General features: G+C 41.9%; 6 protein-coding genes, 1 long non-coding RNA gene and 2 pseudogenes across 7 annotated transcripts; 6 read left to right on the top strand and 3 right to left on the bottom strand.

Annotated features, from left to right (window-relative positions):
• Nucleotides 1-6733: 6733 nt before the first annotated feature.
• LOC109562847 (interferon alpha-G) lies at nt 6734-7303 on the bottom strand. The gene has a single exon (XM_019965879.2). The coding sequence runs from the start codon at nt 7301-7303 to the stop codon at nt 6734-6736; it is 570 nt and encodes a 189-aa protein (XP_019821438.2).
• A 29518-nt stretch (nt 7304-36821) lies between these two features.
• On the bottom strand, nt 36822-41533 carry KLHL9 (kelch like family member 9). Its single transcript, XM_019965876.2, has one exon. It carries the CDS (start codon nt 40599-40601, stop codon nt 38748-38750), a length of 1854 nt encoding a protein of 617 aa, XP_019821435.2. The 5' UTR covers nt 40602-41533; the 3' UTR covers nt 36822-38747.
• Nucleotides 41534-43441: 1908 nt separating this feature from the next.
• Nucleotides 43442-73449, bottom strand: LOC109562842 (uncharacterized). The gene is made up of 5 exons (XR_002181235.2): nt 73316-73449; nt 71518-71603; nt 67502-67625; nt 56791-56908; nt 43442-56610 (listed from the first exon to the last, which is right to left on the bottom strand). It is a non-coding gene; the product is annotated as an uncharacterized lncRNA (long non-coding RNA).
• A 4266-nt stretch (nt 73450-77715) lies between these two features.
• Nucleotides 77716-78189, top strand: LOC139184446 (interferon tau-11-like; annotated as a pseudogene).
• Nucleotides 78190-83720: 5531 nt separating this feature from the next.
• On the top strand, nt 83721-84329 carry LOC109562638 (interferon alpha-G-like). Its single transcript, XM_019965667.2, has one exon. The coding sequence runs from the start codon at nt 83721-83723 to the stop codon at nt 84288-84290; it is 570 nt and encodes a 189-aa protein (XP_019821226.2). The 3' UTR covers nt 84291-84329.
• Nucleotides 84330-90597: 6268 nt separating this feature from the next.
• On the top strand, nt 90598-91284 carry LOC109562637 (interferon omega-1-like). The gene has a single exon (XM_019965666.2). The coding sequence runs from the start codon at nt 90604-90606 to the stop codon at nt 91282-91284; it is 681 nt and encodes a 226-aa protein (XP_019821225.2). The 5' UTR covers nt 90598-90603.
• A 10020-nt stretch (nt 91285-101304) lies between these two features.
• On the top strand, nt 101305-101886 carry LOC109562636 (interferon omega-1-like). The gene has a single exon (XM_019965662.2). It carries the CDS (start codon nt 101305-101307, stop codon nt 101884-101886), a length of 582 nt encoding a protein of 193 aa, XP_019821221.2.
• A 30194-nt stretch (nt 101887-132080) lies between these two features.
• Nucleotides 132081-132853, top strand: LOC139184509 (interferon alpha-1-like). Its single transcript, XM_070794449.1, has one exon. It carries the CDS (start codon nt 132140-132142, stop codon nt 132851-132853), a length of 714 nt encoding a protein of 237 aa, XP_070650550.1. The 5' UTR covers nt 132081-132139.
• An 8911-nt stretch (nt 132854-141764) lies between these two features.
• LOC109562451 (interferon omega-1-like) lies at nt 141765-142405 on the top strand (annotated as a pseudogene).
• Nucleotides 142406-144179: the final 1774 nt, after the last annotated feature.

Raw genomic sequence — 144179 nt, 5'->3', positions numbered from 1 at the left:
TGTCTCTTCTATCAAACTTGTTTTTATTGTTTTTTGTCTTTCAAAGAGGCAAAGACATCATGATGGAATTTTAAGAACTTCCTTGGATTGCATTATCCCCAGGAACACCTAGTCCTGCTCTGTGATAACTTGCCGGGTCCTGAGAGAGTCAATTCCTAGGCAGGTTGATAAGAAGTCTAGGGTCCCCAAGGAGGAGAAAGGTGTCTGGGGCTCTCAAGGAGGAGGTAGGGGTCTGGAATTCTCAAGGAGGAAAGGACAAACTTTTTTCTATGTTCCTTAGTAAGGATTATATAACAATAATGGATCCTACTTGAGGACATATTTCTCCTTCCTGAAAACCTTCTGACTAATCCTGTTATCTTAAAATGTATATTGTGGGAGTGGGTCTAGTAGGATCTTTACAACCTTGGGACATTCTTTTGATTTACTGTAATAACCAATTTAAAAAGTATATAACTCCCTTGCTAACACTAGCAAGGGGGGCACTCTCCGTACCCCTTTTGATATCTATGTCAGAAGCTTTCCCTGTCTCTTTTTCATACTGTAGTAAAACTTTGCTATACAAAAGTTCTTGAGTGATCAAGCCTGGTCCCTGGTCCTGAAGCTAAATCTTCTTCCTCGGAGATGATGAATCTGACATCATTCACTGTAAGCTCATTCCTAAGGAAGAAACAAGTCTGAAGCTGTGACGGGAGTGACTGTCGCCCCTTCCAGGACTCTGCAGGCTGCTGTGGTATGAATGTCACCCGTGCTGGGTGACACAGCTGGTGGCCAGGCCCTTGTGCTCTGTCTCTGGGCTCTCAGCATCCACTTCAGTCTTCTCAGTCCCTGAAAAGGAATGTTCTGGAGAAACGCTTGCCTCAGTGCAGCTCATCTATGTGGTTCCATGTCCTGAGGACCTGCTGCTGCTCCACGAACACTTTAAACATCTCTGTTCTCCTTCCAAGTTCTCAAGCTTCCAAGTTCCAAGCTTCCAAGTTTTGGCTCCATGTTTCCTGCGCTTTGGGCTTTTTGAGCAAATGAGATTCCTGAACCAGGTGAGCTCCTCCTAGTGCAGTCAGCACAGGAAGAGCCCAGGTAGAGCCTCAGAGGAGCCCCTGGTGTCTCCACCATTGTTCACTGTGGGGCAGGGTTCCTTCTATTTTCTGTGTTTCTCTGAGAGGCTGGACAGTCTGGACCTGCAGCGATTGGCCGGCTGAGTGGGTGAAGTCATAGGAGAGTGTCTGACAAACCTAGAACTTTTACTCAGCTTCTGCTTTTAGTTGGTGGTTTGCAACCATAAGGGGAAATTGACAACTAGAAACCGTAACGGAGAAGGACACAGCTATATGAATGGAAAGGACGCCTTCATGCAGAGTGAATGAGGAGAGCATGCTGGGGATTTCTACACTGAGAGGAGTGAATGATTGTGATATTTGATTGAAACAATGAGATCAAGGATAGTGCAGAGAGGAAGGCAGAATTATACCATGTATCAGAATCAGCAGGTGTATGGTATATTATGTACGTAGTATACTTTAATCAATAACCTCAGATACGCAGATGACACTAGCCTTATGGCAGAAAGCTAAGAAGAACTAAAGATCCTCTTGATGAAAGTGAAAAAGGAGAGTGAAAAAGTTGGCTTAAAACTCAGCATTCAGAAAACTAAGATTATGACATATGGTCCCATTGCTTCCTGGCAAATAGATGGGGAAACAATGGAAACAGTGAGAGACTTTATTTCTGGGGGCTCCAAAATCACTGCAGATGTTGAGTGCAGCCATGAAATTAAAAGACACTTGCTCCTTGGAAGAAAAGCTATGACCAACCTAGACAGCATATTAAAAAGCAGAGACATTACTTTGCCAACAAAGGTCTGTCTAGTCAAAGCTATGCTTTTCCCAATAGTCATGTATGGATGTGAGAGTTGGACTATAAAAGCTGAGCACTGAAGAACTGATGCTTTTGAACTGGTGTTGGAGAAGACTCTTGAGAGTCCCTTGGACTGCAAGGAGATCCAACCAGTCCATCCTAAAGGAGATCAGTCCTGAATATTCATTGGAAGGACATGCTGAAGCTGAAACTCCAAAACGTTGGCCACCTGATGTGAAGAACTGACTTATTGGAAAAGACCCTGCTGCTGGGAAAGATTGAAAGCAGGAGGAGAAGGGAATGACAGAGGATGAGATGGTTAGATGGCATCACCGACTCGATGGACATGAGTGTGAGCAACCTCCGGGAGTTGGTGATGGACAGGGAAGCCTGGCGTGCTGCAATCCATGGGGCCGCAAAGAGTTGGACACAACTGAGAGACTGAACTGAACTGAGTATACTGTATAATATGTTTTCATATGATGTATGTGTATATTATTATGTATATAATTACATAATAATTGATGGAACACTTTCCCCCAATTCTTTTCTTAGATTTGTTTGCAGTTACAGAGAGATGGTAGGAGAGTTCATTATCGCCATTTATATTTATATGTAAAAAAACAATAAAATAGGCACTACCTGTTTAGCCCTCACTCAGTGAGTGATACTCTGCTAAGTGTTCATGAATGTTCTGGTTTATCTGGTACTCAAAACAACTCTAGAAACATTTTCACTTACTCTATATTTGAGGAGGCTGACGCTCAGGGAAGTTCAATGATTTCCTGTGATTACCTGTATGTCCTGACAGAGTCTAGACTCGATGCAGGATCTCATATAACATAGAAATCATTCTTTAACTTTCAGCCTGTGTGATTCTCAATCCTTTGCTTTCTTCTTTGATGCTTTGGGAAGATCATTTCTCCTGGGTGGCTCCCAAGTGCCCTGGTTGTCCCAACTCTGGGCCCTTTGTAGACTCTCCTTAACTTTCTCAGCCTTCAAAATGAAAGGTCCTTGTAAGCGTTAGGTCATCTTCTCCTTCTACACTCGTCTCCTAAGGCACAATATCCACATAAGCTTCTACCAATGGGAAATCTGTCTTTAGGTGTTTCTTGGGCACTTATAGACTACATCTGCTTTCTCTCCTTCTTGAGAGTTCTCAGCTAGATTCCCATGAGAGAATCTCCTTTTGTCTAGCTATCATTGTAACAGGACGTTTAAATGAAATAATTAAGCATGATTACAGTTTTTAAATCTTTTTTTTCCAAACAGAAGTCTTCAGAAGAAGAGATTCTACGTTTGCTTTTTTCACCTCTGTATTATCAGAGCTATCATATATCTGATATAGAAATGTTGTATAGTCATTGAGTCGTGTCTGACTCTGTGACCCCATGGACTGTAGCCCACCAGGCTCCTCTGTCCATGGGGCTTTCCAGGCAAGAATGCTGGAGTGGGTCACCATTTCATTCTCCAGGAGATCTTCCCAACCTAGGGATCCAACTCACATCTTCTGCATCTCTTGCATTAGCAGGAGGATTCTCTACCACTGAGCCCCCAGAGAAGTAATATAGAAATATAAGGTTTTAAAATATAACCTACTAAAGAAGTGAATAATGAGTAGAAACTATCATCCATTTTTTAGTTTGTTTTGCAAATTTAGGCTATTTCTTTTTGTAAGAATAACAGCTCCAAGATGTCTCCTGAGGAAGAGCTTCATAAATTAAAAAAGAAAATAATTCGAGAGATGATAAAGGTAAGCATCCTTTATTATATTTGAATATATTATAAAGTTGAACATGATATTATATGAACAAAAATTTTAAATACCATACATAATATGACAGATTAAGTGCAGGGATAAGTAGGTGAATACATTAGAGCCTTAGCACTTTAGTCACTGTTAATTGACTGCTGGTCTGATAATTTCTAAATATCTACTGTATCTGAGTCTAGTTCTGATATTTTCTCTGTCTCTTCAAACTGTGTTTCTCCCCTTTTAGTATAGTGAGTTTCTGTCATACATTGAATATGATGGACGGGATAAAGGAAAAGAAGTAAATGTAGGATAAGGAGTTACATTTATCTTGCAAGGAGTTTGGCTGCGTTTACTTCTAGTCTTGTTTCTGTTTCTGCCTTGTTTTTTTTTTTTTTTTTTTTTATACCAGTCCCTCTGACTTATCCTTCTGCATTGGTCTTCTTGAAAATAGATTTATTAGACACATTTAACAAGTAACCACCAAAGGAGAAAGGTATATCTCTTGTTCACCATTCTTTTTTTTTTTTTCTTGTTCACCATTCTATTGTTAGCACAGAGTTCATAATTAATCCAAAAAATTATTCACAATGAGTATTCTTAGATTTTTCCATCATAGCTCCCATCATAAGCTTCTATTCACCTTACATCAGAGCTGTAATAGAAGTTGTTAATAAGCATCATTAGCTGGTTGAGTACATTTCTGTTGAGCCTCTTGGATCATCATTGTCATCTCACAGTGGAGCTGTAGTGTCTGTGATGCTAGGTAAAATCAGCCTCATGCTCTCCTGATTTCAGAGTCTATGTGATTTTACGTTCTTTTTCATTTCATATTTTTCTGGGCAGGGGTTTTCTTGCTACTTCTGAATTACTTTCTGTATCACCTTGAGGTTAGTAGCCTAGTACGAAAGTAAAAATGGGAACATAAAGGGTCTGTACCATAATTTTCTGTAATGTTCAACACATCGATTTTCTTCTCCATTCAGCTTTCTTGGAAAGCCATCATTGTATCGGATACACTGAGGCAAAAAAAAAAACTAATGCAAATCTGACTTTGACGAGAGTAACAGACGTGAAGTGAATCCCCAGGTGAGTAAATGTCCATGGGACTTCGTTTGTTATAATCTTCTACCTACTCCAGTATGGTTCCTGCTGATTGATTCCACCACAACAGCTCTCAGTAAGGTCAGTTCCATCTATTTCCCATGTAGTGAATGGTTTCAACCATGGAGCAGCTTCTTGACATTCAGTTCAGTTCAGTTCAGTTGCTCAGTCATGTCCAACTCTTTGTGACCCCATGGTCTACAGGACGCCAGGCCTCCCTGTCCATCACCAACTCCCGGAGCCTACTCAAACTCATATCCATTGAGTCAGTGATGCCATCCAACCATCTCATCCTCTGTCATCCCCTTCTCCTCCTGCCTTCAATCTTTCCCAGCATAAGGGACTTTCAACATCCAATTAATCAAAATAATGATACATTACCATTGTATGTGACTGAATCTCATGATTTAAAATAAATCCAATCTTGAACACTGATATGAGTTGTCTATATATCAAATCCATGAAATCCCTTCATAAGCAAAGTATTTCAAAAAGGGAAAACACTGCAGAGCAAAAAAAAAAAGAAAAGAAAAAAATCCACCTTCTACTTTAGGTCCCACCCTATCGTCTCCTCCAATTCAGACAGCAAATATCTGAAAGCCATGTTCTAGATATTATCATTACCTTCTCTTCTTCATCCTTTCGTCTTGTCCACTATGGTTTCTGCTGATTAATTCTACCAAGAAAGCTCTCACTAAAAGGTCAATGTCATCTCTTTTCCCAAGTAGGAGGCACTTTCCATCTACATGTTCATGAATGCATTGCCTCTTAAGTGGTTGCAGCCTTTGCATCTGTCTTCTCACCATTCTCTCTTGTCCTGTTAACTTACGGCTACTCTCTCTCTGCTTCCTTTGTGACATTCCCTCCTTTTTAAGGTTAAGGTCATGGAACTCAATTTAAGTCCTTTTCTCATTCTGTATTCTCCTCCCATTTGATCACTTCTTCTGTTCCATGCTTTACACTTCATCAATTGCCATCTCCAAATCCAATGGACATTTGCACTGAAATGTCTCTTTGTCTAGTGCTGTGCTGTGCTAACTCGCTTCAGTTGTGTCTGACTCTTTGAGACCCTATGGACTGTCATCCACCAGGCTCCTCTATCCATGGAATTCCCCAGGCAAGAATACTGGTGTGGGTTGCCATTTCCTTCTCCAGGGATCTTCTGGACCAAGGGATTGAACCCATGCCTCCTGTGGCTCCTGCATTGCAGGCAGAGTATTTACTGCTGAGCGGTGGGGGAAGCCCACTAGTCTAGTAGTTAACTTTTATTTTTATGTCCTCACATAGCTTGATCCACCTTCTACTGAGGGAATTCCATTTTTCTCCTTTTTGTTTTTGCATTCAACCTAACTGATATTTTTTACAACTAATTAATACTATTTTTAAAATAATTAACACATTATTATGAATTAACTGATTATTGTTTCTAGGTTATTTTCCTTAAAAAAAAAATCAGAATTACAAAAAAGACTGGACTAGTTATGTTCACCTCTATGTTCTGAAGGCAACAAATACCCTGGCTAAAGGAAGTGTATTTTTACTTCTAACATGCAAGTTGTAAAAAAGGGTCAAGGAATTGTAAAATGTATTCTTGAATCAAGTTGCACATTCAGGTTTGGTGTTTCTTTTTTAAATAAACTGCAAATGAAGTTTTTATAGGAAGAATTTAATGAGTGAAGAAAAATAATAAACTGCATACAGAGTATATATATATTTTCTCTTAATGACAACATATATATACACAAATATATATGGACAAGAATAATTTAAATCTTTATAAATAAGTAAATAAATAAATGTCCAAGTAGATAAATAAATGGATACATCAGCTAGGGCATCTGTGAGGAACCAGTGCCTATAGAGTAGAACATGATATCCTTTAATATTCCTGAAATCATGTGACATATTGATTCAGTTCAGTGCAGGATGACAGCAGAAATGAGAGTCCTTGACATGGCAGCGCAGGAGGACGTGTGGTCTGTTGGTCCATGAGAATCATTTCCGTGTTGACCCAGGTGTGTGTCAGTCCTTTCTCCTGAATCTCTCCTGCAAGTTTGTTGAAGAAGAGAAGGCTCTCATGACTTCTGCTCTGACAACCTCCCAGGCACAAGGGCTGTGTCTCTTCTCTTGCAGATAGAGAGTGAGTCTGTGGAAGTATTTCCTCACAGCCAGGCTGGAGTCCTCCTTGAGCAGGGGAGCCCCTCGAAGCCCCTCCTCCTGCCTCAGACAGAATTGCAGGTCAGTGAGCTGCTGATCCAGTGCAGCGCGGAGCTTGTCCAGGAGGCTCTCATCCCACACGGCGGCTGAGCCCTCTGCGCTGAAGAGCTGGAAGGTGTGCTGGGTCACCTCGTGGAGCACAGAGATGGCTTGAGCCTTCTGCAACTGGCTGCCGCCCAGCGCCTCCTGGGGGAATGCAAAGTCATTTCTGTCCTGCAGGCAGGAGGAAGGGGAGACCCTCCTCAGTTGTCGCAGGAGCATCAGGACCCTCCTGTTGGCCAGGCTGTGGGTGTGAGGCAGGTGGCAACCCAGAGAGCAGATGGCGTTGCAGCTGAGCAGCAGCAGGGCCAGGAGTAAGGACCAGGCTGGGGCCATCGGAGACCTTGCAGATGCTTGTGGCCTGGTGAGGTGGGTGACTCTGTGAACCTGCTCTCTTTGTTTTCTGAAGACCTTCCTTCAGGCCTGTGTCTTAAATAGGAGCCCATGGTTTCCATTTTCTGAAAGTTCCTTCTCACTTTCTACTTTTGTTTTTGCTTTTCATTTTGCACGCTCCAAATGGGTTCTGACAGCATTTCTCAACTGTTAATTTTTTTTTCATTATTGCCTCCCTTTCCCCCCATCCACAGTCTTTTGAGATATTTTTTCTGATTTGCCCACACTGTGAAGTTTTGATATCACAGATGTACTGTGGATCTATTTTATACTCCATGTATATCCTTATACATAGAGAATGGAAGTACTCCACTTTCTCTTTGTATTGAATACATGGTTAAGTATGACATAGGGGACTTCCCTGGTGATCTAGTAAGACTCCAGGATCCCAGTGCAGGGGGCCCAGATTTGATCCCTAGTCAGGAAACTAGATCCCACATGCTGCAGCTAACACCTGGCACAGCCTAATAAATTAATATTTTTCTTTTAAAAAAAGAATGACATCGGCACTTCCCTGTTGGTCTAGTGGCTAAGAATCCACCTGCCAGTGCAAGGGACACAGGTTCGATCCATCATCCAGGAAGATTCCACATGCTGCAGGGCAACTAACCCCTAGAGCCACAACTCCTGAGTCCATAACTCCTGAGCTCTAGGGCCCATACTCTGCAAGAGGAGAAGCCACTGCAATGAGAAGCCCATCACCACGCCTAGAGAGTAGCCCTGCCTTCTGTAACTATAGAAAGCCTGAGTGTGGCAAAGAAGATCCAGCACAGCCAAAAATAAATAAACAATAATAATAAAAATAAAAAGATAGGAGTCCTGCAGCTTTATTTTGAGGCCACAGCCTCTCCCATTTCCCCTTCTGACTGCGGGGAGAGGAAAGGAAGCAATTTGCCCTGGTACTCCAAGTGAAATTGCTGAAGGAATTATTCTAATTTGTTTGTGCTCCCTGTATTAGTCAACTCTGAGCATAGAGCATGTTATGGTAAATATTGCTGCATTGCAAGTTATCATAAAATTTAGTAGCTTAAAACATTTTCTGCACACAATACAATGTCCCTGTCACTATAGCTTTGAAATAACTTACTCCAAGATCAATCACCCTAAATAATAATTGTCTCAGCTCACAGATTCTGTAAGTCAGGGATTTATTTCCACAGGGCACAGAAGGAATGGCTTGTCCCTGTTTCACGATTTTTTAGGGCCTCAGATGCACAGATCACTGGGTAACTGGGGGTGACCTGGCAGTTGGTGGGCGCTTTCACTTATAGATCTGATGCTAATAAGCCTCAGCTGGGACCTCAACTGGCCCTGGGCAGCGACGCACCTCTCCATGACCTCTCCTATGGCCTGGTTTTCCTGTGAGCATGGTGTACTCAGTGTAGTTGTACTTTTTACATGGGGAACTTGAGCTCAAAAGTGAGTGGTCCAGTGAGCAAGCTATTATGACATAATCCATTGATTCTCAGGGAGGGGAATTTTGTCCCCGAGGGGATGTTGGCGATGTCTGGAGACATTTCCAGTCACTAAAACTGGTGATGAGGGCTGACACTGGCATCTAATGGATAGAGGTGAGGGATGCTGTTCAATGCCCTACAGTCCACACAGGATAGACAGCACAGCAAACAGTGATCTGCCCTCAATGTCTGCAGTGCCGAGGTTGATAAACCCTAACCTACCATTGGAAGTCATAGAATATGTTTCCAACAAATTACTCTGTAAACAGTGCACACGCTGTATGCTTAGGCAATTCAACCTGGATGTTCTCTTCTTTCTACATGCCCTGCTAGACCGGTCCCTGCAGACCTAGACCCCACTCACAGGAACATGAGTGCCCCACCCAGTTTGGGGGGGCGTTCTACTGTTTGGGCTAAAGCAGCTACACCTACTACTTTACTAAAGAGTAATATCAGCCCTGGTGTTGGTCATTAACCTGAGGGGTTGTGAGGGATGGCTTGGCTCCTGGTTTCCTTGGTAACTGATGAGCCAACCTGAAGTCAGTTCCCGCTGGAAAGGATCATCTCAGTCCTCCCCAGGCACTGAGTAGCAAGGATGACTGGCCCATCCTGCCTGCCATTTGCTGTTCACAGTGGGGTGTTCTTTGAGGACCTTCTGCTAAGACCAGTAAGATCCCCCAGAGTGGGCAGCCCTAAGGCTTGAAGACGTGGGGGATGCCACTCAACCACTGGTGAGCCAGCCAAGACGCCAAGGAAACTCTGGTGAGTGCTGAGATGTAGGGAAATAAAAATGGGAAACAGACTGGAAGGGTGCTGGTGAGGGGTGCTAATCCCAAGGTGGCCCTCCACTAGCAAGGGGGACCCTGAGGCCACTGTCCACTGTGTTTGTCTTTCTAGATCCTTCTACTGCTGCTATCCTCTTAACCTCAGGGTCTGTTTCCAGGTAAAAAGCAGCAGCCCTGAGCTCATGGTCTATCTGACTGGACAGGGAAGGCTGGTGAATGCAGGCAAAATGCAAGGACCTGGGTTTCCTATCAGATACTTTGGGAGTTAACCTGGTTGGGTAATCAAGCAGACCCCCAACCCCAACACCGCTAAAGTTAACAGCCACAAGCTGTAGGGATATTTAACTGAGGAGAGGGTATAAATTGGGCATGGCCAGTTCCCCAGAAAGGTTTTGTCCAGGCCTCTGGTGAAGGTAGTATACTAAGGATACCTTGGAGCTTTGGGGCATTGGAAGGGGGCAGAGCAATGATTCCGTGTGATGGAACAACAGCTCTCTGCCATCTGCAATGTCTTAGAAGCAGTGGAAGCCATAACTACAGGCTTCAATGAGGCATAGAGCAATGTGAAAAACCACTGATGGGGAATCCAGAACAGCTGTGTGGGATAAATGGGATTCCCAAAGTTCCCGGGCACTTTCCAGATCCTTGGGCTGCAACAGCACAGGAATGATATCATTTCCACAAGACTCTTGGGGAAGCAGTTTTTTATTCAAGGAGCATGTGCACAAAGGAGAAGGGGCAAGAAAAAGCCAGCTCCCTGAGTAGAGGGGGGCGAGTTGCATTTCTAATAAATGGGAGGGTTTGTCTCTGGTGACTGATAATGTCCAGAAATCATCACACTTCTTGGTTCAGCAGCAGGAGGCCCATGGTGGCTATCAGGAATGGCGAGTTTTGGTGTGGGGAAAGGAGTGTGTGAGAATTCTGAAAGAAAGCACAAAAACAGGCACGGTTAAAGGTTACAGTGGATGGACCTTCTTGCCTTGCAAACTATGTATACACTTTCGTGTAGCAGAGAGAAAGTTCTTTTTTTTCTGGGAGACCACTGCCACCCAGGTACCCAGACTCAGGACCCCAGGACCCTAAAACATTGTCTTGTCTTTTTTCAAAATGGATAATCTCTTGTCTTCCTATCTCACCATGGACATTGATAGCGACAAGGAATCCCAATTTACTCACCATGGAGCAACGAGGAATCCCACTTTACTGACCATGGATTTCAGGAATGGCTGATGAGGCTGGTAAGCACTGGTGTTTCTACTTTTCCTTACAACCATGCTGCTACAGGGCTCATTGGAAGGCTTATCACATGGCACCTGCTGTGGGGACTGGGGGTGGACAGACTGTGTGGTTCTGCAGCCAGGACAGAAAACACAGGCCTGGGTGGCATTATCTGAGAATGCTCTTAAGGCTTGTCTTTTGCTTACTGATCAGGATCTCCCTGTACTGTCCTGCTGGATTTCCTCCCTGGCCTGAGGGCAGGGGATCAGCTGGAGCACCGGCGACAGGGGTGGCCTCTCTGCAAAGGGAGTCTGCTGGCTGGTGTGCAGCAGGATGCTGTGGGAAATCAGCCTGGCTAATGCAGCCACGTGGGGCCAATGAAGAGTCTTACCTTCTTCCTGTCCTGGGTGCGCAGAGCCTCGCTTACAATGACACTTCTTAGCTGCTTTCCCTTGTATTACATCTGTGGTATTTGGTTGCTGGGCTGACCCAGCAGCGTACTGACTGACCCTAAGGATGTCTAGGATGGGGCACCATTGTAAGGGTTGTGCAAGGTTATGTAGGGGCTCGGGATGCATGGTCATGCCCTCAAGATGGCTGTTCTCCTGCTCTTTCTCTGTCCCCTGCTAGAGCATTTCTGCTGCACTTACACCCCACTCACAGGAACCTGCTTGCCCCTGCCCCACCTAGTGGTTGTTCCAATGCTTAGGGAGAAGTAGCTCCACCTTCTAGTTTCTGAAAGGGAAATACCAATCCTCGTGATGGTCATGAACCTGAGGTGTTTGAGGGAGTGGAACCTGCTGTTGGTTTTCTTGGTAAATGATGAGCCAACATGAAGTCTGTTTCCCATAGAAATGCTAATCTCCACCTACCCCTGGGCACCAAGTAACAAGGATGCCTGGCCTTTCTTACCTGCTGTTTGCTGTTGACAGTTGGGTGTTCTTTGAGGACCTTTGGCTGTGCAGCATCCTCAGTCCAATAAACCACTGATGTCTCTGCCACCAACCTTGGGCTCTTTCCTCAGTTTACAGATTAGGCTACACTAAGGCTTGCAGGTATGCCAGTACAGCTCAACCACAAGTGAACCAGCCAAGAAGCCCAAGAAGTTTTGAGTGCTGAGATGTAGGGAAATACAAATGGGAAACAGACTGGGGTCGGGGGTAGGGAAAGTGGCGGGGAATGGGCAGAGGCACTAATCTCAAGGTGGCCTTCCGCTAGCATGAGGGACCCTGCGGCTGCTGTCCACCATGAGGCATGTCTTTCTCAATCCTTTTACTGGTGATACCCTGCTAACCTCAGTTTCTTTCTAGTTTAAAAGTAGCAGCCCTGTGCTCGAGGCCAATTTGTGTTGGGATGGCTGGTGAATGCAGGCAAAATGCAAGGGCTAGGGTGTCCTGTCAGATACTTTGGGAGTAATCGATTGTACCAGCAACCTACCACCCCTAAACAGAGCCACAGGCTTTGGGGATAACTGAAGACAGGCTTGTGAATTGGGTGTGACCAGTTCCCTTCAAGGGTTTCACTGGAACCTGTTGTGAACCCAACATATTAAGAATACCATGGAGCTTCTGGGCCCAGCTCTGGAAGAGGATGGAGCAAGGACGCAGTGTGATGAAACCACAGCTCTCTGCTGTCTAGTGTCTTAGAAGCAGTGGAAACCATAACCACAGGCTTCCATCAGTCATCAAGCAATGGCAAAAATCACTTCTGGGGAATCTAGAACAGCTGTGAGCAATAAACAGGACTGCTGTTGTTCCCAAGCCCTTTCTAGATGCTTGGGCAGCAAAATCATAGAAATGATACCACTTCCAGAAGACTCTTAGGCAAGCAAAGCTTTTTATTACAACAGAGGATTTGTGCCCAAGAGAGAAGGGGCAAAAAAAAAAAAAAAAGAAAAAAGAAAACCAAAGCAGGCTCCACGAGTAGAACAGTGAGTTGCCTGTTTAAGAAAAGAGACTGTCTCATGAGCTGATAAGGATGGTAAGCACTGGTTATTTCTACCTGACTTACAACCTTGCTGCTGGCAGGCTAATTGGAAGTCTTATGTGGCATCTGTTGTGGGGCCTGGGGGTGAACAGACTGTGTGGTACTGCAGGCCAAGGCAGGAAACATGGGCAGAGGCGACATTATCTGAGATGGTGTCAAGGTTGTCTTTTTCTTACTGGTCAGAACCTCCCTGTATTGTCCTTCTGGATTTTCTCCCTGACTGAGGGTGGGGAATCAGCTGGAGGACTGGGTGACCATGGTGGCCTCACTGCAAAATGACTGTTCTGGCTGGGTGTGCAGCAGGACTGGATGGGAAATCAGTCTGGCTAATGCAGCCACGTGGGGCCAGTGAAGACCCTTGCCTTCTTCCTGTCCTGGGCCTAGTTTACTGTGACACTTCTTAGCTGCTCTCCTTTGTATTATTTGTTGTATTTAGTTGCAGGGCACCTCTACACACTAGACTGACCCCATGGACGTCTCTGAAGAGGGACACCAGGATAATGAGTTGTGCAGGTTATGTACAGAGTAGAATGTATGGTCAGGTCGCTGAAGATGGCTCTTCTCCATCCCCTGCTAGGCCTGTCCCTGCTACAGGTATACCCCACTCAAGGACCATGCTTGCCCCTGCCCTACCTAATGGTTGTTCTCGTGCTTAGGCCAAAAGGGCTCCACTGCTAGTTCATTAAGGAGAAATATCAGCCCTGGTGATGGACATTAACCTAAGGGGTTGTGAGGGACTGGCCCCAGCTGCTGGTTTCTTTAGTAACCAATGAACCAACCTCAGGTCAGTTTTGCCTAGTGAAATACTAGTCTGTATCTGCCCCCCCAACCCTGCACCCCCAACTAGAGTAGCAAAGATGACAGATCTGTCTTGTTTGCTGTTCCCAGCTGGATGTTCTTGGAAGACCTTTGGCTTCAGACATGTAAGATCTCTAGTTCAATAAACTGCTAATGTCTCTGCCACTTACTCTGGGCCCTTTCCTCAACCTCTAGGCTGGGCAACTCTAAAACTTGCAGGCCTGCCGGGTGCAGCTCAATCACTGGTGAGCCAGCAAAGAAGCTCTGGTGAGTGCTGAGATATAGGGAAATAAAAATGGGAAACAGACTAGGGTGGGGTTTGGGGAGAAAGGGTGGGGTTGCTAATTCCAAAGTGGCCCTCCACTAGAGATCCTATGGCCGCTGTCTACTGTGAGGCATGTCTTTCTAGATCCTTACATTGATGATATCCTGTTAACCTCAGAGTCTCTTTCCAGTTATAAAGTAGACATCCTGTGCTCCTGGTTGATCTGACTGCACGGGGATGGCTGGTGCATGCAGGCAAAACGCAATGACCTGGTTTCTTCCTTTATCAAATGCTTTAGGAGTTACTTGGTTGGGTAATTGATCATACCCACCACCCCTAAACTATTAAAAGCTACCGGTTTTAGGGATATTAGCTGAGGACAGGCTTGTGGATTGGACCTCAGACTACTGTCTGATCTTTTTTCACAACGGTTGTACTCTCGTCATCCTATCTTACCATAGACATTGATAGTGACCAGGAAATCCCAGTGTACTGGCCAAGTTCTGGTGTTCCCACTTACCTTATAGCCCTGCTGCTGCAGGCTAGTTGTGGCACCAGCTGTGGGGACTGGGGGTGCACAGACCGTGTGGTACTGTAGCCAGGACAGAAAACACAGGCCTGGGTGGCATTATCTGAGAATGCTCTTAAGGCTTATCTTTTTCTTACTGGTCAGGACCTCTCTGTATTGTCCTGCTAGATTTCCTCCTTAGCTTGAGGGCAGGGAATCAGCTGGAGGACTGGGTGACAGTGGTGGTCTCTCTGCAAAGTGAATCTGCTGGCTGGTGTGCAGCAGGACGCAGAGGGAAATCAACCTGGCTAACGCAGCCATGTGGGGCCAATGAAGACTCTTGCCTTCTTCCTGTCCTGATTGCCAAGGGCCTTGCTTACTCTTGACACTTCTCAGCTGCTGTCCTTTGTATTTAATGCATTTATGATATTTGGTTGTAGACGCTGCTACATACTCTTGAGACTGAAAAAAGCTGGCTTAAAACTCAACATTCAGAAAACTTGGATCATGGTATCTGCTCCTATCACTTCATGGCAAATAGATGGGGAAACAGTGACAAACTTTTATTTTTGGGAGCTCCAAAAATCACTGCAGATGGTGACTGCAGCCATCAAGTTAAAAGATGCTTGATCCTTGGAAGAAAAGTTATGACCAACCTAGACAGCATATTAAAAAGCAGAGACATTACTTTGTCAACAAAGATCCATCTAGTCAAGGCTATGGTTTTTCCAATAGTCATGTATGGATGTGAAAGTTGGACTATAAAGAAAGCTGAGCACCAAACAATTGATGCTTTTGAACTGTGGTGTTGGAGAAGACTCTTGAGAGTCCCTTGGACTTCAAGGAGATCCAACCAGTCCATCCTGAAGGAAATCAGTCCTGAATAGTCATTGAAAGGACTGATGCTGAAGCTGAAACTCCAATACTTTGGCCACCTGATAAGAAGAGCTGACTCACTGGAAAAGACCCTGATGCTGGGAAAGATTGAAGGTGGGAGGAAAAGGGGATGACAGAGGATGAAATGGTTGGATGGCATCACTGACTCAGTGGACATGAGTTTGAGGAAGCTCCGAGAGTTAGTGATGGACAGGGAAGCCTGGCGTGCTGCAGTCCATGGGGTCACAAAGAGTCGGACACGACTGAGCAACTGAACTGAACTGCTACATACTGAACTGACCCAGAGGATGTCTCGGAATATGGGCAGACCAGGATTGTAAGGGCTCTGCAGGTATGTAGGGAGGTGAGGTGTATGGTTAGGCCCTTCAAGATGACTTCTCTTGCTCTTCCTACATCTCCGACTAAACAGGTCCCTGCGGACTTACACTCCACTCACAGGAATGTGCTTGCCCTTACCTCACCTAGTGGCTGTTCTGATACTTAGGCCAAAAGGGCTCCCCATCTGCTAGTTCCTAAAAGGTAAATATTAGCCCTGGCGATGGCGGTAACTTGAGTTGTTTAAAGGAAGGGCCCCATGCTGCTGGTTTCCTTAGTAACTGATGAGCCAATCTGATGGAAATTCTCAGAGTAATAGTATCTTCCTCCCTCAAATAGGTGAGATTGCCTGCATTCCACTGGGTATTGCTGCAGTATTTTGCTTAAGATTCGCTTTCCATTTAGCCATTGATCATTCTGTGTTTGTGCACATACAAGAATTGGTGGTCAGTAAGAGTTGAACACGATAGAAGCAACTGAGCAAGCAGGAGGTACAATGCAACAGAAGCATTCTCACATTTAAAGAGTGAAGTGGATTCAATTTGGTGAGAAATGGCAAAGTTTCCAAGGAGCCTGTGGGATGGCAATTAGCATTGTTGGTATCCTTGGAAGATTAAATCTGTCAGTCTTTTGCTCTGTGGTTTTACAACTTATGCTCTTTGAAGTGGAGACTATGAAATCTTTTATCTTCTCAAAGTTTCAAAACCAGTGCTTTTGATGATATTCTTTCAAGGGACTTGGGTAAAGATGTGTTCACAATGCTGAACGTTTAATGTACAATCTATCTATACTGTGGCTATGAGAATGTTAAGGACACATCTAAACCTCCAGTCCTTTTTTCTTAACCTATTAGTTGAAGGAAATAGAGCTTTTCTCAAATTCTTCAGATTTTTTTTGCATAGTTAAAAATGTTACTAACACACATAAAACGTTGCTTATATGCATAAAATAGAAGAGGCCATGTTCCACCCTCACACCACCCCCCTCCCCAGAAAAAATTAGCACCAAATTTTCTTCTCTCTGACCACTCAGGGAACAGATGGGGCTGGAAGACTGCTAGTTCTGCACGCTCTCCTTTCCTGGTGGTGGTATGAAGCCCAGCAGCTACAGACCCCTAGAAACAGCTCTATAGTTAAACCAAGTCAGGGTTTCTTTTCTTTTTTTTTTTTTTGCAGTGAGAGTCCTCTCTGTGAAGAAGTGTGAGGAGGCTCAGGAGGAAGAAGTGGGAAGGGGATCTGTCCAGGGTTTGAGTTTGGATGACATGATTCTAAGGAAGTCAGGGAGGAGGGTGTCAGTTCAGGGTCAAAATGTTTGAGCTCACATGAGCTATTTTTCTGGAAGTCCTAGGAACACAGTGGAGCTTAGGTAGTCCTTGCTGCTTTCTTACGATCACTCTAAAGCTGAGAGGGTTGTGTTGTTTGCCACATTTCTTTAGAAATGTTAGGAAGATCACCTTTTGTCCCCCAATGCAAAGGGATTAAAGAGAAACCTGTTTCTGTTTTTCCCTGGAAAATGTAATAGATAGATAAGGAAGGCAGTGTATGAAAACCCACTCACTATATGAAGCTTTGCATCTGGTTTGGGAATCAGGATGTTTCTCTGTTGTACCAAAGTGGCTCAGATCCTTCAAGATGATTAGAAATGTATGGGACAAACATAATAAATCTATGATGTGAGAGAACAGTGTTTCTCAGCATTATATTCTTGGTATTAATAAAAGCAGTTTTTATAAGTCAGCTTGAGTAGAAGAGAACTGTGGACAGTGTAGTAGAGATAAGGTCTGGGGTGTAGTCATTCCTCAGGGATGGATGAAGGCTACTCCTAAGAGTTAAACGGGAGTAGTGTGGAGATTTTTCTTTTGACCCTGCTCTTCTGAAAGACAGAAGTCGGATGGTGAAACAGTAAGATTGCTGCTGTCGTTTAGTCACTAAGTCATGTCCAACTCTTTTGTGACCCTGGGGACTACAGCTTGCCAGGCTCCTCTGTCTATGGGGTTTCCTAGGCAAAGAATACTGGAGTGGGTTACCATTTCTTTCTCCAGGGGTCTTTCCAACCCAGGAATCGAACCTGCATCTCTTATTTCACAGGCAGATTCTTTCTCGCTGAGCCACCAGGGAAGCCCTAGTAAAGGATACTAGAGGAAAACTAATCACTTTTGGCAGGGATGGTGCATAGGAGCAGCAGGGTGTGCGTTTTTCTTGTGCCTGATACCACCACCTTCTGCAGTCATCTGCACATCTCTCCAAACAGAATGGTTTTGGTCTAGCAACATCTGTGAAGTATTAACTACCCCAGGGAAGTGAGATTATGGACAGAAGAATGGTCAGTTTTACTGACTTTTAAAAAGAAAACATCCAGCTGGTGACTTGTTTGTAGTTCAAGACTGGTTAGTGCAGTAATGCCCTGGAGAAGGAAATAGCAAGCCACTCCAGTATTCTTGCCTGGGAAATCCCATGGACAGAGAAGCATGCTGGGCTACAGTCCATGGGGGTCACAAAAGAGTCAGACATGACTTAGCGACTAAACAACAGTAAGATGATTCTAGCTCTGTCACTGTCCTGAACAAGTCCCCTTGCTGCTAACACCTCTGCACAGGACCAAGGCATCAGCAGACTTATGTCATTCTCAAAAGTTACAATCCTGATTGCTGCTTAGGTCTTGATAGGGATTCTCTATGGTGTCCCAGTAGATACTCCAAACAGGCAGGTTGTCTACTGGGAGCTTTGACCAGATGCAAGTGCCCAGGAGGATATGTAAAAACACATTTCTGGAACTCAGTTTGGGGGCCAAGAGGAGACACTTCTCAGCTCAGTTTACACATAAAGAAGCTGTTGCACATGGCTGGTAAGAGATTGTACTACGAGGTAAGTGGTGAGGGTGAATGAGAAGTGCAGATACTAATACCGGAGAAGTAAACTAAGTGGACAATTTAAGTGGAATCCATAACCCTTTCCCCTTACAGGTAAAGTAGGAAAAGTTGAGGGCACAGGTTATTTCACTAATGGAAAGTCAGCTTGGAAGGTCAGAAAACCCTTTTTTCCCATTCTCCGAGTGTAAGTGATACCTTTGAGCATACATGGAAGGTTTGTGAACAGTGTTATCAGGAGAAGGATGGAGAGCTCAATAACCAAACACTCTGCTTAGTATGAAGAAATGTGTTTTATTGATCACTAATCCCTGACTGGAATGTGTTGGCTTCTAAGTGATAAACAGTCCTTCTCAATAAAAGTTCAGTCAGTAGAAATTAGACCTGTCCCTCACTCACACACATAGAGTCTGCTGATAGGCTGTTGGGTGAAATGAGGCAAAGAATGAGAAACTACCACTATAGTCAGAGCCTTCTGGAAGACGGACTAGTAAAGAGCTAGAAATACTACGTGAACTTAAAACTGAGAAGGGCCTGTATATACAGTGAAACAACTGAGCTCAGGTAACAGACTTTAACTGCCACCAGCAGCTTTATATTCATCTTGTTCTAATACTGTATTAAATAGAACAGGAGGACAAGCTTATATCTCGCAAAGATCTATGAGCTAAGTGCATTCTTGACAGCCTTCAGGAGGCATAATTAAGAGGTCACTTGAGGGAGAGAATGCTCAGTACTAGAACATTTTGCTCTGAGACAATGTTTTGGAGACAAATGAAATGGATAGTTCCCTGCGTGTATGCTAAGTCACTTCAGTCATTCAGTCATGTCCGACTCTGTGACCCCATGGACTGCAGCATGCCAGGCTTCCCTGTCCATCACCAATTCCTGGAGCCTACTCAAACTCATGTCCATTGAGTCAGTGATGCCATGCCAACCATCCTCTGTCGTCCCCCTTTTCCTCCCACCTTCAATCTTTCCCTGCACCAGGGTCTTTTCCAATGAGTCAGTTCTTTGCATCAGGTGGCCAAAGTATTGGAGTTTCAGCTTCAGAATCAGTCCCTCCAATGAATATTCAGAACTGACTTCCTTTAGGATGGACTGGTTGGATCTCCTTGCAGTCCAAGGGACTCTCAAGAGTCTTGTCCAACACCGCAGTTCAAAAGCATCAATTCTTTGGTGCTCAGCTTTCTTTATAGTCCAATTCTCACATTCATAAATAACTACTGGAAAAACCACAGCTTTGACCATACGGACCTTTGTTGGCAAAGTAATGCCTCTGCTTTTTAATATGCTGTCTAGGTTGGTCATAGCTTTTCTTCCAAGGAGCAAGTGTCTTTTAATTTCATGGCTGCAGTCACCATCTGCAGTGATTTTGGAGCCCCCCAAAATAAAGTCTGTCACTGTTTCCGCATCTCTTTGCCATGAAGTGATGGAACCAGATGCCATGATCTTAGTTTCTGAATGTTGACTTTTAAGCCAACTTTTTCACTCCCCTCTTTCATCAAGAGGCTCTTTGGTTCCTTTTCACTTTCTGCCATAAGGGTGGTGTCATCTGCATATCTGAGGTTATTGATATTTCTCCTGGCAATCTTGATTCCAGCTTGTGCTTCATCCAGCCCAGCATTTCACATGATGTACTCTGCATAGTTTAAATAAGCAGAGTGACAATACACAGGCTTGACGTACTGCTTTCCCAATTTGGAACCAGTCTGTTGTTCCATGTCCAACTCTTTGGGACCCTATGGACTGTAGCCCGCCAGACTCCTCTGTCCATGGGATTCCCTAGGCAAGAGTTTTGGAGTGGACTGGCACACCCTCCTCCAGGGAATCTTCCTGACCCAGGAAGATCAAACACTCCTCTCCTGCATTGACAGGTGAGTTCTTTACCACTAGTGCCACCTGGGAAGTGGGTAGTTCCCTAGCCAAAAAATAGGCTTTCTTGGAGCCCAGCTGCTGCTGCTAAGTCGCTTCAGTCGTGTCCAACTCCGTGCGACCCCGTGGACAGCAGCCCACCAGGCTCCGCAGTCCCTGGGATTCTCCAGGCAAGAATACTGGAGTGGGTTGCCATTTCCTTCTCCAATGCATGAAAGTGAAAAGTGAAAGTGAAGTCGCTCAGTCGTGTCCGACTCTTAGCGACCCCGTGGACTCCAGCCTACCAGGCTCCTCCATCCATGGGATTCTCCAGGCAAGAGTACTGGAGTGGGGTGCCACTGCCTTCTCCCTTGGAGCCCAGGGATGGTACTAAAAAGAATTTGGATCAGTTGGTCCAGAAGCCACTCTCTATCACACATGAGTTCTTATGTACATGTTGCTGTCTGGGCTGGATGAAAGCTTTGTGGCTAGAGCAGTGACCTGATCCTAGCATCTGCATGGGCAAAGCAATATAAAAAGCCCTTATGATAGTATAAGTTTACCAAGTTTACTTATACCTGGATATTTGCACATTAAATCCTTTCTGCAATTAAAAGATTTACTCTTAATGTGATACTTTATAAGCTGAAGCTTCATTTTTTTAAAAAAAAAAAGCCACATAGTAATGGGTGTGAATACTCAAAATCCAGATGATATGTTTCAGAATTGTATCAAACTCAAGTTATATGAATTTATCAATAAGATAAAAGCCAAGGCAATTTAAATCTGTATTTTTGTGCTACAGCCAAGAAGGTGGAGTAGACAGACCTTGTCTTACGAGCATGCCAAAATCAGCTACCTGCAGAACAACCTGGTCAATGAAAAAGACCAGAACCAACCAGAAGAGATCTTCTACAACTAAAGACATAAAAAAGAAACTACAGTGTGACTGGGAAGGAGGGGCAGACTCGGATATAGTCATGTTCCATACCGCCCCTCCTGGGATGGGAGACCCACAAACTGGTACAGTTCTATTGCACAGGTTCTCTCATAGGAGTAAGTTTTGAGCCCTACGTTGGGCTCCTCAGCCTGAGGGTCCTGCACCAAGAAGTTGAGTCCCCAGAGCATTTGGCTTTGAAGGTCAGTGGGGCTTATTTCTCCCAGTCCTTTGGGACTCACAAAATTGACTCCCCTTTTAAAGGGCACACAATCTCTCTGCAATGAGACCCAGGGTAAACGCAGAAAATTGACAGGACCTTGGGCCAGACCTACCTGTTGGTCTTAGGGAGTCTCTCAGAGAGGTAGCGGAGTGGGTGGCTGCAGCTGACCCTGGGGACACAGGCATCAGCAGCAGCCATACTTGGGAGTTCCTTCTACCACATGGACACTGGATGGGCAGGCACTGTTGTGGGATCCTCTCTCTAGCTCATCAGTGCCAAGACCTGGCCCCACCCAACAGCTGTTAGGGGCCAGTGCTGGGATACCTCAGGCCATACAACTTACTAGGTAGGATTACAGTGGACAGGTTGTATAAGGGGAGGTGGGGGAGAGGGGTACCAGACCTCAGACTCAAAACCACAATCTTGCAGCCAGTGGACCCAGCCTACCCACAGCTAGCCACACCATGCCCTGGGACAAGCTGGGCCCTGGCCCTGCCCACCAGCATGTCAAAACAAGCTTAGGGACACCGCATACCCAACTGTGTCAGGAACCACACCCCCATCCCCCATGACACCAGCTCTGGGATCTCTGGGCCCTGCAGCCTGACTCCAGGATCTGGCTTTGCCTGCCAGTAGTCTGGAACTAATTTGAGGACCTACCCTGAGACCTGGCATGAAGCCCATCACCAGTGGGCAGGCAACAGCCCCAGTCTTCTGGACCTTGGCTCCGCTTACCAGTGAGCCAGCACTAGCCCTGCAGCCCCTGGGGTCCTGAAAAGAGACAAGGCCCCATCAACTAGCAGCTGGCAGCCTGTGAACCAGGCAAGGCATGGCAACCAACCATAATAGGAGCTAACTAAGCTTACCAGACTCCCCACATAGCCCGCCTGCCAGAATCAAGGACCCACACCACCCTTGTGGGGGGTGGAGGGGAATGCCTAGAGCATATAGCATAGGAAATGAGAGGGGACTGCACTGCTAGAATGCATAAGATGTCTCCTAGAGAAGGCCACTTCTGCAAGGAACAGACAAAATGAGAAATATGTTCCAGACGAAGGAAGAATGAAGTAGATATACAGCTTAACCAAGGAGAGTTCAGGGTAATGATGGTAAAGATGATCAAAGAATTTGGGAGAAGAATGAATGCACAGAGAAGTTAGAAATTTTTTAACAGTAAGAATAAATATAAAGAACATAATAACTGAAATGGAAAATATACATGAAGGAATCAAAAACAGACCAAGTGACACAGAGAAATGAACCAGTGAGCTGGAGACCTCTAGGACTACAATAAGCACACTAATTATTTGCATCATAGGGGTCCCAGAATGAGGAGAGGGGAACAAGGAGCTGAGAACATATTTGAAGACATCCTAATTGAAAACTTCCCTAACCTGGGGATGGAAACAGTCATGTAAGTTCAGGAAGCAGAGTCCCAGAGAGGATTAACACCAAGACATTGTAATTTAAATGAGAAAAATTAAAGAGAATATTAACAGCAGTAAGAGAAAAACAATAAACATACAAGGGAATCCCCTAAGACTGTCAGGTAATTTTTCAGCAGAAATTCTGCAGGCCAGAAGGGAGTGGCACAATATATTTAAAGTGATGAAAGGGAACAAGCTCCAACCAAGAATACACAGCAAGGCTCTCCTTCAGATTTGGTGAAGCATCATGGATGAGCAAAAGCTGAAAGAATACAGCACCACCAAACCAGCTTTACGAACAATAAAGAAACTTTTCTATGCCAAAAAACACACAATAAATGCCACAACTAGAAACAAAATTATGCAATGAAAAAGCTCACTAGTAAAGGCAAGCATGCAGTAAATGTAGAAAATCATCCAAGCACAAAGCTAGTAGGAATGTTAAAAGACAAAGGTAGTCAAATCATCTGTATCTACAAATAAGCAGTTAAGGGATACACAAAATAACTATATAAAACATACCAAAAACAGTAACTGAGAGGAGGAAAGTACAATGCATTTGAAATAGAGACCAGCAACTCAAAATAATCATGTATGTATATAATATATAGATTGCTATATAAAAGAGTCATGTCTGACTCTTTGGGATCCCATGAACTGTAGCCCACCAGGCTCCTCTGTCCATGGGATTCTCCAGGCAAGAATACTGGAGGGGGTTGCCATTTCCTCCTCCAGGGGGTCTTTCTGACCCAGGGATCAAACCTGGGTCTCTTGTGTCTCTGGCCTTGGCAGGCAGGCTTTTTACTGCTGAGTCACCTGGGGGCTGCTATAATATATAAATTGCTATATACAAACCTCATGGGAACCACAAAATTAAACATCCATAATGCACACACAAAACGGAAAACCAAACAACATTTAAGATCATCAAATCATGAAAACAAAAGGGAAAAAAAGACATACAAAACTCCCCAACAATTAACAAAATGGCAATAAGGATATCATGTTGATAATAATCTTAAATGCAAATGGACTAAATGCTCCAATCAAAAGACATACAGTGGCTGAATGGACACAATAAGACCTGTACATATATGCTGCCTATAAGAGACTTCATTCAGATCTACAGACACACAGTCAAAGTGGGGGGATGGATAAAGTTATTCCATGCAAGTGGAAGTCAGAAGAAAGCTAGAGTAGCAATACTTATTAGACAAAATGAGACTAGAGGTCAACTGCAAAAAAGCACAAACACACAAACAAAGCTTGTGGAAGCTAAACAAGACACTCTAAACAACCAGTGGATCATTGAAGAAATCAAAGAGGAAATTAAAAAAATATATATTTAAAGGTAAATGAAAATGAAAACATGATACTCCAAAACCTATGAGATGAAGTAAAAGCAGTTTTAACAGGGAAATTTACAGCAATACAAACTTACCTCAGGAAACAGAAAAATCTTAACAACCTAACTTTACACCTAACGGAATTAGAGGAAGAACAAAAACCCAATGTTAGTAGAAGCAAAAGATCAGAGTAGAAATAAAGACTAAAAAACAAAGGAAAGACCAATGAAACTGAGTTGGTTCTTTGAATAAACAAGACTGAAAAACTTTAGCCAGCCTCATTAAGAAAAAGGGGGGGGTGGCGCGGCGGTTAAATCAATAAACTGAGAAATGAAAAACGAGATGTTACAACCCAGACCACAGAAATACAAAGGATCTTAAGAGACAGCTACAAACTATATGCCAGTAAAATGGACAACCTAGAAGAAATGCTAGAAGAAATGGACAAATTCTTATAAGAGTACCATATCCCAAGACCAAATCAGGGAGAAAGAGAAAATATGAACGGACCAATTACCAGTAGTGAAATTAAGCTAATAATTTTAAAAATTCACAACAAACAAAAAAGTCCAGGACCAGGTGGCTTCACAGGTGAACTCTACCAAACATCTGAAGAGTTAACACCTATCCTCAAACTATTCTCAAAAATTTCAGAGGAACATTTCCATATTCATTCTATGGAGCCAGCATTACCCTGATACCAAAACCAAAGAAAGACACCACAGAAAAATAAAATTACAGGCCAGTATTACTGATGAACATAGTTGCAAAAATATTCAAAAAATACTAGCAAACTGAATCCAATACAGTAAAAGGATCATTCACCATGATCAAGTAGGATTTTATCTCAGAGATGCAAGGACTTTCCGATACCCACAAATCAATGTGATATACCACATTAAAAAAACTGAAGAATTAAAACCATATGATCATCTTAGTAGAGATAGTAAAATCTTTTGACAAAATTCACATCCATTTATGAAAAAAACAAAACAAAACAAAAAAACTCTCCAGAAAATGCACAGAGGGAACATAAGATAATACAAGCCATATATGCCAAACTGACGTCTAACATCATACTCAATGGTGAGAAGCTAAAAGAATTTCCTCTAAGATCAGAAGAAACAAAACAAGGATGCCCACTCTTACTGTTTTTATTTAACAGTCTTGGAAGTCCTAGCCACAGCAAAAGAAAAAGAAATAAAAGGAACCTGAATTGGAAAAGAATTGAAATTGTCACTGTTGGCAGATGACACAATACTATTCATAGATCCTAAAGATGCCACCGAAAACTATTAGAGCTAATCAATGAATTTGGTAAAGCTGCAGGATACAAAATTAATACACAGAAACCTCTTGCATTTCTGTATACTAACAATGAACTATAAGAACAACAAACTTAGGGAACAATCCCATTTACCATATCAAAACAAATAAAATACCTAGGAATAAACTTATCTATGCAGAGTACATCATGAGAAATGCTGGGCTGGAAGAAGCACAAACTGAAATCAAGATTGCCGGGAGAAATATCAATAACCTCAGATATGCAGATGACACCACTCTTATGGCAGAAAGTGAAGAGGAACTAAAAAGCCTCTTGATGAAGGTGAAAGAGGAGAGTGAAAAAGTTGGCTTAAAACTCAACATTCAGAAAACGAAGATCATGGCATCTGGTCCCATCACTTCATGGGAAATAGATGGGGAAACAGTGGAAACAGTGTCAGACTTTTTTTGGGGGGGCTCCAAAATCAGTGCAGATGGTGACAGCAGCCATGAAATTAAAAGACACTTGTTCCTTGGAAGAAAAGTTATGACAAACCTAGACAGCATATTGAAAAGCAGAGACATTGCTTTGCCAACAAAGGTCCATCTAGTCAAGGCTATGGTTTTTCCTGTGGTCATGTATGAATGTGAGAGTTGGACTGTGAAGAAAGCTGAGTGCCAAAGAATTGATGCTTTTGAGCTGTGGTGTTGGAGAAGACTCTTGAGAGTCCCTTGAACTGCAAGGAGATCCAACCAGTCCATTCTGAAGGAGATGAGCCCTGGGATTTCTTTGGAGGGAATGATGCTAAAGCTGAAACTCCAGTAGTTTGGCCACCTCATGCGAAGAGTTGACTCACTGGAAAAGACTCTGATACTGGGAGGGATTGGGGGCAGGAGGAGAAGGGGAGGACAGAGGATGAGATGGCTGGATGGAATCACTGACTTGATGGACCTGAGATTGAGTGAACTCCGGGAGTTGGTGATAGACAGGGAGGCCTGGCGTGCTGCGATTCATGGAGTCGCAAAGAGTCGGACACAACTGAGCAACTGGACTGAACTGAAACCTATCTAAGGAGGTAAAAGATCTGTACTCAGAAACTTATTAATAAGACACTGGTGAAAGAAACTGAAGACCCACAGATGGAAAGATGGTACCGTGTTCTTAGACTGGATGATTTAATACTGTTGGAATGACCAAACTATCCAAGGGAATCTACAATTCAGTGTGATCGCTATCAAAATACCAAGGGCATTTTTCAGACCTACAACAAATAATTTTAAAACCTGTATGAAAACAAAAGACCCCAAACAGCCAAAACAATCTTGAGAAAGAAGAATGGAGTTAGAGGAATTATGTTCCCTGACTTCACAGTGTATTACAAACCTCCAGTAATCAAAATAGAATAGTACTGGCACAAAAACAAGACACATGGATCAATGGAAAAGTATTGAGAGCCCAGAAATAAACTGAAGTACTTACAGTCAATTAATCTGATAAAAGAGGCAAGAATATACATTAGCAAAAAGACAGTCTTTTCAGTAAGCGGAGTGGGAAAAACTGGACAGCTATGCATAAAAAAACAAAATTAGAACATTCTCTAACATCATATACAAAAATAAACTCAAAGTGGATTAAAGACCTAAATGTATAAAGTTCCTAGAGGAAAACACTGGCAGAATACCCTTTGACATAAATTGTAGCAGTATTTTATCTGTCTCCTAAAACAAAATAAATAAAAGGAAAAACAAACAAATGTGACCTAATAAAACTTAAAAGATTTAGCACAGCAAAGGAAACCATCAACAAAATGAAAAGACAACCTACTGATTGGTAGAAGATATTTACAAATGATTTGGGGTTAATTCCTTAACCCCTTAAGGCCTATAAGGGGTTAATATTCAACATACATAAACAGTTCATAAAACTTGGCATCAAAAAACAGCCTGATTAAAAAATGGGCAGAACTGAACAGATATTTTTCCTAAATAGGAAATGCAGATGGCTAACAGGCACAAGAAAAGATATTCAACATTGCTAATTATCAGGGAAAAGGAAATCAAAGCCAAAATGAAATGTCACCTCAACCCTGTCAGAATGGCTATCATTAAAAAGAATACAAATAACAAATGTTGGTGAGGATGTGGAAAAAAATGGAATCCTTGTACACTGTTGGTGGGAATGTAAATGGGTGCAGCCACAGGAAAAAACAGTATGGAGGTTTCTCAAAATACTACAAAATGCAAGAAACTACGAATAGAATTATCATATGACCCAGCATTACATATCCAGAAAAAACAAAAACATCAATTCAAAAAGATAATATATGCATCCCAATGTAGATAGCAGTTTTATGACTGACAAGATATGGAAACAACCTAAGTCCATCAAGGGTTGAATGGATAAAGATGTGATATCTATATATAATGGAATACTGCTCAGCCAATAAAAACAATGAAAATGTTGCCATTTACAGCAACATGGATGGACTTGGATGGCATTATGCTAAGTGAAGTCAGACAGAGTGTATATCACTTACACGTGGAATCTAACAAACACAACAAACTAGAGAATATAACACAAAAAAAGCAGACTCACAGATACTGAAGACAAACTAGTGGTTACCAGTGGGGAGAGGGAAGGGGGAAGGGGTAATACAAGGGATAGGGGATTAAAGGCTAGGTACAAACTATTATGTATAAAGAAGCCACAAGGACATACAATGCAGGGAATATGGGCAATATTTTATATAACTAAATGGAGTACACCAGATGGTGATTGCAGCCATGAAATTAAGACACTAACTCCTTGGAAGGAAAGTTATGACCAACCTAGATAGCATATTCAAGGGCAGAGACATTACTTTGCCAACAAAGGTCCATCTAGTCAAGGCTATGGTTTTTCCAGTAGTCATGTATGGATGTGAGAGTTGGACTGTGAAGAAAGCTGAGTGCCGAAGAATTGATGCTTTTGAACTGTGGTGTTGGAGAAGACTCTTGAGAGTCCCTTGGACTGCAATGAGATCCAACCAGTCCATTCTGAAGGAGATGAGTCCTGGGATTTCTTTGGAGGGAATGATGCTAAAGCTGAAACTCCAATACTCCAATACTTCACCACCTCACGTGAAGACTTGACTCTTTGGAAAAGACTCTGATGCTGAGAGGGATTGGGGGCAGGAGGAGAAGGGGACGACAGAGGATGAGATGGCTGGATGGCATCACCGACTCCATAGACGTGAGTTTGAGTGAACTCAGGGAGCTGGTGATGGACAGGGAGGCCTGGCGTGCTGCGATTCATGGGGTCGCAAATAGTCAGACACAACTGAGCGACTGAACTGAACCTTTAAAATTGTGTACACCTTATATAATAGCATCAACTATATTTCAATCGAAAAAAATTTTAATGAGACCATGGAGGGGGTGGGGAAATATGTATTCTCTGATTATCTGACCCTCTCTGTACACCAAGGTTACCATAGGGATTTCGTATTCATTTATTTAAGTATGACCTGAAGACTCTGAACTTTCATATACACTCATTACTGTTTTTTAAAAAAGCCTACATATTCTGTCATCTATCTACATAAGGATTTAAAATTTCAACCAGTAGATGGCAGAATAACATCAAAACCCCCGGAAAATGGTTGTTCAAAACTGTTACCAAGAAAATAGAGGAACTATCTTTTATTCTTTGCATTGATTGCTGAGGAAGGCTTTCTTATCTCTTCTTGCTATTCCTTGGAACTCTGCATTCAGATGCTTATATCTTTCCTTTTCTCCTTTGCTTTTCACTTCTCTTCTTTTCACAGCTATTTGTAAGGCCTCCTCAGACAGCCATTTTGCTTTTTTGCATTCCTTTTCCATGGGGATGGTCTTAATCCCTGTCTCCTATACAATGTCACAAACCTCCGTCCATAGTTCATCAGGCACTCTGTCTATCAGATCTAGTCCCTTAAATCTATTTCTTACTTCCACTGTATAATCATAAGGGATATGATTTAGGTCATACCTGAATGGTCTAGTGGTTTTCCTTATTTTCTTCAATTTAAGTCTGAATTTGGCAATAAGGAGTTCATGATCTGAACCACAGTCAGCTCCTGGTCTTGTTTTTGTTGACTGTATAGAGATTCTCCCACCCCACTCGAGTACTCTTGCCTGGAAAATCCCATGGACGAGGAGCCTGGTAGGCTGCAGTTCATGAGGTCGCTAAGAGTCGGACATGACTGAGCGACTTCACTTTCAGTTTTTACTTTCATGCATTGGAGAAGGAAATGGCAACCCACTCCAGTGTTCTTGCCTGGAGAATCCCAGGGATGGGGGAGCCTGGTGGGCTGCCGTCTATGGAGTCGCACAGAGTTGGACACGACTGAAGTGACACAGCAGCAGTAGCAGCATAGAGCTTCTCCATCTTTGGCTGAAAAGAATATAATCAATCTGATTTCGGTGTTGACCATCTGGTGATGTCCATGTGTAGAGTCTTATCTTGTGTTGTTGGAAGAGGGTGTTTGCCATGACCAGTGCATTTTCTTGGCAAAACTCTACTAGTCTTTGCCCTGCTTCATTCCATATTCCAAGGCCAAATTTGCTTGTTACTCCAGGTGTTTGACTTCCTACTTCTGCATTCCAGTCCCCTATAATGAAAAGGACATCTTTTTTGGGTGTTAGTTCTAAAAGGTCTTGTAGGTCTTCATAGAACTGTTCAACTTCAGCTTCTTCAGTGTTACTGGTTGGGGCATAGACTTGGATTACTGTGAAATTGAATGATTTGCCTTGGAAATGAACAGAGATCATACTGTTGTTTTTGAGATTGCATCCAAGTACTGCATTTCAGACTCTTGTTGAAAAGGAAAGACAGAAGCATCTGAATGCAGAGTTCCAAATAGCAAGAAGAGGTAAGAAAGCCTTCTTCAGTGATCAATGCAAAGAAATAGAGGAAAATAACAGAATGGGAAAGAGTAGAGATCTCTTCAAGAAAATTAGAGATACCAAGGGAACATTTCATGCAAAGATGGGCTTGATAAAGGACAGAAATGGTATGGAACTAACAGAAGCAGAAGATATTAAGAAGAGGTGGCAAGAATACACAGAAGAACTGGACAAAAAAGATCATGACACAGATAATCACGAGAGTGTGATCACTCACCTAGAGCCAGACATCCTGGAATGTGAAGTCAAGTGGGCCTTAGAAAGCATCACTATGAACAAAGCTAGTGGAGGTGATGGAATTCCAGTTGAGCTATTTCAAATCCTGAAAGATGATGCTGTGAAAGTGCTGCACTCATTATGTCAGCAAATTTGGAAAACTCAGCAGTGGCCACAGAACTGGAAAAGGTCAGTTTTCATTCCAATCCCAAAGAAAGGCAATGCCAAAGAATGCTCAAACTACCACTCAAATGCACTCATCTCACATGCTAGTAAAGTAATGCTCAAAATTCTCTAAGCCAGGCTTCAGCAATACATGAACTGTGAACTTCCAGATGTTCAAGCTGGTTTTAGAAAAGGCAGAGGAACCAGAGATCAAATTGCCAACATCCAGTGGATCATGGAAAAAGCAAAAGAGTTCCAGAAAAGCATCTATTTCAGCCTTATTGACTATGTCAAAGCCTTCGACTGTGTGGATCACAATCAACTGTGGAAAATTTTGAAAGAGATGGGAATACCAGGCCACCTGACCTGCCTCTTGAGAAACCTATATGCAGGTCAGGAAGCAACAGTTAGAACTGGACATGGAACAACAGACTGGTTCCAAATAGGAAAAGGAGGATGTCAAGGCTGTCTATTGTCACCGTGCTTATTTAACTTCTATGCAGAGTACATCATGAGAAACGCTGGGCTGGAAGAAGCACAAGCTGGAATCAAGATTGCCGGGAGACATATCAATAACCTCAGATATGCAGATGACACCACCCTTATGGCAGAAAGTGAAAAGGAACTCAAAAGCCTCTTGATGAAAGTGAAAGAGGAGAGTGAAAAAGTTGGCTTAAAGCTCAACATTCAGAAAACGAAGATCATGGCATCTGGTCCCATCACTTCATGGGAAATAGATGGGGACACAGTGGAAACAGTTGTCAGACTTTATTTTTTTGGGCTCCAAAATCACTGCAGATGGTGACTGCAGCCATGAAATTAAAAGACGCTTACTCCTTGGAAGAAAAGTTATGACCAATCTAGACAGCATATTGAAAAGCAGAGACATTACTTTGCCAACAAAGGTCCATCTAGTCAAGGCTATGGTTTTTCCTGTGGTCACGTATGGATGTGAGAGTTGGATTGTGAAGAAAGCTGAGCACCGAAGAATTGATGCTTTTGAGCTGTGGTGTTGGAGAAGACTCTTGAGAGTCCCTTGGACTGCAAGGAGATCCAACCAGTCCATTCTAAAGGAGATCAGCCCTTGGTATTCTTTGGAAGGAATGATGCTAAAGCTGAAACTCCAGTACTCTGGCCACCTCATGTGAAGAGCTGACTCATCGGAAAAGACCTGATACTGGGAGGGATTGGGGGCAGGAGGAGAAGGGGACAACAGAGGATTAGATGGCTGGATGGCATTACTGACTTGATGGATGTTGAGTCTGAGTGAACTCTGGGAATTGGTGATGGACAGGGAGGCCTGGTGTGTTGCAATTCACAGGGTCGCAAACAATCAGACACGACTGAGCGACTGAACTGACTGATCTATTATTAGTACATTTAAGGACCACAACATCAACAATTCTGCAGTGTATGCAATCATCTTTAGTGAATATCTAAGTCTTTTTTAACCATCACTCCACCATTTAAATATATGCTTTAACGGCGAATACCAGCAACAGATATAATGTATCAAAATCAGGGAGGATAAACTCCAAAAAATTCATTTTTAAAAGTATTTATGGAAGGTCTGAGGGGGGTCACATTAGAAAGGAAATATCAATAATAATAGTATCATGCTGAGATTATCATTTGGGGGCTTATTTATTATTACTAATTTGGAAATACATTTAATGTTCAAAAGATATGAGAAAGTTGGAAGACAATCTTTTACTACTCGTGCCAAACTGCTTTCTAAACTATGCCAATTGATAGTCAGTGATCGAGGAGAGTATTTTCTAATCCAACAGTGGAAAACAAAAAACACTCTTTTTCAGTATCTGGTATGAAAACAAGTTGCCCCCCTCAATAAATTTTGGTATTTGTGATGCAAATATTATTCCCTCATTTTAAAGACTACCAGTTAATGCAGGATAGATATTTCAAAAACAAGACCAAGAATATCTGTCTTTAACAAAGGAATTCTAAATTCTAATTCTAGAGTTATCCCTGTTAAAATTACCTACAAGGCACAATGCCTTGTATTACACCTAAAATCTGCTGAAAGTATTAACCAGTGCTTTAAGTTATGAAACAAACACAATAAAAACAAAATTCCATTCAAAAGAGCAATCTACATGCCAAAGACAACGTGAATAAAAGATCACTATAACTGAAGAAAAAGACCCCAGTGTGCCCATATTATAAATAAGATTCTACTACATGATTTTAAAAAGCATAAAAATTCAGTGAGAAAGTAAAGATTATTCAAAAAGTTGTTGTGAAACAACTGGATAACAACTTGGAAACAGAAAACTAGTGAAAAGCTAAAAAGCCATATCCATAACAATGACATCAAATACCAGGGTAATTACATCATCACATGATGAGGAAAATTATGCAAAGAAAGCATTAAAAAAATGAGGGAGAGGGTGGGAAGATTTGGGAGAATGGCATTGAAACATGTATAATATCATATATGAAACGAGTTACCAGTCCAGGTTCCATGCATGATACTGGATGCTTGGGGCTGGTGCACTGGGACGACCCAGAGGGATGGTATGGGGAGGGAGGAGGGAGAAGGGTTCAGGATGGGGAACACATGTATACCTGTGGTGGATTCATTTCGATATTTGGCAAAACTAATACCATTTTGTAAAGTTTAAAAATAAAATTTAAAAAATAAAATAAAAGTACTAGGAGATACTCCAAAAAAAAAAAAAAAAAATGACAAAGGAAAAACTAATTTCACTACAATATAAGAAATACCTTGTGTAAGACATATACTCAGAGAAAAAAGATGGGAATAAGATAATATTCTTAATATAAAAGAATTTTCAAAATTCATCTTCATTTCAACCAGAAAAGAGAAAAGCTATTTGAACAAGAAACAAGCAGTAAATGCTACCTGAGCACATTAAAAATAAGCACTGACAAAGCAATAAAATAAAGGACAAGGAATGTGACATGAGAACTATGGACAAAAACTACAATATTATCACTAAAAGGTCAAAATACAAAAAAGACAGACATACTTGACTATTAAATTGAAGATGGCGATCAAAGGTACAAATAAGTCCCAAGAGTATAATGTTCAGCATGGTGGCTATTAGTAATACTGTACTAAATATTTGAAAGTTGCTAAGAGCACAGATGATAAAAGTTCTCATTACAAGAAAAAAGTGTATAACTATGTGTGGTAATGGAAGTTAATTAGGCTTGTGATCATTTCATAATATATACTATAACCATCCTCTGCTAGCTGTGATGTTTTGGGCTTCCCTCATGGCTCAGATGATAGAGAATCTGCCTGTAATGCAGGAGACCTGGGTTCAATCCCTGGGTCCAGAAGATCCCCTAGAGAAGGAAATGGCTCCAGTGTTCTTGCCTGGAGAATTCCATGGATAGAGGAGCCTGGTGGGCCAAAGTCCAAGGGGTTGTAAAGAGTAGGAAATGGCTAAGAGACTAACACTTTCACTTTCATCGAATCATTATGTTGTATGCCTGAAACTAATATAATAAAATGCCAGTTATAACTGAATTTTAAAAATTGAACAGCCCTGTTCCCATAAAAATGACACTGAGGAGAAAAGTCGTTGTAGCTAATAGAACATTTAAAACAATAGAAAGGAATAAATAATTCACATATGAAAAAAAATGCACAGGCTCAATAAACAAAAATTCACAGTTTTCAATAATTAAATATAAGTACAAACTGTAAATAATCAGAACTGCAAAGATTTCCTTTGAAATAGTCACTAAACACATTCTGGTGAAAACACATATTCACACACTCCTGGAAATATTTTTCAAAAGCGTAAAAGAGCCTACACTATTTCACTCAGATTTCACTTAGAATTTATCACAGGGCAATAGAGATGGAAAAAGTTTTATGAAAGAGTATTAAATCTTGCTTAATTTATGATAAAAAATTAGGGTTAGATATTTAAATATAACCCATAAGGAAATATATGAAAGCATATTCATGGATAAAATATGGTATAGATATTTAACACTTTCAAAGAAAAGAATCTGTGAAAATCATTAAGACAAAATTAAAGTAAAACATGATGTAGTACAAGGTCAATTAGTAATAACTATCCTAATGCTTCTCTGTATATGTTTTATGCTAATCACTTTGAATTATTATCTCCTTATAATTCTAATATAGATACATTTATTAACATGTACCATCCATCCCATGGACAAACTGGAAGATGAACCTTGAGAGGTTAACTTACCCTAAGGTCTTTCAGTTGAGCTGTGGACAGAATGTTGCTTTGAATTCTCAATAGTATGTTTTGGTAGTTTTGAGTGAAATTTTCTGAAGGTGTATATTTTATCTTTATAATCAGAACAAGATTTTAATTAGAAACCAGAAAAATTGGAACATGATTAAATATGTTTACTTTGCAGGTAAAGTACAGAAATACTACTCTAGGCAAATGGGAAAAAAATTAGGTATGGACATTAATCTGGTTTATAAATGCAATGTTTTTCTTAATGCACATGCATTTGATAATTAAGGAAAAAACATCTTATATACTACTTTCTAATACATATAGATTTTTTAAATATATTTAATTACATATAGATTTCAGAAAACTTGGAGAAAGCCATAATAATAGCAGTGTGTGTCTCTGGAAGTTGAACTTACTTCATCATCCAGATTTTAGCTTAAGGTTTGGCATATTTGCAATATATTTGACAAATGTCTGTAGAGTCCCTGCAATGCAGGCAGGAGACCCTGATTTGATTCCTGGATCGGGGAGATCTGCTGGAGAAGGGATAGGCTACCTACTCCAGTATTCCTGGGCTTACCTGGTGGCTCAGCTGGTAAGGAATCTACCCGCTATGCAGGAGACCTGGGTTTGACCCCTGGGTTGGGAAGATCGCCTGGAAAAGGGAACGGCTGGCTACCCACTCCAGTATTCTGGCCTGGACAAGTCCATGACCTGTAAGTCCATGAGGTTGCAAAGAGTCAGACACAACTGAGCAACTTTCACTTTGTACATAGGTAAATTCACAATATATCTTGTATTAACATGTTACCTTTGAATGTGGAATCATTGATAATTTATACCTTCTGGTCATTTTTATTTTCCTGTACTTACACTTACATAGGGCTTCCCTGGTGGCTCAGTGGTAAAGAATCCACCTACCAGTGCAGTAGACGTGGGTTTGATCCCTGGACTGGGAAGATCCTCTGGAGAAGGAAACGGCCACCCATTGCAGTATTCTTGCCTGGGAAATCCCACGGGTAGAGGAGCCTGGTGGGCTACAGTCCATAGGGTCGCAAAGAATCAAACACAACTTAGCGACTAAACAACTTACTGTAACAGACAAATTATTTTTATAATCAGGAGACTTAACAAAAGTCAACTTTTGACCCTATCAGAAAAACTAAAACAAGAAATTAAAATTTAACAAAATGTTTTATATGCTTACAGTTTTTATCCTCTTTGAAATATTTTTCTACAGTCTAAATTTTCTGTTTAAAAAACCAAAACTATCAGCTTGTTAAAACAGGTATCACCCCAATCATTTCAGTCACCTAAAATTTCCATATCTGTAAGGAAGGAATGCCAGATTTAATATATTTAATTAGCAAAGCACCAGTGAGTTGTTTTATGATTATCAAGAGACCTGTAAACTGCAGAAAATTATAAAGTAAAAGGATGAGAGGTGGGATGTGTGAGGCTGGAGGTAGGGGGTATAGGTGGAACAGTTAACTTACCTGGATAAATAATATTTAATTACAAAACAACAGGGTCAAATGTAATAGAAGGCAGAAACCTTTTCTCAACAAAGAAAAGAGAAAAGCTTATGCAGAACAGTACCATTTCAGCATGTCAGAATTAGCACCAAAAAAGTAATATATCAAAATGACATAAAAAATAAAGGAAACTTGGCAAAATTATACCCAAAAGGTCAAAATACAAAAGATGGACAAATTTGATCTCAAAAATTAACTGAATGCCCTGTCTTGTAAACTTCTAACAGACAGAGAAAAAAGTCAATGCAAGCAAATGCCAGTTAAATTATATTTATTATATAAAGAGATGCTATAACTTGATATGAAAAAGAAAGCAACTCCAATAGGTATTACAAGAGCAAAGGACATTAACATTTGATTATAAGAGGAACACAGCTACTGAAAAATGCAAATATTTAACCTAATTAGTAATTAAGGAAATAACTGAGATGCTCTTTCTTGCTTATTTGATGCACAAAGTTATTATAATTTCTACTTTTTCTATTTTCTAAATGTACTCAAATGTGCTATATTTAGTAATAAAAAATTGAGTCATTAAAAAAAATAGGAAGTATGAAATTTTCTGCCAATGCAGAAATCATTAAAGCATTAAAATGAAAAGGGCAGTGAGGCTCAGATCCCTTGAAGCCAATTCCTTTCGTTCTGGTTCCTGAGATGGTCAATAACAAGGTTGTTTCTGATTTACACTATGACAATCTCTTTACACTATGACAGGGATATAAATATATATGTAAATTTTTTCTTCAGGCAGGCAATTATTCCAGGGAAGTACCTCTTCAGATTCTTCAGAATCACTCACTTCAGAGGACTCATATGATTCCACTTCTGGTAAGGTCCCATTAAGGTCTCCCCTTGTCGTTCTCAACCAGTAGGGATGCCTCTGGTATTGAAGAGGCTGAAGATATACTTTAGTACTGCCTGCAAGACAACAGTGTCCTAGGCTTTCTATGGCTGGCTTCTTAGGGAATCTGAAGTTGGTCCTGTCCTTCAGACATAGCCAAAAGGACATTTTCTGATGTGATGCCAAAAGTACATCTTCCACTTGCTCAGATCACAGCCTCAAGACTGATCACACAAAGCTCAGGATGCACATGGGCTGGAGCAGCACCACAGCAACCACCTCAAATCAATCAAATAGTTATGTCAGAATGACTAAGTTGAGAGACTGAACTTAAAAACCTACAGCTTTGTTGAGCATGCTTTTGTCTTTTTCATAAGTTTTACTGATCACAAAGGTGAAAAGTAGCAGAGTCTAAATTTACTGAGCAAAAGCAATTCTCTGAGACTTGAACTCTGCTAAATAATCTGTATAAAGGCAACTCTACAGAAAACAACATACAAGCAGGAAAAGTTAAGTTTCATCTATAGTAACAATTCAGTCAAATGACGTATTTGGTTGTTATTAATAATTTAATGTTTAAGTCCTTATCTACATCACTGCAGTAAGACTACATAGACATTTATTCTCTAGTAGTGAATTCCCATTTGAACAGAAATAGCTGCTACGTAGAAGAGTTTAAATTTACAATTTTACTATAGCTGAAGTGCCAATCAATTTAAAAATTATATATGTATATGCATGTATATACATATGTATGTGTGTGGTAATGTATTTTCTCTCTTCCTCTCCCCAGAAAGAGATATGAAACCCTGACTTGGGGTTATACTATTTTTTGAGTTAATATTCCTCCAGTCTGCCAAAGAATTGTCACATATTCTGAATGTACCCACACAATTTGGTGAGTCAGCAGCTATGTCACAAACCATGAAAAGAGGGAAGCAGCTAATAAGGCTTGGTGACCTTTTTTGTTTATTATTTTAGGTTATAGCAGGCATCCTCCCTTTGATGTTTTGTAGTCAAAGATGAAAACTTTCAACTTTGATGCATAATGAACATAATTATACATTTACTTCAATCACCTACACTTTACCTTACACAACACCACAAAAAGATATCTATCATTTTTCTGCTTTTTACATTTGTTAAAGTAGCTATGTTGAATACATACATTTGCAGAATACATTTGTTAACCATTTGATAAACATACTAAGCCAAACAATACAAATAACATCAATTACCTTTTTAATCTAATAACTGTACCAATCATTGTAAGAAGATACAACTGAAGGGGAATTATGGGATCATCCTTGATGCACTGCAAAGGTTTTACACCTTGGTCCTAAGAATGATCTGAAGGTGCTGAAAGAGGTGATTCTCTGGAAGGTGACCCAGGATTTTCTTCAGGTGGAAAAACTGTGAGAGTACAAGCTCGAATGCCACCAAGTGACTCTGGAAGGTCAAAAACTTTGTGCCACTCATCCTTTTCTGGGTCATATTTCTGGACAATTTCTACCATACAACGATTATTCCAAGAATATCCACCTACAACATAGATTTTATTTTCAAAGACAGCAACTCCAACATCACTTTGACCTCTTAACATGGCAGCAATTGGTGTCCACTGGTCAAGGGTTGGCGAATAGTATTCACAGCTTAGAACATCATCATAATCACTTGTTCCTCTGAAGTGATTGCCACCAATGACATAGAGCTTGTCTCCAACTGTACACATGCAATGCAGACCTCTGACTGTAGTCATTGGAGCCTTCTGTGTCCATTTGTCTGTATCAGGGTCAAAACACATGAGCTCATTTTGGAAAGTGTCATGAGTAATTCCTCCTGAAATATACATTAAGCCTCCATACACTGTTCCAGCATGGCCATAGTGGGGTTCACTCATTTTCGCAACATAGCTCCACTCATTCATTCTTGGATTGTAACATTCTACAGTGGCCAGCTCACCAGCTGCACTTCGCCCACCAACAGCATACAAATGTCCTTTGAGGGCGCTCAAGTGAAAAAATGTGCGCTTTTCATTTAATGATGCAACCTGCATCCATTTATTATATCGAGGATCAAATCTGAAAACTGTATCAACAGCAGTTTTTCCTTTTGTATCATAATTACTTTGACCACCAACTACATAAAGAAAGTTTCCAATGACAGCAATGCCGTGCTGATAACGAGGAGCATCCATGGGGGCTAAAGATCTCCACTCTTGAGCCCTCTCATCATACATCCGTAGTTCTTTACTGACAACCAGCTGCTGCCTCAAAACGCCTCCTAAGGTAACCAAGTGTGTCGAATCAGATCGAATGGCGGTTCTATCTGACTGCATCACTGGCTGCATATACGGCATCATTTGGTAATTGCTAGCTTCCAAAAGCAAATTCACACACGTATTGTCTGTTCTCATAAAATCTACTGTCTGCACATAATTGATGAGATCCTGTGGTGTCATCAGTGGAAATCGAATATTCTTCATTAATTTTGCAGCATAATCCATCCGAGGATCTTCCAACCTTAGCCAGCGACAGGCAGCCTTAAAGAGCTCAAGTTCAGTACAGTGCTTAAGGCTATTGCTAGAAAGCACAAAGGCAAGCCGTTCAAAAGGGAGTTTTAGAAACTCTCCAGTGCTCAGTAAGGCAGGAAAATTCTTCAGAATGAAATTATTGACATATTTATCTACTTCTATAAGATTGTAGGTGTTAGCAATCCGTCCAACTTCAACACAGTTATCTAAAGAGACTCCTGAAATAAGAAACACTTTACAGAAGTCTAAAACAGGCAAGATTTGCAAAAAGCTGGCAGCTTCAAGAGTGTCCTGAAGATTGTCCATATTAAGAGAAAGCTTTGCAGTATAAATAAAATCAATAATTTTCTTCAGACCAACTTTGTTCACCCCGTGAAGCTTAATGCACATTAAATCCTGTTCTTTCATTCCACCTGTGAACATAGCCTTGAAGTAATCACTAGCGGACGCCATCATAGCTCTATGAACAGGGAAGATTTCATCTCCATCACCTGGTACCAGAGTCACATCACAAAGCAATCCTTCTATTCTAAGTTGATCAAAACCTTGCAATACCACCGAACTGTGAGTATTGCTGGTAAAAAAACGTGTGGTTCCTGCCTTGCAAGGCTGTAAATGGGCGGAGACGCCCATTTCACCGTTACCAAGAGACACTTTCATGTGAACGCCTTCCTCTTGCACAAAGATGTATGCCGGACAAAGACGTTACGACTGGAAAGCTTTAAAGGGAACGAGGATGTCCCAAGAGCAAGAGAGTTCGCTTTCCTTATCAAGGGCAAACTGTCACTGCAGCACGCCTCAGAACACAACAGTCCCACATTGAAAATTGTTCTGCAGCTGGCCCCAGAGGGCTGTGGACCTCAAATCTGACTACTGTGTAGATGATTCATCACCTGAGGCAGTTAAGTGACCCGGTTCACTTGGTCCGGCCTGCGCTGCTCTTCTTCCCGCAGTTCTGCTCCGGGCCAAGGGGGAGGTGCCGCCACGTCCTGCGGCCCGGCGTCTCGCTCGACGGCGAGGGCCGGCACCTCAGAGAGCGGCCCGCCGCGCCCTCCGCCGCCCTTTGAGCGTCGCCGCGGCTACCGGCCCGTCCTGGAGCAAGGACCTGGAACACGAGCCTGGGCCTGGAACACGGGCCGAGGCCCCAACGCCGAGCCGGTCCTTCCGGAAAGGCCTCGTCCCAGGATCCCCCGGGCTAGGAGCGGCCGTGGCAGCTACTGCGGCTGCGCAGCCGCCAGACCTCGCCAGTAGGCGGGCATGTGGGGGATGGGAGGATGTGGGCGGTGCCTCGAGCAGGCGGGGTTTGGGTCCGGCAGGGTTGTGCTGGGTGGGCCAGCGGGGTGTCTTCGGGGTACTTTGTATGTGGTATTATTAAATAGGAATGGGTGCGCAGATGTTATTTTTAATATAAATCTTTCACTGCAGCTGAGCTGTTCCTCTAAATGAATACTTCGAGATTTACATTTCTTGGCTTCTCCCTTTTGGATAACTGAAATGCAGCTTTTCTGGAAGCTGAAACCTGGCAGAAGGCTTCCTTAGGGGGAAGATGCTTTTAGTTTTCCTCTATAAAAAAAACTTTGTTAATTCTTATCCCACACTGGGAATGTTCTGGCAGGTCAGCGGTTAGGACTCGGCGTTTTCACTGCTGTGGCCAGGGTTCAAACCCTGGCTGCAGAACCAAGATCCCTCAAACTCCTCAACCAAAAAAAACAAAAAAACAAAAAAATCCTATCCCACACAATTTAATAGACAGTTCATTTATAACTCTGGGTACATATTTTCAAATTTTAATCATTTAAAACAGGTCATTTGCTTCTCTTAAAATACCAAATTATGACCATGCTATGTCAATAGTATAGGCTGAATTTTTCCCATGCAGCAGAATTCTATCAGTAAATTTTTCGTGCTTTTGTTTTCCACTCACAAGTTTTTAAATGGATAGACAATTGTCATTTGTTCCTGAATATATACTTCCTTGTTCTCCAGTGTTACAGACTCTGAGCACAAAACTTCCCGTTTTGGGATAAATCCTAACGTTAGAATGCTGCTTGAAGACATACAAAGTTTTTTTTCCAAAATATTGTCACCAGAGATGTTTTGAAAAACGACAGATTGGCACTTTCCATTGGCACTTGCCATCTACCTACAAGGATTAAATAAATCATTCCTGCTGTTGTAGCTGCTGGCCTTCAACACCACCTGATGGGTATTCAGAGTGGAGATCCAAAGGAGGCACTCGTGCTCTGGCAAAACTGGCAGAACAGGTCTTCAGATAGATATTTTCAGGAGCAGATTTTAGGAGCACAATTCTTGCATCTCCTCATATCTAGAAAAGCACTAAATTCCTTCATGGTGATACCTGTTCCCTCGTGACTAGCAAAATCTTCTGCAAAAACACGTGCTTGATTGCATATACCCATCTCTTCACCGAAATCACATATATACCGACCTTCCCTCTACCTCTTTGGAGCAGCTTCCCAGAGTATTTGAAATGCTATCTCCAGGGCTATAGTCCTCATTTTGCCCCCAATAAAACTTAACTCGCAACTCTTTTTAAGTACTTTTTTTAAGTCGACACTTTGAGTGTATATGTATCCCGCTACTGATATTTCCCTTAATGGTTATTTTAAAAATTTACATTTTAAAAAATTCAAATATAGTTGATTAACTTATATTTTAAAAATTACTGCTGCTAAGTTGCTTCAGTTGTGTCCGACTCTGTGCGACCCCATAGACGGCACCCCACCAGGCTCCTGAGTCCCTGGGATTCTCCAGGCAAGAACACTGAAGTGGGTTGCCATTTCCTTCTCCAATGCATGAAAGTGAAAAGTGAAAGTGAAGTCGCTCAGTTGTGTCTGACCCTTAGCCCACCAGGCTCCTCCGTCCATGGGATTTTCCAGGCAAGAGTACTGGAGTGGGGTGCCATTGCCTTCTCCATAAAAATTACTAGTCAATTTAACTTTGGGTATATGAATAAATGTGTACTTTGACAACTGCTTCCAACATTTTCCACGGTTTGAAGTTATTACTGTTTTTTACATCCTTCTAGTTTCTTTATGTATAAGCTAACTGATGAAAATATAGATATATTCTTTTATTACACTCTCCCTTGTTTTTATATAGAAGATAACATACTATACTCACTGTTCTGCACCTATCTTTTTTAACCTGGAGATCTTAGTCATTTATAGAGAACTTCTTTATCTTTTTAAATAGCTGTATTGTTTCCTACTGAATGGATGAGTCCTACATTATTTGATTAGTCCCCTAAAGATGGACATTCAGCTGGTTCCAATGGTCTTCTGTTGTTATTGGCAGATGGCAGCAAGGTCCAAAAGGCTCAGGTCACTGCTATGTTCCATCAGAGGCTTCAGCAAATCTTCAAACTGTTCAGCAGAAGAGGTTGGTTGGAATGAGACCAGCATGGAGGAATTCTTCACTGGGAAAATTCCAGAATGGTTGTGAAAAAGCACTTCCAAGGAAACAGTTTCTCTCTGGAAAAGAAAGAACAGAGCTGCAATACCTGGGAAGTTGTCAGAGCAAGAAATCATGAAATCCTTCTCTTTATTATCAAGCTTGCAAGAGAGTCTAAGAGCTGAGGAATTAGAGGTATGCTCTTAAACAATTACTATGGATGGATACAACTCATCATACCCCCACATGTTAGTAATTTCAAAAGCCTCTTTCTGCCTTCATCATAAAATTAATGGGTTAAATTTGTCAAAACATTTATTGGTAGTATTAAACAACTATAAGTAAAAGCATTTAGTTCATAGCAGGCACCAGACAATTGCAGATAATCTTTCTAATGTACTTATATACTTAAATATCTATTTTACTATATCTCTTATATTTCATTATTTTTGTTTTGTGCTAATTACACAAGTGTTCATCTTTTTATTTTAAAATTATTTATTATTTAAAGTTTTACTTTCAAATCTTTTTGCATTTGTTTCCCTTAAATTAATGTTAAGACTGATTTCACAAACTAAAGGGTGGAATTGCAGTTTCATTCATTCATTTCATTAAAGTTATGTATCTAAATCACAGGTTTTATGCCTTTGAAGGATTAAAAGGTGAGGATGAAGGAAAAAAATGAAGTGCCAGCCCTCTTGGAACTTCCTTTTTTGCTAGAAGGAAACATAAAAGTATTAATCAATTTGTTAATTCATTTCAACTACATTACATACAACACCATAGGCAAAAGAAAAAGCTCCTGTCACCAGAAACTGGAGGATGCAGTTTCAAGAATCTACGACTTGACGCTGGATGTACAGTTGTAGAACTTAGCAGAGTGCTATGGCCGGAGAAGGCAATGGCAACCCACTCCAGTGTTCTTGCCTGGAGAATCCCAGGGACGGCGGAGCCTGGTGGGCTGCCATCTGTGGGGTCGCACAGAGTCGGACACAGCTGAAGCGACTTAGCAGCAGCAGCATGGCTAGAAGTGGTAACCTGGGAATTGGCTTATCCTGGTTCCAGAAAGCCCAGAAAGGAATGAGGACTTTTAGGAATAGAGTAGCGAAGAGGAGGACCAAAAACTGAAGCTTAGAAACCTTCATGTTTTAATGTAGTGAAGAGAAAGAAAAAGGAGCCTGAAAAGAACCCCGGAATGGAATGCAACACAACAGGATGACAACCTGGAGACAAATGGTGATGAGAGAATGTTTCAGGAAGAAATACATTTAAAACATGGTATCTTATATTAAGGGAAAATGAGGGCTGGTTTGGCAGAGTTAATTCTGCAGAATCCAGACTGGAGTATACCAACTAAGTTTAAATAGGAGAAAAAGGTTTTGGAGACAGAATAAATAGAAACCTCTTCTGAGATTTATCTGTGAACAGAGGAAGAGAACTAGGGTAGCACCGGGAGAATAAAAATGTATGTTTCTATTATTTGATATAATTAAAAAAAAGTTTTACAAACATTTTTAGGGATAGAGTTCAAGAAATATATGTGGTAGCACAAACCACATAATATTTTTTAAAAAACTGCTTATATAAACAGGCTAAAATATTAAGCATCATTGTTAAACCATTTGTAAAGACTAGTGGGCCAGAATGCCTTTTCATATGCTCTGTTGGCTATTTTTAGTTCTTTTATTTGTATTTCATTTTAAAACATTAACTAGTTGTATATTGTCCTTGTGAATTATGTTTTTGTGTTGTTTGTTAGATGCTCAGTCATGTCTGACTCTCTTTGTAACTACATGGACTACAGCCCACCAGGCTCCTCTGTCCATGGAATTTTCCAGGAAAGAATACTGGAGTGGGTTGCCTTTTCCTTCTCTAGTGGATCTTCCCAACCCAGAGATTGAACCCAGGTCTCTGGAATTAAGGGAGGATTCTTTACCATCTAAGCCACTAGGGAATTATGTTTTTACATATCCTTAATTCTTAAAAGTACATATAAAACTTTTATGCAGATGGTAACTATATTCCTATGGTGCAAACATTTGTCAACTTTATCTTTACAAACACCAGCTCATTTTCTTTATATTTTCTTCTAATGCCAGAATACTGAATGTGTAGAACCAATCCTCGCCCATTTTCATTCTTCTATGGATCTTATGAATTATCAATTCTCTTTATGTTTTAAATCTTTCACATTTATTTTTATAGTACATTAGGATTTTTTTTTCATCTATGAGATGAGAATATAAACTGATTTGTGTCTAGATTACCAGGCATTTATATTGTAACCATTTATTGAAACTTTTTTCTTCCATATTAACATCTAAGATGTTACTTTCAAACTTAATTACTACAGATTATATAACAATTTCTGAGATTTTGGTTTTTTTTTTTTTTTTTTCCTATACCATGCAGCACGTGGAATCTTAGTTCCTGGACCAGGGATTGAACCCCAGGCCACAGCAGTGAAAGCACAGAGTTGTAACCACTGGAGTGCCAGGGAACTCCCCAGAGATTTATTTTCTCTATTACTCTGATCACTTAACTTTCCTGTTACTGTGTTTATACCATTGCTGCTTTATAATACAGTTCATTTTCTGGTAAAGCTATATATATATAAGAATTTTTTCTCTTATCCGTACTTTGATATTTTTGCTGATCTTTCTTAATTAACTTTGGAATTGTTCTACAGAGGTCAGCATTGGCTTTATAAAATCAGGAAATTTTGTGGACTCAAAAATAATCATACTGCAGTAGATATAAAATTCTGAGGATATTCTTTCATTAGATGGAAAAATGAAACTGGATCAGAGAATTTCTCTTCCCCAAAAATCTAAGGTAAAGAAAAAATAGATTAAAATCATATCACAAAAAATAGACTAAAATCATCAGAAAGTAAAAATGTAGCCACCAAAAAGAGAAGCCCAGGGAAAAAGAAAAAGAATATTTCTGCAAGTAAAAAAAAAAAAAAAAATTTAAAAACCCACAGAAATCCAACATATTGTTTAAAGAATCTAACTCACTATCTGAGTTTCTGCATGAAACCTTATTCTGCTTGGAGGCAACTCAATTTCTTTGAGTCTCAGTTTTCTCAACTGGAATGAAAAATATTTGTAAAGCTGATGTAAGTACATTTTAAAGCTCTTAGAAAGCCCCTTTCTTGGAGTTAACAAGTGGTAACTCTTTTCTTCATTTTCTCCATATAAACCTATATGAGAATATTTTATGTCTTTTTTGATAAACTGGTTTGAAACTGTTCCATTTCATTTTTGACAGCTGACTGACAAAGTCAGCTGAATTGGTAAGAACCTTGAAGAGAGAAAAATAGATATGGTCATGTACACACTGCTATATTTAAAATGGATAACCAAGAAGGACCTACTGTATAGCACATGGAACTCTGTTCAATGTTATGTGACAGCCTAGATGGGAGGGCAGTTTTGGGGGCGAATGGATACACGTTTATGTATGGCTGAGTCCTTTCGTTGCTCTTCTGAAACTCACAACACTGTTAATCGGCTATACTCCAATATAATATAAAAAGCTTTTAGAAAAAATAGATATGATCATATCAAAGACATATTTGATTTGTATTCAGTCAGCACAATGGCTTAAACCAATATCCAAAATTGAGAAGGGAATCTCCTAGGCTGGAATGGGAAAAAATCCTGTGTTCTTTTGCTGATTCTGGAGCCTGGTCCACTTCTCTTGGCACGCCTGCCTGCTTTTCTGGATCAATTCCTTTGCTTCCATATCGCAGGACTTTCCTTCTCCTTCAGGGCTGAAATCCCCAGGGGGCCCTCAGCTTTCACTCCCTTTACTTTCACTGCCCTTACCTATTTGCACAGTCACTTCCTGTTCTGTTGTGATTTCCAGCTTTAAGTTTTCTCAGGTGGACACAAATAGAAAGTTAAAGTTGCATGATATTTTCAGATTTTGTGAACACACGTAAGAGAAATCTTCCTTCTTTATGTTGAATACTTTCGAAAACATGAGGGCCCACAGAGTTCAAAGGAAGCAGAAAGCAGAGTGCAATAACTGAGGGGTCTACAAAGGCCTCCCAGGAAAAGAAGCCCCACCCCAGCCATGGGTGACAGGGCCAGAGAACAAGTCTGTGGAGGGCAGGCTTCTGGTCTGTGTCAATGTGCTCCTTTTAGGTAATTTTTGTCCAGAGCTCATCAGAGGTTCCTTCGTGGCAGGAACTGACCCTATTATAGGAAGCATCTTGCCATAGTCTTTGTTACAAAGAGAACGAGTCTTTAGCTTCAGGCATGGCTCCTTTGACCTAGGAGCAGGTAAGAGAAAAAGGAGCCAAAATACGGTTCTTTCCTCCAACCTGCTGGGCAGACCCAGGGCTTCTGATTAATGATCTGAACCACATACTGTCTGGTCTTCCCTGGAGGCTCAGATGCTACAGAATCCGCCTGCAATGCGGGAGACCTGAATTTGATCCCTGGGTTGGGAAGATTCCCTAGAGAAGAGAATGGCTAACCACTCCAGTATTCTGGTCTGGAGAATTCCATGGACAGAGGAGCCTGGCAGGCTACAGTCCATGGGGTCTAAAAGAGTCAGACACAACTGAGTGACTTTCACTTTCCACATACCGTCTGACAGTGGGAGGTGGATAGGCCCTGAAAATCTCAGGGTAAAAACCATAACGGGCTTCCCTGGTGGTCCAGTAGTAAAGACTCTGCCTGCCAGTGCTGGGGACATGGGTTTGACCCTGGTCCGGGAAGATTTCACCTGCCATCAGGCAACTAAGCCTGTGTGCCCCAACTACTGAGCCTTCACTCCACGACCACAGAAAGCCCGCATGCAGCAACAAAGACCCAGCACAGCCAAACATTATAAATGATAAATAAACAAACAAATATTTTAAAACTACAACAGTATTTTGAGTATAACTTCATGTTTGAGGGTGCATTCAATTTCTTTATTAATGGTAATTCCCAGTTTCACACTCATTTTTTATAATAGATCTTTTATCTTTATAATTAGAAAAATATGCCCATCATAACTTTGCATAAGGATTGCAGTAGCCCTTTGTATCCCTGACACAATAGTAAAAGGTTGCAGTCTGCTCCATGCCAGCCTCAAAATCCCTTTTATCACTGGATGCCACAATACTCAAGGATCATTTTTACCTCACCGCTTGCCTTTTACTTTCAACCCACAGAGTATGAAAAGACACTGGAACCTATGCCTCACTTTGTCTTTCAACACCACCTCCTCACTTGACCTACACTCCCCAAGTCCCTCTTTTCTTACTCCATTACCCATGTTTCAAAGACTAACTCCATGGACAAGGTTGCAAAGCTCCTTGGAAGAAATCATCAAGCAGATGGCTGCTGCTGTTTAGTCACTCAGTCATGTCCGACTCTTGTGATGCCATGGACAGTGGCCCACCAGGCTCCTCTGTCCATGGGATTTTCCAGGCAAGAATACTGGAGTGTGTTGCCATTTGCTTCTGGGGAAGAAATTCAGTCCCCAGTGTGGATAGCTTTTTCCCTGGGCCCTCCACTGGGACAAAGGGAAACCAGAGGACCATGAGAGGGGCCCACTCTAATTCTTCTCCTGGGCTTTCATAATTAGTCCTTTGGACTGGGAAGAACAGCAAACAGGACAAGAATCTATGATCAACTCAGAAGTGAGAAGACCCAGGAGACTCTTAGAAGGAGAGTATTAAAGAGGGGGTGTGGGAAAATGGGTCCTTCTACATTACAGATTAGATCATTTTGCCCAGGACAGGGAATTAGCAGAGATCCCTGAAAGCAAGTTGCCCCAGTTCCTGTAACAGACTCCATGAAAGAGTAACTTTAAAAGCCAGATGAAGTGTGTGTGTCAGATGCTTTATCCACAAGAAACTGGGAAGGTACAGCGAAGATCCACAGCACAAATCTGTAGGGACATCAGCCTCTGTTGGGAGCCTAAACCTAGTAGAAATCAGAGCAGTTTTTATGGATAAAGGGGGTTGTGACACTCAGAAGGACAAGTCAGATATTGGCCAGATCCTAGAGAGGAAACTGAGGCTTAAGCATGAATTAAGGAAAGAAAAGACAACCCATCCATGGAAGAACTCAAGGACCAACAGAGTCCAAAGATAGAAATTCCTGGACTTCCCTGATGGTCCAGTGGTTACAAGTCTGCTTGTTAATGCAGGGGACACAGGTTCAATATCAGGTCCAGGAAGACCCCACATGCCTTAGAGCAACTAAGCCCATTAGCCACAACTACTGAAGCCTGTGTACCCTAGACCCCATGCTCCCCAACAGGAGAAGCCACTGCAGCGAGAAGCCCGTGTACTGCAATTAGAGAACAGCCCCCACTTGCCACAACTAGAGAAAGCAGCCAAAAATAAAATAATTAACTAATTAAAAAAAAGAAATTTGAATAATGGCAGGACCCCTCCTCCCCCAAGGAAAGGTAAGGGCCGAGTGTCACATCCTGCAGCCTCCCTGTGAGGGCCCGAGTGCACCGGGCATCCACATCCTTTGTTCTATCCAAACTTCACTACATATTTTCCAAGAGGTACATACCTCTACCTCTGCTGCCTAAAACTTCATATCTCTAAGAAGCTGGATTTCTCTTATATTGAAGGTAAACTTATGAACGGTTTTTGCCTTTTGGCCAATTCCCTGAATACTGGTTATATTTAACCTTAAATACACTTGCTACATGCTGGCTGTCTTCTGCCAACCTGGAATGTTTCAAGCACAATCCAAGAAAAAGGAGGAAAACTGCCACAAAAATTTAATAGTGTTCTCATAGAAAGACTATGCTAGCCAGCAAGCTTCCATGCTAGGCAAGGAAAAGACAAGTGATCTTAGATTAGACTGCTGGAGAGACAGTTAAACATTGTAAGACCATAAATTGAATCATTTACACCTTTTACATGTATTTCTGTTATATACTTTTCAAAAAATTCTATTTAATAAGTTACAATGTGTCCCATTGTAGCCACTTAAGGTAGTACCAGTAGTTTCTATACTATCTGTCAGGTGAAGAGGTGAGCAGCTTCCACCAACCTGACTGGCTTTAATTAATTCCATAGTGAAGAGATAGTCACTCAGTTGTGTTTGACTCTTTATGACCCCATGGACTGTAGCCCTCCAGGCTCCTCTTTCCATGGGATTCTCTAGGCAAGAATACTGGAGTGGGTAGCCATTCCCTGCTCCGGGGATCTTCCTGAACCAGAGGTCAAACCCTGGTCCCCTGCACCACAGAATTCTTTACTCCTGAGTCAGAGGTTGGGGCTTCCCTGGTGGTTCAGAGGGTTAAGCATCTGCCTGCAATGCAGGAGACCCGGGTTCGATCCCTGAGTCAGGAAGATCCCCTGGAGAAGGAAATGGAAACCCACTCCAGTATTCTTGCCTGTAGAATCCCATGGACAGAGGAGCCTGGTAGGCTACAGTCCACGGGGTTGCAAAGAGTTGGACACAACTGAGCGACTTTACTTTCTTTTTTTCTTCAGAGCTTAACTTGAATGGGACACAAGGCAAAAAAAAAAAAAAAAAAAATTGTATATTCAGAAATGATTGTCCCAGTAGACCAGAACAATCAGAAGAGATACTCCACCTGGTCTTCTGCCCTATACCTCTGGTCATTATGTTATTGTGCCCTTACTATCTAATGATAAACTAACTTTTCATCAGAATGTTAACTACAATGGATGCTTGCCAAGGGCATTTGCCATTTGCCTCTGTAGGGAGTGGGCTTCCCAGGTAGCTCAGCTGGTAAAGAATCCACCTGCCTGCAATGCAGAAGACCCCAGTTTGATCCCTGGGTCGGGAAGATCCCCTGGAGAAGGGACAGGCTACACACTTCAGTATTCTGGCCTGGAGAATTCCATGGACTGTATAGTCCATGGGGTCACAAAGAGTTGGATACAATTGAGTGACTTTCACTTTTTTCCGTGGGGGCTGAATCCTTTGCTGCTGCAGCTGCTGACACGCCTGACGGGAGTTCAGGGTGGCGAACAGGAATGGGGCACTCTGTGATCCAGGAAAACTGGTGGAACAGGTCTTTAGCTAGCTATTTTCAGGAACTGATTTCATGATCCCAACCCTTGCATCTCCTCACATCTAAGAGAAAGTGAAAGTGTAGATTCTTTACCATCTGAGCCACCAGGGAAACCCTCACATCTAGAAAAGCACTAAATCTTTTCCTGGTGACATCAGCTCCTTGTGACTAGCAGAAAACCTTTCCTAAGATAAGTGCTAGGTGGCATGAACTCTCCCTTCACAAAAACCACATGTATTTGCCTCCCCCTACCTACCTTTCTGGAGCAGCTTCTTGGAGTTATTTGAGGTGCCACCTCCCAGGCTGCAGTCATCGTTTTGCTCCCAATAAAACTTAACTCACAACTCTCTCGTTGTGCATCTTTTTAAGTCGACAAGAGAAAGAGAAGTACCTTATTTTTAACTCCAAGAAATAGCTGATCCAAATGGTCCATCTGGGAAGAGTGATTTTTTAAAAAGTAACAATCTCTCGGAGAAGGCACTGGTACCCCACTCCAGTACTCTTGCCTAGAAAATCCCATGGATGGAGGAGCCTGGTGGGCTGCAGTCCATGGGGTCGCTAAGAGTGGGACACGACTGAAGAGACTTAGCAGCAGCAGCAGCAGCAACTCAATCTCTTAACAGAGCCATATGAGCAGGGCTCATTCATTATTTTTTATGTCTGGACCAGGTTAAAAATAGATCTCATATGTTATGCTGCTGCTGCTACTGCTGCTAAGTCACTTCAGTCGTGTCCGACTCTGTGCGACCCCATAGATGGCAGCCCACCAGGCTCTTGAGTCCCTGGGATTCTCCAGGCAAGAACACTGGAGTGGGTTGCCATTTCCTTCTCCAATGCATGAAAGTGAAGTTGTTCAGTCATGTCAGACTCTTCGCAACCCCATGGACTGCAGCCCACCAAGCTCCTCCGTCCATGGGATTTTCCAGGCAAGAGTACTGGAGTGGGGTGCCATCGCCTTCTCCGTATGTTATGCTATTATGTTATGCTATTATGTTATGCTACTATAGGTCAAATACCTGGGAAAGCAGACTGAGAATTGGATGAAGGCTGCCCCAGGAGGGGGAAATACCTTTGGGCTAAATGACTCACCTTAGCCAAGAGCAGTTTCCAGAGAAGATCTGCATGCATGAAGCATGACACTCTATCAGTAGCTATAAAGAATTAGTTCTTAGGTCTTTAAGAGAGATTTGAATGGTGCATCAAATATCTATTATAAATGCCAAAGTGCTAGATTGTATTCATAGGATTATAGGAAACAACTGCACTGTAGAAATAATATTACTAGACTTGATTTGTAAACTAAATATTGTTGGCTCCATTTTGGACCATGCACTGCTTTGAACAAGAGCAGTGTTCTTGTTCAAGAACAAGACCACTTGTTCTTATTCAAGAAGAATTAAACAAGAATTGAATAAGAATTGAATCCTTGTTCAATTCTTCCCGTTAGTTTCCTTAAGAATGTACCATAGAGGTTGGATAGGATGGTTCAACAAAATAATTCATAGTATTTCCTGTAGTCTTCTTCCTGTCTCTAAATTTCTTAGTCATCTGCAAAAACAGTGCCATCTTTCCAAGTCTTGTTACCCAAGTAAGAGATTTCAGGTCCCTTTGGAAAGCATAGAAAGATCTTCAAGAGACATGACTGCAAAAAACTAGTTAACTGAGGAGGCGAATAACCCTGGAAGGGAATGTAATGGGAGGAAAAGAATATCATACTATTCAGTTATTGCCTCATTATCAGTGGCAGAAATCAGTTCGGCAGTCTCTATAGGTATTGTTCTTTGTTTTCCAAAAGTACAAAAATTGAGTAACTGTACCTTTACTTTGGGTTTCTCAGATGGTGCTAGCGGTAAAGAACCTGCCTGCCAAAGAAGGAGACAAAAGAGACACAGGTTCGATCCCTGAGTCAAAAGACCCCCTGGAGGAGGGCATGGTAACACATTGCAGTATTCTTGCCTGGAGAATCTCATGGACAGAGGAGCCTGATGGGTGACAGTCCATAGGGTTGCAAAGAGTCAGACACAAATGAAGCAATTTAGCATGCACCATTTTATTATTCTTTTTTAAAAAGTTATTTTTGTTTTTTGTTTGTTTTTCTCTTTTTCTTCTCTTGTATGGATCTGATCAGATCAGATCAGTCGCTCAGTTGTGTCCGACTCTGTGACCCCATGAATCGCAGACATGAGGCCTCCCTGTCCATCACCAACTCCCGGAGTTCACTGAAACTCACGTCCATCGAGTCAGTGATGCCATCCAGCCATCTCATCCTCTGTCGTCCCCTTCTCCTCCTGCCCCCAATCCCTCCCAGCATCAGAGTCTTTTCCAATGAGTCGACTCTTCGCATGAGGTGGCCAAAGTACTGGAGTTTCAGCTTTAGCATCATTCCTTCCAAAGAAATCCCAGGGCTGATCTCCTTTAGAATGGACTGGTTGGATCTTCTTGCAGTCCAAGGGACTCTCAAGAGTCTTCTCCAACACCACAGCTCAAAAGCATCAATTCTTCGGTGCTCAGCCTTCTTCACAGTCCAACTCTCACATCCATACATGACCACTGGAAAAACCATAGCCTTGACTAGACGAACCTTTGTTGGCAAAGTAATGTCTCTGCTTTCCAATATGCTATCTAGGTTGGTCATAACTTTCCTTCCAAGGAGTAAGCGTCTTTTAATTTCATGGCTGCAGTAACCATCTGCAGTGATTTTGGAGCCCAGAAAAATAAAGTCTGACACTGTTTCCACTGTTTCCCCATCTATTTCCCATGAAGTGATGGGACCGGATGCCATGATCTTAGTTTTCTGAATGTTGAGCTTTAAGCCAACTTTTTCACTCTCCACTTTCACTTTCATCAAGAGGCTTTTGAGTTCCTCTTCACTTTCTGCCATAAGGGTGGTGTCATCTGCATATCTGAGGTTATTGATATTTCTCCCGGCAATCTTGATTCCAGCTTGTGTTTCTTCCAGCCCAGCGTTTCTCATGACCTATTCTGCATATAAGTTAAATAAACAGGGTGACAATATACAGCCTTGACGAACTCCTTTTCCTATTTGGAACTAGTCTGTTTTTCCATGTCCAGTTCTAACTGTTGCTTCCTGACCTGCACATAGGTTTCTCAAGAGGCAGATCAGGTGGTCTGGTATTCCCATCTCTTTCAGAATTTTCCACAGTTTATTGTGATCCACACAATCAAAGGCTTTGGCATAGTCAATAAATCAGAAATAGATGTTTTTCTGGAACTCTCTTGCTTTTTCCATGATCCAGCGGATGTTGGCAATTTGATCTCTGGTTCCTCTGCCTTTTCTAAAACCAGCTTGAACATCAGGAAGTTCACGGTTTACATATTGCTGAAGCCTGGCTTGGAGAATTTTGAGCATTACTTTACTAGCGTGTGAGATGAGTGCAATTGTGTGGTAGTTTGAGCACTCTTTGGCATTGCCTTTCTTTGGGATTGGAATGAAAACTGACCTTTTCCAGTCCTGTGGCCACTGCTGAGTTGTCCAAATTTGCTGGCATATTTTTGCTGACTGTATAGAGCTTCTCCATCTTTGGCTGCAAAGAATACAATCAATCTGATTTTGGTGTTGACCATCTGGTGATGTCCACGTATAGAGTCTTCTCTTGTGTTGTTGGAAGAGGGTGTTTGTTGTGACCAGTGCATTTTCTTGGCAAAACTCTATCAGTCTTTGCCCTGCTTCATTCTGTATTCCAAGGCCAAATTTGCCTGTTACTCCAGGTGTTTCTTGACTTCCTACTTTTGCATTCCAGTCCCCTATAATGAAAAGGACATCTTTTTTGGGTGTTAGTTCTAAAAGGTCTTATAGGTCTTCATAGAGCTGTTCAACTTCAGCTTCTTCAGCGTTACTGGTTGGGACACAGACTTGGATTACTATGATATTGAATGGTTTGCCTTGGAAACGAACAGAGATCATTCTGTCATTTTTGAGATTGCATCCAAGTACTGCATTTTGGATTCTTTTGTTGACCATGATGGCCACTCCATTTCTTCTGAGGGATTCTTGCCTGCAGTAGTAGATATAATGGTCATCTGAGTTAAATTCACCCATTCCAGTCCATTGCAGTTCGCTGATTCCTAGAATGTCGACATTCACTCTTGCCATCTCTTGTTTGACCACTTCCAATTTGCCTTGATTCATGGACCTGACATTCCAGGTTCCTATGCAATATTGCTCTTTACAGCATCGGACCTTGCTTCTATCACCAGTCACATCCACAGCTGGGTATTCTTTTTGCTTTGGCTCCATCCCTTCATTCTTTCTGGAGTTATTTCTCCACTAATCTCCAATAGCATATTGGGCACCTACTGACCTGGGGAGTTTCTCTTTCAGTATCCTATCATTTTGCCTTTTCATACTGTTCATGGGGTTCTCAAGGCAAGAATACTGAAGTGGTTTGCCATTCCCTTCTCCAGTGGACCACATTCTGTCAAATCTTTCCACCATGACCTGTCCATCTTGGGTTGCCCCATGGGCATGGCTTAGTTTCATTGAGTTAGACAAGGCTGTGGTCCTAGTGTGATTAGAATGACTAGTTTTCTGTGAATATGGTTTCAGTGTTTGCCCTCTGATGCTCTCTTGCAACACCTACCATCTTACTTAGGTTTCTCTTACCTTGGGCTGGGGTATCTCTTCACGGCTGCTCCAGCAAAGCGCAGCCATTGCTCACATTTTTAACTGGGTTCATAATCTGGAGAAAAGTCTAATAAGATTGTGATGGACAGGACTTTCCTAGTGGTCCAGTGGTTTAACAATTTGCCTGCCGAAGCAGGGGACATAGGTTTGATCTCTGGTCCAGGAAGATACCACATGTCACAGAACAACAACTGAAGTCTCTGTGCCTAGAGCCTGTGTTTCACAACAAGACAAGCTATCATAATGAGAAGCCCATGCACCCCAGTGAAGAGTAGACCCCGCTCTCCACAGTGAGAGAAAGCCTACATGCAGCAATGAAGATCCAGCACAGCCAAAAAAAAAAAGACTGTGATGGACAAAGGACACTCTGAGAACAGTGGCCTTCTGATGTTAATTATAAGCAGTTTATGGATGTGATACTTGTTGGCTCCACGAGAGGGCGTTACAGTGACAACTGGATTGGGCACCTCCAAAACCGTGTTGATAAGGATGCTGAGATTCAGAAACAAAGGATGGAATCCAGGTGGAGGAGGACACCTTATCTGTCTTCACAGAACTTCCTTAAGAACTGCCTTCCAGCCATGTTTTCAGGACCTGGAAGCCATGAATGATAAAACCAGTGTGAAAAAAATCAGGAAGCTAATCTTAAAAATTTGACTCAAGGAAGCCAGAAGCTAAGACTTAGGAGCTGAGTCACATGAGTGAGAATGGTCTAAGGTTGCTGGAGTTTACAAAGTTCTTACCTCTTCTCAGGCTTTATTGTTTAACTCTTACCTGGATTCTTTGAGATACCACAGTATTCCTAGAATAATGACCTGGCAGCTCATATCAATGCAGACTGTCATATCTTCTTAGAAGTGCATGTATTTTTTGAGGACAAGTCATGATGTCCCTTTAATGATAAAAAGATACAATTCTTAAATTTTTTATCATAGATTATCCACCTAAAAACTTTTATTACAAATATATACTTTATAATAGGCATAATACTTTATAACTGCAGTACACATGTATATTATCAATAAAAATAAATATATTGGAGGTGTGAGCTCAACATTTTTTCCAGTCATAGTGGAAGGAAAAATACAGAGCACTTGTATCTCCATACTCCTGGGGACCCCACTTAAAAACATGGGTGGACATTCTCTGCAATTCCACACATTTATTAAAATTTGAATTTTGTTTGGGTCACAAGGAACAGAACAAGATTTATATACATACAATTTTTTGGACACACTAAGTGTACCAAGGAGAGATAGATTGTGTGATTGCATGCCCATAGCACTGAGTAAATGTAACAATCCCTTCCTCTAATCTGAGTAACAGGCAAATTTGGCCTTGGAGTACAGAATGAAGAAGGGCAAAGGCTAATAGAGTTCTGCCAAGAGAACGCACTAGTCATAGCAAACACCCTCTTCCAACAACACAAGAGAAGACTCTACACATGGACATCACCAGATGGTCAACACCAAAATCAGACTGATTATATTCTTTGCAGCCAAAGATGGAGAAGCTCTATACAGTCAGCAAAAACAAGACCAGGAGCTGACTGTGGCTCAGATCATGAACTTCTTATTGTGAAATTCAGACTTAAATTGAAGAAAGTGGGGAAAACCACTAGACCATTCAGGTATGACCTAAATCAAATCCCTTATGATTATACAGTGGAAGTGAGAAATAGATTTAAGGGACTAGATCTGATAGACAGAGTCCCTGATGAACTCTGGACAGAGGTTCCTGACATTGTACAGGAGACAGGAATCAAGATTATCCCCATGGAAAAGAAATACAAAAAAGCAAAATGGTTGTCTGAGGAGGTCTTACAGATAGCTGTGAAGAGAAGTGAAAAGCAAAAGAGAAAAGGAAAGATATAAGCATCTGAATGCAGAGTTCCAAAGAATAGGAAGGAGAGATAAGAAAGCCTTCTTCAGCAATCAATGCAAAGAAATAGAGGAAAACAATAGAATAGGAAAGACTAGAGATCTCTTCAAGAAAATGAGAGATACCAAGGGAACATTTCATGCAAAGATGGGCTCGATAAATGACAGAAATGGTATGGACCTAACAGAAGAAGAAGATATTAAGAAGAGGTGGCAAGAATACACAGAAGAACTGGACAAAAAGGAGCTTCATGACCCAGATAATCACGATGGTGTGATCACTCACCTAGCGCAAGACATCCTGGAATTTGAAGTCAAGAGGGCCTTAGGAAGCATCACGATGAACAAAGCTAGTGGAGGTGATGGAATTCCAGTTGAGCTATTCCAAATCCTGAAAGATGATGCTGTGAAAGTGCTGCACTCAATATGTCAGCAAATTTGGAAAACTCAGCAGTGGCCACAGGACTGGAAAAGGTCAGTTTTCATCCCATACCCAAAGAAAAGCAATGCCAAAGAATGCTCAAACTACCACACAATTGCACTCATCTCACACGCTAGTAAAGTAATGCTTAAAATTCTCCAAGCCAGACTTCAGCAATACGTGAACCGTGAACTTCCATATGTTCAGGCTGGTTTTTGAAAAGGCAGAGGAACCAGAGATCAAATTGCCAACATCTGCTGGATCATTGAAAAAGCAAGAGTGTTCCGGAAAAACATCTATTTCTGCTTTATTGACTATGCCAAAGCCTTTGACTGTGTGGATCACAATAAACTGTGGAAAATTCTGAAAGAGATGGGAATACCAGACCACCTGACCTGCCACTTGAGCAACCTATATGCAGGTCAGGAAGCAACAGTTAGAACTGGACATGGAACAGAGTGGTTCCAAATAGGAAAAACAGTATGTCAAGGCTGTATATTGTCACCCTGCTTATTTAACTTATATGCAGAATAGGTCATGAGAAACGCTGGATTGGATGAAGCACAAGTTGGAGTCAAGATTGCCGGGAGAAATATCAATAACCTCAGATATGCAGATGGCAGAAGTGAAGAAGTAAAGAGCCTCTTGATGCAAGTGAAAGTGGAGAGTGGAAAAGTTGGCTTAAAGCTCAACATTCAGAAAACTAAGATCATGGCATCTGGTCCCATCACTTCATGGCAAATAGATGGGGAAACAGTGGAAAAGTGCCTGATTTTATTTTCGGGGGCTCCAAAATCACTGCAGATGGTGATTGCAGCCATGAAATTAAAAGACGCTTACTCCTTGGAAGGAAAGTTATGACCAACCTAGACAGCATATCCAAAAGCAGAGACATTGCTTTGTCAACAAAGGTCTGTCTAGTCAAAGCTATGGTTTTTCCAGTGGTCATGTATAGATGTGAGAGCTGGACAATAAAGAAAGTTGAGTGCCAAAGAATTGATGCTTTTGAACTGTGGTGTTGGAGAAGACTCTTGAGAGTCCCTTGGACTACAAGGAGATCCAACCAGTCCATCCTAAAGGAGATCAGTCCTGGGTGTTCATTGGAAGGACTGATGTTGAAGCTGAAACTCCAATACTTTGGCCACGTGATGCGAAGAGCTGACTCATTTGAAAGACCCTGATGCCGGGAAAGATTGAGGGCAGGAGGAGAAGGGAACGACAGAGGATGAGATGGTTGGATGGCATCACTGACTCAATGGACATGGGTTTGGGTGGACCCTGGGAGTTGGTGTTTGACAGGGACGCCTGGTGTGCTGTGGTTCATGGGGTTGCAAAGAGTCAGACACGACTGAGCGATTGAACTGTACCGAAGGTGGCAGTGGGCTGTTCGGAAAACTCAAGTGCCCCTGTTGGGGGAGTTTGTAATTTCCTTAGTTCTGTCTCGCTGCAGCAAAAATTTGCAGCGATGGATGGACCAGTGTTACAGCTCTATGTTTCAGCTCAGTTTTATTTAGAAAGCAAAGGAAAATACATCCTCGAGGCATGAGGGCGGGTCGACCCAAAGAACATGAAGAGAAGAGAAGCCCCCTCTCCCCAGCCCTAAATTTTGGCTCCTCTTTTTGTTTGCTTTTTCTCCTCCCCCTGAGCCTGCCCTATGTAAATTGGGCTAGCCAGGAGGGCTATTTGTTTTATCTGAGGTTCTCACTCTTCCTTTGTTCTATTTTCTTGGGCTTTTCCCTTCTTTGTCTTTTAGCCCCGCCAATTTGGATTCCTTTTTCCTATCCAACTACCTAACACCCCCAGTCACCCCTTCTAGAACTTGGGTTCACAGGGAGCCCCTCCCCTGCTCACCCTGTGCCTCACTCCTAATATTCCTCTCATCCTCCTACAGTATCTGCCTGGGTAACTAGCTAATCTATCACCAGTGAAAGTGCAGTAAGATCTCAGGTTCCCTTGAGTCTCAAGGTTCAAGTAGCATATAAATATTCAGTGCTGAGTCAAGGCCTTGATAGTGAAACAGGAGGGAACGGGGCAGGGCACAGCTCTTGAAAGAATGACATAGCCCAAAGATACAACATAAACTTATTAGAATCAAATGGGTCCAAGATGGCAGACAAGTCAACTTTGACTAGACCTTGACCCTCAGTCAGCAAGGAAAATGACACAACCAAAAGCCATGACAGCTCCAGTTCAATTCAGTCACTCAGTCGTGTCTGACTCTTTGCAACCCCATGAACCACAGCACGCCAGGCCTCCCAGTCCATCACCAACTCCTGGAGTCCACCCAAACCCATGTCCATTGAGTCAGTGATGCCATCCAACCATCTTATCCTCTGTCGTCTCCTTCTCCTCCTGCCCTCAATCTTTCCCAGCATCAGGGTCTTTTCAAATGAGTCAGCTCTTCACATCATGTGGCCAAAGTATTGGAGTTTCAGTTTCAACATCAGTCTTTCCAATGAACACCCAGGACTGATCTCATTTAGGATGGACTGGCTGGATTTCCTTGCAGTCCAAGGGAATCTCCAGAGTCTTCTCCAACACCACAGTTCAAAAGCATCAATTTTTCGGCACTCAGCTTTCTTTTTTTATAGTCCAACTCTCACATCCAACATGACCACTGGAAAAACCATTGCCTTGACTAGAAGGACCTCTGTTGACAAAGTAATGTCTCTGCTTTTGAATATGCTGTCTAGGTTGGTCATAACTTTCCTTCCAAGGAGTAAGCATCTTTTAATTTCATGGCTGCAATCACCATCTGCAGTGATTTTGGAGCCCCCAAAATAAAATTAGCCACTGTTTCCCCATCTATTTGCCATGAAGTGATGGGACCAGATGCCATGATCTTAGTTTTCTGAATGTTGAGCTTTAAGCCAACTTTTCCACTCTCCTCTTTCACTTTCATCAAGAGGCTCTTTACTTCTTCATTTTCTGCCATAAGGGTGGTGTCATCTGCATATCTGAGGTTATTGATATTTCTCCTGGCAATCTTGATTTTTGCTTGTTTTTGCTTGCTTTTTGCTTCATCCAGCCCAGCGTTTCTCATGACCTACACTGCATATAAGTTAAATAAGCAGGGTGACAATATACAGCCTTGACGTACTCTTTTTCTTATTTGGAACCAGTCTGTTGTTCCATGTTCAGTTCTAACTGTTGCTTCCTGACCGGCATACAGGTTGCTCAAGTGGCAGGTCAGGTGGTCTGGTATTCCCATCTCTTTCAGAATTTTCCACAGTTTATTGTGATCCACACAGTCAAAGGCTTTGGCATAGTCAATAAAGCAGAAATAGATGTTTTTCTGGAACACTCTTGCTTTTTCGATGATTCAGTGGATGTTGGCAATTTGATCTCTGGTTCCTCTGCCCTTTCAAAAACCAGCCTGAACATATGGAAGTTCACGGTTCACGTATTGCTGAAGCCTGGCTTGGAGAATTTTGAGCATTACTTTACTAGCGTGTGAGATGAGTGCAAATTGTGTGGTAGTTTGAGCATTCTTTGGCATTGCCTTTCTTTGGGTATGGGATGAAAACTGACCTTTTCCAGTCCTGTGGCCACTGCTGAGTTTTCCAAATTTGCTGACATATTGAGTGCAGCACTTTAACAGCATCATCTTGCAGGATTTGAAATAGCTCACCTGGAATTTTATCATTCCCACTAGCTTTGTTCATAGTGACGCTTCCTAAGGCCCTCTTGACCTCACATTCCAGGCTGTCTTGCTCTATGAGTGATCACACCATCATGATTATCTGGGTTGTGAAGCTCTTTTTTGGTCCAATTCTTCTGTGTATTATTGCCACCTCTTCTTGATATCTTCTGCTTCTGTTAGGTCCATACCATTTCTGTCCTTTATCGAGCCCATCTTTGCATGAAATGTTCCCTTGGTATCTCTCATTTTCTTGAAGAGATCTCTAGTCTTTCCCATTCTATTGTTTTCCTCTATTTCTTTGCATTGATTGCTGAAGAAGGCTTTCTTATCTCTCCTTGTTATTCTTTGGAATTCTGCATTCAAATGAGTATATCTTCCCTTTTCTCCTTTGCTTTTCACTTCCCTTCTTTTAACAGCTATTTATAAGGTCTCCTCAGGCAGCTGTTTTGCTTTTTTGCATATCTTTTTCTTGGGGATGTTCTTGATTCCTGTCTCCTGTACAATGTCATGAACCTCTGTCCATAGTTTATCAGGCACTCTATCAAATCTAGGCCCTTAAATCTATTTCTTACTTCCACTGTATAGTCATAAGGGATTTGATTTAGGTCATACCTCAATGGTCTAGTGGTTTTCCCCACCTTCTTCAATTTAAGTCTGAATGACAGCTCCAAGGCACCATCAAAAGACCAAAAGCTGGGCAGTGGCCCAACTACTAGAAATCTCCACCCCTTTCCCAAAATAGTTGGAATAACCTCCCAGTCATTAGCCTATGAAATTACCCAGCCTATAAAAGCTCACCACACCACATTTTGAGGCCTCTAAACTCTCCCTCTGTGATGCCCACACCCTGCCTGTGGGGTGCATTTCCTCTGTAAATAAATCCACTTCTTATCTATGACTTCCTCTCTCACTGGATTCTTTCTGTGAAGAGACATCAAGAACCTGACCTTCATTAGGTCCTGAAACCAGGTACCATGGGTTTTGGCTGGATTTAAATCCTGTTCATGTGGGTTAGTCCCAAACTGGGTTTTGGCTGGGTTTGAGTCCTAGCCATGTGGGTTCAAGTCCTAATCTAAGGTAGACACTTTCAGTAGGACTTCATACCAATCACTTGCAAAGTGGCGGTATCCACTGAAAAGAAGGGACTCTTACAAACCACCTGGCCTCAGTTACCACCTGTCATCTGTGAAATAGAGAAGAAAATAATGTTCCCCAAGCTGACTGCTCAAAGCTGACTCTGCCTCTTACCAGCTGTGGCCCCAGAGCAATCCCCTCTCTTCTTCTTTCTTAAAATGTATAGCTTGACATTTATTTGCAAACCACTGTTATATAAATATACACTAAGCTCTCCCCAAAATATGCTTTAGCTGCTGAAGAAGGACACATTTTTGAAAGGACCTTCAATTAATCAAGTGTGAACAGTGTGGCCCACCTGTGTATTTTCTCCACTTCTTTCTGTTTGCAATGGCATGCGTGATGTGTGTGGGTATGGAACATTCCAACGCACGTATGTCTGCCCTGAGGCCAAGTTCATTTATATAACACAGAATTTAAGCACAGGTGACTATTCAAGTGGAAGAGAGAACATCTAATTTCAGGCAGGCAAAGTCAATGGGGATTTTGCTGATGATAAGAATACCCCCTCTCCAACCTCTCAATATGTAGTTCTACATTCAAAAAATACCAGAAATGGCTATGTTGTTGTTGTTCTTGTTTAGACGCTAATTCGTGTCTGCTCTTTTGTGAACCCTGGTCTGTAGCCCACCAGGCTCCCTTGTCCATGGGATTTCCCAGGCAACGATACAGTAGTGGGTTGTCATTTCCTTCTCCATCCCCTCCCTTCTTGAGCCTCATGGCTCTCCACACCTTTATAAGCTACAAGAAAGAGAAAAAACAATACTGTGAAACCATCTGCAAAGTGCCACGCTTTACCCCCTCTAACTGATCTGCATTTGAAGACTCTCCATGGAGTCTATGTCCTGGCCAGATCCCATCTGCCTGGGCCAGGTCCCTGGATGTCCTTAACTCTGCCCTAGGCTTTGCATATCGGGGGAGGGGGTGACACTTCTAATCAGGCAGAAAGTGCTCTTCAATAACCTCCTGGGAGGAAACGTCCCCTGTTTTTATTATTTAGAGAATATCAGTTAGCTCTTATATCACATTCTTTGGAAAAGGATGGTCTCTCTTGAGACCTTTCCTCTGGAAAGGATATTTATTGTTCCCCATATATACTTGTTTTTTTCCTAAAGGAGAATGGTGTCACCTGTCTCTGCTATGTTCAGGGGGAAATAGAGTATCCTATGAGCTCAGATTTAGGGAAAGGAAGGGATCCCTCTAGCCTTTATTGGAGAGCTGGCTTTGGCTTATAAAATGAGACAACTGCTAGGGAAGTAGACAATGGAGTTGCTGACACACCACCATCCTGGTTTCCTTCATCTGTATTTGTGAAGATAGCCCACTTTAAAAGTTAATTTTTCCATAATACTGTTATTAGAAAAACAAGTAACCACTAAACAATCATTTGATGCTTGCAAAAGTGAGAAACTGTAACAAAGACCACAGCAAATTAGACGGACCAGTCAGCCCTTTCCTTTGCCCCCTCAGCACCCTGCACATTATGGAGTCATGGCAGGGAGTGGATCAGGTTGCACCTGCCTCATGGGGCAAAGATTCCCAACTGGGCATCTAGGAAATAGTTAGAGAAAATGAACTTTACACATCCCCAAAGTGGAACTCACGATTTGGAAGTAGCAAGGCCCTGAGTTCAGAAGTGTGAGGGGGAAAAAAAAACACCTGTGACCATGGTGGGGCAGAGCTTCCATCTGCACCAAAGACAATGCACCCTCCCTGATGAAAACTGCAGTGCCGGGCACTCTACTCTACTCTCAGCCTTAAGGAAAACATACAGCTGATCAGGTGATGCTAAAGAACCCACCTGCCAGTGCAGAAGACATAAGAGGTATGGGTTCGATCCCTCGGTCAGGAAGATCCCCAGAAGAAGGAAATGGCAACCCACTCTGGTATTGCCTGGAAAATCTCATGGACAGTGAAGCCTGGCAGGCTATGGTCCATAGGGTCAAAAAGAGTCGGACACGACTGAAGCAACTTAAAACACACAGCTGATCACGCCACATCTCATCTCCTCTCCCCACGTGACCTGCTCTGAGCCAGTAGAAAACACAGAACCCTGGCTCTGTGGTTTAGTAAGTGGTGGTGACAGTGAAGGCAGGGATTGGAGCTCTCAGCAAGGCTGCTGTGGGCAATAGTTCACCTCCTTGCTCCATGCAGAAAGCGTTCATAGCCTACCATTTTCCCAACTTTAGCTTTACCATAGTTACTTTTCTTTCCTACCTCTACTCCAGAGGGGTTGTAGAAAGCCCTGAGTGGGTGGTACAAGGGCACGAACGTGCGTAGACACCTCTCTCTGACTGCTGGGCACTGCAGACCCAGGGTCTAGTGGGGCTGCTAAAACAGGAGTCCTCTGCTCTTTCTCCTGCAGACAGGAGGTAGCTAAAGGGAAGGGAGAGGGACTTCTGAGGTGGCCCAGCGGTTAAGACTCCACCAGCCAATTCAGGGGACATGGGTTCGATCCCTGATCCAGAAACTAGGATCCCACCTGCCTTGGGGCAACTAAGGCTGTGCACCATAAGTACGGAAGCCCATGTGCCCCAGAGCCTGTGTTCTGCAACAAGAGAAGCCACCGCAATGAGAAACCCATGCAGCACAACTACATAAAGACCGCACACAGCAATGAAGAGCCAAAGACAAATACTTTAAAAAACAAGCAGTTAAAAAAATAGAAATAAAGGGAAAGGAGAGCCCTAAAAGACCTCAGCAAAACTGGAGGGAAAGGGGAATATAGCGTGTACACGCTCAGGAAAGAAATCTCCACGTATCTTCCAAGCAATACTCATGTCACTCTCCAGCCATGAGAAGGGGACTGGATTCAAAGCTAGGGACCTGAAGGTGGACCCATGAGTTGGGTCATTCCACCTCCCAATCTCCAGGCAGGCAAGCTCTGAAGGGGTTCAGAAGCAGGAGAACTTCTGTCTTAAAAGTGGCTTTTTAAGATGTCAGAATGTTATAAAAGTACCCACTGTGTAGTGGATGCAGAACTGAGTGAAAACTGGATGGAGGATGGGAACGTTGCCATGCTTGGAGACTGAGATGGGCGTGCTAAGGCCCAATAAAATGATACGAGCTTCTTAAAGGTCTACTATAACTGTGATATTCATCTGTTTTGACACAAACTTTGAACTCAGATAAACTCTCCCACTGGCTGGTGACCTTGCACAAGGATTTAACACCTCACTGAGACTGCACGTGATCTGACTTGGGGTCAAACAGCCATCAATGATGGAAATGTTCACAGAGCAGCCACAAAGGGTCTGCAGGAAAATGAAGAGAGAATGCGGAAAGGGTTAGGGATTGAGTGAGTGGGAAGAAGGGAAACTAACAAAGCAGGGAAAGAAGACCCCCTGGGTGGGAAGGAACAGGAGTATCCCTATAATTTATCACTAATCAACCCTGGCGTGCTGCAGTCCATGGGGTCGCAAAGAGTTGGACAGGACTGAGCCACCGAACTGAACTGAATCAAGCCTCTCCCACTCCCTGACTCCCTTCCCAACTATCTGATGCTGGCGCCACCTGCTGCTGCTACTGCTGCTAAGTCGCTTCAGTCGTGTCCGACTCTGTGCAACCCCATAGACAGCAGCCCATTAGGCTCCTCTGTCCCTGGGATTCTCCAGGCAAGAATACTGGAGTGGGTTGCCATTTCCTTCTCCAATGCATGAAAGTAAAAAGTGAAAGTGAAGTCCCTCAGTCATGTCCGACTCTTAGCAACCCCATGGACTGCAGCCTACCAGGCTCCTCCGTCCATGGGATTTTCCAGGCAAGAGTACTGCAGTGGGGTGCCATTGCCTTCTCCGGGCGCCACCTGCTGGTGACTGACTATAACACTGACAAAGTGCGATGGACTTGCGCCACCCTGACAAGTGTGTGAATATAGCCTGGGGACAGAGAGTGGAAGAGGGAAAGCCAGCCTTTGAGCACAATCAGGACTGTTCTAAGGCCTCCCAAACTCCTTTTTGGCCTTCCTTAAAGCCATTCTTTCTGATATCGTGCAGGATCTTGTACTCAATGCCAACACCTGGCCAATCAGGGTTGAAGTGTCCTCTGTGGGCTTCCCAGTTGGCATTAGCAGTAAAGGACCCACCTGCCAACGCAGGAGACATAAGAGACCGTGGGCTTCCCAGGTAGTGTTAGTGGTAAAGAACCCGCCTGCCAATGCAGGAGACATAAGAGACCTGGGTTCACTCCACTATTCTTGCCTTGAGAATCCCATGGACAGAGGAGCCTGACAGGCTACAGCCCATAGGGTTGCAGAGTCAGACATGACTGAAGTGACTTAGCATGCACCAGCTGGGATAGTTAGTTATATGCTTTATACAGTCATGGGATATCTTCTTCAGGACACAGAAAGCACATGCACCACAGGTGGTTCTGCAATTTATGACAAGAGTTCAATTTTTCTGGGCTTACCTTGGACACACACACTACTCAACCCACTGAAGCCAAGGTGACCAAAGATTCTAAAGACTTTCCACATCCCTCTCCATCCATATGATCTGGGTTAACACCACTGAAGGGCAGAGTGGCATGATGGCTGAAAAAGAAGAGCCACAAAGAAGTGGAGTCACCTAAAAGTAGTCCCCATGAGATAGAAAACAGAGCCACTGAGCTACCTGTGGTGCCATTTCCACCTGGAGGAGAGAGGAGGTCGGGGTCAGTGTAGCTACACCAATCTCTTCAGCTGCCTTGGCTCCCAGATCTCAGCTGTGAGAATCAGCCTTTATTGCCTACAGATAAGTTCACACAGAGCAATTAAAGCCTGGGGAGATTTACTACCTGCTTTTTTATTATACAATTAATAACACTTCTCATTCATTCAAAAACAATCTGATTCTTCTAACTTGAAGTTCGGACAAGATGAGTAACCACACATGCAGAAGACACAGGACTAGGGAACTTGGAGGAGAAGTGTCTCAGGACAGTGACCTTCGTTTTGCTCCTATTGACGAAGACTACTCACCAAGAGAGGCGGTGGCTTAGAGTGCCCATGGCTGGCCGTGGGTCACATGACAAGTTACACCTGACTCACAGATCTTTGCTTTTCCTTAGGAGCTGGTCTGCAATTTGAAGTCATACACTAATACAGCCTAGCATCCCACCCTCTGACCTCCACCTTCAGTTTCTCCAAATTGTCTAGATTGCCCTCCAGCAGCCAATTAGTCAAGGAATTACAGTCTGTGGGTCTTTAGTTTCTTCTTCTTCATCACCAGCCTCTGATCTGTTCTCTCTCTCCACGTAGATGTTATGGGCTGAAATGTGTACTCCATACACATTTGTTTATTAAAGTCTCAACATCCAGTACCTAAGAATGCAATGGGATTTGGAGGTAAGGCCTTTAAAGAGGTGATTAAGTTAAAATGAGACCCTTAGGGTGGGGTCCTAATCCAATATGACTAGTATCTCCCCACCTCTCTCACCCCTGCTGGATCTTAGTCCCCCTACCAGGGACTGAACCCATGCCCCTTGAAGTGGAAGTGCAGAGTCCTAACAACTGGACCACCTGGTGTCTCCCTGGTGTCCTCATAAAAGGAAGAGAGACCAGGGATGGGTACACACAGAGAAAAGGCCATGTGAGGACACAGCAAGAAGGCAGCCATCTGCAAGCCAGGAAGACAGGCCTCCGGAGAAACCAAATCTGCCTAGGCCTCAAGCTTGGATTTCTAGCCTCCAGAACCGTGAGAAAATAATTCTCTGTTGTCTAAGCCATCCAGACTGTGGCATTTTGTTATGGCAGCTCCTGGAAATTAACAGAGCGGACTTCCTGGTCCATCAGTTGAGCAACATTTTTCAGGCCCTCACGTCACCCTTGTGTCATCACTCCTGTCTGGCAGAAGTCAAACCCTCTGCCTCTTCCACACCTGATGTCAAGTACGCAGTGGAGACCTATTAGATAAAATCAGGCAAACGAGTATATCATGCTACCATAGCTCTATGGTCGACGACTAATGGGCCTCTCCAGTACTACATGGAATTCATAATTTCATTCACCCTATATCTTTGGTAAGTTCCTTCTGTGTGCACTGAAGGCTTCCCAGATGGTGTAGTGATGAAGAATCTGCCTGCCAATGCAGAAGATGCGGGTTCCATCCCTGGGTCAGGAAGACCCCCTGGAGAAGCAACCCACTCCAGTATTCTTGCCTGCAAAATCCCATGGACAGAGGAGCCTGGTGGGCTACAGTCCACGGGTCACAGAGAGTGAGGCATGATGCAGCGAGCACACACAGGTGCGCCTAGGCTACGTAAGTGAACACAGTGATAAGGCTCCCTGGTTTTTTGGAGCTTATATCATTGGTTCCACCATCAACTCTCTTATTCTTCACAAACAATTTCAAACATTCTCCTCTTTGACAAACTTCCATCCCCCCAATCTCAGATGTGCTGGATGCCATTTCATAAAGGAAGTAAAAGCCACTAGAAGAGAACTTTTTTGTCACCAAAATCAAAAACATTTACCACCTTTCTTCTCCGTCCTCCTTCCGTTAGAGTGATAGAAGTTTCCCAGACGGCAGTCCTTCTTTGAGTTTCCAGCTGGGAAGGTGCTTTTATTGCCGCAGGCACGTACATTTTATCTATGTTGTGACTTCTAGCTGAATTATCTATTTTCTTCCAGAACATGCATCACCGCTCTATTACCAGTGTCAGGCGCTTAGGATTTACTTGGTACTCAAGAGGCATTTGGGAAATTAATGAGGAATGAGGGGGCTTGCTGGAGGGAGGGCCCCCACAGCATGTCCTGGGACAGAGCCCCCAGAAAGGACCAGACTCTGAGGGATGCTCCCTCAGGCTGTCTACCAGAGGCCACCACAGCTTTCTCCTCAGGAACCATGCTCTGCCTCTGTGGCTTCTGGAAGACAAGTGCTGGAGACTCGGCCTTATAGATGAGGTTCAGGCACAGCTCTCTGGACACATGGGGAAGCCTGCCGTGCCCCCAGTCAGGGGGCTGCTGCTCTCAGTTCCTCTATCACGGCTCTGCAGCCAGGGCTCAGCTCCGCAGCCTCTGAAGCCACTCCACCCAGGGGAAGCCTTGGAATCTCAACACCCCTGTGCTTAGCCTCAGCCTCAGCCTCAGCACAGAAGCAGCCTTCTTCAAAGGGCTGCTTGTGGTCTGGGCCTGCTGGAGCAGGCACCTCCCTTCTCTGCTGCAGGTCCATGGAGATAACCATGGTAATGATATTTAACACAGAAAACTGCATACAATCCCCAAGTCTCATCTACTAACTGGGGAATATTCATATATCCTAATAATGTAGTTGTGAAGAACAGAATAAATAGGCAAGCACTTTACACAAATTTAAGGCCTGGCCTGGTTAGAGTTGCCACATAGACTTGGCAAATAACACTGTCCAGAATCACCCAACCCCATGCCCCCGAGTCCCAGTGCCATGGAAATATCAAGACTGGCCCAGGGAGACCTCAACAAGGCCCCTGTCCACTAAAGTTGAGGGGCTGGCATCTCAAACTGTCTCTATAGGATCAATATTCTTTTTGGATATGCTTTTATATAATTATACCAAAGGTAACACTGTACAGTTTATTTCTATATATTTATCATGGAAATCTTTTCAGGGAAGTTCACATAGATTGTCCTAATTTTGTATTTGGGGTGTGATATAGTTTAACTGGCTACTTGATGCTTTTTTCAGATGTTTTTAAACTTAAGGATCAGAGAAGTTAGCATCTCTGATGGGGGCTCCTGGACAAAGGGATGTCTGCAGGCATATGAAGGAGCAGTGCCCAGGCTCTGATGCTAAGGCTGTGTCTAGCACAGAGAAGAAATCGCACAGCATTCTTGAAGCTTTTTCTGGAGCCCCTAAATCTTAGCAAGTTGTTTGGCAGATCAAAACTACTCTATGAAATATATAAATAAATGATACAAATAATTCCAATGTTCATTTCACTTAACTTCAGACTACCTCTGGTGACAGTATAGGTAAAACAATATTATAAAGACAAAGATAACTTGTAAGGAAAAAATACAGTAAGGGATGGGAGAAGGGGATGTTTCCAGATTTTCAGACATAATTTTCACAACACTTCACATCAAAAATTCCTCCCAGTGTTGGGATTAGGTTTAGGCAAGTTAGAAAGTTGCCTCAAATACAGAGAGGAGGTGACAAGTGACTTAGTAATGTGGAAAAAATATACATTAGTGCAATATTTAAAAAAATTAAAATTAATAATAAAAGTCTTGATGAACAATATATAAAAATTATAAATAAAGACAAGATCTGGCCCCACAACTTAAAAAGTCTAAGAGGTGTACAAGTGGGGGGGAGGGGGTGCTGGGAGGGGCTTGTGGCACAAAGTTAAATTGTGACAAATTTCATGCATTCTATATATTACTCAGCAAAGAAATCTAAATGTCCTTGTTAAATAATTGGACACTTTTCACATAATATTGGTAAAAAGTGGTGTGATGTGTTTACCTGAGATACTGAAGCTTTTATAATGAAAAGTTTCGGTCACTTTTCAGTCTCAATACATACAGAAGAACTTGATGAAAACTTTGATCCTGTCAAAAGAAAAAAAGACAGCCCCATAAAAATGTGCCAACAAGATGGTTAACACTGTTGTCAAAAAAAGATATCAAAACACTGGACTGCCATAGAATTGTAATTGCAACTAGGGGACAAGAAAAATATGTCCTATAATTTGGAAATACATTATGCATGAGATGGAGAAAAGAACTAATATGAATCAGAAATTCATATGCTGTCTCTCCAAAACTTTCAGCAACCTAAATTAAATTAAGATAATTCTCTTGACTGAAAGTGAGATAAGCAAAGAAGTAATTCGAAAGTGAAGAAGAACTAAAAAGCCTCTTGATGAAAGTGAAAGAGGAGAGTGAAAAAGTTGGCTTAAAGCTCAACATTCAGAAAACGAAGATCATGGCATCTGGTCCCATTACTTCATGGGAAATAGATGGGGAAACAGTGGAAACAGTGTCAGACTTTATTTTTGAGGGCTCCACAATCACTGCAGATGGTGATTGCAGCCATGAAATTAAAAGACGCTTACTCCTTGGAAGGAAAGTTATGACCAACCTAGATAGTATATTCAAAAGCAGAGACATTACTTTGCCAACAAAGGTCTGTCTAGTCAAGGCTATGGTTTTTCCAGTGGTCATGTATGGATGTGAGAGTTGGACTGTGAAGAAAGCTGACTGCCAAAGAATTGATGCTTTTGAACTGTGGTGTTGGAGAAGACTCTTGAGAGTCCCTTGGACTGCAAGAAGATCCAACCAGTCCATTCTAAAGGAGATCAGCCCTGGGATTTCTTTGGAAGGAATGATGCTAAAGCTGAAACTCCAGTATTTTGGCCACCTCATGCGAAGAGTCGACTCATTGGAAAAGACTCTGATGCTGGGAGGGATTGGGGGCAGGAGGAGAAGGGGACGACAGAGGATGAGATGGCTGGATGGCATCACCGACTCGATGGACATAAGTTTGAGTAAACTCCGGGAGTTGGTGATGGACAGGGAGGCCTGGCGTGCTGTGATTCATGGGGTTGCAAAGAGTTGGACACAACTGAGCAACTGAACTGAACTTAATTCTGACAAAATTATTGTTCAATTTGTCTTCAAAAGGTCAGTAAATTATAACAAATTCTGGTTTGGGTATAAATAAAATGTTTAAAGTTAAAATAATCTGAATTTTAATACACACACGTTTTAACACTTTTTAACTACTATAAGGCCGTAGGATTCTTTATGAGTTACCAGGGAAGCCCCAAGTGAAAGTGTTCGTCTCTCAGTCCTGTCCAGCTGTTTGCGACCCCATGGACTGCAGCCCACCAGGCTCGTCTGTCCATGGGATTGTCCAGTGAAGAATACTGGAGAGGGTAGCCATTCCCTTCTCCAGGGGAACTTCCCAACCCAGAGATAGAACCCGGGTCTCCTGCATTGCAGGCCGACTCTTTACCGCTCAGCCACCAGGGAAGCCAAATTAATCATTAAAATTTAATAAAATCATTGTAATAATATTCATCTCCAGATTGGAGATGTCTTTCCCCTTTCTCCCAGAAATAATCCTTAATCTGAAAACACATCACAGCATGCTCTGATTTCCAGCCATCAATCGTAGCATAAACAGGCACCGGTGTAAACCGGTCTGGCCAAAATGTCCTCCCAGGAAGGGGAGGGTGGACGCAGAAAATGCAAGGCTCTGAGCGAAGCCGCGGCAAAGTTCCCCTGGGCAGTCGGGTGGGAAAACGAAGTTTACTCACGGTTCCCACGGCCCCACGCGCTCCCTAAGCCCCGGCGGCGCCTCGCCCGGGCTCCCGGGATCTCCGGGTTGATCAGGCGCTCCAGTTCGCGTCACTGGAGGCGGGTCGCGCGGGGTGGGCGCTGTCGTTAGTGCGTTATGGCGAGTTCGGGCGCCCCCTCCCGGCCGCTGGGGCGCAGCGAGGGCAGTTTTCAGAGCCTTGTTGAGTTGTATGCCTGCGACTCAATTTCACTAAAGCGCTGAGTTTGGGGATTCCTGGTCTCTCAGAGGATGGCAATGGTGATGATCACCATTCTCCAGGGCTGGAGAACATCTTGTCTTGTTGTTCTTGTTGTGAAGGGGTTGGCAGCCCCCCCCCCCCCCCGGGGGGGTGTTGATTATGCTGCATATTTATCCAGCTGCTCTGAGGAACTTCCTGCAAATGAGATGCTTAATTAGGCCAGAATTGTCATTTTCGGCACTTTTCTCATTTTTGTTTGCACCTAAAAACTTTCCCTGTCTATTTCTGGCATCAGAGAATGTCACAACTTCGATGCTTCTTTTGTGTTATTACACTGGAAATGAAATACACTCATGGAAAAGTCTCAGTCCAACATGATGTATGCATCTGAATGAGTCAACTCAGGTTGAAATAAAACCCAAAGCTCAATCTAACTCTCTTATTTAAGTCTAATAAAAAAACTTAAGAGGTGTGACCCCGTACTCTATTTTGACAGTTTTTCAGTTCAGTTCCGCTCAGTCGTGTCCGACTTTTCGCGACCCCATGAATCGCAGCACGCCAGGCCTCCCTGTCCATCACCAACTCCCAGAGTTCACTCAGACTCACTTCCATCGAGTTAGTGATTCCATCTAGCCATCTCATCCTCTGTTGTCCCCTTCTCCTCCTGCCCCTAATCCCTCCAAGCATCAGAGGCTTTTCCAATGAGTCAACTCTTGGCATGAGGTGGCCAAAGTACTGGAGTTTCCGCACCAAAATATATCTAGCCACAACTCTCTGTATTTCCTTTTTAAGATCTAATACATAAGGTTTGAATTCTTCCACAATTATTTACAGGACCATAGCTCTCATTTTCTGATGGTCTACAGATAATAATTGCATAATATTGAACGTGGGTTAATTCATACAATTCTCTTCATTCTGTCACCAAAGTGTGCTGACTGCATAAATATCTGACCATGTGGATTCCAGGACAGTCAGGCAGGGATGGTGGCTGCCCTTCTGGGAGCAGGGGTGAGGACATCGGAGGCAGGATGAGAGGAATGAGGCAGAAGGAGGTCAGAGCATCTGAGGGCCAGTACTCAAAGCTGATGAAGAGGAGGGACTGGGAGCAGCAGAAAGCTCTACTTTCAGACAATCTGGGACTCCTGAGTGTAACTGACATCAAACTTTCACTTCCTCTTCTAAAAAACCAAGACAACTTCAGTAGTGGTCACAGAGGATATCATGTTCATCAAATATAAAGTTTGCAAATTACAGGCCGAGAATCTGAACTTAATGAATGATAGTAGCCTTTCATATCAATATAACCAACAGTAAGGTCCTTAGTCCATTCTCAGTTCAAACAGGAGAAGCTCTGACTGTAAGGCCCTTAACACTGTCAGGGGTCTGCACGTTGAGTGCAGTGCAAACTCTAGGAGAGCGGGCTGCCCATAGGATTGTGAAGAACCAGAGCCCAAGATTCTAGTCTTAGAGAAGTGCCTGGAACATTCTGGAAAAAAATCTTACAGCACTTGAATCCTTTTGCAGAGAACCAGCACCTCAGAAAATTGTCAAAAAAAAAAAAAAAAAAACCCACAAAAAACAAAACAAACAAACAACAACAAAAAAAAACCATGGCTGCTCTGTGAAGAATACAAATGAGATAAACTGTCCCTTACCTCATCCTCAGTTAGTCTCAGACCACCTCTGGTAATATTATTTTCAGACAAAGTTTTTTTTAAGGGTTAAAGAGATCAGGAAATCAGTTATACAATGTAACGAGACAGGGGAGAGGATGACAAGAAAGGGGACATTCCTATACTTTCATCCAGGGAAGATGGCAACAGGACTTCTAAAGCTATTTCTTGGGTTAGTATTCCGGTAAACTAAGAAAGGACTTTTCTTAAGTATGAAATGTCAGTCAGTTCAGTTCAGTTCAGTCCCTCAGTCGTGATCGATTCTTTGTGACCCCATGAATCGCAGCACTCCAGGCCTCCCTGTCCATCACCAACTCCCAGAGTTCACTCAAACTCAAGTCCATCAAGTCGGTGATGCCATCCAGCCATCTCATCCTCTGTCGTCCCCTTTTCCTCCTGCCCCCAATCCCTCCCAGCATCAGAGTCTTTTCCAATGAGTCAACTCTTCACATGAGGTGGCCAAAGTACTGGAGTTTCAGCTTTAGCATCATTCCTTCCAAAGAACACCCAGGGCTGATCTCCTTTAGAATGGACTGGTTGGATCTCCTTGCAGTCCAAGGGACTCTCAAGAGTCTTCTCCAACACCACAGCTCAAAAGCATCAATTCTTTGGCACTCAGCTTTCTTCACAGTCCAACTCTCACATCCATACATGACCACTGGAAAAACCATAGCCTTGACTACATGGACCTTTGTTGGCAAAGTAATGTCTCGGCTTTCCAATATGCTATCTAGGTTTGTCATAACTTTCCTTCCAAGGAGTAAGCGTCTTTTAATTTCATGGCTGCAATCACCATCTGCAGTGATTTTGGAGCCCTCAAAGATAAAGTCTGACACTGTTTCCCCATCTATTTCCCATGAAGTAATGGGACCAGATGCCATGATCTTCGTTTTCTGAATGTTGAGTTTTAAGCCAACTTTTTCACTCTCCTCTTTCACTTTCATCAAGAGGCTTTTGAGTTCCTCTTCACTTTCTGCCATAAGGGTGGTGTCATCTGCATATCTGAGGTTATTGATATTTCTCCCGGCAATCTTGAGTTCAGCTTGTGCTTCTTCCAGTCCAGTGTTTCTCATGATGTACTCTGCATATAAGTGAAATAAGCAGGGTGACAATATACAGCCTTGATGGACTCCTTTTCCTATTTTGAGCCAGTCTGTTTTTCCATGTCCAGTTCTAACTGTTGCTTCCTGACCTGCATATAGGTTTCTCAAGAGGCAGGTCAGGTGGTCTGGTATTCCCATCTCTTTCAGAATTGTCCACAGTTTATTGTGATCCACACAGACAAAGGCTTTGACATAGTCAATAAAGCAGAAATAGATGTTTTTCTGGAACTCTCTTGCTTTTTCGATGATCCAGCGGATGTTGGCAATTTGAACTCTGGTTCCTCTGTCTTTTCTAAAACCAGCTTGAGCATCTGGAAGTTCACGGTTCACGATTGCTTAATACCATATAGCAAATATTTAAATATATTCATTAAAATAATTCAAAATATAAACATTTTAAACAAGTTAAATACGATTAGTATTAATTGTATCTAAATATTAATAAATTCTTATATATATATATAAATACAGTGCTATGAGTGTTTTAATAGTCCCACTTTTCAGTTAATTAATACTTACTCCCCCACCTCAAGGCCGATACCTTAAAAGACACCCTGAAAGTCCCAAAGCATCTCCAGGGGCGCATAGCTCCCCCGTCCTCGGCCCGGGTGGGGACCGCACTCCGACTCACCTCCAGGGCGTCCCCAACACGGTCCAGTCGTCCCATCGCCGCCGCCAAGTTCCCCATTCCCTGAGCTGCCCCTTCATCGCGCCAGAAACGAGGCGGAATCTGTAAAATCGGCCCTAACTCGCTCTGTTTCTCTGCCTCAAACCCCTTAGTAAAAGTATTTTCTTTGTAACGACGTGCCAAGTTGCTCAGTTCTATCCGACTCTGAAATCTCCATGGATTGTAGCCCACCAGACTTCTCTGTCCATGGGGATTCCCCAGGCAAGAACGCTGGAGTGGGTGCTATTTCTTGCTCCAGGGGACCTTCCCAAACCAGGGATCGAACCCAGGTCTCCCACATTGCAGGCCAATTCTTTACCGTCTGAGTCACCATGAAAGAAAGACCTCGCTCAAGTTTCTGGGCGAGAAGAAAGCACAAAAAAAAAAAACCTCAGGGGAAAGCAGAAGACGCAAGGTTCCGGGCACAAAAATGCCTCTGGCGAGGGTTCGGAAACCAAAGTTTCTTGCTGCTGAAAGTTCCTTAGTGCACTATTAAAGGCGCACCAGCTTGGTCTCTGAGCAGCGATGCTCTTCCTCTCTGGCTGCCAAACCCGCTGAAACGAAGTCTCAGAACTAGCAAAACTCTAAGAAAACCGGTAAGAAGTCATCCTCCCGCCTTCTTGCGGCTTCCTAGAGAACCGTTCTCCCAGAACCTGGCCAAGAAACCTTTCGCTCACTGATTAGTGGTGTCCGCGCGCCCCCTGTTGGCCTTCCAGTGAATCACGGAAACTCCCTATGGCCAAGATCTATTTGCTAGTGGCAGGAGTGATGTTCTGCTCCATCCCTGCTTGTCCTCTTGACAACAAAGAAATCTTCATACATTTGAGACAGATGAAAACGATCCCCTCCCAGTCATGCCTAGAGCACAGACATGACTTCAAGTTTCCTTGGAAAAGAGAGAATATCAGCCCAATCCAGATGACTCAAGGCACTTGTTATCACCAATTGATGTTCCAGCAGATCTTCAACCTCTTTACCATGGAGAGTAGCTATGCTACTTGGAACAACACCCTCCTCGACAAACTACTCTCCAGCCTGGGTCAGAGCCTGGAACAGCTGGAAGAAGTGACTCTGGATTTTCCCGATTTGGAAATTACTGTCTGGGAGTATTTCTGAGGAATCCATTTCTACCTGAAGGGAAAGGAATACAGCTCCTGTGCCTGGGAGATTGTCAGAGTGGAAATTGAAAAGTGCCTTTCCCTCATGTAAGAATCCTCAAGAAAAGTCAACAGATAAAATGAAAATTATACTTGTGACAACTCTCTACTCAATCAGGTTGTTGTTTTCTTAACTCTCCAAAGGGATCTGGACTTCTGTTTGCTTACAAGCTGAAAAATATCTGAAATAAAAATCATAGTTTTACAAAAACATTTAGACATAAAAACAAAGTCTCTTTTCTTAAATAAACGATTTTATAACATAATGTAAAAGATCTTTATGTATTTGGGGGTATTTACTATTTTCAACATCTGAAGTTTACTTTTTTATGGAAGTTTTTAGGAGAGTATGTTGTTAAAGGTATTTGTCAGTTAGCCTAATGTTTAGCCTCTGTAAGAGGTAAACAGAAAAGTGTCAGGAATTTGATTCTAATGGAAACCGTTCTTTCCTTCTTTGAAGAGCACAATGCAGGCCTTCTTGATCAGGTGAATCTTCTAGTTTGCTCTTCTCCAAAAAGTGAGTCAGGGAAATGGGTCCCCTTGTCTTGCAATTTTTCCATCATTAACACGTGACTTCTATTTTGTCTGTAGTACTTGAGTCTATTCTCCTTGAAGGCAAAGGGAAAAGATTAGTGGATCACATGGGGTGTTTCCAAGGGCCAGGACTACACGGGGGTAACAGCACTTCTGCTCACATTACCCGGCCCAGGCTTATCCTCATGGGAGTCTCATTGCAAGGAAATTTGGAAATAATTGGATGATTAAGACAGGAGACAAGTTCAGTGCACAAGACCATTTTTTCATTTTTGCACTATTTGTCCTAATGGAGCTCTGGGTGGGTGTGCAAGGAGAAAACCAATGTTCTTGCTTGTACACAGTCTAATTTAAACTCTTATTTCACAGTTTCAGCTTGGGGAAGATGACAGAGCTGTCACTCAGAGTTCACAGGATCATAGACAATTTGAAAGAAGCATTCAGGTTGAGTCCCAAAGGCATAGGCCAATGAGGAAAACATCTGCAAGTGTAGACAGAGTGTTTCCTTGCTGCCTGAGGGAGACAAGGAAAGAGTGATCAGGCAGCCCCTTGCAAGCACTTGAGAATCACTGAACGAAAAGTGGACACTGAGTCCCCCACTCACCATACCTTCCAAATATTGAAAATGCAAACTTGAAGAAAATATTTCTGCAAATGATCTTTAAAAAGTATCTCACACAATATTTCATCATATCTTCCCTTGTAGAAACATGAAGAATCTCTAAATCATTGTGTTCTCACATCATATATATCTAATAGATATTGGGTTTATTGTTTCTCCTATCATTACCATCCTTATGAACTGATGTTACTTGAATACTGATTGAGCTCAAGAAATGTTAGAGCCCAGACTAGACGTCTAGGAAATGGTGTTCAGTAAGATAATTTCTCTCCCTTCAGAAATTTTACAGACTCTGGAGGTATTCTGAGGATAAAACAGGGCATGTATACAAAATAGCATAGACTAGGTAGTTTGCAAAGACCAGAAATGTATTACTCAAAGTTAGTTCTCGAGTCTGGATATCCAAGAACTGTGTGTCAGCTTGGTCCAGTCGTGGTCAGAGCCTGCTTCAGGTCTCACACTGCAGAGTTCTCTCGTATCATCACAGGGCAGGAGAGGGACTAGTTTTTATCCACCTCTTTTATAAGGGCATTATTTCCTTTTGTGAGGCCTCCATCCTCACACCCTAATCGCTTCCCAGAAGGTCTGTCACCTGATATCATTACTTTGGGGTTTACGACCTCATGATATGACTTTGGTGGGGTCCTAACCATTCAGAACATAAAGGTCTTTAAAGTCTACATGCTTGGCATGTAGAAGGAAGAAAATAGTCACACTGAGCAAAAAAGAATGAGCAGGTTAGTAGGCAAAATAAGGAGACCAGGGATTCAGATCCAAACTCTAGATTTTCAACCTGTTGTAAGGCTTTAATTATTACATGTCAAAAACTGGAAACCAATCTAAAATGAAGCTCACCAGCCATGCAATGGAATAAAATAGAGCATGGACGTGATCATTCATCATTCCTTGTGAGGAGTCTCTGAAGTATCTCAGGTCAATGTAGTAGTAATTGCCATATCGGTAAAGATCCACCAGAGAGTACTGTGGTAAACTGCCTGCTCATTGCTGTGCACTATGAGCATCAAGGAGAGTTTGAGTTCAGATACATGGCTCTGCGTATGACACCCAGCAAGTTCTTTTCTGTCAGGACCTCAGTTCAGTTCAGTCATTCAGTCATTGGTGACTCTTTATGACCCCTGAACCGCAGCACACCAGGCTTCCCTGTTCATCACCAACTCCTGGAGCTTGCTTAAACTCATGTCCATTGAGTCAGTGATGCCATCCAACCATCTTATCCTCTGTTGTCCCCTTCTCCTCCTGCCTTCAATCATTTCCAGCATCAGGGTCTTTTCCAATGAGTCAGTTCTTCGCATCAGGTGGCCAAAGAATTGAAATTTCAGCATCAGTCCTTCCAGTGCATATTGAGGACTAATTTCCTTCAGGATGGACAGGTTTGTTTTCCTTGCAATCCAAGGGACTCTCAAGAGTCTTCTCCAATGCCACAGTTCAAAAGCATCAATTCTTTGGCACTCAGCTTTCTGGTCCAGCTCTCACATCCATACATGACTACTAGAAAAACCATAGCTTTGACCATACAGACCTTTAGGTCCAAGTAACAGCTCTGCTTTTTAATATGCTGTCTAGATTGGCCATAGCTTTTCCTCCAAAGAGCAAGTGTCTTTTAATTTCATGTCTGCAGTTACCATCTGCAGTGATTTTGGAGCCCAAGAAAATAAAGTCTGTCACTCTTTCCTTTGTTTCCCCATCTATTTGCCATGAAGCTATGGTACAGGAAGCCAAGTTCTTAATTTTTTGAATGTTTTAAGTTTTCAGCCAGCTTTTTCACTCTCCTCTTTCACTTTCATCAAGAGGCTCTTTAGCTCCTCTTCCCTTTCTGCCTTAAGGGTGATGTCATCTGCATATCTGAGGTTATTGGTATTTCTCCTGGCAATCTTGATTCCAGTTTCTGCTTCATCCAGCGTGGCATCTCACATGATGTACTCTGGATATAAGTTAAATAAGCAGGGTGACAGTATACAGTCTTGGTGTACTCTTTTCCCAGTTTGGAAGCAGTCTTTTGTTCCATGTCTGGTTCTAACTGTTGCTTCTTGCCCTGCATACAGGTTTCTCAGGAGGCAGGTAAGGTGGCCTGGTATTCCTCTCTCTTGAAGCATATTCCACAGTTTGTTGTGATTCACAAGGTCAAAAGCTTTAGCCCAGTCAATGCAGTAGAAGTAGATGTTTTCTGGAATCATGACCTAGTTGAGGACAATTATGGGTGAGGCATCCTCCTGAGTTTAACATAGTGCTGGGCAAAGGCTGAAAACTGTGTTGCACTTGCTACTTGAATCCCCAGACCACACGTACCTTCAAGGAAGGAGACTCCTAGTGGTTTTAGCAAAAAGCTCAGTATGACTGGTACCAGCAGGAATAGAGTGGAAATACCAGACGCTGTCTATTATAGTTACAGGAAATAGGGCCCAGATGAAGCAAAATAGCTGGGTCATTTGTAAATGCCTTCCAGTAGTAGGAGGAAATCTGAGAAACTGCTTTAGCTACAATTACTTGTTGAGGACTTCCCTGATGGTGCAGTGAAGAAGAATCTTTCCTCAGGAGAGACACATTCAATCCCTGGTCCAGGAAGTGTCCACCTGCCACGGAACAACTAAGACAGTGCTCCCCTGTTACTGAGACCCTGCTCTAGAGCCCACATGCTGCAACTCCTGAAGCCTGCACGCTAGAGCCTGAGGAGGACCGCGCAGCAAGTAAAGCGGGTACTGCGAGGAAGAGCGATCCCCACTTGCCACAGCTGATGAAAGTCCGGGCAAGCAGTGAAGACCCAGTGCATCCAGAAGTGAATAAGTAAATAAATAACCAGAAAACAACTTGTTGAGTGATTACACTGGGCCTGGTACAGAAGATACCACAGAGAAGAAGACAGAGTTCAGTCACTACAGAGCTGATTTGCCAAAGATGGTCACATATCTCTTATTTGAAGTTTGGAACATAAGGGGACAAGACAACATAAAATCCACTGTAAAATCAGAAGAATTCAGGAGCAGAGCCAAAAGTTAAATCTTCCCATGAAATAATCAATTTTTTCTGCATTCTGAATTAATTACAAAGATGGTTTCCTTTTATTTAAAAGAATAGACTTGGATTGTAACTTGAAAGTCATTTGGGAAATCTGAAATTTAATGCAAAGGAACAGAGAGAAAGATTCACATGGATGGTGATTCCTAAATCATGTTTTCTCACTGGGGATAATGCTACTTCCACGCATGCAGACATTAGTTTTCTGGAATATGAACAAATCTTGTCATTACAATGATTAGTTATTACACGTCAAACCTCAACCTGATACAACAAAATCTAACCCCTTAGTATTTATTTCTGTCTTTGGCCTTTCCTGTGTATCATACATAAGAGAAGCATTGAGATTGAGTTTATGGAATATAATCAAATTGTATACAAGATCAGTATTACAACCTAAGGTGACTAGATGGTTCATGGGAGGACTTTCCATCATTTGCTTGATCTCCAAGTCATATTGTGAGAGTTGCCCTTTCTGTACTTCTGAGAAACCGTTGTCCGTCTCATGCATGTTGCTTACGTTTGAAGGTCAGTGTGATCTGGGCTCCAGAAATTAAATAAAAATGGAAAATTTATTTGTAAATAAAATACAAAAAATATTATATTTTCTTACAAAATTCTACAAAGGTGGTTCAACATGTCAAAGTATTAAAGAGAAAAAATGTTGATAATATCCAGATGAATATCTAGCAGGCAGTAAAACTAAAAATTATTTTCTGACATGAAGAAAATTCAATGATAAATACTTAAATATTAAAGGACTATTTTAAAGTTATTCAATGATTTGAGCAGCTTTGATGACATTTAAGTATGTCTATATCTTGGTATTATTAAAGTATTTATGTAAATTTTATTTCAATGTGTAATTGGATACATACCTACTTATAAAAGTAAACATATGACATTAAAAGTCACTCTGAAAACTGAGTTTATAAAGAAAAAATAAAATTCAGTAGCTTTTACATTTAAATTATAGGTTAAAATTTTATGTAATTCTAAACTACACTGAATACAAAGAGTAAGATTTACACCTCCTTTTTCTATGTACAGAGAAAAGATATTCATAGAGTAAAAAAATACATACACAGTATATCTGTGTTATCAAAATTTCACAGTGCAGAGCAATTAAGAAAAAAATATCTAAAAAGGCTCTGTGGGCAGAAGAAAGAAGGGCAACTTGAAAAAAAAAATGATTGAGAAATGCTGCCCTAATCCGCTGGAGAGTGCAAATTGAAAAGCAAAAACAAAAGTAGAAAATAAGAGGGAACTTTCAGAAAATGGAAACCATTGGCTTCTATTTAAGACACAGGCCTGAAGGAAGGTCTTCAGAGAATCTAGAGAGCAGGTTCAGAGTCACCCACCTCCCCAGGCCACAAGCATCTGCAAGGTCCCCGATGGCCCCAGCCTGGTCCTTCCTCCTGGCCCTGCTGCTGCTCAGCTGCAACGCCATCTGCTCTCTGGGCTGCCACCTGCCTCACACCCACAGCCTGGCCAACAGGAGGGTCCTGATGCTCCTGCAACAACTGAGGAGGGTCTCCCCTTCCTCCTGCCTGCAGGACAGAAATGACTTCGCATTCCCCCAGGAGGCGCTGGGTGGCAGCCAGTTGCAGAAGGCTCAAGCCATCTCTGTGCTCCACGAGGTGACCCAGCACACCTTCCAGCTCTTCAGCACAGAGGGCTCGGCCATCACGTGGGACGAGAGCCTCCTGGACAAGCTCCGCACTGCACTGGATCAGCAGCTCACTGACCTGCAATTCTGTCTGAGGCAGGAGGAGGGGCTGCGAGGGGCTCCCCTGCTCAAGGAGGACTCCAGCCTGGCTGTGAGGAAATATTTCCACAGACTCACTCTCTATCTGCAAGAGAAGAGACACAGCCCTTGTGCCTGGGAGGTTGTCAGAGCAGAAGTCATGAGAGCCTTCTCTTCCTCAACAAACTTGCAGGAGAGATTCAGGAGAAAGGACTGACACACACCTGGTTCAACACGGAAATGATTCTCATGGACCAACAGACAACACTTCCTCCTGCACTGCCATGTGGAAGACTCTCATTTCTGCTGTCATCATACACTGAACTGAATCAATATGTCAAATGTTTTCAGGAATATTAAGCAACATCATGTTCAACTCTATAGGCACTGGTTCCTCACGGATGCCGAAGCTGATCTATCTACATATTTAACTACCTGGACATTTATTTATTTATTTTAATATTTATTTAACTATTTATAAATATTTAAATTATTTTGTTGATAAAATATTATGTATGTATACTTATGGGAAAATGTGTATTTTTGTATTTAGTCAGTTTATGATTTTTCTTCCTTTATTAAATTCTTACTGTAAAAGACTTACTTTGTTTTTTCATTAAAACAGAAACACCAAGCCAAATGGCAGCTTGATTAAAAAATGCATTTTACGATTCCTTGAGCCGTCTTTAGGATTTACACATTAGAAGTAAAAATACTCTAGCTCTAGCTATGTTGTTTGTTGCTCTGAGGACCTTGAAGGGAACACAACCACTCCAACGCTTTTTGTAATTCTGATTTTTTTCAAAAAAAGTAACCTAACAACAACGATCAAAAAAAAAAAAAAATCCATGCTTCAGGATTTGATGAATTCTTGTGAAGGATTTTCTGCCTCTTGTTTGTGGTGGAATTTTCTTCCTTGGAAAAAATTGTAGGTATGCTTGAAGACATGGTATTCAGTTGGCGAGAGGTGAGGTGAATATCTTATCCTTACACTCAAATATCACAGTCATTCACTTCCTCCCAGTGTAGAAATCCCCATTTCTCTCCTCATTCACTATGCATGAAAGTGTCCTCTCCATTTATACAGCTGTGTCCTTCTCCATTACGGTTTCTGGTTGTCAATTTCCCCATATGACTGCAAACCACCAACTAAAAGCAGAACTTGAGTGAAAGTTTTAGATCTGTCAGACACTCTCCTAAGACTTCACCTGCTCTGCCTGCCAAGCACTGCAGGTCCAGACTGTCCAGCCTCCCAGAGAAACACAGTAAATAGAGGGAACCCCGCCCCACAGTGAACAATGGTGGAGACACCAGGGGTTCCTCTGAGCGTCTACCTAGGCTATTCCATGCGCTGGTTGCACCAGGAGGAACTCACCTGGTTCAGGAATCTCATTTGAGAAAAGCCCAAAGCACTGGAAACTTGGAGTTGAAAGTCAGCAGCAGCTTGAGAACTTGGAAGGAGAACAGAGATGTTTAAAGTGTTTGTGGAGCAGCAGCGGGTCCTCGGGACACAGAACAACACAGATGAACTACACCGAGGCAAGTGCTTCTCCACAACATTCCTTTTCAGAGACTGAGAAGACTGAAGCGGATGCTGAGAGCACAGAGACAGAGCACGAATGCCTGGCCACCAGCTGTGTCCCCAGCACGGCTGACATTCACACCACAGCAGCCTGCAGAGTCCTGGAAGGCACGAGGGCCACTCCCATCACAGCTGCAGACTTGTTTCTTCCTTAGGACCCAGCAAGTTATCACACAGCAGGGCAAGAGGTGCCTGGGGACAATGCAATCCAGGGAAGTTCTTAAATTCCATCATGGTGTCTTTGTATCTCTGAGAGACAAAAAAGATCAAACAAGATTGAATAGAAGGGGCACAGGCAGGGATTTTAATACATTTAGCAACAGTGGGACAGAGCTTTCCTTGTAGGACATATGTTAGTAACATGCACACTGGAAGAACACAATTTCTCAAAGCAACAAAGATCTTTGTGGAAATTCATGTATTTAATGTAGGCAATCTTCAGGACATTGATGGATCAGTCATCTTTCTCTTCTTTCCAGTTGGGACATACAGCACTCAGTAGCTATATGTAAAGTCAGAGGGACTTTTGAAATAATTTTATTTATTTATTCATTTTTCACTGTGCTGTGTCTTCATTGCTGCCTGGAGTTTCCTCTAGTTGTGGCAAAGGTGGGTCCTCTCCACTTGTGGTGCACAGGCTTCTCACTGTGGTAGCTCCTCTTGTTGGGGAGCACAGGCTCCGGTGCACTTGGCTTCAGTAATGGGGGTCCTGGGGTCTAGAGCACAGGGCAATAGTTGCGGCACACGGCTCAGCTGTTCTGCAGTGTGCGCATCCTCTAGGACTGCATGTGGTCCTATTGGCAGGTGGGATCCTCACCACTGAGCCACCATGGAGGCCCCTCAGGAAACATGTAAAGTACATTGAGAGGTTTGGAAACCTTCCTGAGGATAAGGGTCCTAAAAAAGTAAAAAACATTCTGATATTACTGCTAAAAATATCGTTTCATTAATAAATTATTTTCTAAATAACCTTTTCATGTCAGTTCTATAGTATTACTTAATGATGTTTAATAGGTTGAGCTAGAAATTTTTTAAAAAGATAACTATACAAGGCCTTGAGACTTACTTCACAATTCAAGCCCATTTCTCCCTGCCAAGGAGAAAAATGTTCACTGCTTCTGTCCAGGAAGCACACATGCGCTTCCATCTTGGTCGCACACAGGCCTCCTCAACACCCACATCTTGACCAGAAGTTGGGAAACAGAGTAGCTGTTCTTCACTGAACTCCATCAGTAGACACCAGGATGACCCAGCTGGATTGGAGGTGAGTAACGCAGGTGTCTTCCTTTAGAATGAGAACAGCAGGTTACCTGAGGAGGTCTCTTGGAAGGGGTCCTTGTCAACCAAAAAAAAACCCCCAAAACATGACTCCCGAGAGTTCTTTTCATTGGGAGGACTTGCTGAGGACTACAGGCCAGAGGACAGCCTCCCCCCAGCTCTGAGGAACTGCTCCACGGACGTAGAGGAGGTCAGTATGCATGCGACTGTGGTGAAGGGGTGACGTGCAGATAATCTCACACCTTGGGAGAAAGTGGCTGAGAATCAGGAGGAACAGATGTCTCTCTGAAAGATTTTAGAGCTTTTCTGCCCATGAGAAGTTGTAAAATTGGGTTAGTCAATTTTCTCTAGAAATTATTTAACTATCAGAAGGCCTGTTGTGTCAGTTTCCCCAGAGCACAGAGTGCCTTTTTCCTGATCTCAACCCTGAACTCCTATCAGGACATGTTGGAGGTCAGGGACTGCAGTGGGTAGAGACTTCATTCTGCAGAACCTGATGCAGAAAGATGTTTTAATTGTCATCCTGAAGGAGAAACATCAGAACTCATGTGGCAAGAAACTGTTAGATGCTTTTTGTTTGTTCTTAAGCTCACAAGAAGGGCAAAAGATTAAAATACATAGAAACTAGGGCTTACCTTTCATAGGGTTAATAAAATCATTTTACTATATTTCATGGAAGAAACCACTCATAAAAGCTTAGACTTCAGCGAGGCTTGTGTGATCGGACTTCCCAACCAGGGATTGAAATCAGGTCACAGCAGTGAAAGTGCTGGATCCTAACCACTAGACAATGAGCAAACTCCTGCTTTTCTTTTAGCTGGCAGAACAATCTACTCCCTTCCAAGTACTTAATAGTGATTTTGACTATTTATAATTAGATCTCAATTTTGCGGACTGCAGACCATACACTGTGGCCCTACAAAACAATAGGTCGTGACCCTTTGGCATCTGAAATGGATTAAGGGGTCTTTGTCATCTCATTCTCCCCCTATCACTTATTTCACTGGTTCCTTAATGTCATGTTCATTTGAATCCTTCCTTTTTATTTTTTAATTGGATCATTCAGACAAATCAAAGCCCCCAAGGTTTGCTCTTGAATTTTGCTATGATTGGAATAGTTCATTTGTCTAGATTTATATTTTTCTCCAGGAGTATAAGTAAGTGGGACCCTAAGAGTTAATGAAACGATTCAGTTAAAATTATAAAGAGCTTGAAAATGACTAGACCATTCACTTCAGTTCAGTTCAGTCGCTTAGTTGTGTCCGACTCCTTTCAACCCCATGAATCGCAGCACGCCAGGCCTCCCTGTCCATCACCAACTCCCAGAGTTCACCCAAACCCATGTCCATCAACTCAGTGATGCCATCCAGCCATCTCATACTCTGTCATCCCCTTCTCCTCCTGCCCCCAATCCCTCCCAGCATCAGAGTCTTTTCCAATGAGTCAGCTCTTCGCATGAGGTGGCCAAAGTACTGGAGTTTCAGCTTTAGCATCATTCCTTCCAAACAACACCCAGGGCTCATCTCCTTCAGAATGGACTTGTTGCATCTCCTTGCAGTCCAAGGGACTCTCAAGAGTCTTCTCCAACACCACAGCTCAAAAGCATCAATTCTTTGGCACTCAGCTTTCTTCACAGTCCAACTCTCACATCCATACATGACCACTGGAAAAACCATAGCCTTGACTACATGGACCTTTGTTGGCAAAGTAATGTCTCTGCTTTCCAATATGCTATCTAGGTTGGTCATAACTTTCCTTCCAAGGAGTAAGCGTCTTTTAATTTCATGGCTGCAATCACCATCTGTCGTGATTTTGGAGCCCAGAAAAATAAAGTCTGACACTGTTTCCACTATTTCCCCATCTATTTCACATGAAGTGATGGGACCAGATGCCATGATCTTTGTTTTCTGAATGTTGAGTTTTAAGCCAACTTTTTCACTCTCCTCTTTCACTTTCATCAAGAGGCTTTTGAGTTCCTCTTCACTTTCTGCCATAAGGGTGGTGTCATCTGCATACCTGAGGTTATTGATATTTCTCCTGGCAATCTTGATTCCAGCTTGTGCTTCTTCCAGCCCAGCGTTTCTCATAATGTACTCTGCATAGAAGTTAAACAAGCAGGGTGACAATATACAGACTTGACGTACTCCTTTTCCTATTTGGAACCAGTCTGTTGTTCCATATCCAATTCTAACTGTTGCTTCTTGACCTGCATATGGGTTTCTCAAGAGGCAGGTCAGGTGGTCTGGTATACCCATCTCTTTCAGAATTTTCTACAGTTTATTGTGATCCACACAGTCAAATGCTTTGGCATAGTCAATAAAGCAGAAATAGATGTTTTTCAGGAACTCTCTTGCTTTTTTGACGATCCAGTGGATGTTGGCAATTTGATCTCTGGTTCCTCTGCCTTTTCTAAAACCAGCTTGAACACTCCATTAGTAGCAGGCAATAAAATTCAGCGATTGTTTTTAATATCATAATTACTATTATCCAGATTAAGTTCAGGATGTTTTGGAATCATTTAATTCTATTTCATTCTAGTTTTTTTCAAAGCATCTTCTCATTGCCTGAGTGGATTTACTACCTAGACAGATGCTCAGCAAGGCTGGTCTCCAAGACACTGCCAGCGAAGGTTAGTATTCCAGCAACTGGCATTCTAGTTGTCCATCTCTTGTTAGGTGATGGGCTTGACTTCTTCCTTCTGTCCTGAAACTAATCCTCATGCATTAATTGAAAGAAAAATGAGGTAGCTGATCTTGCAAAGCAAAGGACAGTCACTTGACCCTGGACTTGACCTTCGTGAGCTTCTGTCAGAGCAGCCATGGCCCAGCCTTTCTGTTGTTCACACTGGCCTCATGCTTCCCCTCTGCCACAGCCTCATCCCCAGCTGTGCTGCACTGAAGTTTGCTAACTCAGAAGACATCGTTGTGTCAGGGAAAACCACTTCCCTTCATTCATATTCAGACATTCAGACTTAGATTAGTTTTCTTTTTGCCCACAAAACAACTGTGGAGTTTTACTTTCTAGGAAAGTGGCAAAGGGAAACAACAACAACAAAAAAAACTAAAGTCTTACATATGATAGAGATACAGCCCCTCCGCCTTTCTTCACTTCGCTTTATTATTCTTACTTCAAGGTGAATTAGAACTAGAGCAGGAGCAGCAAGACAAAGCCTGGTCAACAAGTCACTAAAAGAATGTAGAAACTAAGTGAAAAATTATACTCAAGTAAAGGAAAGAAGGCTATTTCTCCCTGAACCAGTAGCCTGGTTCTCACTGTCCTTCGTTCTCAGAGGGAGAAAGAGATAGAGGAACAGACATACCCAGTGGAATCAACGGCCTGAATGAATGACTGAAACTCTCTAGACTCTGTGACATAAGCTTCTAGTGAGAGACTTCATCACTGAATCTCCTTCCTCCAGCTCTGAAACTCTGAGCAGAAAAGTGTTGAACAGTTTAAGTAAAAGTCTTGAATAATAAAAACATTCTCATTTGAGTGACAAATATCCAATTGGATGGGTACATTTGAAGTTATTGGGAAATACGTAAATTTACTACTTTAAACTTATGACATTTTCTTTGATCATATTATGAATACACAAATGAAAATCAAAAAAGGAAGTGAAAGTGTATTAAAACAATTAGAAAATGAAAATTACCATCTTCCCTATTTAATGGCCTTGCTTAGAAAGAGTAGCATCAGAGAACCTATCTCAAGGTTCCAGCAGACACTGCTCAGTCAGGCCAGCAACAGCCTCATCTTCCCCATGGCCTTCATGCTCTCTCTACTGATGGCCCTGGTGCTGGTCAGCTACGGCCTGGGAGGATCGCTGGGCTGTGACCTGTCTCAGAACCACATGCTGGTTGGAAGAAAGAACCTCAGGCTCCTGGGCCAAATGAGGAGACTCTCCCCTCGCTTCTGTCTGCAGGACAGAAAAGACTTCGCTTTCCCCCAGGAGATGGTGGAGGGTGGCCAGCTCCAGGAGGCCCAGGCCTTCTCTGTGCTCCACGAGATGCTCCAGCAGACCTTCAACCTCTTCCACACAGAGCGCTCCTCTGCTGCCTGGGACACCACCCTCCTGGAGCAGCTTCGCACTGGACTCCATCAGCAGCTGGACGACCTGGATACCTGCCTGGGCCCGGTGACGGGAGAGGAAGACTCTGCGCTGGGAAGGATGGGCCCCACACTGGCCGTGAAGAGGTACTTCCAGGGCATCCATGTCTACCTGAAAGAGAAGGAATACAGCGACTGCGCCTGGGAAATCGTCAGACTGGAAATCATGAGAGCCTTGTCTTCATCAACCAACTTGCAAGAAAGGTTAAGAATGAAGGACGGAGACCTGAACTCACCTTGACATGACTCTCACTGACTAAGATGCCACATCATCCTTGTTTACTCACCTGGGGTCATTTCAGAAGACTCTGAATTCTGCTTTAGCCCCCAAATTTGTTGAATTAACTCAGCCGATACATGTCGGTAGTAATAAGCAAGTAGATATAAAAGTAATCATGTGCAGGGGTATCAGTCCATAAGCAATGACTGCCCTGATGTTATTTATTTATTCTTTATTTATTTAGTTAATGGAATATTTTATCTCATTGTATTTATATTTTCATATTAAGATATGTATGTTTATATTGTATTAAAATTTAGAAAATATATTTTCCTATTTAATTATAATTGTTATGTGGTTTATTAAATAGTTATCAAGATAAATTTCTTGAGTTTTTATTTTTTTAAATTTTATTTATTTTTTTTCTTCTGAAATTAGTATAACTATGCCAGGTTGTATTCTAGGGTCTTATTCCATCCTGTTACTGCCAAACTCCTTTTTGACTTCATATATAAATATTAAGTACATTGCTTGTAAGAAGCATATGAAGTTTTGCTTTTATTCAGTCTGTCTTTTAATTGGACTGTTTTATTTGTATTTCTTTTCTTTTCTTTTTTTTAAATTTTATTTTATTTTTAAACTTTACAATATTGTATTAGTTTTGCCAAATATCGAAATGAATCCGCCACAGGTATACCCGCGTTCCCCATCCTGAACCCTCCTCTCTCCTCCCTCCCCTACCCTTCCTCTGGGTCGTCCCAGTGCACCAGCCCCAAGCATCCAGTACCGTGCATCGAACCTGGACTGGCGACTCATTACATACATGATATTATACATGTTTCAATGCTATTCTCCCAAATCTCCCCACCCTCTCCCTCTCCCACAGAGTCCAAAAGACTGATCTATACATCGGTGTCTCTTTTGCTGTCTCGTACACAGGGTTATTGTTACCATCTTTCTAAATTCCATATATATGCGTTAGTATACTGTATTGGTGTTTTTCTTTCTGGCTTACTTCACTCTGTATAATAGGTTCCAGTTTCACCCATCTCATTAGAACTGATTCAAATGTATTCTTTTTAATGGCTGAGTAATACTCCATTGTGTATATGTACCACAGTTTTCTTATCCATTCATCTGCTGATGGGCATCTAGGTTGCTTCCATGTCCTGGCTATTATAAACAGTGCTGCGATGAACATTGGGGTACACGTGTCTCTTTCCCTTCTGGTTTCCTCAGTGTGTATGCCCAGCAGTGGGATTGCTGGATCATAAGGCAGTTCTATTTCCAGTTTTTAAAGGAATCTCCACACTGTTCTCCATAGTGGCTGTACTAGTTTGCATTCCCACCAACAGTGTAAGAGGGTTCCCTTTTCTCCACACCCTCTCCAGCATTTATTGCTTGTAGACTTATGGATCGCAGCCATTCTGACTGGCGTGAAATGGTACCTCATAGTGGTTTTGATTTGCATTTCTCTGATAATGAGTGATGTTGAGCATCTTTTCATGTGTTTGTTAGCCATCTGTATGTCTTCTTTGGAGAAATGTCTATTTAGTTCTTTGGCCCATTTTTTGATTGGGTAATTTATTTTTCTGGAGTTGAGCTGTAGGAGTTGCTTGTATATTTTTGAGATTAGTTGTTTGTCCGTTGCTTCATTTGCTATTATTTTCTCCCATTCTGAAGGCTGCCTTTTCACCTTGCTAATAGTTTCCTTTGTTGTGCAGAAGCTTTTAAGTTTAATTAGGTCCCATTTGTTTATTTTTGCTTTTATTTCCAATATTCTGGGAGGTGGGTCATAGAGGATCCTGCTGTGATGTATGTCGGAGAGTGTTTTGCCTATGTTCTCCTCTAGGAGTTTTATATTTTATTTATTAAATAGTTATCAAGATAAATTTCTTGAGTTTTTACTTTGAAAACATAAATCCTTATTTTGTCTACAAATACCTATGACAAAATAGTATTTGTTCACTTTATACTTTGAAACAGTTCTATCACTTTATAACAAGTGTCTTTCAAAAGTGGAATTCTGAGAAACATCTGTGGGTGCAGTTGTTAGGACTCTGAGTTTTTCCTCCAGGGAGCCTTGGTTGAGGAACTAAGAACCTATAAGCTGTGGAGGGTGCCAAAAAGAAAAAAGGTAGAAAGGAAATTATGAAATTGTAGAAAATGGTTAGTTTTGATGTCATAGGCTTAACTAATTTATACCCACTCATTAAAGAATGGTTGATATACATATCTGAGGGAAGCAGTCACGTCCTGCAGGAAAGCTGATGACATACAGTGTTGACTGGCTGCTCCTGACTCCTATTACTCTGTCTCCCACCTTCTCCTCAGCACTGCCTTACTGAGCAATTCAGTCCCTTCCACATTACCTTCACTGCCTCCAACACAGGAACTCTGTTCTGTGCTGATTTCTTCTAGCTGCATGGTGTAGTCAGAGTAGAAGCCACAGGAAGAGAGTCCAAGTGAAAGGAGAGTACTAGAAATTCCAAAACCTCTGAATCCCAACTCTGCTATTTACCAACAGTATGACCCTGAAGAATTTCACAAACACAACAGGTCAGTTTCCTCATTTTTAATATGGGGACAATAAGAGTGGTTTTCATACAATTACTGTTTGGAGTCAATGAATCTATATCACACAAGAGGCATCAAGTGCTCCTGGCAGAAATCATCAGGACTGTGAGAATCATGGAGTGGCTGCCCTCAGGGAGGAGACAGGACAGCCGCCCTGAGACAGAGACTGGAGGGCAGCATGGAAAGGTGCTGGCCCCTGACAAAGGAATTTTGTTTTCCACTTGGGTGCTAGTTTCACAGTGCTCTCAGTGTGACAACTTTCCTTTGCTGTATGCTGAAGAGCATTCCAATTTCTGGATTTCATACTTCTAAAAGCATTCCTATGAATTCATAAAAACTCTTTGAGTAAGATGAATTGGTAGAAAATGCTTGATCTAACATAAATACGATACTAGGGAAAGAATAGAGATTGCATATCAGTACAGATAATCAAACACAAGCAGAGGCAGGAAGGAAAGAGCACGGGCTGTGAAGTGTGTGGTTCTGCTCTCCAGTTCTGGGCTGTCCCAGGTTGGATCCTAGTTCTCCTTTCCATAAAATCCCTTGTCCATACTTGCTGGCAATGTCACCTCCTGGAGCCTCTGTTTTACTACTGAAAGAACAAAACCCAAGAAATGGTTCAGAAGCCAGTTTTACCTCTTCTCATACTAAAGAAGTGAGAAACATGATTAATGAATGAAGTGCTTGATTTTCGGCAACCTCCAAGGAGACTCACACCAGGGGCCACCTTCCAGGATTGCTGCTGCTAGTACCCTTGTCCCCAGGGCAAGCCACTGCTGACCCACACTTCCCTAGGAGACTCCAACCTTAGGAGGGGGGTCTGGTTCAGTCTCCTGTGGGGTCACTGCTCCCTTCCCCTGGGTCTTGGTGCATGCAAGATTATGTTTGTCCCCTGCAAGAAGAGTCTCTCCCACCACCCTGTGGAAGTCCTGTAATCAAATCCCACTGGTCTTCAGAGTCAGATTGCCTGGGGATTTCCAGTCCCTTTGCAGGCTTGCAAGCATGACATGAGGCTCAGAACCTTCACACCAGTGGGAGAACTTTTCTGGTATTATTGTTTTCCAGTTAGTTGCTTTCCCATCTGGCATGTATGGCATTTATTTTTATCATGCTTGAGTGCCTCAGTATCTCGTTGTAGTTTCTTCTTTGTGTCTGGACATGGGACATCCTTTTTTGGCGGGCTCCAGAGTCCTCCTCTGGATGGCTGTTCAACAGCTAGTTGAGATTTCGTTGCTCTTGCGTGAGGAGATAAGTGCATGTCCTTCTACTCTGCCATCTTGAATCAGAAGCTTCGCCAAAACTTTGATATTTGACCAGTTGAAATATGCTGAACTATCTCATGCACACCCACCATATCTTTTATTCACCACCATGGACATACTTGTGGCTGAGATTTGAACAGAGGGTTAATTGCTGGAAATATGTATGCTGTCTGTCTTCAAAGAGTATGCTTTTATAAGAAAGATTTTAAAAATCAACACATCAATCTGCTGCACAGAAAATATTGTTATTGAGGTATATCCAGTTCCCCCCAGTAACAAGTGGGATCATTTATAAAATTTGATCAACAAAGATCCCACCAATTTATGTATTTCATTCAGCATATTTCAACTTTTATTATTTTAAGAATTTCCTATCATCTTTACTTTTCAAGATCAAAGTCTTTCTTTTCATTTTAAACACACCTCCGCCACACACATCCTCCATCAGGACCTTCTAACTGAGAGTCCTTTAAATGGGGAGGAATTGACTCCCCAAAGCAGGAGCAAGTCTCCATTTCCTATTCCCACCCAGCATCCTGCACAACGGTAGGATACTACTGGTCCTCAGAGTTGTCAATAAAAGTGTAAATGTAACAATGATAATAATAATAATGATAAGCTTAGAAGAGTTTTACCAGTTAAACTGTTTGAAAACGACAATCTTGCTACATTTTTTTGTTTTTATTTTTTGTGGGTTACTCTTGTCTTCTCAGGTGACCAGTATATTTGTTATCTGGGCATCTCTTTAGATTTCCCACAAGTTCCTGAATCATTTAGTCCAGTCGATTTTTCTGTCCTATGCTACAGTTTTCTCAGCTTTAAAATAAGGATATGGGAGTGGATATATGTGTACTTATAGCTGGTTTACCTTGTTGTACAGCAGAAACCAGCACAACATTGTGAAGCAATTATTCTCCAATTAAAATCAAAATAGGGATAATGAGAATACTGTACTCCATTCAATATACCATCTCATGTTCTGTACTCTATATGATGTTAATATAACAACTTACAAAATTATCTTAAATGAGTAGATTATATAAAGCATCAGGGCCACATTAAACATGTGAGAGTTGTTACTGTGACAGGTGTGTATTAAGCTTTCACCATTATTTCATGTCTACCCTAAAGATGATTAGGCCATATCTGTGACTGTCTCAACTCAATTTTTAATGCAAAAATTCTACCTCTGCAAATTAGAATGTAAATCTGTTCTAGGATTGTACAAAGCATATCTACACATTTTGAAATTTTACTAGCAAATAAAATAATGACATGACTGTACCAAGCACACCGAGATATTTAGTGGCCATCAAATCAACATGTAATCAGTGCATTTGGCATATAAGATACTTATTAGGTAGGAAATGGTATATTATGTGAAAATCTACATTATGCTGAAATAAAAAACATCTTGATTATGAATTTTAAAGTAACTTATCTATATGAAATGACCTTCTAAAAATGTTAATAAAACTATGCAATGCAAAACTATGTATAATTTTGAAAGCTTAACGTAAGATCCTTAGATAAAGGAAATGAGAAGAAAAAAAGACTTTGAAAATTGATATTAATTATTTAAGGTAGCTACTGGGTCATTGTTTCTCAAATATGGCTTTCCCTCAATTGAACTGAGATGAAAAAGAAGCAATTTTGAAAACTTTACAGATGTTTTGCTTCCAATGAAGCCAGGTACTTAAAGTTTTGCTTTGGCATAAGGAATATTTAGACTTGGTGTGAGTTTTAGACTTCTTTGTACATTTTGAAATATTTCCAACTACTTGAACGTTGCAGGAGAAATTAACCATTTATATTAAGTAAAATCATTTTCCCTTTCCCCAGGGGCTCCTGTAAGTCTCAGTCTTGTCCTCAAGTCTTCCCAGTGGATGGTCCCAATATCTAGCTTACTGTCCAGAATGTACATGCCTTTCCCCTTTCCCCAAATTAGTCTTTTCCCCCAGAAACAACCCGGAATCTGAAAACATACCACAACATGCTCAGATTTCCAGCCATCAGTTGCAGCATAAACGGGCACCAGTGTAAACCGCTCTGGCTAAAATCTTTTCCCAGGAAGGGCAGGATGGAAGCAGGGGCAGGTGCACAGATCAAGTTCTGAGCGAAACCCCTGCAAAGCTCCCCTGGGCAGTCTGGCCCCAAAACGAAGGTTCCTCACTGCTCCTGGGACCCCACATGCTTCCCGGGCCCCAGAAGCACCAACTTAGCTGGAGGCTCCTGCCTACAGGGTCTCCCCAGTTCTCCCCATGTATGTGGCGCTGGAGTTCGAGGCTCTGGACCTGGACAGGTCTGCTGGGAGAGCAAGGCCAGTTGCTCTGTTACAGGGAGTTCTGCAGTGGTCTCCCAGTCGCTGGGGTGCAGGAAAGGCAGATTTGAGCATCTTGTTGAGCTGGAGCCATGGGACTGAATTTCACTGAAGTGCTGATTTGGGGGGATTCCTGGTCTCTCAGAGGGTGGCAATGGTGATGATCACCATTCTCCAGGGCTGGAGAACATCACCCTCCGTGTCATCAGGGAAGGGGTTGGCATCTGGTAAGCTTGGTGATGCTGCAGGTGTTGGGCTGTGCCAGCCTTTATCAAGCTGTTCCCAGCCCCTTCCCACAAATAAGATCTTTAAATACGTCAGAATTGTCACTTTCTGCACTTTTCTCAATTTTGTCTTCACTGAAAAACTTTTCCCTTCTATTCTGGGCATCAGAGAATGTCACAGCTTCAATGCTTCTTTTGTGTTATTACACTGGAAATGACATATACTCTTGAAAAGTCTCAATCCAAAAGGAGATATTTATCTATATGAGTCAACTCAGCTTGAAAGAAAAACCTGAGGCTCAATCTCTCTTCTTTAGTCTAAAAGAGAATTTAGAGGTGTGACTCCATAGTCTATTGTGACAGTTTTTAAACTGCATCAATTTTTAAATTGCCACATCTCTCTGCATTTCCTTTTTAAGGGTCTAATACATAAGGTTTGAATTCTTCAGTTATTTACAGGACTATAGCTCCTATTTTCTGGTGGTCTAGAGATAATAGTGGCATATTAACGAACATGGGTTAATTTGTAGCATTCTCTTCATTCTCTCATTAAAGTGTGCTGACCACATACACAAATGTGACAATGTGCTTGACGATGTGGATTCCAGGAGTGTCAGGAGGGGATCATAACTGCTCTCCTGGGAGCAGGGGAGAAGACTTTGGAGGCAGGACGAGGAGGAAGGAGGCAGCACGTGCTCAGAGCAGCTGAGGGCCAGTACTCAGAGCTGATGAAGAGGAGGGACTGGGAGCAGCAGGAAGCTACTCTCACAGAATCAGGGGCTCCTGAGTGTAGCCGACACCAGATGTTCATTTCATCTTCTAAAACATCAAGACAACTATAGTAGCAGTCACAGAGGACATCCTTTAATTCAAACAATTCAAAGTTTGAGAATTAGGCTGAGAATGTGGAACTTAGTGAATGATAGCAGTCTTTCATATCAGTATAACCAATAGTAACCTCTTTACTCCACCCTCAGTCCAACCAAGAGAAGCTTTGAGTGCAAGTTCCTTAACACAGGCAAGGGTCTGCATGTTGAATCCCTAAGTGTTCATTCTAGGAGAGGGAATGCCCGCAGGACTGTGAAGAGTCCAGGAGCCCAAGTTTCCTCCCTTTGGAGCAGGGCCTTGTACATAATCGTGAGAAATCCAACAGCAGTTGAAGTTCTTTGCTGAGGAAGAGATTCTAGGAAAGTAGTCCACTCTCCTAGGATTTTGATGTTTTGTTCCTGGTCAGGGAACTAGATCCTACAGGCTACAACCAAGACTACCCATGCCACAAGTAAAGATCCTATCTGAGGCAAGGAATATGGAAAAGCCAGCATGCCGCAACCAAGACCTGGCACAGCCAAATAAATGCATTTAAAATTCTTAAAAAACCCAAAGAAACCCATCCCATAAATGTGATCATATCACAAGGTGGGATATTAGGGACATTAGGGTTACAATCAATAAAATTCAGTTATCATTTTTAATATCATAATTATTATTACCCAGATTAAGATCAGAATCATTGGAATCATTTCATTCCCTTTCATTCTAGTTTTCTCAAAGCAACTTCTCATTGCCCAGGTGGATTTGTCACAGATGCATAGCAAGGCTGGTCTCCTTGACCCTGTGAGACAGGGTTAGTGTTCTAGCAACTGGAGTTCTGATTACCCATCTCCGATGAGCTGGTGTGTGTGACTTCTTCCTTCTCCCCTTATACTGGCCACATATGGATTAAAGGAAAGAAAAATCAGGTGGCTGGTCTTACAAAGCTGAGGGCAGTCCACGGACTCAGGACCTGGACTTTGTTGAGCTTCTGTCTGAAACAGCCATGTCCCAGCCTTTCTGTTGTTCATATTGACCTGATCCTTCCCCTCTGCCACAGCCTAGGCCCCAGATATGCTGCACTGAAGTTTGCTAATCCAGAATACATCACTGTGTCAGGGAAGCCACTTCCTTTCTTTCATATTCATGACACTGAGACTTACCCTTGTTTTCTAGTTGCCCACGAAACAACTGTGGAATTTTACTTTCTAGCAAAATTGCAAAGAGAAACAAAAAATCTAACCTCTTGAAAGTGATGCAGCTCCTCGGGCTTTCTTTTCTTTCCTTTCTTGTTCTCACCTCATCATGAATTACAACCAGAGAAGGAGCGGTGACACCAATCTTGTCCAATAAGTCACTAAGTGAATATAAAAAGTTTAAATGAAAAATTACACTCAAGGAAAGAAGGCTATTTCTCCTGATCTAGCATGCTGGGTCTCACTGACTTGCTTTCTCAGAGGAGACAGAGTCAGAGGAACAGAGATGCCGGGTGGAATCAACTGCCTGAACAAACGGCTGTAACTCACTAGATTCTGTGACATAAGCTTCCAACAAGAGACAACACCAGCACTGAATCTCCTTCCTCCAGCTCAGAAACTCTGAGCAGAACAAGTGTTGAACAGTTTAAGTAAAAGAGTTGAATAATAAAAACTATACTTGGTAAAGTAGATATTATTTAACTACTAAAAGCAAAATGACTGCAGTTGGAAATTCCTTCACCAACTTACACAAACACACTTTTGCTCTCAGCATCTGAGCACTGCTGATGTTTTGGACACCTGGGGAAAAGGGTCAGGACAAGAGGAGATCACCATGGAGAACTAGGATCCTTCACAGAAACACTCCAGGGGAGAGGATGGGGTTCAGGAAGAGAATTTATTTTCCCAACAAATAAACAAGCCCTCCACAGAAGGAGATTTTGAGGCCACAGGATATGGTAAGCCTGTCCTCAGGGAGGGAGTACAGCAGGTGAGGAAGGGACTCTGTCACTCAGAGGAGAGGGGGTGTCTCCATGTGATCTCTCCCTTCTGAGTGAGGTGCTGCTGGGAAAATACAATTATCCTGGATTTAGAGTCTCCTCACCAGTGTTCCCTGAGAAGAACCAGGATTCTGGTGGGGGTATTGGCCCAGTCTGTGGAGGATGACAGGTCTCGAGCAAGAAAATGGTGGAAAGAAAGGGTGATGTCTGTAATGGCCCTGAGCTTGTGGCTCCCTAAAACACAGCCACATGGACCTGCAAGAACATGTTCTAGAAGGAAGAGAAACGTGGGATAAGCTCATGGACTGATAATAATCACCCTCTTCTCTAAATCAAACTCTAATGAAACCCATCTTGTTTCAAAGAGCTCAACTGCCACAGTGATCTGGTAAATCCCTAAATAAATACGAAAACCATAGGGCTGAGGGAGCCTGGCTTCCTAGGTAAAGTGAGAGGGGAAAATGGAGCCTAAGATGAGGGCTACAAATGTGTTCCTGGACAAGAGGAGAGGCACATTTATGCATGAGAGACAGGGAGCAATATGTGTGTAATTACAAATGTACTTCAATTCTAACATAAGACAAAGACCTTCTCATTTGATGATAAATACCCATTTGGATAAGCATGTCTGAAGTTACTGGGAAAAAGTAAAATTAATAGTTTAAATTGATGAAAATTTCTTTGACCATATTCAGAATACATAACAGAAAACCAAAATAGAAAGTAAAAGTGTATAGAAATGATTAGAAAATGAAAATTACTGTGTTCCCTATTTAATGGCCTTGCTTAGAAAGCATGGCATCAGAGAACCTACCTCAAGGTTCCACCAGACGCCGTCTCAGCCAGCCCAGCAGCAGCCTCATATTCCCCATGGCCGTCATGCTCTCTCTACTGATGGCCCTGGTGCTTGTCAGCTACGGCCTGGGAGGATCCCTGGGCTGTGACCTGTCTCAGAACCACATGCTGGTTGGCAGGCAGAACCTCAGGCTCCTGGGCAAAATGAGGAGACTCTCCCCTCGCTTCTGTCTGCAGGACAGAAAAGACTTTGCTTTCCCCCAGGAGGTGGTGGAGGGCGGCCAGCTCCAGGAGGCTCAGGCCTTCTCTGTGCTCCACGAGATGCTCCAGCAGACCTTCAACCTTTTCAACACAGAGCACTCCTCTGCTGCCTGGGACACCACTCTCCTGGAGCCGCTCCACACTGGACTCCATCAGCAGCTGGATGACCTGGATGCCTGCCTGGGGCAGGTGATGGGAGAGGAAGACTCTGCGCTGGGAAGGACGGGCCCCACACTGGCCATGAAGAGGTACTTCCACGGAATCCACGTCTACCTGAGAGAGAAGGAATATAGTGACTGCGCCTGGGAAATCGTCAGACTGGAAATCATGAGATCTTTGTCTTCATCAACCAACTTGCAAGAAAGGTTAAGAATGATGGATGGAGACCAGAATTAACCTTGACATGACTCACTGACTAAGATGCCACAGCATCCTTGCACACTCAAGTGTAGTCATTTCAGAAGACTCTGATTTCTGCTTTAGCCATGAAAGTTGTTGAATTAGTTAGTCCAATGCATAGAAGTACAGTATTAATAAGCAAGTAGATATAAAAGTACCCAGCTGCAAGGGTATCAGTCTATAAGCAATAACTGCTTTGATGTTATTTATTTATATTTTATTTATTTAATGTGTTATTTTATCTCAATATTTTATATTTTCATATAAAAGATGTGTATGCTTACATTGTATTAAAATTTAGAAAATATATTCCCCTTTCTCTTTGATTAAAATTGTAATTTGTTTTATTTATTAAATACTTATCAAGGTAAACTTCTTGAGGTTTTTTACTTTGAAAATCTAAATCCTTATTTTGTCTATATTTACCTACCACAAAACAGTAATGTTCATTTTATACTGTGGAACAGTTCTATCACTTTCTAGCAAATGTCTGTCAAAAGGTGGAATTCTTCAAGCTTTCTGGTGGCGCAGTTTCTAGGACTCTGAGTTTTCCCTCCAGGGAGCCTTAGTTGAGGAACTAAGATCCTATAAGCTGTGGAGGGTGCCAAAAAGAAAAAAAGGTAGAAAGGAAATTATGAATTATAGAAAATTGTTAGTCTTGATGTCTAGGCATAAGTAATTTATACCCACTCATTAAAGAATGGTTGATAGACATATCTGAGGGAAGCAGTCACCTCCTGCTGGAAAGTTGATGCCATATGTTGTTGACTGGCTGCTCCTGACTCCTATTATTCTGCCTTCCACCTTCTCCTCAGTACTGCCTTACTGAGCAATTCACTCCCTTACACAGTAACTTCACTGCCTCCAACACAGGAACTCTGTTCTGTGCTGCTTTCTAGCTGCATGGTGTATTAAAGGTATTTTCTCTTCCACTTCAGTGCTGGTTTCATAGTGCTTTCAGTGTGAGAACTTTCCTTTGCCATATACTGAAAAGAATTCCAATTTCTGGGTGTCATATCTCTAAAAAGCACTCCTATGAGTTCATATAAAACTCTTTGAGAAAGATGAATTTGTAGAAAATGATTTGATGTAAAAAAGACGAATAATAGGGAAACAATACAGATCTCATATCAATGTAGAAAGTCAAACACATGCAGAGGCAGGAAGGAAAGAGCAGGCGCTGTGAAATGGACTTCTGCCCTCCAATCCTACGCCGTCCCAGGTTGGATCCTAGTTCTCTTTTCAGTAAAGTCCCTTGTCCATACTTGCTGGCAAGATCACCTCCAGGAGCCTCTGCATTGCTACTGAAAGACCAAAACCCAACAAAGAGTTCCGAAACCAGTTGTTACCCTTCTCATACTAAAGACGGGAGAAACATTATTAATGAATGAAGTGTGATTTTCTGAAACCCCCAGGGGACTCACGCCACGGGGCACCTTCCAGGATTGCTGCAGCTAGTGCCCTTGCCCCCACGGCAAGCCCCTGCTGACCCACCTCCACAGGAGACTCCACCTTTAGCATGCAGGTCTGGTTCAGTCTCCTGTGGGCTCACTGCTGCTCAGTTCCCCTGGGTCTTTGTGCTCACAAGATTTTGTTTGTCCCCTTTGAGAATGGAGTCTCTTTGCCACACAGTCCTGTGGAAGACTTGTAATCAAATATCGCTGGCCTTTAGAGTCAGATATCCCAGGGATTCCCAGGCCCTTTGCTGGATTCGCAGACCTGGAAGCCTGACATGAGTCTTAGATCCTTCACAACAGTGAGATAACGTTTTTGGTTGTATTGTTTTCCAGTTTGTTGGTTTCCCAATGTGCAGGTATGGAGTTTATTTTTATTATGTTTGAGTACCTCCTACCATCTCATTATAATTTCTTTTTTGTCTCTGGACATGGGGTATCTTTTCTGGGTGGGCTCCAGAGTCCTCCTGTGGATGGTTTTTAACAGCTCCTTGAGAATTCAGTGCTCTTGCAGGAGATGAGTGCATGTCCTCGTACTCTGTCATCTTGAACCAGAAGCTAAGCCAGAATTGTCATTTTCTGCACTTTTCTCAATTTTGTTTTCATGGAAGAAACTTTTCCCTTCTATCCTGGGCATCAGACAATGTCACAGCTTCAATACTTCTTTTGTATTATTACACTGGAAATGAAATATACTCATGGTAAAGTCCCAATACAAAAGGAGATATTCATCTATAAGAGTCAACTCAGCTTGAAATAAAAACCTGAAGCTCAATCTAACTCTCTTCTTTAGTAAAATAGAACTCAGAGGTGTGACTACATAGTCTATTTTGACAGTTTAAATTGCACCAAAATAAATCTAGCCACAACTCTCTGCATTTCCTTTTTAAGGTCCAATAGATAAGGTTTGAATTCTTCCACAATGATTTACTGGACCATAGTTCTCATTTTCTGATGGTCTACAGATAACAGTGGCATAATACTGAACATGGGTTAATTCACAGTTTCTTTATTCTGTCACCAAAGTGTGCTGACCGCACACACATGTGACAATGTGCTTGATGATGTGCATTCCAGAACAGTCAGGCACGAATGGTGACTGCCCTCCTGGGAGCAGGGAAGAGGACATCGAGTCAGGAAGAGGAGGAAGGAGGCAGCAAGTGCTCAGAGCAGCTGAGGGCCAGTACTCAGAGCTGATGAAGAGGAGGGCCTGGGAGCAGCAGGAAGCACTATTCTCACACAATCTGGGGCTCCTGACTGTTGCTGTTCCAGACTTTCAGTTCCTCTTCTAAAAGATGAAGATGACTTTTAGCAGCCACAGAGGACATTCTTTACTTCAAATAATACAAAGTTTGCAAATTAGGCTGAGAATGTAAAACTTAATGAATGATAACAGTCTTTCATATCAATATAACCAATTCAGTTCAGTTTAGTTCAGTCGCTCTGTCATGTCCAATCCTTTGTGACGCCATGAACCCCAGCACGGCAGGCCTCCCTGTCCATCACCGACTCCCAGAGTCCACACAAACCCATGTCCATTGTGTCAGTGATGCCATCCAACCATCTCATCCTGGTCATCCCCTTCTCCTCCTGCCCTCAATTTTTGCCAGTATGAGGGTCTTTTCCAATGAGTTAGCTCTCCACATCAGGAGGCCAAAGTATTGGAGTTTCAGTTTCAACATCAGTCCTTCCAAAGAACACCCAGGACTGATCTCCTTTAGGACGGACTGGTTGGATCTCCTTGTAGTCCAAGGGACTCTCAAGAGTCTTCTCCAACACCACAGTTGAAGAGCATCAATTTTTCTGTGCTCAGCTTTCTTTATAGTCCAAATCTCACACCCATACATGACTACTGGAAAAACCATAGCCTTGACTAGGCAGACCTTTGTTGGTAAAGTAATGTCTCTGCTTTTTAATATGCTGTCTAGGTTGGTCAAAAATTTCTTTCCAAGGAGCAAGTGTCTTTTAATTTCATGGCTGCAATCACCATCTGCAGTGATTCTGGAGCCCAGAAAAATAAAGTCAGACACTGTTTCCCATTCTATTTGACACGAAGGGATGGGAACGGATGCCATGACTTAGTTTTCTGAATGTTGAGATTTAAGCCAACTTTTTCACTCTCCTCTTTCACTTTCATCAAGAGGCTCTTTAGTTCTTCTTCACTTTCTGCCATAAGGGTGGTGTTATCTGCATATCTGAGGTTATTGATTTTTCTCCCCGCAATCTTGATTCTAGCTTGTGCTTCCTCCAGCCCAGCGTTTCTCATGATGTACTTTGCATATAACCAATAGTAACCTCTTCAGTCCACCCTCAGTCCAACCAAAAGAAGTTTCACCTGCAAGTCTCTTAACACTGTGAAGAGTCTGCATGTTGAGGCCCAAGTATTAATTCTAGGAGAGGGACTGCCTGCACAACTCTGAAGGAGCCCAGGAGCCCACGTTTCCTCTCTTTTGATCAGTACCTGGTACATTATGGAGAGAAATCCTACAGTACTTTTAGTTCTTTGCATAGAAACAGATTCTAAGAAAGTTGTCTAATAAAACATACTTGCTCTGCTAATAAAAGAGATAACAAGCAGTCCCTTTCCTCAACCTCAGTAAGTTTTAGACCACCTCTGATGCTACTTTTTAAGCTATGGATTATGTTATACTTCAAAATCATACTGAGAGAAAAAGAAATCAGATTTGTGGTTAGGAAATTTTTTTAAAGGAAATTTTTGTTCTAAAGGAACAAAATGACAGGTTTTTTTTTTTTTTTTTTTTTTTTTTAAAGATGTGGAGAGGAGGAAAATGGATAAAATGCTGTGTTTTGAGACCCACCAAATCCAAAGTCTAGGAGAGGGGGTTGCCCAAAGAACTGTGAAGGAACAGATCCCAAGAGTCCACGCTTACAGCAGTCCGGGAACATTATGAAAAGAAATCTTACAGCCAATCTTTTTGCTTGGGACCAGCATCTTGAAAAATTGTCTTATAAAATAACAGCTTCTCTGTGAAGAGTATAAATGAGGTAAACAGTCCCTAACATCATCCTCAGTTAGTCTCAGACCACCTCTGGTGATATTAAGACAGAGATTTTTTTAATGGTTATGAGACCAGGAAATCAGTTATAAAATGTGACAGAGGATGACAAGAAATGGGACATCCCTACACTTTCCCTGCCACCAGGGAAGGTGGCAACAGTACTTCCAAAGCTATTTCTTGGGTTAGTATTTGGGGTGAAGTAAGAAAGGACTTGTCTTGAGTATGAAATGTTAAAAGGCACCAAGTCTAAGCCATCAAGATAAATAACACTGTAACACATATATATGGAATTTAGAAAGATGGTAACAATAACCCAGTGTACGAGACAGCAAAAGAGACACTGATGTATAGAACAGTCTTATGGACTCTGTGGGAGAGGGAGAGGGTGGGAAGATTTGGGAGAATGGCAATGAAACATGTAAAATATCATGTAGGAAACGAGTTGCCAGTCCAGGTTCGATGCACGATGCTGGATGCTTGGGGCTGGTGCACTGGGACGGCCCAGAGGGATGGTATGGGGAGGGAGGAGGGAGGAGGGTTCGGGATGGGGAACACATGTATACCTGTGGCGGATTCATTTTGATATTTGGCAAAACTAATACAATTATGTAAACTTTAAAAATAAAATAAAATTAGGGAAAAAAAAAAAAAGGTTCAAACCCCCCCCCCAAAAAAAAAAATGAAAATACCAAAATACACACACTGAACAAAACATCAAAATTTTCAAGAAAGACAGGAAATGCCCTTTCATTTGCAAGACCATATGTGTTTTACAAAGAAAAGCTTCACATTGCCAATGAACTCTGGGCAATTTTCATTTCACCTATAAAATTTTTCCCAAAGAAAATGAAAAGATCAGACGTGGTAAATGCCCTCAACGCTCTGTACAGGACACTGCCTCTTCTTCCTCTGGTTCCTCTCTCCCTCTCTCTCTTCCATCTTCTTCCTTTCTTTTTGACTGCACAGCACTGCATGTGGGGACCTTAATTCCCAGACCAGGCATCAAATTCACACCTCCTGCACTGAAAGTGCAGTCTTACTCATTGGACCAGGGACATCTGCACTAATCCTTTTTTCTACACTACACTCAAGGTGGGGTGCTGGCAGTGGTGTTTCAGAAACTCAGGATAAATAAAAATTATTTAACTGTCACAGTCACAAGAAATTGTCAAACAAATATAGGTGTCAGCTTGAATATATTAATGAGTTGGCTTCCATTAAAGCCAGTAAAGTAAAATCATATTAAATTCTTGTTTCAGGAGGGCAGTCCTAAGATAGTGGAGGAATAGGACAGGGAGACCACTTTCTCCCCCACAAATTCATCAAAAGAACATTTAAACGCTGAGTAAAATCCACAAAACAACTTCTGAATGCTGGCAGAGGACATCAGGCACCCAGAAAAGCAGCCTATTGTCTTTGAAAGGAGGTAGGAAAAATAGAAAAGACAAAAAAAAGAGACAAAAGAGGTAGGGACAGAGCTCCATCCTGGGAAGGGAGTCTTAAAAAGACATAAGTTTCCAAACACCAGGAAACACTCTCACTGCCGAGTCTGTGGCGAGCCTTGGAAGCACAGAGGGCAACATAATAGGAAAGAAAATAAGTAAATAATTAAAACCCACAGATTAGGAGCCCAACGTAACTCCCCCAGTGGAGAATCAGCACAGACACCTGCACCCGCCACTAGCAAGCGGGGGCTGGGCAGGGAGGCGCGGGCCGCATTGCTTAGAGTAAGGATCCGGCCTGAATGCCCCCATGGGTAATCAGAGCAAACTAATTTGGGCTAGCAAACCAGACTATGGGATAGCTACCACGCAAAAAGCTCTAAGATACCACCAGGCCCGCGCACAGAACAAAGGGCGGAACAGAACTAGCCGGCTGCAGACCATCCCCCTCCAGTGACAGGCAGCCATAGCCAGAAGTGGGCAATCGTAGCCCCAGGGAGACATCTACCAAACTGCAAGCAGGCTTCTTTGCTAACTAAGACTTCTTGGGGTTCTGGACAGTCATCCGCCTGAGAAGGTGAGCCAGTTGTACACCCAGAAAACCGAGCGGCAGGGACGGGAGAGGTGATGTCGCAGCGACCGTGCTTGCCAAACACCACGCTTGGAGCTAGGAAGGGCACAAAACGCAGGCCCAACGGAGTCTGCGCCTCTGAGGACTACCCGAGTGCCTGAACCTGAGTGGCTTAGACTTGGGAGGTGCATGCAGCCCAGGGCCAGCCTCAGACGCTTCCCGGTGGAGCAACCTAGAGCCTGAGCTGTGTGGGCAGGGAGGGTGCAAGCGCTGTGAGCAGGGGCAGGCCCAGTGTGGCTGAGACACTGCAAGCACACACCAGTGTTATTTGTTTGCAGCGTCCCTCCTTTCCCACAACGCGACTGAACAAATGAGCCTAAAAAAGTGTCCACCACCAACCGCCCCCTTGTGTCAGGGCGGAAATCAGACACTGAAGAGACCAGCAAACAGAAGCTAAAACCGAGGGAACCACCTTGGAAGTGACAGGTGTCATAGATTAAAACCCTGTAGTTAGTACCGACTACATAGGAAGGGGCCTATAGATCTTGAGAAATATAAGCCGGACCAAGGAACTATCTGAAAATGAACTGACCCCACACTGCCCACAACACCACCAGAGAAAGTCCTAGATGTATTCTTACTATTTTTATGATCATTCTTTTCTTTTTTATTTTCCATTTTTTTCTTTCTTTTTTTTTTAACTTAAAAAAAAAATTTTAAGTCCTTTATTACTCCTTTAATTTTCATTTTTATAACCTATTACTTTTCAAAAAAAAGGACTTTTTAAAAGCAAACTTCATATATATGTATATTTTAATAACTTTTGTGACTTTGATTTTATTCTTCTTCTTCTTTTCTTTAATATTGTATTTTTGAAAATCCAACCTCTACTCTAGAATTTTAATCTTTGCTTGTTGGTATTTGTTATCAATTTTGTACCTTTAAGAACCCAATCTTCAGTACTCATTTTTACTTGGGAGCGAGATTACTGGCTTGACTGCTCTCTCCCCCTTTGGACTCTCCTTTTACTCCACTAGGTCGCCTCTGTCTCCTCCCTCCCCCTTCTCTTCTCTACCCAACTCTGAATCTCTGTGTGTTCCAGATGGTGGAGGACACTTAGGGAACTGATTACTGGCTGGATCTGTCTCTCTCCTTTTCATTCCCTCCTTTTATCCTCCTGGCCACCTCTGTCTCCTTCCTCCATCTTCTCTTCTCTGTATAACTCCATGAACATCTCTGAGTGGTCCAGACTGTGGAGTGCACATAAGGAAGTGATTACTGGCTAGCTTGCTCTCTCCTCTTTTGATTCCACCTCATCTCATTCGGGTCACCTCTAACTCCCTCCTCCCTCTTCTCTTCTCTATGTAACTCTGTGAATTTCTCTGGGTATCCCTCATGGTGGAGAAACTTTTCATCTTTAACCTAGATGTTTTATCAACGGTGCTGTATAGAAAAATTCTTGAGACTACTGTAAAAATAAGACTGAAAACAAGAAACAGGAGGCTTAAGTCCAAATCCTGAGAACATCATAGAACATCTGACTCCAGGGAACATTAAGCGATAGGAACTCATCAGACGCCTCCATACCTACACTGAAACCAACCACCACCCAAGGGCCAACAAGTTCCAGAGCAAGACATACCATGCAAATTCTCTAGCAACACAGGAACACAGCCCTGAGCTTCAATATACAGGCTGCCCAAAGTTACTCCAAAACGATTGACATCTCATAACTCATTACTAGACACTTTATTGCACTCCAGAGAGAAGAAATCCAGCTCCACCCACCAGAACACTGACACAAGCTTCCCTAACCAAGAAACCTTGACAAGCCACCGATACAACCCCACCCACAGTGAGGAAACTCCATAATAAAGAGAACTTCACAAACTGCCAGAATACAGAAAGGACACCCCAAACTCAGCAATATAAACAAGATGAAGAGACAGAGGAATACCCAGCAGGTAAAGGAACAGGATAAATGCCCACCAAACCAAACAAAAGAGGAAGAGATAGGGAGTCCACCTGATAAAGAATTCCAAATAATGATAGTAAAAATGATCCAAAATCTTGAAATAAAAATGGAATCACAGATAAATAGCCTGGAGGCAAGGACTGAGAAAATGCAAGAAAGGTTTAACAAGGACCTAGAAGAAATAAAAAAGAGTCAATATATAATGCATAATGCAATAAATAAGATCAAAAACAGTCTGGAGGCAACAAATAGTAGAATAACAGAGGCAGAAGATAGGATTAGTGAAATAGAAGATAGAATGGTAGAAATAAATGAATCAGAAAGGAAAAAAGAAAAACGAATTATAAGAAATGAGGACAAGCTCAGAGACTTCCAGGACAATATTAAACGCCACAGCATTCGAATCATAGGAGTCCCAGAAGAAGAAGACAAAAAGAAAGACCATGAGAAAATACTTGAGGAGATAATAGTTGAAAACTTCCCTAAAATGGGGAAGGAAATAATCACCCAAGCCCAAGAAACCCAGAGAGTCCCAAACAGGATAAACCCAAGGCAAAACACCCCAAGACATATATTAATCAAATTAACAAAGATCAAACACAAAGAACAAATACTAAAAGCAGAAAGGGAAAAACAACAAATAACACACAAGGGGATTCCCATAAGGATAACAGCTGATCTTTCAATAGAAACTCTTCAGGCCAGGAGGAAATGGCAAGACATACTTAAAGTGATGAAAGAAAATAACCTACAGCCCAGATTACTGTACCCAGCAAGGATCTTATTCAAATATGAAGGAGAAATTAAAAGCTTTACAGACAAGCAAAAGCCGAGAGAATTCAGCAGCACCAAACCAGCTCTCCAACAAATGCTAAAGGATATTCTCTAGACAGGAGACACAAAAACAGTGTATAAACTCGAACCCAAAACAATAAAGTAAATGGCAACGGGATCATACTTATCAGTAATTACCTTAAACATAAATGGGTTGAATGACCCAACCAAAAGACAAAGACTGGCTGAATGAATACAAAAACAAGACCCCTATATATGTTGTCTACAAGAGACCCACCTCAAAACAGGGGACACATACAGACTGAAAGTGAAGGGCTGGAAAAAGATTTTCCATGCAAATAGAGATCAAAAGAAAGCAGGAGTAGCAATACTCATATCAGATAAAATTGACTTTAAAACAAAGGCTGTAAAAAGAGACAAAGAAGGACACTACATAATGATCAAAGGACCAATCCAAGAAGAAGATATAACAATTATAAATATATATGCACCCAATATTGGAGCACCACAATATGTAAGACAAATGCTAACAAGTATGAAAGGGGAAATTAACAATAACACAATAATAGTGGGAGACTTTAATACCCCACTCACACCTATGGATAGATCAACTAAACAGAAAATTAACAAAGAAACACAAACTTTAAATGATACAATAGGCCAGTTAGACCTAATTGATATCTATAGGACATTTCACCCCAAAACAATGAATTTCAACTTTTTCTCAAGCACACACGGAACCTTCTCCAGGATAGATCACATCCTGGACCATAAATCTAGCCTTGGTAAATTCAGAAAAATTGAAATCATTCCAAGTATCTTTTCTGACCACAACGTAGTTAGATTAGATCTCAATTACAGGAGAAAAACTGTTAAAAATTCCAACATCTGGAGGCTGAACAACATGCTGCTGAATAACCAACAAATCACAGAAGAAATCAAAAAAGAAATAAAAATATGCATAGAAACGAATGAAAATGAAAACACAACAACCCAAAACCTATGGGACACTGTAAAAGCAGCGCTAAGGGGAAAGTTCATAGTAATACAGGCATACCTCAAGAAACAAGAAAAAAGTCAAATAAATAACCTAACTCTACACCTAAAGCAACTAGAAAAGGAAGAAATGAAGAACCCCAGGGTTAGTAGAAGGAAAGAAATCTTAAAAAATAGGGCAGAAATAAATGCAAAGAAACAAAGGAGACCATAGCAAAAATCAACAAAACCAAAAGCTGGTTCTTTGAAAGGATAAATAAAATTGACAAACCATTAGCCAGACTCATCAAGAAACAAAGGGAGAAAAATCAAATCAATAAAATTAGAAATGAAAATGGAGAGATCACAACAGACAACACACAAATACAAAGGATCATAAGAGACTACTATCAACAATTATATGCCAATAAAATGGACAATGTGGAAGAAATGGACAAATTCTTAGAAAAGTACAACTTTCCAAAACTGGACCAGGAAGAAATAGAGAATTGTAACAGACCCATCACAAGCACGGAAATTGAAACTGTAATCAAAAATCTTCCAGCAAACAAAAGCCCAGGTCCAGACGGCTTCACAGCTGAATTCTACCAAAACTTTACAGAAGAGCTGACACCTATCCTACTCAAACTCTTCCAGAAAATTGCAGAGGAAGGTAAACTTCCAAACTCATTCTATGAGGCCACCATCACCCTAATACCAAAACCTGACAAAGATCCCACAAGAAAAAACTACAGGCCAATATCACTGATGAACATAGATCAAAAATCCTTAACAAAATTCTAGCAATCAGAATCCAACAACACATTAAAAAGATCATACACCATGACCAAGTGGGCTTTATCTCAGGGATGCAAGGATTCTTCAATATCCGCAAATCAATCAATGTAATACACCACATTAACAAATTGAAAAATAAAAACTGTATGATTATCTCAATAGATGCAGAGAAAGCTTTTGACAAAATTCAACATCCATTTATGCTAAAAACTCTCCAGAAAGCAGGAATAGAAGGAACATACCTCAACATAATAAAAGCTATATATGACAAACCCACAGCAAACATTATCCTCAATGGTGAAAAATTGAAAGCATTTCCCCTAAAGTCAGGAACAAGACAAGGGTACCCACTCTCACCACTACTATTCAACATAGTTTTGGAAGTTTTGGCCACAGCAATCAGAGCAGAAAAAGAAATAAAAGGAATCCAAATTGGAAAAGAGGAAGTAAAACTCTCACTATTTGCAGATGACATGGTCCTCTACATAGAAAACCCTAAAGACTCCACCAGAAAATTACTAGAGCTAATCAATGAATACAGTAAAGTTGCAGGATATAAAATCAACACACAGAAATCCCTTGCATTCCTTACACTAATAATGAGAAAATAGAAAGAGAAATTAAGGAAACGATTCCATTCACCATTGCAACAAAAAGAATAAAATACTTAGGAATATATCTACCTAAAGAAACTAAAGACCTATATATAGAAAACTATAAAACACTGGTGAAAGAAATCAAAGAGGACACTAATAGATGGAGAAATATACCATGTTCATGGATCAGAAGAATCAATATAGTGAAAATGAGTATACTACCCAAAGCAATCTATAGATTCAATGCAATCCCTATCAAGCTACCAACGGTATTTTTCATAGAGCTAGAACAAATAATTTCACAATTTGTTTGGAAATACAAAAAACCTTGAATAGCCAAAGCTATCTTGAGAAAGAAGAATGGAACTGGAGGAATTAACCTGCCTGACTTCAGGCTCTACTACAAAGCCATAGTCATCAAGACAGTATGGTACTGGCAGAAAGACAGAAATATAGCTAAATGGAACAAAATAGAAAGCCCAGAGATAAACCCACGCACCTATGGACACCTTATCTTTGACAAAGGAGGCAAGAATATACAATGCAGAAAAGACAATCTCTTTAACAAGTGGTGCTGGGAAAACTGGTCAACCACTTGTAAAAGAATGAAACTAGAACACTTTCTAACACCGTACACAAAAATAAACTCACAATGGATTAAAGATCTAAACATCAGATCAGAAACTATAAAACTCTTAGAGGACAGCATAGGCAAAACACTTTCCGACATGAATCACAGCAGGATCCTCTATGATCCACCTCCCAGAATATTGGAAATAAAAGCAAAAATAAACAAATGGGACCTAATTAAAATTAAAAGCTTCTGCACAACAAAAGAAACTATAAGCAAGGTGAAAAGACAGCCTTCAGAATGGGATAAAATAATAGCAAATGAAGCAGCTGACAGACTACTAATCTCAAAAATATACAAGCAACTCCTGCAGCTCAATTCCAGAAACATAAACGACCCAATCAAAAAATGGGCCAAAGAACTAAATAGACATTTCTCCAAAGAAGACATACAGATGGCTAACAAACACATGAAAAGATGCTCGACGTCACTCATTATCAGAGAAATGCAAATCAAAACCACAATGAGGTACCATTTCACGCCAGTCAGAATGGCTGTGATCCAAAAGTCTACAAGCAATAAATGCTGGAGAGGATGTGAAGAAAAGGGAACCCTCTTACACTGTTGGTGGGAATGCAAACTAGTACAGCTACTATGGAGAACAGTGTGGAGATTCTTTAAAAAACTGGAAATAGAACTGCCATACGACCCAGCAATCCCACTGCTGGGCATACACACTGAGGAAACCAGAATTGAAAGAGACACGTGTACCCCAATGTTCATCGCAGCACTGTTTATAATAGCCAGGACATGGAAGCAACCTAGATGTCCATCAGCAGATGAATGGGTAACAAAGCTGTGGTACATATACACAACGGAGTATTACTCAGCCATTAAAAAGAATACATTTGAATCATTTCTAATGAGGTGGATGAAACTGGAGCCAATTATACAGAGTGAAGTAAGCCAGAAAGGAAAACACCAATACCGTATACTAACACATATATATGGAATTTAGAAAGATGGAATGATAACCCTGTATGTGAGACAACAAAAGAGACACAGATGTATAGAACAGTCTTTTGGACTCTGTGGGAGAGGGTGGGGGGGATGATTTGGGAGAATGGCATTGAAACATGCATAATATAATATAAGAAACGAATCACCAGTCCAGGTTCAATGCAGGATACAGGAAGCTTGGGGCTGGTGCACTGGGATGACCCAGAGGGATGGTATGGGGAGGGAGGTGGGAGGAGGGTTCAGGATTGGGAACACGTGTACACCCGTGGTGGATTCATGTTGATGTATGGCAAAACCAATACAGTATTGTAAAATAAAAAAAATAAATTAATTAAAAAAAATAAATAAATGAATTCTTGTTTCAGTATAAATAAACCATAGCTTAAAAAGAATTTAATAAAATACTAATAAATATTAAATCATTTTAATACTCATATTTTAATATATTATCTAACATTTAAATATTTTCATAAAATGAATACTCACATATTTTAATATATATTTAATATTTCAAAAAATATTTCAAAAATAAAAAAATTTAAATATTTAATGAGACAAATGTAATTAAATATAAATTGCAATGCATAAAAATACAGTGCTGTAAGTTTTTGAATATTCCTACTTTTTAGCTGTTCAATACTTACTCCCCTACTTCAAGGCCAATTCCTTGAAAGATACCCTGAAAGTCCCAGAGCATCTCCAAAGGCGCATAGCACCCCAGACCTTGGGTGGGGACTGCGCTCCGATTCACCCACAGGGCATCCCCAACACCGTCCAGTCATCCAATCACAATCTCTTAAATAAATAATTTTATAACATAATCTAAAAGATTTTTTATGTGTTTTGAGTGTATTTGCTATTTTCAACCTATGAAATTTATTTTTTTATGGAAAAGTTTTTAAGAGAGTATGTTGTTAAAGGTATTTGTCAGTTAACCTAATGCTTAGCTTCTTCTTCTTTAACATGTAAACAGCAAAGTCTCAGGAATTTGAATCTAGTGGACACTTTTCTTTCTGTCTTCGAAGAGCACAACGCAGGCCTTGATCAGGTGAATCTTCTAGTTTGCTCTCCTCCAAAGAGTGAGTTGAGAACATTGGTGCCATTGTTTTGAGATTTTTTCCATCATCAACCTGTGACTCCAAATTTGTCAGTCACACTTGAGTCTATTCTCCTTGAAGGCAAAGAGAAAAGTCTGGAGGATCACATGGGATGCTTCCAAGGAGCAGGAGTAGATGGGGTAATAGCACTTCTCACATCACACGGCCTGGACTTATCCTCATGGGAGTCTCATGGCAAGGAAGTTGGGAAATAATTGGATGATTAAGAGAGGAGAAGACAAGTTCAGTGCACAAGACCATTTTTTCATTTTTGCACTATTTGTCCTAATGGAGCTCTGGGTGGGTGTGCAAGGGGAAATCCAATGTTCTTGCTTGCACACACTCTGACAAACTTTTATATCACAGTTTCAGCTTGGGGAAGATGACAGAGATGTCAGTCAGAGTTCAGAGCATCATAGACTATTTGAAGGAAGCATTCAGGTTGAGTCCCAAAGGCATAGGCCAATGAGGAAAACATCTTCAAGTGTAGACAAAATGTTTCCTTATTACCTGAGGGAGACAACGAAAGAATGATCAGGCAGCTCCTTGCAAGTACTTGAGAATCACTGAACTAAAAGTGGACAGTGGATCTTCCACTCACCATACCTTCCAAATGTTGAAAATGCAAACTTGAAGAAAATATTTCTGCAAATGATCTTTAAAAATTCTCTTACACGTTATTTCATCATATCCTCCCTTGTAGAACTGTGAAGAATATTTAAATTAGTGTGTTATCACATCATATCTATTAACAGATGTTGGTATTATTGTTTCTCCTATCATTACCATCCTTGTGAATTGATGTTATATGAATATGATTGACCTCAAGAAATGTTTCAGCCCAGATGAAATGTCTAGGAACAGGGTTGAGGAAGTTGATTTCTCCTTTCAGGTATTTTACAGACTCCTGGAGGTATTCTTAGGATAAAACAGGACATGTTATATCTTATTGTTCAAGCTTCTTCAACAAAAGAGCATAGACTGGGTCGTTTGCAAAGACCAGAAATGTATTTCTGCAAGTTAGTTCTCGAGTCTGGATATCTGAGAACTGGAAGTCAGCATGGTCCAGTTGTGGTGAGAGCATGCTTCAGGTCTCACACTGCAGAGTTCTCCTTGTATCATCACAGGGCAGGAGAGGGAGTAGTTTATATCCACCTCTTTTATAAGGGCATTATTTCCTTTTGTGAGGTCTCCATCCCCACACTCTAAGAATATCCCCAAAGGTCTGTCACATGATATGATTAGTTTGGGGTTTAGGACTTCAAGATATGAGAAACTAAATCATCCTTATATCATCATGATTAAAGACTTTTTTGATACTGAAGATTATTATATTGTTTTGGAACTGTAAGTAGCAAACTTTTTTGTTTCCTTATAAACAAATGCTTATAAACCACCGAAGGGTCTAATGCTGGCCTGCATTTCTCATCCTGGGGACCCTCAGCATATGTATGTGGGGAGTGGCCTGTAAAATGAGCACATGGGGTTACTATAAATTCTAAAAATCACTCTAGTGTTTCCAAAGGCAGATGGATCTGAGGCCTGGGTTTGAAGCCCACTTTGCTGGTGACTAGCTGTCTAACCTGGAGAAGGCAATGGCAACCCACTCCAGTACTCTTTCCCAGAAAATCCCATGGATGGAGGAGCCTGGTGGGCTGCAGTCCATGGGGTCACGAAGAGTCGGACATGACTGAGCGACTTCACTTCACTTTCAACCATTCAGAAGGAAATGGCAACCCACTCCATCATTCTTGCCTGGAGAATCCCAGGGACGAGGCAGCCTGGTGGGCTGCCGTCTATGGAGTCACACAGAGTCAGACACGACTGAAGTGACTTAGCAGCAACCACTCAGAAAAGATCTTGACGACCAAGATAATCATGATGGTGTGATCATTCACCTAGAGCCAGACATACTGGAATGTGAAGTCAAATGGGCCTTAGAAAGCATCACTACGAACAAAGCTAGTGGAGGTGATGGAATTCCAGTGGAGCAATTTCAAATCCTGAAAGATGATGCTGTGAATGCTGCACTCAATATGCCAGCAAATTTGGAAAACTCCGCAGTGGCCACAGGACTGGAAAAAGTCAGTTTTCATTCCAATCCCAAAGAAAGGCAATGCCAAAGAATGCTCAAACTACCGCACTATTGCACTCATCTCACATGCTAGTAAAGTAATGCTCAAAATTCTCCAAGACAGGCTTCAACAATACATGAACCGGGAACTTCCAGATGTTCAAGATGGTTATAGAAAATGCAGAGGAACCAGAGATCAAATTGCCAACATCTGCTGGATCATGGAAAAGGCAAGAGAGTTCCAGAAAAATATCTATTTCTGCTTTATTGACTATGCCAAAGCCTTGGACTGTGTGGATCATAATAAACTGTGGAAAATTCTGAAAGAGATGGGAATACCAGACCACCTGACCTGCCTCTTGAGAAACCTATATGCAGGTCAGGAAGCAACAGTTAGAACTGGATATGAAACAACAGACTGGTTCCAAATAGGAAAAGGAATAGGTCAAGGCTGTGTACTGTCACCCTACTTATTTAACTTCTATGCAGAGTACATCATGAGAAACGCTGGGCTGGAAGAAGCACAAGCTGGAATCAAGATTGCCAGGAGAAATATCAATAACCTCAGATATGCAGATGACACCACCCTTATGGCAGAAAGTGAAGAGGAACCAAAAAGTCTCTTGATGAAAGTGAAAGAGGAGAGTGAAAAAGTTGGCTTAAAGCTCAACATTCAGAAAACTAAGATCATGGCATCTGGTCCCATCACTTTATGCGAAATAGATGGGGAAACAGTGGAAACAGTGTCAGAATTTATTTTGGGGGGACTCCAAAATCACTGCAGATGGTGATTGCAGCCATGAAATCAAAAGACACTTACTCTGTGGAAGGAAAGTTATGACCAAACTAGATAGTGTATTAAAAAGCAGAGACATTACTTTGCCAACAAATGTCCGTCTAGTCAAGGCTTTGGTTTTTCCAGTGGTCATGTATGGATGTGAGAGTTGGACTGTGAAGAAGGCTGAGAGCTGAAGAATTGATGCTTTTGAACTGTGGTCTTGGAGAAGACTCTTGAGAGTCCCTTGGACTTCAAGGAGATCCAACTAGTACATTCTGAAGGAGATCAGTCCCGCGTGTTCTTTGGAAGGAATGATGCTAAAGCTGAAACTCTAGTACTTTGGCCATCTCATGTGAAGACTTGACTCATTGGAAAAGACTCTGATGCTGGGAGGGATTAGGAGCAGGAGCAGAAGGGGACGACAGAGGATGAGATGCTTGGATGGCATCACCAACTTGATGGACATGAGTTGAGTAAACTCCAGGAGTTTTGATGGACAGGGTGGCCTGGCATGCTGCGATTCACAGGATCGCAAAGAATCGGACATGACTGAGTGACTGAACTGAACTGAACTGACTGAACCATTCAGACATAAATGGCTTTAAAGTCTACAGGCTTGTAAGAATATAGTCATGCTGAGCCAAAAAAAAAAAAAAAAAAAAAATGAGCAGGTTAGCAAGCAATAAAAGGAAATCAGGGATTCATATCCAAACTCTAGATTTTCAACCTGTCATAAGGCTTTAATTATTACCTGTCAAATACTGGAAGTCATACTGAAATGGAACTCAACAGCCAATGCAGTAGAATAAAATGGAGCATGAAAATGATCATTCATCGTTCCTTGCAAGGATTCTCTGAAGTATCTGGATCAATTGCCATGTCGGTAAAGATCCACCAAGAGTATTGTGGTAAACTGCCTGGTTGCTGTGAGCTATGAGCATCAGGGAGAATTTGAGTTCAGATACATGGCTCTGTATATGACACCCGGCATGTTCTTTTCTGTCATGCTGCTGCTAAGTCGCTTCAGTCATGTCCGACTCACTTTCTGTTATGACGTTATTTGAATTCAGTCCCTCAGTCATGTCCAACTCTTTGTGACCCCATGCACTGCAGCATTCCAGCTTTCCTGCCCATCACCAACTCCCAGACCTTATTCAAACTCATGTCCAACGAGTCAGTGATGACATCCAATCATCTCATCCTCTGTCATCCCCTTCTATTCCTGCCTTCAATCATTCCAGCATCAGGGTCTTTACTAATAAGTCAGTTCTTCACATCAGGTGGCCAAAGTATTGGAGTTTTAGCTTCAGCATCAGTCCTTCCAATGAATATTCAGGACTAGTTTTCTTTAGGATGGACTGGTTGGATCTCCTTGTAGTCCAAAGGACTCTCAGGGGTCTTCTTCAACACCACAGTTCAAAAGCATCAATTCTTCGGTGCTCAGATTTCTTTATAGTCCAACACTCACATACATACCTGACTACTGGAAAAACTATGGCTTTGACTAGACGGACCTTTGGCGGTAAAGTAATGTCTCTGCTTTTTAATATGCTGTCTAGGTTTGTCATAACTTTTCTTCCAAGGAACAAGTGTCTTTTAATTTCATGGCTGCAGTCACCATCTGTGATTTTGGGGCCCAAGAAAATAAAGTCTGTCTCTCTTTTCATTGTTTCCCCATGTATTTTCCATGAAGTGATGGGACTAGATGCCATGATCTTCATTTTCTGAATGTTTTAGGTTTTAAACCAGCTTTTTCACTCTCCTCTTTCACTTTAATCATTAGAGAAAGTGTTCCTTTAGTTTCTCTTTGCTTTTGCCATAAGAGTGGTGTCATCTGCATGTCTGAGGTTATTGATATGTCTCCTGTCAATCTTGATTCCAGCTTGTGCTTCATCCAGCCCAGCATTTCACATGATGTACTCTGGATATAAGTGAAATAAGCAGGCTGGCAGTATACAGTCTTGATGTACTCTTTTCCCAGTTTGGAACCAGTCTTTTGTTCCATGTCCGGTGCTAATTGTTCCTTCTTGACCTGCATACAGATTTCTCAGGAGGCAGGTAAGGTGGCCTGGTAGTCCTTTCTCTTGAAGAGTTTTTCACAGTTTGTTGTGATCTACACATTCAAAGGCTTTAGTGTCGTCAATGCAGTAGAAGTAGATGTTTTCTGGAATCATGACCTAGTTGAGCACAATTATGGGTGAGGCATCCTCCTGAGTTTAATATAGTGCTGGGCAAAGGCTGCAAAGTGTGTTGCACTTAGTACTTGAATCCCCAGACCACATGTGCCTTCAAGGAAGGAGACTCCTAGTGGTTTTAGCAACAAACTCAGTATGACTGGTACCAGCAGGAATAGAGTGGAAATACCAGACGCTGTCTATTACAGTTCCAGGAAATAGGGCCCAGATGAAGAAAAATAGCTTGGTCATTTGTAAATGCCTTCCAGTAGTAGGAGGAAATCTGAGAAACTGCTTTAGCTACAATTACTTGTTGAGGACTTCCCTGATGGTGCAGTGAAGAAGAATCTTTCCTCAGGAGAGACACATTCGATCCCTGGTCCAGGAAGTGTCCACCTGCCACGGAACAACAAAGACAGTGCTCCCCTGTTACTGAGACCCTGCTCTAGAGCCCACACGCTGCAACTCCTGAAGCCTGCACGCTAGAGCCTGAGGAGGACCACACAGCAAGTAAAGCGGGTACTTCGAGGAAGAGCAATCCCCACTTGCCACAACTGACGAAAGTCCAGGCAAGCAGTGAAGACCCGGTGCATCCAGAAGTGAATAAGTAAATAAATAACCAGAAAACAACTTGTTGAGCGATTACACTGGGCCTGGTACAGAGGATACCACAGAGAAGAAGACAGAGTTCAGTCACTACAGAGCTGATTTGCCAAAGATGGTCACATATCTCTTATTTGAAGTTTGGAACATAAGGGGACAAGACAACATAAAATCCACTGCAAAATCAAAAGGATTCTGGAGCAGAGCCAAAAGTTAAATCTTCCCATGGAATAATCCATATTTATCCCATTCTGGATTAATTACAAAGATGGTTTCCTTTTGTTTGAAAACAATAGACTTGGATTGGAAGTTGGAAGTCATTTGGAAAATATGAAATTTAGTGCAAATGAACAGAGAGAGAGATTCACATGGATGGTGATTCCTAAATCATGTTTTCTCACTGGGGATGATATGCTGCCACACATGCAGACATTAGTTTTCTGAAACATGAACAAAGCTTGTCATTACAATGATTTATTATTATACTTCAAAACCCAATCTGATACAACAAAATTGGACTCCTTAGTATTTATTTCTCACTTTGGCATTTCTTGTGTATCATATGTAAGAGGAGCATTGAGATTGAGTTTATGGAATATAAACAAATTGTATACAAGGTCAGTGGTGCAACCTAAGGCAACTTGATGGTTCACTAGAGGACTTTCTCTCCTTCCTTTGCTTCATCTCAAAGTCATCTTGTGAGAGGTGGCCTTTCTATACTTATGAGCAACCATTGGATGTCTTGGGCATGTTGCTTATGTTTGAACCTCAGTGTTATTTGGGCTCCAGAAATTAAATAAAAATGGAAAATTGTATTTGTAAATAAAATACAAAAAATATATTTTTATGTAATTCTACTATAGCTATTCAACATATCCAAGTGTTGAAAAGAAAAAAAATGTTGATAATATCCAGATGAATATCTAGCATTAATTAAAATGAAAAATTACTTTCTGATATGAAGAGAATTCAATGTTAAATACCTAAAATAAAATTAAAGAACTATTTTAAGTTATTCAATGATTTGAGCAGCTTTGAATGACTTTCAAGAGTGTCTATACCTTGGTATGATTATAAAGTATTTATGTAAGTTCTATTTGAATATGTAATTTGATACATTCCTACTTATATAACTAAACATATGACATTAAAACTCACTCAGAATACTTAGTTTATAAAGTTAAAGTATAATTCAATAGCTTTCTTAGTTTTGTTCTGGTAGATATACTTTTTGGTTTCATTTGTGTGCTGGGTCAGTCTATAGTACTTTATTTTTGGTGGACTATTCTGATTTTGCTTATGGATGTATACATATGCGTGTGTATTTGTTCACACTTTTTATTGGTAGAGGCCTCTGGATCCACACTAGGCTTTTTGCAGTCTGCCTAGCTATCCTTTTGTTTTTTTTCTCCTGTTTTCTTTATTCTTCTGTTTTTTTTCTCTTTTCTCTTTTTTATAATTTTAACTTTTGATTTTTTAAACATATTATATTATTTCTATACTTATTCCTTTGTGTGCCTTTCCTACTGCTCTTTTCCCCTTGCAGTTAATTTTTAATGTATATAAATCTTCTTCACCTGCCTCTATTTAACTTTGCATATCTATTCTTTCTTTCATGTCTTCTTTCCTTTTCTCTCAACATATTTCTTAGTTTTGTTTTTATTGCTTTATTCCCTACTTGGCACCTTGCTTTAGCTTTGTTTTCCAGTCTGTGCTTTAGTTACTTTTGTGATTAATTGGTAAATATAATTTTTTATTTCCTTTTTTTCACCAGGTCAGTCTAATGTACTTTATTTTTGTTGGACAGTTTTGACATTGCTCATGGGTGTATGTGCATATGTGTATATTCCATTATTTTAATTATTATTTACCTGATTTTGTAACTGCTATTTGTCTGGGATTCATCTTTGGTTTCTCGTTTTGGATATTCATTTTAATCTCACTTAATGCCATAACAAACCAGTTGTGGAATCTTTATTCCTGACCACAAATCAAGCCCTGAGCCTTTGGAGTGGGAGCACTCACTCCAAGACCCTAGACTACCAGAGAACTAACCCTAGTGGGTATCAAATAGTGAGAACTCAGACAAAGGAAAGCACTGGAATACAAGACCCAGCATCACCCAATCACCAGTAGCAACCTGTGCAGGACACCTCATCTAAACAACAAACAAAGCAAAAATACAAACCCAATCATCAGCAGACATGATTACCACCTCACTCAGCCTTGCCACGTAGAGGAAAAACAAACAAAAACTGAGCACAAATTTCACCCTATAAGAAACTCACACAAACCATTGGACCAAACTTAGGAGAGCAGAAACCAAAAGGAAGAAAGAATTCAACCTTGAAACCTGAGAAAACGAGACCTCAGACAAAATAAGTTAAAAAAAATCGTCATGAAAAGGTGGAGAAATACTACACAAATGAAAGAACAAACTAGAAACACAGAAGTCCAAACAAATGAAGAGGAAATAGGCAAAATACCTGAAAAAGAATTCGGAATAATGATAGTAAAGATGATCAAAAATCTTAAAAGCGAAATGGAGAGAAAACAAGAATCCATTAACAAAGACCTAGAAGAATTAAAGAATAAGCATACAGAGACAAACAACACAATTACCAAAATTAAAAGTACTCTGCTGATGCTACTGCTGCTGCTGCTGCTGCTGCTAAGTCACTGCAGTTGTGTCCGACTCTGTGACCCCATAGCAGACTATTTGAAGCAGAAGAACGAATCAGTGAGCTGGAAGATAAAATGGTGGAAATAACTTCTGAAGAGCAGAATAAAGTTAAAAGAATCAAAAGAAATGAAGATGGTCTCAGAGACCTCTGGGACCATATTAAATGCACCAACATTTGAATTATAGGGGGTCCCAGAAAAACATAAAGAAAGAAAGGGTATGAGAAAAATTTTGAAGAGATTAAAGTTGAAAATTTCCCCAACATGGAAAAGGAAATAGTCAATCAAATCCAAGAAGCACGATTCCCATACAGGATAATCCCAAGGAGAAACACGCCAAGACACATACCAATCAAACTAACAAAGACTAAACACAAATAAAGAATATTAAAAGCAGCAAGGGAGAAGGAAAAAGTAACATACAAGGGAAACCCCATATGCTTAACAGCTGATCTTTCAGCAGAAACTCTGCAGGCCAGAAGGGAATGGCAGGATATATTTAAAGGACTGAAAGGGAAAAATCTACAACCAAGACTACTGTCACTGGCAAGGATCTCATTCAAAATTGATGGAGAAATAAAAAGCTTTTCAGACAAGCAAAAGATAAGAGAAGTCAGTACCACCAAACTAGCTTTACAGCAAATGTTAAATGGACTTATATAGTCAAGAAATACAACAGAAGGAAAAGGATCTATAAAATCAACCCCCAACAATTAAGAAAATGGCAATGGGAACATATATATCAATAATTACTTTGAATGTAAATGGATTAAGTGCTCCAACCAAAAGATACAGACTGGCTGAATGGATACAAAAACAATACCCATATATATGTTGTCTACAAGAGACCCACTTCAGACCTCAAGACACACATAGACTGAAAGTGAGAGGATGCAAAAATATATCCCATGTGCCGGGAGCCGGCGAGAGACATTCCGCTCGTGACAAAGGTCATGAGGAAGGAGGCTCGGCATACGCAAAGGCGGGATCAAGCCTCGGGAGTCTCCCCGGATATTCTCGAGCATCTTCCCCCAAAAAACCAGAGTCTGCCTACTTTATTGCTTTGTGCTCTCACCTCTGACTTTACTGGGGGCTGTCCTCCACCACCATCTCGCTCTCTCTGTCAAAGACTTAACTTACAGCTCCAATTAATAAAGTTCCTGGGCAATTAGGAGTGTTTAAATCCAAACCCCTCAGATGGCTCTCTAACTCGCCTGACAAGTTTACCCGGACTCCTACAGCTATGCATCCGATTGTTTACAGTCTCCCAGAGGCACGGGAAGCTTAAGATATTCAAATAGTTTAGAGCCTCTCAGAGAGTTAGAAACTGTCAGAATAAACTAGTAAAGGATTTCATTGATGAGCCAATGCTTGTTGCCAAGTTTTCACATCCCCTGAATTGTATCCTTGAATGTGTATTAATTAATATAGTTGGTATGTAGAAAAAGTAAGTAGTGGCCTTGGTGTTAGTAACTTTAGACCCTTAAGGTAATAAATTCTTTCCTTTGTTGTAAACCCATTACACATCCGCCCTATAGGAATGCAATTTTATCTTCGGAAGATGGCGCCAAACCTTAAAATAATTACTCTTAGAGAAAATAAGTCTTTGTTGATAAGTCCTTGTCAAGAGTCATAAAATGTTAATAGGCCTTCTGGCCAGAAGATGATGTAAATCACCTAAACCATTTGTATACGATAAATTTGCAGGAAAGAAACCCTGGTTTTTGATAAGGATCAAAAACTGCTGACTTTGCATCCCCTATTATCCTCTATGTGTAACTTAGGGTATATAAGCCCCTGTTGAAAATAAAGCTACGGGCCTTGCTCACCAACGCTTGGTCTCCCCATGTCATTCTTCCCTTTAACTTCCAGCTGAGTCTCCATCTGTAGCGCGGAACCCACCATGCTTACTAATTATGCCTGGGCTTCTAAGATCCGACCGGGGAGGCCTCAGTGTCTCCTCTCCTTCAGGAGAACAGAAGGACACCTGTGGCCTACGTAAGTGGTGCAAACTTCTTGTCTTGAAGTTTTATTGGTCTCCCGCGTAAACCAAGCTACTCAGCCTCTTTTCTCCACTGAATTTTCCTACTGAGCTATCCTCATTCTATTACTCTTTATATCTTTGATAAATATGTAAATAGTCGCCGACTTCGTTTCCCCTTCGAATACCCTGGATCAGCCGGGGCTGGACCTCTGCACCCATGCACATGGGAAGCAAAAGAAAGCTGGAGTAGCAATCCTCATATCAGACAAAACTGACCTTAAAATAAAGATTACAAGAGATAAGGAAGGACACTACATAACGATCAACGGATCAATCCAAGAGGAAGACATAACAATTGTAAATATCTATGCACCCAACATAGGGGCACCTCAATACATAAGACAAACACTAACAGACATAAAAGAGAAATTGACAGGAAAACAATAACAGTAGGGGACTTTAATACCCCACTCACACCAATGGAGAGATCATCAAAACAGAAAATTACTAAGGAAACACAAGTCTTAAAATGATACATTAGATGAGATGGATCTCATTGATATCTTCAGGACATTCCATCCAAATTAAGAAGAATACACCTTCTTCTCAAGTGCACATGGAACATTCTCCAGGATAGACCAGATCTTGTGTCACAAATCAACCCTTGGTAAATTTAAGAAAATTGAAATCATATCAAGCTTCTTCTCCAACCACAACACTATGAGACTAGATATTAATTACAAGGAAAAAAATGTAAGAAACAGAAACACAAGGAAATTATACAACACATTTCTAAATAATCAACAGATTACTGAAGAAATCAAAAGGGAAATAAAAAATTTTTCTAGAAGCAAATAATGAAAATACAACTCAAAACCTATGAGATGCAGCAAAAGCAGTCCAAAGATGGAAGTTTATTGCAATACAATCTTACCTCAAGAAACAAGAAAATCATTGAATAGACAACCCAGCTTTAATCCGAAAACAGCTGGAAAAAGAAGTACAAAAAACCCCCAAAATTAGTAGAAGGAAAGAAATCACAAAGATCTGAGCAGACATCAATGAAAAAGAAATGAAAGAAAGAATATTAAAGATTAATAAAACTAAAAGCTGGTTCTTTGAGAAAATAAACAAAATTGACAAGCCAGACTCATCAAGAAACAAAGAGAGAAGAATCGAATCAACAAAATTAGAAATGAAAAAGGAGAGGTTACAACAGACAGTGCAGAAATAATTGGATTATAAGAGAGTATTATGAACAACTATATGGCAATAAAATGGATAACCTGGAAGAAATGGACAGGCTCTTAGAAAAGTTCAATCTTCGAAGACTGTACCAGGAAGAAATAGAAATTATGAACAACCCAATTACAAGCACTGAAATTGAAGGTGTGATTAAAAAAAAAAAAAATCTCCCCAAAAAACAGAAGCCCAGGACCAGAGGGCTTCACAGGAGAATTCTATCAAACATTTAGAGAAGAGCTAATGCCTATCCTTCTAAAACTCTTTCAAAAAATTACAGGGGAAAGAACACATCCAAACTCATTCTACAAGGCCACCATCACCCTGATACCAAAACCAGACAAAGACAACACACAAAAAGAAAACTACCAGCCAGTATCACTGATGAACATAGATGCAAAAATCCTCCACAAAATTTTAGCAAACAGAATTCAGCAACACATCAAAAAGCTCATACACCATGATCAACTTGGGCTTATTCCAGGGATGCAAGGATTCTTCTATATACACAAATCAATCAATGTGATACACCACATCAACAAATTGAAAAATAAAACCACATGATCTCAAAAGACACAGAAAAAGCCTTTGACAAAATTCAGCACCCATTTATGATTAAACCTCTTCAAAAAATGGGCATAGAAGGAACCTACCTCAACATAGTGAAGGCCATATATGATAAACCTACAGGAAATGTTATTTTCAATGGTGAAAAGCTGAAAGCATGCCCCCTAAGATCAGGAACAAAACAAGGGTGTCCACTTTCTCCACCATTATTCAACATAGTTCTGGAAGTCCTAGCCTCAGCGATCACAGAAGAAAAGGAAATAAAGGAATCTAGATTGGAAAAGATGAAGTAAACCTCTCACTATTTGCAGATGACATGCTACTGTACATAGAAAACCCTAAAGATAGTATTAGAAAATTACTAGAGCTAATCAATGAATTTAGCAAGGTTGCAGGATACAAAATCAATACATAGAAATCACTTGCATTTCTATATACTAACAATGAAAAATCATAAAGAGAAATTAAGGAATCAATCCCATTCACCATTGCAACAAAAAGAATCAAATACCTAGGAATAAACCTACCTAAGGAGACAAAAGAACTTTACACAGAAAATTATGAGACACTGAAGAAAGAAATCAAAGATGACATAAACAGATGGAGAGATATTCCATGTTCCTGGGTAGGAAGAATCAATATTGTGAAAATGACTCTACTACAAAATGCAATCAACAGATTCAATGCGATCCCTACCAAATCACCAATGGAATTTTTCACAGAAGTAGAACAAAAAATTTCACAATTCATATGGAAACCCCAAAGACCCTTAATAGTCAATGCAGTCTTGACAAAAAATAATGCAGCTGGAGGAATCAACCTTCCTGACCTTAGATTACACTACAAAGCTACAGTCATCAAGACAGTATGTTACTGGCACAAAAACAGAAATATAGACACATGGAACTAGATAGAAAGCCCAGAAATAAACCCATGCACCTATGGGTACCTTATTTTTGACAAAGGAGGCAAGAATATACAATAGGGCCAATAGCCTCTTCAATAAATGGTGCTGGGAAAACTGGACAGCTACACATAAAAGAATGAAATTAGAACACTTCCCCAAAACATACAAAGATAAACTGAAAATGGATTAAAGACCTAAATATAAGACCAGAAACAATAAAACTCTTAGAGGAAAACACTTGATGTCCTTAGAGGCAGAACACTCGATGACATAAATCAAAGCAAGATCCTCTATGACCCAATTCCAAGAGTAATGGAAATCAACCAAAAGTAAACAGGTGGGACCTGATTAAACTTAAAAGCTTTTGTATAGCAAAGGAAATTATAAGAAAGGTGAAATGACAACCCTCAGAATGGGAGAAAATAATAGCAGATGAAAGAACTGAAAACGATTAATTTCCAAAATATACAAGCGGCTCATACAACTCAATGCTAGAAAAACAAACAACCCAATCAAAAAATGGGAAAAAGACCTAAACAGTCATTTCTCCAAAGAAGACATACAGGTAGCTAAGAAACACATGAAAAGATGCTCAATATCGCTCATTATTAGAGAAATGCAAATCAAATCACAATGAGATATCACCTCACACAGGTCAGAATGGCCATCATGAAAAAGTCTACAAACAATAAATGCTGGAGAAAAGGCAAAGCTCTTGCACTGTTGGTGGGAATGTAAACTGATACAGCCACTATGGAGGATGCTATGGAGATTCCTTAAAAAACTATGAATAAAACTACCATATGACCCAGCAATTCCCCTCCTAAGCATATACTCTGAGGAAACTAGGGTTGAAAAGACACATGTATCCCACTGTTTCTTGTGGCACTATTTACAACAGCTAGAACATGGAAGCAACCTAGATGTCCATCAATAGATGAATGGATAAAGAAGTTGTTGTACATATAAACAATGGAATATTACTCAGCCATAAAAAGGAACGAATTTGAGTCAGTTCTGATGAGCTGGATGAACCTAGAACCTGTTATACAGAATGAAGTGAGTCAGAAAGAGAAAGCTAAATATCATATTCTAATGCACATATAAGGAATACAGAAAAATGGTACTGAAGAATTTATTTGTAAGGCAGCAATGGAAAAAGCAAACAGGTTCCAGAAAAACATCTATTTCTGCTTTATTGACTATGCCAAAGCCTTTGACTGTGTGGATCACAGTAAACTGTAGAAAATTCTGAAAGAGATGGGAATACCAGACCACCTGACCTGCCTCTTGAGAAACCTGCATGCAGGTCAGGAAGCAACAGTTAGAACTGGACATGGAACAACAGACTGGTTCCAAATAGGAAAAGGAGTACGTCAAGGCTGTATATTCTCATCCTGCTTATTTAACTTATATGCAGAGTACATCATGATAAATGCTGGGCTGGAAGAAGCACAAGCTGCAATCAAGATTGCTGGGAGAAATATCAATAACCTCAGATATGCAGATGACACCACCCTTGTGGCAGAAAGTGAAGAGGAACTAAAGAGCCTCTTGATGAAAGTGATAGAAGAAAGTGAAAAAGTTGGCTTAAAGCTCAACATTCAGAAAACTAAGATCATGTCATCTGGTCCCATCACTTCATGGGAAATAGATGGGGAAACAGTAGAAACAGTGTCAGACTTTATTTTTGGGGGCTCCAAAATCACTGCAGATGGGGATTGCAGCCTTGAAATTAAAAGATGCTTACTCTTGGAAGGAAAGTTATGACCAACCTAGATAGCATATTCAAAAGCAGAGACATTACTTTGCCAATGAAGGTCCATCTAGTCAAGGCTATGATTTTTCCTGTGGTCCTGTATGGATGTGAAAGTCGTACTGTGAAGAAAGCTGAGCACTGAAGAATTGATGCTTTTGAACTGTGGTGTGGGAGAAGACTCTTGAGAGTCCCTTGGACTGCAAGGAGATCCAACCAGTCCATTCTAAAGGAGATCAGTCCTGGTTATTCATTAGAAGGACTGATGCTAAAGCTGAAACTCCAATACTTTGGACACCTCATATGAAGGGTTGACTCATTGGAAAAGACTCTGATGCTGGGAGGGATTGGGGGCGTGAGGAAAAGGGGACGACAGAGGATGAGATGGCTGGATGGCATCACTGACTCAATGGACAAGAGTTTGGATGAACTCCAGGAGTTAATGATGGACAGGGAGTCCTGGCGTGCTGCAATTCATGGGGTTGCAAAGAGTTGAACATGACTGAGCAACTGAACTGAACTGAATGGAGAAACAGACTTAGAGAATATACTTATGGACACGGGGAGAGGGGACAGGGTGAGATGTATGGAGAGAGTAACATGGAAACTTACATTACCATATATAAATTAGATAGCCAACGGGAATTTGCTGAATGGCTCAGGAAACTCAAACAGGGGCCCTGTATCAACCTAGAAGGGTGGGATGGGGAGGAAGATGGGAGGGAGTTTCAAAAAGGAGGGGATATATGTATACCTATGACTGATTAATGTTGAGGTTTGATAGAATACAACAAAATTCTGTAAAGCAATTATCCTCAATAAAATAATAAATTAAAAAAAACAGTAGCTTTCACATTTAAGTTATAGCTTAAAATTTTATGTAATTCTCAACTCTACATTGAATACAAAGAGTAATATTTACACTTCCTTTTTCTATGTACAGAGAAAAGTTATCCATAGAATTCATAAAAACATACCCAGTATATCTGTGCTATCAAAATTTCACAATCAGGGCACCTAAAATATATCTAAAAAGGCTCTGTGGTCAGAAGAAAGAAGGACAACATGAAAAAAAAAACAATGATTGAGAAATGCTGCCTTAACCCATTTGGAGAGTGCAAACTGAAAAACAAAAACAAAAGTAGAAAGCAAGAGGGAACTTTCAGAAAATGGAAACCATGGGCTCCTACTTAAGACACAGGCCTGAAGGAAGGTCTTCAGAGAATCTAGAGAGCAGGTTCAGAGTCACCCACCTCCCCAGGCCACAAGCATCTGCAAGGTCCCCGATGGCCCCAGCCTGGTCCTTCCTCCTGGCCCTGCTGCTGCTCAGCTGCAACGCCATCTGCTCTCTGGGCTGCCACCTGCCTCACACCCACAGCCTGGCCAACAGGAGGGTCCTGATGCTCCTGAGACAACTGAGGAGGGTCTCCCCTTCCTCCTGCCTGCAGGACAGAAATGACTTCGCATTCCCCCAGGAGGCGCTGGGTGGCAGCCAGTTGCAGAAGGCTCAAGCCATCTCTGTGCTCCACGAGGTGACCCAGCACACCTTCCAGCTCTTCAGCACAGAAGGCTCGGCCATCACGTGGGACGAGAGCCTCCTGGACAAGCTCCGCACTGCACTGGATCAGCAGCTCACTGACCTGCAAGCCTGTCTGAGGCAGGAGGAGGGGCTGCCAGGGGCTCCCCTGCTCAAGGAGGACTCCAGCCTGGCTGTGAGGAAATACTTCCACAGACTCACTGTCTATCTGCAAGAGAAGAGACACAGCCCTTGTGCCTGGGAGGTTGTCAGAGCACAAGTCATGAGAGCCTTCTCTTCCTCAACAAACTTGCAGGAGAAATTCAGGAGAAAGGACGGACACACACCTGGTTCAACACGGAAATGATTCTTATGGACCAACAGACTACACTTCCTCCTGCGCTGCCATGTCAAGGACTCTCATTTCAGCTGTTATCATGCAGTGAAATTGATTCAATTTGTCGAATATTTCCTGGAATATTAAGTGACATTATGTTCTACTCTACAGGCACTTGGTCCTCACAGATGCCGAAGCTGATCTATTTACTTATTCACTACCTGGACCATTATTTATCTCTTTTAGTATTTATTTATCTATTTATAAATATTTAAATGATCTTGTTGATATAATATTATGTATGTGTATTCATGGGAAAATGTAATTTTGTATTTAGTTAGTTTGTGATTTTTTTTCACTCATTAAATTCTTAGTGTAAAAAACTTACTTTGTTTTTTCCCTAAACACCAAGCCTGAATGGCACCTTGATTAAAACAATGCATTTTGTAAATCCTTGACCCCGCTTTAGGATTTGGATATTAGAAGTAAAAACTCATAAGCTCTACCTAAGTTGTTTGTTACTCTGAGGACCTTGAAGTGATCATAACTACTCCAATACATTTTGTAACTCTGATTTTTTCAAAAGAAAAGTAACCTAAAAGCAATGATCCAAAAAATTCATGCTTCAGGATTTGATGAACTCTTGGGAAGGGCTTTCTGCCTCTCGTTGGTTGTCGAAGTTGTTTCCCTGGAAAGTGGTAGAGATGCTTGAAGAGATGGTGGTCAGTCGGCAAGAGGTCAGGTGAATATCTTATCTTTACACTCAAATATCACAATCATTCACTTCCTCCCGGTGTAGGAATTCCCAGCATGCTCTCCTCATTCACTCTGCATGAAGGTGTCCTCTTCATTCATATAGCTGTTTCATTCTCCATTATGGTTTCTGGTTGTCATTTTCCTTTTAAGACTGCAAAGCCACCAACTGAAAGCAGAACCTGAGTGAAACTTCTAGATTTGTCAGGCACTCCCCTATGAGATCACCTGCTCTGCCTGCCAAGCACTGCAGGTCCAGACTGCCCCGCCTCAAAGAGAAACACAGTAAATAGAGGGAACCCCACACCACAGTGAACAATGGTGGAGTCTCCAGGGGCTCCTCTGTGCCTCCACCTGGCTCTTCCACTTGCTGATTGCACTAGGAGGAGCTTGCCTGGGTCAGGAGTCTCACTTGCTCAAAAAGCCCAAAGCGCAGGAAACTTGGAGTTGAAAGTCAGCAGCAGTTTGAGTACTCGGAAGGAGAACAGAGAAGTGTAAAGTGTTCCCTGGAACAGAGGCAGGTCCTCAGGACATGAACCACACAGATGAGCTGCCCTGAGGCAAGAGGGCCACTCCTGTCACAGCTCCAGACACATTTCCTCCTTAGGACCCAGCAAGGGATCTCAGAGCAGAGCAAGATGTACCTGGGGACAACGCAGTCCACTGCCGGGGTCCAGCCCCGACTGATCCAGGGTATTCGAAGGAGAGACGGCGTAGGTGAAGATCAGGAAACAATTGCTTAATTAAATGTTAATTAAGGATATAAAGAGTAATAGAATGAGGATAGCTCAGTGAGGAAATTTCAGTGAAGAAAAGAGGCTGAAATAAGGATAGCTCAGTGAGGAAATTTCGTGGAAAAAAGACGCTGAATAATTCAGCCAGAAGGTGAGAGAAAGAACGACATGATGAGACCAAGTTTCGGTGAACAAGGCCCGCACTTTATTTTCCAAAGTAGTTTTTATACCTTAAGTTATGCATAGAGGATAATGGGGGAAGGGTTAGAGTCATGGAGCAAGCCAGGCTTTCTTCCTACAAACTTATCATATGCAAAAGCTTAGGTGATTTGCATCATCTTCTGGCCCGGAGGCCTGTTAACATTTTAAGACCCTTTCTTCAGAAAACTTATTTTTCTCTAAAGGTGATTGGTCAGGAGCCACCCTCCAAAAGCATTAGATAAAGTTGCATTCCTACAGAGCAAAGGTGTGGTGGGCTATAACAAGAAAAAGAATTAACTCAAGGGTCCCAGGTTACAAACATTAAAGCTACTACTTACACCAATTATATTAATCAATACACTGCCAGGGACACAGCAGGTAAGGGATATGGAAACTTAGCAGCAAACATTGGCCCAACAAGTGAAAATCCCTTCACCAATACAATTTCTAATCAATCTTTTAACTACTCAAAAGAATCTGTGTTTAGACAGTTTAGACCATCTCCTGCCTCTCACAGTTGGGAGGCTCTGAACAATCACATGTGGCCGGAAAAACCTATTCAGGCAGGCTAGAGGATTTCCAAAGGAGTTTGTAGGATGAAACACTGTCACACCCAGGAATTATTAACTGGAGCTGTAAGCTAACTCTTTTTTCAGAGAGAGGTAGTGGGGGGCAGCCCCCCGTAAAGTCAGAGGTGTAGGTGAAAGCACAAAGCAGAAAGTAGGCAGACTCTGGTTTGGGGGGTAGATGCTCAAGAATTTCCAGGGGGACTCCTGAAGCTTGATTCCACCTTTGCGTATGTCGAGCCTCCTTCCTCATGACCTTTGTCATGGGCAGAGTTCCTCACGCTGGCTCCTGGCAGTGATAGAATTCCAGTTGAGCTATTCCAGATCCTGAAAGATGATGCTGTGGAAAGTGCTGCACTCAATATGCAATATGCAATATGCACTCAATATGCAATATGCCAGCTCCCGGCAATCCACGAAGTTCTTAAATTCCTCCATAATGTCTTTGCATCTTTGAGAGACAAAGTCAAACGAGCTTGAATAAAAGAGTCGCAGGCAGGCCTTTAGAACATTCATTAACAGTGGGACAAAGCCATCCCCCCAGGACATATGTCAGTAATGTGCAGACTGCTGCTGCTGCCGCCAAGTCGCTTCAGTCGTGTCCGAAACTGTGCGACCCCATAGATGGCAGCCCGCCAGGCTTCCCGTCCCTGGGATTCTCCAAGCAAGAACACTGGAGTGGTTGCCATTTCCTTCTCTAATCATGAAAGTGAAAAGTGGAAGTGAAGTCACTCAGTCATGTCCGACTCTAGTGACCCCATGGAGTGCAGCCTATCAGGCTTCTCCATCCATGGGATTTTCTAGGCAAAAGTACTGGAGTGGGGTGCCATTGCCTTCTCCGATGTGCAGACTGGGAGATTGCAATTTCTCAAAGTAACAAAGATCTTTGTGGAAATTAGTGTATTTAATGTAGGCAATTTTGAAGGAGGACATTGATGGATCAATCATCTTTCTCTTCTTCCCAGTTGGGACACATAGCACATATAGCTACATGTAAAGTCAGAGGGGCATTTTTTTATATAATTTAATTTATTTATTCATTTTTCACTGTACCGGGTCTTCATAGCTGCATGAACTTTTGCCCAAAGCTGGGCTTCTCTCTAGTGGTGGTGCATAGGCTTCTCATTGCAGTAGCTTCTCTCGTTGAGGAGCTTGAGCTCTAGGGCACTCGGGCTTCAGTCGTGAAGGTCCCGGGGTCTGGAGCACAGGCTCAATGGCTGTGGTGCACGGGCTTCACAGCCTCTAGACCACTTGTAGTCCTATGTGGCACCTGCCTTGGCAGGCAGATTCCTTACCACTGAGCCACCAGGGGAGCTCCTCAGAGGACATTTAAAGTACATTGAGAGGTGTAGAAAGCTTCTTGAGGATTAGGTCCTAAAACAAGTAAAAAACATTCCTTTATTACTGGTAAAAGTATCATTTTATTAACAAACTATTTTCTAAATAACTTTTCAATGTCAATTCTATACTATTAATGATATTTAATAAGTTGATCTAGAAATTAAAAAAAAAAGATAACTACATAAGGCATTGAAGCTTACTTCACAAGTCAAGCCAGTCTCTCCCTGCTAAGGAGAAAAATCTTCACTGCTTCTGTCTAGGAAGCACATATGTTTTTCCCTCTTTGTCACACACAGGTCTCCTCAACAGCCACATCCTGACCAGTAGCTGGAAAACAAGGAGCAGAAGTTCTCCACTGGACTCAACATCAGGATGACCCGTCTGGACTGTAGGTGAGCAATGCAGGTGTCCTCCTTTAGAATGAGAACAGCAGGCTTGGGAGTTCATTTTCTCAGGAGGACTTGCTGAGGACTACAGGCTGGAGGTCAGCCTCTCTTCTGCTCTGAGGGACTGCTCCACGGATGTCGGGGAGGTCAGTATGCATGTGATTGTGGTGAAGGGGTGATGTGCAGATAAGCTCACATCTTGGGAGAATGTGGCTGAGAATCAGGAGGAACAGATGTCTCTCTGAAGGATTTTAGAGCTTTTCTACCCATGAGAAGGTGCAAAATTGGGTTCATAAATTTCCTCTGGGAATTATCTAACTCTCTGCTGACTTGCTGTGCCAGTTTTCCCAGAGCACAGAGTGCCTCGTTCCTGATCTCCATCCTGAACTCCTATCAGGGTGTGTTGGAGGTCAGGACTGCAGTGAGTAGTGACTTTATTCTGCAGAACCTGCTGATGAAAGATGTTTTCATTGTCATCCTGAAGGAGCAACGTCAGAGCTCATGTGGCGAGAAACTGTTGGATGCTTTTTCTTTGTACTTAAACTCACAAGAAAGGTCAAGAGTTTAAAACACATAGAAAAGAGGGCTCACTTCTTGTAGGGATAATAAAGTTATTTCACTATATTTCATTGAAGAAACCACTCATAAAAGCTTAGACTTCCTTCTGCGCGGCTTGTGTGATTGGACTTCCCCAGCCAGGGATTGAAATCAGGTCACAGCAGTGAAAGTGCTGGATCCTAACCACTAGCCAATGAGCAAACACCTGCTTTTTTTTTTTTAAGCTGGCAGAACAATCTATTCCCTTCTAACCACTTAATAGTGATTTCATCTATTTAAATTAAATCTTAGTTCTGCTGACTTCAGACCACACCCTGTGGCCCTACAAAACAATAGATAGTGGCCCTTTGGCATTTGAAATGGATTAAGGGGTCTTTGTCATCTCATTCTCCTCCTCATTTATTTCATTGGTTCCTTAATATCATGTTGATATTCACCCTTTTATTTTTTTAATGGGATCCTCCAGACAAATCAAAGCCCCCAAGGTTTGCCCTTGAATCTTTGCTACTATTGGAATAGTTCATTTGTTCAGATTTATACTTTTCTCCAGGATTATAAGTAAGTGTGACCTAAGAGTTAATGAGAGGATTCAGTTAAAATTCTAAAGAACTTGGAAAGTGGCTAGTCCATTCAGTTCAGTTCAGTTCAGTCACTCAGTCGTGTCTGACTTTTTGCAACCCCATGAATCACAGCACGCCAGGCCTCCCTGTCCATCACCATCTCCCGGAGTTCACTCAGACTCACGTCCATCGAGCCAGTGATGTCATCCAGCCATCTCATCCTCTGTCCTCCCCTTCTCCTCCTGCCCCTAATCCCTCCAGCATCAGAGGCTTTTCCAATGAGTCAACTCTCGCATGAGGTGGCCAAAGTACTGGAGTTTCAGCTTTAGCATCATTCCTTCCAAAGAAATCTCAGGGCTGATCTCCTTCAGAATGGACTGGTTGGATGTCCTTGCAGTCCAAGGGACTTCTCAAGAGTCTTCTCCAACACCACAGTTCAGAAGCATCAATTCTTGGCGCTCAGCCTTCTTCACAGTCCAACTCTCACATCCATACATGACCACAGGAAAAACCATAGCCTTGACTAGGCGGACCTTTGTTGGCAAAGTAATGTCTCTGCTTTTCAATATGCTATCTAGGTTGGTCATAACTTTCTTTCCAAGGAGTAAGCATCTTTCCATTAGTAGCAAGCAATAAAATTCAGTGATTATTTTAATATCATAATTACCATTTCCCTGATTAAGATCAGGGTCTTTTGGAATCATTTAATTCCACTTTCTTTTAGCTTTTCTCAAAGCATCTTCTCATTGCCTGGGCGGATTTGTTACCTAGGCAAATGCTCAAGAAGGTTGGGCTCCAAGACACTGCCAAAGAGGATTCGTGTTCTAGCAACTGGCAATCTAGTCGTTCACCTCTTGTTAGGTGGTGGGTTTGACTTCTTCCTTCTCTCCTGAAACTAATCCTACATGGATTAATTGAAAGAAAACTGAGATAGCTGATCTTCCAAAGCAAAAGGCAGTCAACTGACCCAGGATTTGGCCTTCGTTGAGCTTCTGTCAGAAGCAGCCATGCCCCAAGCTCCGTGTTGTTCGTCCTGGCCTCCTGCTTCCCCTCTGCCACAGCTTCGTCCCCAGCTGTGCTGCACGGAATTTGCTAACTCAGAATGAGTCATTCCATCAGGGGAAACCACTTCCCTTCTTTCAGACATTCAGAATATATTAGTTTTCTCTTTGCCCACAAAACAACTGTGGACTTTTACTTTCCAGGGAAGTGTCAAAGGAAAACAACAACAAGAAAAAAAAACTAAAGTTTGAAATGATAGAGCTACAGCCCCTCTGCCTTTCTTTGCTTTATTGTTCTTACCTCAACGTGAATTGGAACCAGGGCAGAAGCAGCAAGACAAATCCTGACCACCAAGTCACTAAAAGAATGTAGAAATTTTAAGTAAAAATTACACTGTGGAAAATTCTGAAAGACATGGGGATAGCAGACCACCTGACCTGCCTCTTGAGAAACCTATATGCAGATCAGGAAGCAACAGTTAGAACTGGACATGGAACAACAGACTGGCTCCAAATAGGAAAAGGAGTACATCAAGGCTGTATATTGTCACCCTGCTTATTTAACTTATATGCAGAGTACATCATGAGAAGCGCTGGGGTACAAGAAGCACAAGCTGGAATCAAGATTGCCGGGAGAAATATCAATAACCTCAGATATGCAGATGACACCACCCTAATGGCAGAAAGTGAAGAGGTACTAAAAAGCCTCTTGATGAAAGTGAAAGTGGAGAGTGAAAAAGTTGGCTTAAAGCTCAACATTCAGAAAAAGAAGATCATGACATCTGGTCCCATCACTTCATGGGAAATAGATGGGGACACAGTGGAAACAGTGTCAGACTTTATTTTTCTGGGCTCCAAAATCACTGCATGTGGTGACTGCATCCATGAAATTAAAAGACGTTTACTCCTTGGAAGGAAAGTTATGACCAACCTAGATAGCATATTGAAAAGCAGAGACATTATTTTGCCAACAAAGGTTCGTCTAGTCAAGGCTATGGTTTTTCCTGTGGTCATGTATGGATGTGAGAGTTGGACTGTGAGGAAGGCTGAGCGCCAAGAATTGATGCTTCTGAACTGTGGTGTTGGAGAAGACTCTTGAGAGTCCCTTGGACTTCAAGGAGATCCAACTAGTCCATTCTGAAGGAGATCAGCCCTGAGATTTCTTTGGAAGGAATGATGCTAAAGCTGAAACTCCAGTACTTTGGCAACCTCATGTGAAGAGCTGACTCATTGGAAAAGACTCTGATGCTGGGAGGGATTAGGGGCAGGAGGAGAAGGGGACGACAGAGGATGAGATGGCTGGATGGCATCACTGACTCGATGGACATGAGTCTGAGTGAACTCCGGGAATTGGTGATGGACAGGGAGGCCTGGCATGCTGCAATTCATGGGGTCGCAAAACGTCGGACACGACTGAGTGACTGAACTGAACTGAACTGAAAGGAAAGAAGGCTATTTCTCCCTGAACGAGTAGCCTCGCTCTCACAATCCTGAATTCTCAGAGGGAGAAAGAAACAGAGGAACAGAGATGCCCAGTGGAATCAACTGCCTGAATGAACGACTATAACTCACTAGATTCTGTGACATAAGCTTCCAGTGAGAGACAACACCATCACTCAATCTCCTTCTTCCAACTCAGAAACTCTGATCAGAACAAGTCTTGAACAGTTTAAGTAAAAAGATTGAATAATAAAACTATACTTGGCAATGCACATAATATTTATCTACTAAAAGAAAAATAATTGCAGTTGGAAATTCCTCTACCAACTTGCACAAATACATATTTGCTCTCAGTATCTGAGCACTGCTGACACTTTGGACATCTGGGGACATGGGTCAGGAGAAGAGGAGGTCACCACTGAGAACTAGGGTTCTTCACACAAACATTGCAGGGGAGAGGACGGGGGTTTAGGAAGATGATTTATTCTCCCAACAAATAAGCCCTCCACAGAAAGGAGATTTTCGAGTCCACAGGATGTGGTGAGCCTGTCCTCAGGGAGGGAGTCCAGAAGGGGAGGAAGGGACTCTGTCACTCTAGAGGACAGGGGGGTGGCTCCATGTGATCTCTCCCTTGTGAGTGAGGTGCTGCTGGGAAAATACAATTATTCTGGATTGAGAGTCTCCTTGTCAATGTTCTCTGAGAAGAACCAGGATTCTGGTGGGAGTATTGGCCCAGTCTGTGAGGACGACAAGTCTCCAGTAAGAAAATGGTGGAAAAAAATGATGATATCTGTAACAGTCCTGACCTCAGGTTCCCTGAAGCACAACCAAATGGACCTGCAGGAATGTGTTCCAGAAGGAGGAGAAACAGGGGAGGAGTTCATGGACTCATAATAATCAGCCTCTTCTCTAAATCAAACACTCAAGAAAACTCAGCATTTGTTTTGAAGAACTTAATTGCCAGAGTGATCTGGTAAACCCCTAAATAAATGCAGAAACCACAGAGCTGAGGGAGCTATCTTCCCATGTAAAGTAAGAGAGAAAAAAGGAGCCTAATAGCAGGGCTCCCGATGTGTTCACGGATAAGAGGAGACCAACATTTATGCATTAGAGACAGAGGAATAATGTATATAATTACAAATGTCCATTAATTCTGACTTAAGACAAAGACCTTTCTCATTTGATTGATAGATATCCATTTGGATGGGTACATTTGAAGTTATTAGGAAGTAGGTAAAATTAATAGTTTAGATTGATGACATTTTCTTCGATCATACTGTGAATACATAAATGAAAATCAAAAAAGGAAGTACAAGTACACAGAAATGACTAGAAAATGAAAACTATCATGTTCCCTATTTAATGGCCTTGCTAGAAAGCATGGCATCAGAGAACCTACCTCGAGGTTCCACCAGATGCCGTCTCAGCCAGCCCAGCAGCAGCCTCATCTTCCCCATGGCCGTCATGCTCTCTCTACTGATGGCCCTGGTGCTGGTCAGCTATGGCCCGGGAGGATCCCTGGGCTGTGACCTGTCTCAGAACCACGTGCTGGTTGGCAGGAAGAACCTCAGGCTCCTGGGCCAAATGAGCAGGCTCTCTCCTCGCTTCTGTCTACAGGACAGAAAAGACTTCACTTTCCCCCAGGAGATAGTGTAGGGCGGCCAGCTCCAGGAGGCCCAGGCCATCTCTGTGCTCCACGAGATGCTCCAGCAGACTGTCAACCTCTTCCACACAGAGCGCTTCTCTGCTGCCTGGGACACCACCCTCCTAGAGCAGCTCCGCATTGGACTCCATCAGCAGCTGGATGACCTGGACGCCTGCCTGGGGCAGGGGATGGGAGAGCAAAACTCTGCCCTGGGAAGGACGGGTCCCACACTGGCCGTGAAGAGGTATTTCCAGAGCATCCATGTCTACTTGCAAGAGAAGGAATACAGCGACTGCGCCTGGGAAATCGTCAGAGTGGAGATGATGAGATCCTTCTCTTCATCAGCCAGCTTGCAAGAAAGGTTAAGATGATGGATGGAGATCTGAACTCAGCTTGACATAACTCTTACTAAGATGCCACATCACTGTTGTACACTCACCTGCAGCCATTTAAGAGACTCTGAATTCTGCTTTAGCCACAGTATTTATTGAATTAAATCAAAAATACTTTCTCAGTAGTAATAAGCAAGTAGTTATAAAAAGTACTCAGCTGCACAGGAATCAGTGCATAGCAATGACTGCCCTGATGTTATTTATATGTTTATTTATGTACATATTTTCATTCATTATTTTATCTCATCATATTTATGCTGCTAAGTCACTTCAGTCGTGTCCGACTCTGTGCGACCCCATGGATGGCAGCCCACCAGGCTCCCCCGTCCCTGGGATTCTTCAGGCAAGAACACTGGAGTGGGTTGCCATTTCCTTCTCCAATGCATGAAAGTGAAAAGTGAAAGTGAAGTCACTCAGTTGTGTCTGACTCTTAGCGACCCCATGGACTGCAGCCTACCAGGCTCCTCTGCCCATGGGATTTTCCAGGCAAGAGTACTGGAGTGGGGTGCCATTGCCTTCTCCACATCATATTTATATTTTTATATAAAATTTTTGTTTACATTGTAATAAAATTTAGAAAACATATTCATTTCCTTAATCTTCTAATTTGTTTTTATTAAATTCTTTTTTTTCCTTTTTTTTTAAATTTTATTTTTAAACTTTACATAATTGTATTAGTTTTGCCAAATATCAAAATGAATCCACCACAGGTATACATGTGTTCCCCATCCTGAACCCTCCTCCCTCCTCCCTCCCCATACCATCCCTCTGGGTCGTCCCAGTGCACTAGCTCCAAGCATCCAGTATGGTGCATCGAATAGGCAAAACACTCTCTGACATACATCACAGCAGGATCCTCTATGACCCACCTCCCAGAATATTGGAAATAAAAGCAAAAATAAACAAATGGGACCTAATTAACCTTAAAAGCTTCTGCACATCAAAGGAAACTATTAGTAAGGTGAAAAGACAGTCTTCAGAATGGGAGAAAATAATAGCAAATGAAGCAACTGACAAACAACTAATCTCAAAAATATTAAATTCTTATGAAGGTAAACTTGTTTCTTCATTCTGAAGACCTAAATCTTTATTTTGTCTACATAAACCTATTGTGGAATTGCATTTGTCCATGTATACTATGGAATGGCTCTATTACTTCTCAGGACTTGATTGTCAAAAGGTGGAATTCCTGGAATTCCATGGCAGTCCAGTGGTTTGGACTCCACGCTTCCAGTGTAGGAAGCTCAGGTGCCATGGATATCTGCTCAGGGAACTACGATTCTGCAAGCTACGGAGTGCAGCCCTCCATTCCACCCCACCAAAAAAAAAAAAGGAGATAGAAAGGAATTCTGAAACTGTGGAAAATGACTAGTCCTGAAGTCACAGATAAACTAATTTATACCCAGTCAGCAAAGAACTGTTGGTGTCAGTATCTGGGGGGAAGACTCATCTCCTCCAGAAAAGTTGCCAACATGTGGTGCTGAGTGGCTGATCCGACACCTGTTACTCTTCCTCCCACCTTCCCCTCAGTCCTGCTTTACTGAACAATCTACTCTCTTACACAGTCTCCTCACTGCCTCCAACACAGGAGCTCTGTTCTGTGATGGTTTCTGGTTCAAAGTTTCTCTGAGTGGAAATCACTGGAAGAGAGCACAAGTGAAAGGAGAGTTCTAGAAGCTTCAAAACCTTTGAATTGCAGCTCTGCTATTTAACAGCAGTGTGACCCTGCAAAATATCACAAACACTAAGGAGAAGGAAATGGCAACCCACTCCAGTATT

This window comes from Bos indicus, chromosome 8 (genome assembly GCF_029378745.1).
Source record: "Bos indicus isolate NIAB-ARS_2022 breed Sahiwal x Tharparkar chromosome 8, NIAB-ARS_B.indTharparkar_mat_pri_1.0, whole genome shotgun sequence".
In the NCBI taxonomy this organism is placed as follows: Eukaryota; Metazoa; Chordata; class Mammalia; order Artiodactyla; family Bovidae; genus Bos; species Bos indicus.
Note: the sequence above shows the minus strand (reverse complement) of the source record. Positions and strands in the feature narration are given on the sequence as shown.

Bases quoted from the DNA above. Each gene is read 5' to 3' on its own strand.
- LOC109562847 (XM_019965879.2), bottom strand. From the start codon at position 7,303: ATGGCCCCAGCCTGGTCCTTACTCCTGGCCCTGCTGCTGCTCAGCTGC.
- KLHL9 (XM_019965876.2), bottom strand. From the start codon at position 40,601: ATGAAAGTGTCTCTTGGTAACGGTGAAATGGGCGTCTCCGCCCATTTA.
- LOC109562638 (XM_019965667.2), top strand. From the start codon at position 83,721: ATGGCCCCAGCCTGGTCCTTCCTCCTGGCCCTGCTGCTGCTCAGCTGC.
- LOC109562637 (XM_019965666.2), top strand. From the start codon at position 90,604: ATGGCCTTGCTTAGAAAGAGTAGCATCAGAGAACCTATCTCAAGGTTC.
- LOC109562636 (XM_019965662.2), top strand. From the start codon at position 101,305: ATGGCCGTCATGCTCTCTCTACTGATGGCCCTGGTGCTTGTCAGCTAC.
- LOC139184509 (XM_070794449.1), top strand. From the start codon at position 132,140: ATGGAAACCATGGGCTCCTACTTAAGACACAGGCCTGAAGGAAGGTCT.